General features: G+C 38.5%; 3 protein-coding genes and 1 pseudogene across 8 annotated transcripts; 1 reads left to right on the top strand and 3 right to left on the bottom strand.

Moving 5' to 3' along the window:
* Positions 1 to 15,183: 15,183 nt before the first annotated feature.
* LOC105509464 (zona pellucida sperm-binding protein 3 receptor-like) lies at positions 15,184 to 45,745 on the bottom strand. Its single transcript, XM_011938705.1, is given in 11 exon segments — positions 15,184 to 15,582; positions 16,131 to 16,306; positions 17,294 to 17,461; positions 19,979 to 20,179; positions 23,604 to 23,807; positions 25,148 to 25,330; positions 26,868 to 27,062; positions 31,530 to 31,559; positions 39,320 to 39,495; positions 40,436 to 40,665; positions 45,665 to 45,745. Coding segments are annotated over 11 exon segments (1,893 nt in total). The 3' UTR covers positions 15,184 to 15,333.
* On the top strand, positions 34,354 to 55,647 carry LOC105508828 (annotated as a pseudogene). 2 transcript variants are annotated; one of them, XR_001001342.1, is made up of 4 exons: positions 34,354 to 34,999; positions 54,437 to 54,442; positions 55,038 to 55,042; positions 55,637 to 55,647. The product of XR_001001342.1 is annotated as a 60S ribosomal protein L13a pseudogene, transcript variant X1 (transcript). The 2 variants fall into 2 exon arrangements; XR_001001343.1 differs by lacking the exons at positions 54,437 to 54,442; positions 55,038 to 55,042; positions 55,637 to 55,647 and adding an exon at positions 45,981 to 46,006.
* A 2,716-nt stretch (positions 55,648 to 58,363) lies between these two features.
* Positions 58,364 to 99,292, bottom strand: LOC105508839 (C4b-binding protein alpha chain). Of its 2 annotated transcripts, XM_011937785.1 has the most exons (13): positions 99,081 to 99,167; positions 94,736 to 94,865; positions 90,581 to 90,746; positions 89,486 to 89,674; positions 88,281 to 88,380; positions 79,815 to 79,900; positions 79,457 to 79,648; positions 76,588 to 76,770; positions 71,741 to 71,935; positions 68,885 to 69,073; positions 62,050 to 62,220; positions 59,341 to 59,516; positions 58,364 to 58,788 (listed from the first exon to the last, which is right to left on the bottom strand). In XM_011937785.1, the coding sequence occupies exons 2-13, from the start codon at positions 94,757 to 94,759 to the stop codon at positions 58,615 to 58,617; spliced, it is 1,845 nt and encodes a 614-aa protein (XP_011793175.1). In that variant the 5' UTR covers positions 94,760 to 94,865; positions 99,081 to 99,167; the 3' UTR covers positions 58,364 to 58,614. The 2 variants fall into 2 exon arrangements, with proteins under 2 accessions (XP_011793175.1, XP_011793184.1); XM_011937794.1 differs by lacking the exon at positions 94,736 to 94,865 and having other exon boundaries at positions 99,081 to 99,292.
* Positions 99,293 to 103,429: 4,137 nt separating this feature from the next.
* Positions 103,430 to 113,982, bottom strand: C4BPB (complement component 4 binding protein, beta). Of its 3 annotated transcripts, XM_011937705.1 has the most exons (7): positions 113,629 to 113,973; positions 112,574 to 112,744; positions 111,233 to 111,409; positions 107,521 to 107,703; positions 106,408 to 106,501; positions 104,766 to 104,880; positions 103,430 to 103,634 (listed from the first exon to the last, which is right to left on the bottom strand). In XM_011937705.1, the coding sequence occupies exons 1-7, from the start codon at positions 113,684 to 113,686 to the stop codon at positions 103,494 to 103,496; spliced, it is 939 nt and encodes a 312-aa protein (XP_011793095.1). In that variant the 5' UTR covers positions 113,687 to 113,973; the 3' UTR covers positions 103,430 to 103,493. The 3 variants fall into 3 exon arrangements, with proteins under 3 accessions (XP_011793095.1, XP_011793104.1, XP_011793108.1); XM_011937714.1 differs by lacking the exon at positions 107,521 to 107,703 and having other exon boundaries at positions 112,574 to 112,747; positions 113,629 to 113,982; XM_011937718.1 differs by lacking the exon at positions 107,521 to 107,703 and having other exon boundaries at positions 113,629 to 113,981.
* Between the last annotated feature and the right edge of the window lie 2,856 nt (positions 113,983 to 116,838).

Here is a 116,838-nt window from a genome sequence, read left to right as displayed (position 1 = left end):
CTCTTTGTAGGTTTCTAAGGACTTGCTTTATGAATCTCAGTTCTCCTGTATTGGGTGCATATATATTTAGGATAGTTAGCTTTTCTTGTTGAACTGATCCCTTTACCATTATGTAATGGCCTTCTTTGTCTCTTTTGATCTTAGTTGGTTTAAAGTCTGTTTTGTCAGAGACTAGAATTGCACCCCCTGCTTTCTTTTCGCTTTCCATTTGCTTGGTAGGTCTTCCTCTATCCCTTTATTTTGAGCCTATGTGCATCTCTGCACGTGAGATGGGTCTCCTGAACACAGCACACCGATCGGTCTTGACTCTTTATCCAATTTGCCACTCTGTGTCTTTTAATTGGAGAATTTAGCCCATTTTTAACGTTAATATTGTTATGTGTGAATTTGATCCTGTCATTATGATGTTAGCTGGTTATTTTGCCTGTTAATCGATGCAGTTTCTTCATAGCATCAATGGTCTTTACCATTTGGCATGTTTTTGCAGTGGCTGGTACTAGTAGTTTCTTTCCATGTTTAGTGCTTCCTTCAGGAGCTCTTGTAAGGCAGGCCTGGTGGTGACAAAATCTCTCAGCATTTGCTTGTCTGTAAGGTATTTTATTTCTCCTTCACTTATGAAGCTTAGTTTGGCTGGATATGAAATTCTGGGTTGAAAATTATTTTCTTTAAGAATGTTGAATATCGGCCCCCACTCTCTTCTGGCTCATAGGGTTTCTGCTGAGAGATCCACTGTTAGTCTGATGGGCCTCTGGCTGCCATTGACACTTTTTCCTTCATTTCAACCTTGGTGAATCTGACAATTATGTGTCTTGGAGTTGCTCTTCTTGAGGAGTATCTTTGTGGTGTTCTCTGTATTTCTTGAATTTGAATGTTGGCCTGTCTTGTTGGGTTGGTGAAGTTCTCCTGGATAATATTTTGAAGAGTGCTTTCCAACTTGGTTCCATTCTCCCCATCACTTTCAGGTACACCAATCAAACGTAGATTTGGTCTTTTCACATAGTCCCATATTTCTTGGAGGCTTTGTTTATTTCTTTTTCCTCTTTTTCTCTCTGACCTTGTCTTCTTACTTTATTTCATTAATTTGATCTTTAATCACTGATACCCTTTCTTCCACTCGATTGAATCAGCTCTCAAAGCTTGTGCATGTGTCACAAAGTTCTCGTGCCATGGTTTTCAGCTCCATCAGGTCATTTACACTGTCATTTACATCAGGTTAGTCTACACTGTTTATTCTAGTTAGCCATTCATCTCATCTTTTTTTCAACATTTTTAGCTTCCTTGTGATGGGTTTGAACATCCTCCTTTAGCTTGGAGAAGTTTGTTATTACCAACCTTCTGAAGCGTACTTCTGTCAACTCATCAAAGTCATTATCCATCCAGCTTTGTTCCTTTGCTGGCTAGGAGTTGCAATCCCTTGGAGGAGAAGAGGCATTCTGATTTTTAGAATATTCAGCTTTTCTGCTCTGGTTTCTCCCCATCTTTGTGGTTTTATCTACCTTTGGTCTTTGATATTGGTGACCTACAGGTGGGGTTTTGGTGTAGATGACCTTTTTGTTGATGCTATTCCTTTCTGTTTGTTAGTTTTTCTTCTAAGAGTTAGGCCCCTCAGCTGCAGGTCTGTTGGGGCTTGCTGGAGGTCCACTCCAGACCCTGTTTGCCTGGCTATCACCAGTGGAGGCTGTAGAACAGCAAATATTGCAGAACAGCAAGTATTGCTGCCTGATCCTTACTCTGGAAGCTTCGTCCCAGAGGGGCAGCCACCTATATGAGGTGTCTATCAGCCCCTGCTGGGAGGTGTCTCCCAGTTAGGCTACACGGAGGTCAGGGACCCACCTGATGAGGCAGTCTGTCTGTTCTCAGAACTCAAACACCATGCTAGGAGAACCACTGCTCTCTTCAGAGCTGTCAGACAGGGACACCTAAGTCAGCAGAAGTTGTCTGCTGCCTTTTATTCAGCTATGTCCTGCCCACAGAGGTGGAGTCTAGAGACAGCGGGCCTTGTTGAGCTGCAGTGAGCTCCAGCCAGTTCAAGCTTCCTGGTTGCTTTGTTTACCTACTCAAGCCTCAGCAATGGCAGATGCTCCTCCCGTAACCAGGCTGCTGCCTAGCAGTTCAATCTCAGACTGCTGTGCTAGCAGTGAGCAAGGCTACGTGGGTGTGTGACCCACCAAGCCAGGCATGGGAGAGAACGTCCTTGTCTGCTGGTTGCTAAGACCTTGGGAAAAGTGCAATATTTTGGCGAGAGTGTCCAGTTTTTCCAGGTAGTCTGTCACAGCTTCCCTTGGCTAGGAAAAGGAAATCCCCTGACCCCTTGTGCTTCCCGGGTGAGGTGACACCCCATCCTGCTTCAGCTCACCCTCCATGGGCTGCACCCACTGTCGAACCAGCCCCAGTGAGATGAACCAGGTACCTCAGTTAGAAATGCAGAAATCATCTGTCTTCTGCATCAATCACGCTGGGAGCTGCAGACCGGAGCTGCTCCTATTCAGCCATCTTTACCCGTTGCTCTCTTGCAATGAATCTTCATATCTTCATATTTTTTGTAATAAACCTGCCTGTCTGGTAAGTTCGTCTACCACCAACAAGGCTGGCCCCAGCCAGTTGCAACACATGACAATCTTCATCCCTATTTTAGAGTTCCTTCTCTGGAGTTGAAATGAGGAGGTCAGACAAAAATGAAAATCCCATTCATGGAAGGCAACAGCTGAGATGTGGCGTGAATGAAAGAGGCAACACGCATAGGAGTTCAGCGTAAGGCGTGCCTCCTTCAAATAGAAAGATTGGAAGAGGTTTTGAGGGTGTGTTGATGTTTAGTCTGAGCACAGAGGACCTGAGTGGTGTGCACACATGGAACTGTGGAGTAAAGGCAGTCCGCAGACACATATTGGTGGAAACTCAAGTATGCACTTCTAAGGTCTACACAGCAAAATAAAAGTATTAACTTATGAAGTGGGTTTTTTAGGACTCTTATTTGCTGGGCTCTTAAATGATCACAAAGACAAAGTAGTTCTGATATGTGAATATTAATCACCATGAAATTGGAGCTGAAGGTATGGTAGAGATGTAAAACAGAAGTGATCCATATTGAATGAAAGCAACAAGGCCACAAGACATCTTTTTTCCTTCTTTTGGGAAAAATTATAGTATTTTTCCAGAATGGATCATCTCCATTGTATCTCTAGTTCCAGTAGATCAATCTCTGGAGACAGCTTATACACCTCCAGCGCCGTTTTCACATTGTCTGGGTTTGGGAGACACTGCATGAGTTTTCCGCCTGGGAGCCCTTGCTCAGGGACTCCTAAATGAAATATAGGTGCTGTATGTCCCTTTGTAGTTTTTGCATTGGGTATCATCTCCATATATTAATTATGTAAAATAAATCAAATCAAATGTTTTTGTGCTGCCTCTAGCAGAGAAGAAATTTTGCTCTCAGTGCTCTAATGATAGTTTCACCCACTTAGTCATGGACTGAAAAAGGGAGCTGGAGTTACTTTTACATTGAGGGGCTGGAGATGACCAGCAGGAAGAATGGCAGGTGAGTTTCACCTGCCCGATCGCAGTATAGCCTTCATCACATTTATATACAGCCTCATTTTTGAAAGAGTTGTATAAATTACAAAAAAGAAAGTTTTTATTGAAGGAAGAAAAAGAGGCAAACTTGTTTAGGATGCCCATGGGCAAAACTAGGGGGGAAACTGCAATTTGATGGTGAGATACAAACGTGACAGAGCACAAGCTTATAGAATGTACAAAATAGCACATTCCAGAATGCGTGTTATTTGTAGGAGGCTTTATTCTGTCCTTCCATCCTCTCTGTCCGTAAAATTACTTGGCTAAACCTTCATACTTGTGTTGCCATCCTGTCAGCCTCAAGCTGAGGAATTGTAGAAAGGCTCAAGCTACGGACCTTACATTTTCCATCTTACTAACAAGCTCACTCAACTTGACATTGTTTAGGAACCATTTTGGCATAAAGGCTGGATTCAGCCTGAAGTCACATTATACTCACGCTACCCTTGGTCCCTTGCAAGCTAAGTGCAGAGATGTGCATCTGTGAGAAACTGTGAGAAAGTTACATCATCCACAATCCCTGAGTCATTGCTCCCCAGTCAAAACTGTCCATTCGGGTTATTATTAAAAAATCAAAAAATAACGGATGCTGGTGAGGTTGCAGAGAAAAGGGAACACTTATATTGTTAGTGGGAATGTAAATTAGTTCAGCCACTGTGAAAGCAGCTTGATGATTTCCAAAAGTACTTAAAACAAAACTATCATTTGACCCAGCAATCCCATTATTGGGTATATACCCAGATGAATATAAATTGTTTTACCCTAAAGACACATGCATGCATATGTTCACTGCGGCATTATTCACAATAGCAAAGATATGAAATCAACCTCAATGCCCGTCAACAGTAGACTGGATAAAGAAAATATGGTACATGTACACCACGAAATACTATGCAGGCATAAAAAGAATGAGATCATGTCCTTTGCAGCAACATGAATAGAAATGGAGGCCACTGTCATAAGTGAACTAATGCAGGAATGGAAAACCAAATACTGCATGTTCTCACTTATAAATGGAAGCTAAACATTGAGTACACATGGACACAAAGAAGGAAACAATGGACACCAGATCCTGCTTGAGGGTGAAGGATGGGAGGAGGAGAAGATAAACACTCTGCCTATCAGATCCTATGCTTATTACCTGGGCAATAAAATAATCTGTCTACTAAACCTCCATTAGATGCAATTTACTTATAGGACAAACCTGCACATGTACCCCTGAAACTAAAATAAAAATTAGAAAAAAGTGTTTATTCATCCTCACCAAGCATATACTTACTGCATTTTAAGATATTTCAGAAAATGACTCAGGAGTAATAAAAATGGCGACTTGCAATTGAAATAAATAGAACATGGCACAGAGCACTTCATTGAAAAGAAACACCGTCAGAGTCCACAGACACTGCATGAGGAAGCTGAACAGAATAGAAGCAGGAGTGTCAGACAAAGTACCATGCCAAGGTAAGAATTTTATCTTAGGGCTGAAACCAAGTAATAATGCCTTCAGAATTTTTATTTACTGGGAATAAAAACTTAAAACATTTATCTACACATGGGCATTTAGAAAACCCTCTCCTGGCCTTTCTCATAGATCCTTCAACCTTAATCATCACTACTTTTTAATTTGTCCTCTTTATAGACTAATTCACCTAGCCATTGGTCCCCAAATACATCATACACATTTTCACAGGGGTACCTGTGCTCATATCGTCTCTCCTACCTAGAATGCCAGCCACCCTTTCTTTTCTACTTGCTGCTCTAGTGCCAATTGCTCTGTGTGAAGGCTTCTCTTTACTTCTCCAGCAAACAGTTATCATTTATTTCTCTAAGCTCCTACAGCAGTTATTAGGAAGAGATTATATATCATATCCAGCTGCTTACTGAGATCTTACTATAATCTATACTACACTGCATATATCACACATATATAAATGTATAGTATGTATATGACTTATCTTTCATATATACATGTATAGTATGAATACTTTGTATTCCATGACACTGTATATGTCCTACATAGTATATGTATAGCATATATACTATGATACTACAGACATAATATATTCATAATTGAAGCACTTTATATATATTATATCATCCAATGATCACAATACCCCTAACAGATACTCATTATCATCTTCCCTACCTTTCAAAGAAGAAAACATCTCCATGTTTCTTGTTAAGCAGCTCTGAGTGACAGAAGAACGTTGCTCTATGTTAAGCAGCTACTGAGTGACAGAAGCAGAGTTGGAACTGAGATCTATTTTGCTCAAAAGTTCACATCCTGTATGGCTTCGGTCTATACTGTCTATCTGCTATTTTACAGCTGAGTTACACTCTCCTTATTAATAATTTTTTTCTGTTTTGACAGCAGAGAACATGTCTCAAGTATCTTTGTGTCTTTTTGACATAATAGGTTCAAAATAAATGTTCACCCGCCGGGCGCGGTGGCTCAAGCCTGTAATCCCAGCACTTTGAGAGGCCGAGACGGGCGGATCACGAGGTGAGGAAATAGAGACCATCCTGGCTAACACGGTGAAACCCCGTCTCTACTAAAAAATACAAAAAACTAGCCGGGCGTGGTGGCGGGTGTCTGTAGTCCCAGCTACTTGGGAGGCTGAGGCAGGAGAATGGCCTAAACCTGGGAGGCGGAGCTTGCAGTGAGCTGAGATCCGGCCACTGCGCTCCGGCCTGGGCGACAGAGCAAGACTCCGTCTCAAAAAATAAATAGATAAATAAATAAATAAATAAATGTTCACCTATGTACAAGTCTACGGCTCACAAATGAAATGTCCTAAGCCTCAGATCAAACACATTATTAGGAAAAGTCTTTTTATGAATGAGTCCAGCAATCCCAGCTACTCGGGAGGCCAAGGCATGAGAATAACTTGAACCCAGGAGGCGGAGCTTGCAGTGAGCTGAGATCCGGCCACTGCGCTCCGGCCTGGGCGACAGAGCAAGACTCCGTCTCAAAAAATAAATAGATAAATAAATAAATAAATAAATGTTCACCTATGTACAAGTCTACGGCTCACAAATGAAATGTCCTAAGCCTCAGATCAAACACATTATTAGGAAAAGTCTTTTTATGAATGAGTCCAGCAAACACTTATGTGAATTCACCCCATAAGACTGTTCAGCAGACATCAAGGCACATCCTTGGATACTGTAAGGAAAATAAGTCATAACCACATGAATAGCAAAACAATAATACCAGTCAGCTTACAGTAATATCCAAAGACAAGGGAAGCAAACAAGAAGGGTATAATAAGAAAGAAGGAACGAGAGAGAACCAACACGGAAAAGGATAAGATAACATTTCTTGGAGGAGATTGGAAATATCTATTTTGAAGTTTAGATTAAAATCTGCTTAAATGGGTGAGATGTGGATAGGCATTTCATGTTAGAGTAATGGTTTAGGCAAAGGCCTAAAAGCAGCAGAAAGTTTTCATTGAAGGAAGAAAAAGAGGCAAACTTAGAAACCAGATTGTGAAAGATTTGGGCATAAGTTACACTGCAGGCAAAGTAGGATTTTGAGGGACTGCAAGAAGAGGGGATAAATATGGAGAAACCTGGAGGAACAATTCTCTGTGACCTGTTAGACATAGTCTACCCTCACTGCCTCAGAAACAAAAGGAGACCTGGAAGGTCACGGTGATGGTGCTCAGGGAAAACAGTAAGAGGGTTGGAATGGAGTAGGGCTTTGGAAGAATCATAAATTTAGCCATTTCACTTTCCAGGAGAGAAGAATAACCCAGGATAAAGGAATTCATTTAACCTTAGAGTTTCCCTTAAAATATCCATTATTTTGATGTTAAAAAAAAAAGACCTCTTCCAAAGTAAAATATTTTAAAATTCTCCTGAGAAGAAACTCAGAAGTTGTGATATTAAGAAAGTTCAAAGGATGAACAACATGGGATCATTCTGGGGCACTAGAAATTAATCTTGACGTAAAAGACTACACATTGGGTACAGTGTGCACTGCTCGTGTGATGGGTGCACCAAAATCTCAGAAATCACCACTAAAGAACTTATCCGTGTAACCAAAAGCCTGTTCCCCCAAAACCTATTGAAATGTAAAAAAGAAAAAGAAAAAGAGAAATTAATCTCGACAAATTATCTCAATGCTTTTGCCAGGATGACAGGATGGCATTGTGGGACACCACATTCTATCTGATCAGCATAAAATCTTTCTATCTTCAGAACTGGAAAAATCCCTGATAGCACATGAGTATGAAACATGGTCACCATAGAGATGGACATAGCTATTGGTGAAATATTTTCCTCTCTGTTGAGTGATTTTGAAATTCTATGCAAATGCTCTACTTTAAGTGTTCTGATAGATAGATTATACATACATCCTAAGGGATGTGTGTATAAATATTTTTTAATACTTTTAGGAAGGTTTTCTCTTAAAAAAGAAATCATATCAGAAGAAGAAAAATTGCTTTTTATTAGCATTCTTAATTTATAAATTAAAACAATTACGTCTGCATGTATAACCAGCACTAGGCTAGTGGGACCTACAAGCTCTCATAGACTCTTTCAGTGCTCTTGGTAAGGTATAATTATTCTGTAAATTATAATATAATACCTTACACCCTATATAATGTTTTCAGTTTACTCAATGCTTTATAATTTTACTTTAGTAAATGCACTCATTATTTGTAACAACATACAATTTTCCTTTCTAAATGACAAAAAACTTCTACTCAATTATTAATGCAATAGAAAAAAATCAGCCCTTTAGAAAAGCTAATTTTAAATTATTTAACAGTATCCATTTAAACATAATTTTATGTAACATATATTAATATAAAAACTAAAGGTTTTTTGTTAAATCAGTTTCTCAAAGATTTATATAATATTTTGCCTTCCAAATAATTAAAGATTATATCAAAAGAACTAAAACTATTTAAATACATTTCTTAATAATGTACTTCATTGTATTTCTCCGAAAGTTTGCCGAATTATTGCCATTTGATCATACTGCACTAATTTTTAACCAGGAATTCTTCACCATATCTTGATTTAAACTACCCCTCTTGTTCTCTTCTTCCCCATTACCTCAGTACTCACCACACAGGACAGCTGGACACCACAGAAGAGACAGAACCCTGGAGAGGCAGTGCTGGGAAGATTCCCTGCAACTTGGGAGGCACTGTGCAGAATCTCAGACACAGTACTGGGCTCAGCGTTCTCAGACACCCTAAATCAGATAAAAGCTGGTGCTCCAAATCTCTAGTAAACTGATGCCTGAACCAAGAAACTAAGTCTTGGGAAGGCCACAGCTTTGAGTCACTGAAGGGCAGGGGCAGAGTTGAGTAGTTCAGGTTCAAGACAAGACCCAACAGGGGGCAATCCAATAAAGCTCCAGATCTTGGGGGAACAATATGAGCTGAACATGAGAGTTTTGGGATTTGGTGGATATTTATATTCATTACCACAAGACTTTCTCACTGTCTTTTTTTCCCTTGTTATCAGGGGCACTTGATTGCTTGTTGTCTACGTATATACATCATTTATTTCCAAGTAATTAAGGTACAGTTTAGACGTGTGTCATGTTTTCAGGTGTCAGGGTGAGATACTGAGACATGTTTTACACAATCTCCCAGAGGTGTCAGATCTTCAGTCACTACTGTGATCTCCCAATAGGCAGGTAAAAATTTTTAAAAATCTATAGTTAAATGTACTTTCTAAACACTCCACAGCCTAAATGGAATAGAGAATGCATGCAATTTTATAATTGTAAAAAAAAAATCCAAAAATATAGTTCAAACAATTATTCCCTCAATATTTATGTTTTCTTGATGTATCTATGATACCAAATTATTCATCCACACTAGTTGGAAAGTACAGCACAGCACTCAGAGTGCTCTGTACAGCACAGATAAAGCAGGTGTGGAAAATTAAATGGTAGAGGATGAAGCATTATAAATATAGAAAGGATCATGATAACTTTAAGAACTTTTCAGTGGTGCCGGATCCAAGTACAGGTCCTTCTCTTCCAGTATTATATCTCTGACAAAAGCACAAAAAGATAAGTTGTAAAAGGTTAACAATAAGTTGTGTTTGTTAAACCTAGGATTTAGTTTATTAATAACTATCTGGGTTAAGACTGGTCCATTAATAACTTCCTAAGTCATATGCCTGGATTATTTCTTTTAGTCTCCAAGAAGTGAAAATGTGAAGATAACAGCTTGGATTTCATATTTTTCCCCTTGGAGAAGCTATGGATATTTGTTACTTGAGTATACACAAATATTCATCCAGAGAAGACAATAAACGCTGAAAAAATATCCAAAAATGACGTTCAACACTAAGCTGAGCGGTAATGAGTGTAATAGGCACATAACAACCAAAGTGCTTAACTCTCAAAAATAAAGAGGAACATTTCCCAGAAATAAATGGGTGGAGTCCTCTGTAATATTGCTGACAGCACAACTGAATTCCAACCTTCCTAGAAAGAAAGGAAACCGAATAAACCCATCATGTGGTTTGGTTCATTTGATAAACAGGAACTAAAATAAAATCTGACTATGTAGATAAAAGAGGTCATTTAAATAGTTAAGTAGAATATTGTTTTTAAGAAACAGCTTCTGTTTGTTAAACATGTTCCAAACTTTTACATAAATTATTGCATTTAATTTCTTAAAGCAAACCTATAACATGGATATTAGTAGACATATTTTATAGAGGAAACTTATTCAGAAAGACTGGGTATACTTTTCTAAATCTTTCTCATTAGTGGCAAAATCAGATTCTGAACCCAAGTCTGATTCAAATCCCAAGCTCTTTTCACTATGTCAAACTAATTGCATTTAATGAATCAGACCAAGCTTTTTTGTATGGGACTCTGCCTATCACTTACAAGAGTATGCCTAAGGACTTTCTGCTTTTACTATGGTGGAAAAGACTCTGAACTGCCCATTTTATCAGGAGACCAAGTCCTCACGTTACCTACCAAGAATCATGTGGCTTAGTCATGAGACTGACCCAGGCCTTCATCTCCACATATGTTTAAAGAAGAGTTTGGAATTGGAATGATCTCTATGATATTTCCAGTACAGAAATTTAAAGCTCGTGCAGTAATGGCAAAAAATAAAGTGCAAAAAAACAGGAATTTATTGTCTTAAATAAAGGACAAGAAAAGCAGAAATTGGGTTGACAATGATGAGGTATAAAACCTTACTCCTGTACCTCAACTAACCATGAAATAATCACATTAACACCTGTATCAGTCCATTTTCATGGTGCTGATAAATATATACCAGAGATAGGGTAATTTACAAAGAAAAAGAGATTTAATGGACTTCCAGTTCCATGTGGCTGGGGAGGCCTCACAATCATGGCAGAAGGTGAAAGGCACGTCTCACATGGTGGCAGGCAACAGAGAAATGAAAATCTAACAAAAGGGGTTTCCCCTTATAAAACTATCAGCTCTCGTGAGACTTATTTACTGCCATGAGAACAGTATGGGGGAAACCACTCCTATGATTCAATTATCTCCCACCAGGTCCCTCCCACAACACATGGGAACTATGGGAGCTACAATTCAAGATGAGATTTGGGTGGGGACACAGCCAAACCATATCAATCCCTATTGAATGAACAAAATATGTGAATGCAAAAGAATTTGCCTCAGCCTACCAAGATGCAGTCCTTGAGAAGAACTTCATGAAATTTATGAGATCCTAGAATATACCATTAAAGGAATAAGGGTAGTAAAAATGAGAGAGAAGAAAATAAATACGTTTACATTGGTGAGGAAGTTACCTTTGTGGGGAACTGAAGCTAAACCCCTTAAGGAACCTTAGGTAGAGTGTAGAACATGCCTCAGAGATTGCCTACCTGTGGATTAAGAAATCTGGCATTTGTATCTACCAACATCCATCTTGGTACCATATTAGAGGGAGGTCAGTCAATCATTTGAGTTCTCATCATGGAGGGTACAGTGATTTGCCTCTGCTGCAGTAGATTATTGAATGGATTTGGATTTATCATCCCTGTGGCAAGGCTTCTTGAAGCCATACCACTTGTGGAATTACTAAATGCTTTATTCCCTGTTATGGGAGGACATACATTATTGCTTCTGATCAAGGAATTCACTTGATGATGAAATAATATAAGTCAATGAAATGATGCTCCTGAGATTTACTCGTCCTTTGTGGTATTCCGTCACAGAAGCAGCTGACATTATGAAAGAGGGCAATGGTCTATTGAATGCCCAAGAAGTTAAGAAAGAATGCCTTATGAACTTGGAGTATAGACCTATAGGATATGGTATATTTTCTTTTCTTTTCTTTTCAGACAGAGTCTTGCTCTGTCACCCAGGCTAGAATGCAGTGGTGCAATCTCAGCTCACTGCAACTTCCACCTCCCAAGCTCAAGCAAGTCTCATGCCTCAGCCTCCCGAGTAGCTAGGATTACAGGCATGCACCACCATCCCTAGCTAATTTTTGTATTTGTAGTAGAGATGGGGTTTCACCATGTTGGCCAGGTTCGTCTTGAACTCCTGGCCTCAAGTGATCCACCCACCTTAGCCTCCCAAATTGCTGGGATTACAGGCTTGGGATACTATACCCAGCCAGGATACTATATATTTCCTAAAATCATAGTTGATAATTGGAGCTATTCTGAAGTGGCCAGACTAGTAAACCAAAGGGCAGACATAAGGAGATGTCTGAGGAGTCCCAGCTGTTTTAGCCCTCAGCTTGTTAAGTCTTCCCAGCTCAGATAGCAAACATGTGAGTAAGCAAATCTTTAGATGATTCCAGCTCCCAGTCTGTGAGACACCTCTACTGATGCTGAGTAGAGCAAAGTCATCCTCCACAAAGTTCTGCCCAGACTGCAGATTTATGAACAAAGTAAATGTTACCATTTTAAGCCATTAAGTAAGTTTTGGGGTAGTTTATTATGCAGCAACAAATAGCATTATAGCATCCTCTACATTAACAGAAAAAATATTTTTGATAACTTCACTAGATGCAGAAAATGTACTTGATAAAATTCAACAACAATTTATGATAAAAATGGAAACCTCTTAGAAAATTAGGAATGAAAAGAAACTTTCTCAATCAGACAAGACCGAGCATGTTCAGGGTGGTATGGCCATAGACATACTACATAATAGTGAGCCATTAAAAGTTTTTCTCTTGAGACCAATAAGAAGATGTGAACAATTGCTTCCATAGTACATTGACTTGCAGGTCCCATTCATGGGAATAGAATGTTAGTTGAGTAAATAGATAGGCAGGCAGGCAGATAGAGAGAGAGACAGATAGAAGGATAGATAGATAGATAGATAAATGGTAGGAGTTGGAAGGAAGGCAAACTGTTATTTCTCACAGGTGACATATTTAGGAACTTTAAAAAGCCAAAGACATATATCAAAAATTAATTAGAATTAGCTAATTATCAAATAAAATATCAACAATTAAAAACAATTATCTACTATCCAAAAATTATATAAAAAGATATTTTTATAAATATACAATTTAAAATGCCAGAGGGAAGTTCAATGAGAGATATATGAGAGCTCTTCACTGAAAGCTAGAGATAAATAAGAGATATAAATAAATGTAGGAAAATACCACGTTTATGGATTAGAAGGCACAATGTTGTATAGATATAAATTCCTCCCAAATTCATACATAGATAAAATGCATTCAAATAAAAATTTCAAAAGAATTTTGGTGAAAATTGACAAGCTGATTTTAAAATTCGTTTAAGTGCAAAGGAGCAGAATTGTCAATGTAACCTAAAGAGGGGATGGAGGAAGAATAGGAGAAGGACCCACATTGCCAGATATCAAGGCTCATTATGAAGTTGTAGTAAAGAAGACATTGTGGTGTTGGTGTGAGATAGTCACATAGACCAGGGGTTAACAACTGTGAGTCAAGAACAAACGCCAAATATGCATAGCTAATTGGCTTATGACAAAGTGACACTACAGAGCAATGGGAGAAAGGATGATCTTGTTAATAAAGTATACCAGATTAATTGTATATCCCTATGGAAAAAATGAATCTTGGAGTTGTCAATGTAATCTAAAGAGGAGGTGGAGGAGGAATAGGAGAAGGACCCACATTGCCAGATATCAAGGCTCATTATGAAGCTATAGTAAAGAAGACATTGTGGTGTTTGTGTAAGATAGTCAAATAGACCAAGGGTTAACAACTGTAAGAACAAGTGCCAAATATGCATAGCTAATTGGCTTATGACAAAGTGACACTACAGAGCAGTGGGAGAAAGGATGGGTTTTTTTAAATAAAGTACACCTGATTAATTGTATATCCATATGGAAAAAAATGAATCTTGGTCCTTTACCTTACACCATAGCAGTTATGGGTGGATCATAGTTCTAAGTGTGAAAGTAAAATTTAAAATATCTTAAAAGAAAACATGGGCAAAGATTTGAGGGTAGGCATAGATTTCTTAAATGGGATACAAAATGCTAATCAAAAGGGAAGCACTTGATATACTGTACTACATTAAAATTAGGAATTTATGTTTATAAAACACACTTTAGGAAAACTTTATGAAAGTAAAAAAAGGCAGGCCATAGATCAGGAAAAAGATATTTGCAATACATATCTCACAAAGGACTTTTGTCCAGAGTATATTAAAAACTCCTACAACTAAATTAGAACTAGGTAAATCATCCAATAGAAAAATGAGTAAATGACTTGAACTAGCACTTTGCAGTAAAGGAATATCTAAATGGTCAACAAACATATGAAAAGTATTTCAACCTCACTAATCACTGGGGAACAACAAATTTAAAGCACAATGTGATACCCAACAGAATTTCTCAAAAAAAAAAAAAAAAAAAAGAACCATTAACAATAGCAAGTATTCCATGTTCTGCAGGAGTGTGGTTTGGTATAACAGCTTTGGAAAACTGAACAAACACATACACACACCTTATAAGCCAGCAATCCCATCCTCAGGTATATGCAGAGAAAAAAAATGTCAATGTTCAGCAAAAGACATTTACAAAATTATTCGTAGCAGCACTATTCATGATAGCCAGAAAACTAAACATAACCCAAGTGTTCATCAAGATAAGTTAATTGTGATATATTCATACTCTGGTGGAATACTAAATAGAAATGAAAATAAATGAACCTCAACTATGTATAACATGGATGAATCTCACAAATACAATATTTAAAGGAAAAAAAACATATGTGAAAGAATGCATAATGGATGATTCCATTTCTATAAAGTTGAGCAACATGCAAGCCCAATCTGTTTAAAGTGCTATTAAAAGTGAGAAGAGTGGAATTCTGTGCAGGGGTAAAGCGATGAGTTACTAATGGACAGGGGCCATCAAACAGACAATGGTTTTGTCTGTAATGTTGCAGAAAATCCTCTGAGTTTTGTATCTTTCTCTGTAGGTAAAGGGTAGGCACATGCGGGATTCAGAGTAAAGGCATTCAGGTAAAGATTACAGTATGAACATGGTTTGAATTCCCTGGCTTCTATTCTTTCTGAGGTACAAAAAAAGTGAGGCAAAGTTAATTACACAAACTTTAGGCAGTGGATTTGTGTACAGGAATGTGTCATATTTATGCGACATATTGACCAAGATGACAACACAAACTGATATTTGATAAATAATCATTTAATTAACCAGCACTTCAAGTCCAGGAAAGTAGACATTTGAGCTACAAAAGGCTAGATTACCGATAATTACACATTTTCTCTAGCAGTAGTAAGAAAGCTCTCCAGCCCAGACACTTATTAGAGTGATGTTGCTTAAGGAAGAGTAGAGTTGATGAATGAAGATTCTGTATGTTGATTTGAAGGGAAAAATAAGTCCTTCATTTCCTCTTTTTCAGAAAATTTCTGATGGGTGTTCATCAATTTGTCTCTCTCTTTTTCAAGTTGTTTAATCTCCAGAGACAGCTTATACACCTCCAGGGCCACTTTCACATCCTCTGGGCTTGGGAGACACTGCATGAGTTTTCTGCCTGTGAGCACTTGCTCACAACCTTCAGGTGCCTCCTAAAAGTGATTTAAAGAAATGAGTAGGGGATGGGAGTACATTTTGAGAGTCATTACTGGCAAAAGGGAGACTGACCTGAAGAGCAAAGAGGAAATCAGGAGAGACAGTGCATCCTAGCAAGTGTTCACATGCAAGCCAAGCCCAGATCTGTCCTTGAGCAGCAACCAAGCAGGTTGAAGCTAAAAAGATGCTGGGCTCCAAAGCAGATGCAAAGCACATCCACAAGGACAACTGAGGCATGGTTCTGAGGACCAACCAGAAATGAAACAAATGCACAACCTTTATTGTAGATAATGTAGAGTGAGGGGTCAGGACGTCTGGATCAATAGACTCTCATGTCTAGAGATTTCGGCTCTAGACACACAGCAGGAAAATGTGTCTCTCTTGGCTTATTGCCATGCAAGTTTGGAAGTGCTAATTGTAGTAAGTTACTTATGCTTCCAGACAAAAGTCAGATCTCCCCATTGCTAACTGGGACAGAACCTTGGGAGAGGCCACTATTTTTAGGGATTGGTAGCACAGAACTTCCTTGAATTATGCCACTTACCCACTCACACCTAGGCACTTCTGGGTACCAGGTTCTCGTCTCTGAGCAAGGGATACTTTTGGAACCGATCACACCATAGCCAGAATCACATTCGATAGTGACATTTTCAGGCTCAACATACTGATCCTTATCCACAGTCAGCCTTCCATTCACTATTTCTGGTTTCAGACACAGAGCTGTAATGGAAACATATTTTTGAGCATACTGTTTCTAAAAAAAAAGTCATCATATCAGTATTGGATAATAAAATGGATAAGACATTGTATTCATAATTATATTCTGGTCTGCAGGTTGTTCTATGCTTTTATTTTAATGATAATTATAACAGTAATTATTAGCATTTATTGAACAAGTACTATATGTCAGTCTATGTGCTAAATTTTTTACTTATCTCATTTAATCCTCACTACCAATCTATGAGCTAGATACTATTATTATCACAATTTTACCAACAAGGAAACTGAAAAGTTAAATATTTCCTCAGTATCACATAGCTTGTAAGTGGTAAGAATTGGTGCTCTCAATTGCTCCATCCCACAGCCTTGATTTGTGTGATTCCTGATGTTTTATTTCCATTGTTCTTGCTTCATAATCTTTCTGGGTTAAATGGAGCCAGTGGTAATTATTAGCAGAATGATGAAAACTCTAAGCACAATCGAGAGATAGAGCCTTACTTGATTCGCCTTGTTTCAGCACCACCATCAGGTCATCAAAAGTGGAAATGTAAAGATCATGGGGAAATGGTAACCATCATGAAGTTTTTGTGGAGATTTCCAACACATCATAATTTGGGAATTAACACTTGAGATTCCTCTTTCTTGAGTAGTTGAAATTAACTCAGGATTCTCATGAAAACTAGAGTCACAAAGATATTCTCAGGTAAAAGATATTGTCTCAACATATTCTGGAAAGATACATAAGAACCTTGTAGTAGTGGTTCTCTCTGAACATAGGGCAAGCTATGATTTTGGAAGACTGGAATAGGAATAAAGTTCATTTTCAATGTGTCTGTCAATTACTTTTTAAAATATATCAGGCATAATTTAAATAGTATGAATAAATAAATAAAGACAAAATTTATGCTGCCTTTGATTAATAGGAAACATTGCTATTAATATTTTCTAATTCTGTCTTCAATGGATTATGAGTTGAGTTGGAGTTACCTTTACATTGAGGAAGTGCATGTTGCCACTGAAAAGACTTGCAGTAGATTGTAGCAAATCCAGCCAAAACATATCCTTCATCACATTCGTATGTAGCCTCAGGATAAGGAGTTATTAAAATAACTTCCTTGTAGTGTCCATGGGCAATACTGGGAGGGTAACTGCAAACTTGGATGATGAGAGAGACAGAAAAGCATGAACTCATAGTTTCAAATTAATCACCCCAAATCTGAGTGATCTGTAGGAGATTCAAATGTTCCCATCCAAATCCTTTTTCCATAAGGTAACTTGACACAACTCAACATTTATACTGCTTTCCACCTGAGAACCTACAGAAAAGCTTGATGTGAATGAAAGCAACTCTTGAGTTGAGAGAATCCTCCATTTTATAGAACTTTTCTTGGTTTTTGTTTACATGATCACTAAAATATTTCACTGCTTAGGGAAGTTAAATGAGCTTTGGTATGAAGGCATGAATTCAACCACAGAGAGTCATATTAAATGAAAATCAATCTCAATAGAAGTCAGACTAAGTAAAGGAAATATGTATCTGTGAATAGTTGTAAAGGCTCTGAATAACTGCAGGATCCCCAAACAATCTTATCCATAACTACAACACCATCAGAACATAATTAGCATATTTTACAATTTAAACAATGATTTCAGTGTTGACATAAGTAATATGAAATGCTGGGGTAGTCATGCTAGAAGGGAACATTCAAGTTTCAAGAACTCTTGTATGAAAAATTGCAACAAATTTAGAGCCTTGAGAATGTCAAAGGAAGTCCTGTGTTGAAGGATGATTGCCTCCTAAGATTAAAACTAAGTGTCGGAGATTTTAAAATGCTCTATTTTCTAAAAATAAAATAATCAGCACCTTTAACAAACCATGGACATTTGAAAAAATAAAAATACCTCTATTGGCCTTTCTTTTTCATGGATCCTTCAAATTCATCTAGCACTTTTTGTTTTTTCTTTTCAGATGGAGTCTTACTCTGCCACCCAGGCTGGAGTGAAGTGGCGAGGTCTCAGCTCACTGCAACCTCTGCCTCCTGAGTTAAAGCAGTTCTCGTGCCTCAGCCTCCCAAGTAGCTGGGATTACCAGTGTGCACCACTACACCCAGCTAATTTTTGTATTTTTAGTAGAAATGGGGTTTCACCACGTTGGCCAAGCTGGTCTTGAATCCCTGACCTCAGGTGATCCACACACCTCAGCTTCCCAAAGTGCCGGGATTACAGGCATGAGCATCCACACTTGGCCCTATCTAGCACTATTTCTGTTTAACCAAACTAGTCAGCTCCTCCTTCCCTAAACTTGTCATGTACATTTCCACTTCTATATATTAACATTTCCTCCTGGGACTCCTCCTTATCAGAATTTGCTTACCTTCTCTAATTGTTATCTCAAGTCCTACTTCTCCATGAAACTTTCTTTGATTATTTCAATACACAATGTCTGTTCTTTCCTTATATAACACTTGTTAGCAGTAGATTACTTAAGATTAATAGAGTTTAATTAATGGAACATAAACAAATTGAGTGGTGCGAAGGATATGTGGTAACAAATGTTTTGTACCCATGCCATGTCCCTTTGGACTTCTGACTACAGTTGCAGATGAAATATATAGTTTTACACAAGCTCAGACTTATGCTGATGATGTTCTACAGAAAGCATTCAACATGAATCTGTCAGTATTACTTTGGAGCCTCTTTTGCAGCTGAAAGAGCACAGTTACAATTGAGGCTCAGTTACTGACTAAATTACTGAAGCAGTTACTGCCCTTTCAACCCTAAACCAATGAGCAACAGAAAGTACTGGATAAATGTCCCAGTCTCCCATCCTTCAGACAGATAATTATGAAAGGCATTCCTTACAATTCTCTGTGGTCCCAAAGAATTGAGCCCCTGCTGCTTATAATAGTCACCTTTGCTTATTCCCCTTGTCTCCCTCCCAACCCTCGCTCCTACCTCCTAGAATCACCTCCAAAATAAACTACTGGCTCCCAAGTCATTTTTCTCAAGTTTTGCTTTTAGAGAAACCCAAACCATAGTACCAAGTAATCACCATCGTGTTGATGTGAAGAGTCTTTCATGATGAAGATACTTCCATAATAATGACATTTTCAATGTCTTATCCTGATTAAAGACAGATGTTTATCACCTAGATGCTTATTTCTTCTCCTTGGTATTTCAACAGAGAGGTGGTTCAGTAGGTCTGAGTCAAAGCAAGGAAAGAAAAGGCTGACACTGTCAGCCACTAGGCTTCAAGGCTCTCCCTAACAGATCACTTCTTCAACCTGGAGCTTCCATTGTTATACAATATGTAAATCATGTTTTCTGCCTTGACTTATAAATATGGAGCTTTGTGAGGTAGTGTCCTTCTTTACTAAAACATCAGCATATATGCAGGAAAAATGACAAAATGAAACTGAAAGACTTCATCAATTCTACTTTTTTCTCTTACGAGAAAATTTCTCCTGTAGGTTTGTCTTCCAACATATTTTGTTCTATAGCTGCCTTGCATGATGCTAGTGGTGTGTATCTGTGATCCTCTTTGCACAATGCTTCTTGGAGGAACAACCTCAAATTCAGTTAGTTTTAAGTACTTTGATCTTTTGTGGAACCAAGTGGAATCATTTGGGGAAACTAGGAAATAATTATGACAAGTTCTCTCAATATTCTTACCTGGCTCACATGCTGGCATTTTAGGCTTCCATGTGCCATCTGTATGGCATGAACTCTCCCCATCAACAGAAACAGGATAATAGCCTTCATCACACATATATGAAATATAGTATCCATAGGCATAGACACATCTACCAGTGAAATACCTCCTTTCATTTATGATTCTGATATTCTCCAGATCTGGTGTTGGGCAACATACCCCTGATGAATTAAAAAATGTTCAACATTACATGTCTGTATCAAAATATCTCAGGTACCCCATAAATATCTACACCTACTATGTACCCACAAACATTTTTAAAAATTTTTTTAAATGATGTTCACGTTTAGTAAATCAATCAGGAGGACACACCTTTGGCTGAAGACCTGATTCCACTTTATAGATGTTAATATCTGAAGACAAACTCATAGAAGCAGAGAGTAGAACGGTGGATGTGAGAGGCTGGAGAAGGGAGGGGAAATAACTCTCCACTTGTTTAACAGGTGTAAAGTTTCAGTTGTGCAAGATTAATAAGTTCTAGAAATCTGCACTACAAATAGTGCCTATAATTAACAGTACTATATTGTACACTGAAAAACTTGTTGAAAGGGTAGATCTCATGTTAAGTGCTTTTGCCATAATTTAAAGAGAAAAAGAGAAAGAAAGAAACAAAGAAGTTGAGAGAAGAGTTAGACCAAATATATTCTCCGAATTCTGCCATTGTTTGGTTGAAACGCTATTACTTCATTTCCCTCCAACTGTGTTTCTTCATTAGAAGTCCTTAAAATTAGTGTTGATTTTGGCAGTGATGAGCTAAGCAATTTAGATTCACCTCCTCTTTGGTAACAAGTAGAAAAACATAGTGGGAAGGGGGCGGTTAATCCATGAAGAATTCAGGTGCTAAGACCTTAATTGTCTTAGTTCTTTAAATGAGAAAGAAAGATACCCAACGAGGTATGCCAGGAATGTAGATATATATACACACACACACACACACACACAAACACTATATATATATAATATCCCTTGGTATTTCAACAGAAATACCAATATATAATATTATATCTATATTTCTCTGTTGAAATATATATAATATTATATATATAATACTATATAAATATACACAATAATTCTCCTCCCCGCAAAATACAACTGAGTGGCTAAGAAGCTGATCAGAACTCAATGTGTGTGACTGCTGGTGACCCGCAGCTCTTGGGAATCTTTAGAACTATACCTTGAAGTAAGAACAAACCAAAAATAGACCAACTATCTGTAATACGTACTGAAACCCAGGCTTGTATCATTACATTCCCTGATTGGATTCGGGTCATTCAAAGCCCTTAATGCCTCTTACTACCTGCCACAAGCAAACAGGAGACCAGACAAGGTTATTAAAAGCCAAAGAAAGCAAGAGACAATGCTAACAGATCTGAGAGGATCCAGAAAATGAAGTTCTAAACATTGATTTAAAAGCCACTTTGTTTTGTTATGTAGAAGGAAATAAAATACAACATTGAGAATTTTGGTAGAAAAATCAATATCAATACTACAAATCCACTACAAGTGGGAACCTTGAAACTGAAAAAATAATAAAGTTAAGAATTCAATTAATAATTAATATCAGATAATACATCAATGAAGAAAGAATTAGTGAACATAATTTATATTCATAATAAAATGCTGAGAAACAAAAAGTAAAAACACCAATAAGAGCACAGGAAATATAGAAGATTTAGTATAAAAGCTTAACATAAATGTAGCCAAAGTGTCAGTAGAAAAGTGAAACTAGGGCTGAAATTGTACTCTAATAAAATACTTATTTGTAATATTGAAGTATTTGAAGTTGAAAATTTTTCCAGAATCAATGAAAGGCATCAAACCTCATATTCTAGAAATATTCTAAATCTCAAGCAAGCTAAACATAAAGAAACCAACCCAGGCATATCTGACAAAAACTGCTAAAAAGTAAAGACAAGAACATCTTAAAAGCAATCAGAAAAAATAGATAACCTTCACATGATCAACAGTACGACTAATAGCAAAATTCTTGACAGAAACAATTAAAGGCAGAAGACAATGGAATGAAATCTTTCACATGACCACGGAAAATAATTGCCAATCTAGAATTTTATATCCAGTAAATATATTTTCAAATATTAAGGTGAAATAATGGCGCATTGAGGAAAAACAAAAAGAGAAATTTATCATCAACAGGTTCTCACTAAAGGAAACTAAAGAGTATTTATGAGGCAAAAGAAAGGGACAATAGATATGACTGAAGAATCAGAAGAGAATAAAATAGTAATTATGTGAACACATATAAACTAATTGGATTTACTAAAATAATAATAGCAATAGTAATAATGATAATAATGCAGAGTTTAAGACACATTTATAATTGAAGTACACAAAAATAAAATCATATTAAGTCAGGCAGGATAAATCAAGTTTAAGGTTTCTAAGGCTTTTCATTGCCTGGGAAGAGGCAGAAGTAGTAAATTATGTGTAAACATCATAAAAAGAGCTAAAAGTAAATAAATACCAAGTAAATACCAGGTAAAAAATGGAAAAAAAAATTTAAATCAATTCTAAAGAATGGAAAAAAAGAATGTAAAACAAAAAAGTATGTAGCAGATAGATACTAGATATAAATTCAAATATATTAATAATTACACTAACTGTAAACTGACGAGTGCTCTAATTAAATAATGAAAATTGTCAAGTAGGATTAAAATATCCAACTCTGTCTTGCTTCCAAGATACACTTAAAAAATATATGATTATAGAAATTTTAAAAACAAAAAACTAAAAGAAGATAAACCATGTAAACACTAACTCAAAGTTGTCAGAATTACATTAATGTAAAAGTAGAATTTTAAAGATAAAATAGTTGTAGTAATAGAGTCATTTTATAATGATAAAAGGTGAAATTTATCAGGAAAATATATCATTCTAAATTTGTATGCATCTAGCAATGTAGTCTCAAAATACACAAAGCAAAAAATGATTTGAAAAAACAAAAAAGATGGCCAGATGTGGTGGCTCACACCAGTAATCTCAGCACTTTGGGAGGCTGAGGTGAGTGAATTTCTTGAGTCCAGGAGTTTGAGAGCAGTCTGGACAACACGGGAAAGTCCTATCTTTACAAAAAATACAAAAATGAGCCAGGTGTGGTGGTGTACACTTATAGACCCAGTTACTGAGTCAGGAGGATGGCTTGAGCCCATAAAGTTAAGGCTGCATCGAGCCGAGATCATGCCACTGCATTCCAGCCTGGGTGACAGAGCAAGACCCTGTCTCAAAACAAGCAAGCAAGCAAATAAACAAATAAAAACTCTGAAAAGACAAAAGACAAACAAAACTTTCTTAGTAACAGAGAGAACAAGCAGATAAGAAATAAATATAGATACGGGAATAGATTTGAACAAAACCATTAAAATTAGATCTTATTGATGTATATATAACATTGCACCCAACAACTGCAAAATATGCATCTTTTCAAGTGCACACAGAACAGTTATAAAAATTAACTATATGCTATGGAGTGAAGCAAGTCTCAGCAAATTTCAAGGATTGTGCTCAACATTTTCAATAGCAAAGAAGATACACACACATACACACCACACAAAGTTCAAGTCTACTTACTCTCACACTCGTTGGAAGATGTCCATGTCAAATTTTCCTGACAAGTCACAGTCAGAGGCTCATCTAAAACAGCTCTATAGCCAGGTTTGCATAGATATTTCAACTCAGTTCCAATTTCAAATATTTCGTGATCACTTAGGTTATAGTCATTTCTCTCCCAGGAAGCATAGGAAATGTCCGGTAGGTCAGTACAAGCATCCACTCATAAAGAAAGCACAAGGGTGAAAGAAACGTGTTACTGGGAATGGCAGAGTGACTCAGGAGCCTGTCACAAAATAGTGATATCACATACTCATTCAGCAAAAAATGAGACGGTAAAGATTAAATGGGAATTCCAGAAAAAGACTCGGCAGCACCATTGCCCAGTAGACTAGCGTCTATTAAGTGCATGTGTCTACTAAATGCATGTGCCACTGGAGAGGTTGTACTGAGAAGCACGCCATGGTGCAGGAAGGGGACAGTTTCTAGGTGCTGGGCCAACTCTGTAGGAGCTTAGTTTTCCTTTCACGTCACTGCACTTTAGAATGGTTGGTCTTCAGGGGAAGCATTAGGATCACTAGAAAGACACAGCAAAAATTTGCTCCAGGATGAGACTGACTTTCTAATCTCGTTGCCTAATGGGGAATTAAAATAAGAGGGATTCTTCTCGACATCATGACTCTATCATCTGCAACTTCATGCTTTGGCTTCAAACCAAGCCCCATGTAACTTTTGCAGCTGGGCCTTTCGTCTTGTATTTTTTTTTTCTATTCAACAATATGCTAAAGGTCCGTGTGAATCAAGGAGAGGATATGTGTCTGTCAAACTGTATATTTATTGAATTTCATCACTACACATTTTGAATGGCACCTAAGTTCATGTGATAGCAGAAGAGACTAGATAAACCACAACGTAGTGGTGGCTTCCATCTCCAATTAACTATGTGAGCTAGTGTCAGTTACTTAATCTTTCTTTTTCAGTTTTCTCATCATTAAAATTGGATTAAAAGTAGCAGCTTCTTAGAATAGTTGTAAATATTGAATGAGTTAATTGATGTAAAGCACTTAGAACAGTGTTTATCACATAGAAAATGCTCAATAAATGTTAGCAATAAATCATTAATGTTATAAATGATCTGTATGTATTTACAACATCAAGGTCTCAAGACCAATATTGGCCCATAGAGCATTTCTATGCAAATTATGAAAAAGAACTGCCTTAAAGGAATCTTACTTCCATTGTTCAAAAAATTATCTTAATATGTTGATTTTGTTAGACTGAAACACTTTACTATTGTCTCCTGGAAAATTTTTACAGCAAATATGTAAGTCTATAATATCTATGAAGTCGTTGGTCTCATGACTATATGATATATATGAAATTTTTCCAATAGCACTAAGATATCATTAACAAAAAAAAAATCTTCCTTCTAACAAGAAAAGTATTAATGTATCTTAAAATGATTATTGAGAGTCGAGTTGGCTTGTGCCTATGAGCATGCCACACCTATATGTCAGGATAATTTTAGATCCAAATATTGGAACTCCATCATAGTCCATACTCACTGGATACACAAGAGGGAACAGAAGGATACCACTCATTATTCGCTTCACAATAGATTAAACTGCTGCCTCTGAGGCTATAACCTTCCTCACAGTTAACCACAATAGAGTCTTTGTAAGTGTAGAGGGGTCCAAATCCAGAAACAAAGATTGCCTTTGGAATCTGTGGTCGATGACAGACAATTTCTAAAGAAGCATATAAAAAGACATCTGAGTTATCAGAGAGAAATGGCAGTAAAGATGTGACTGTAACTGTTGGCATTGCTTCAAGGAGGGCCTAATACAAGTATATATTTAATAGATACCGAACAAAGAAAACATTTTGGAGATTTGTATACTTCAAGTTACCAGAAACCTCAGCAAAATGAGGTCCCATCATGTTGGTCATGTAAAGTCCTCCAGCTTTCTCATCAATAACAATGAGCAATATCTAAACCCTGAAGTCCAAATCTCAGTGTCTCAAAATCCTTCCATTAAATGGCCTAATTTACTGGATGATTTTGGTTGGGGGTCAGTGACCCATGGTAATGATATGGTGTCATGCAGAGGCAGCCAGGGCATCGGAAAATCTGTGCTGCGCCTCCATAAGCAGAGAACAAGCTGTCTTCACCCCACATGTTAGTCATCACATCCTGTCAATCCTGCCACCTTAATTCCTCTATACTTCCTCAACTTCCCTCCAGGCTCACTGCTATGGCTACAGTTGAAGCCACCTTCATTTCCTGGCTGAAAGGTTGCAACAGGTGCCTATCAGTTAGGTTTTGTCTCACTTCACATTGTCCTTTTAATGTTGTCCCTTTTCCTTCATTCCAAACTCCTGAAAGTGACACACAAGGCTTTCGTAACCTGGTCCCTACTAACTTATCCAGCCTCAGCTCCTGCCTTTTCCACTTCTTGCAGTCTTTTCACTATTATGTTCTCTCTTGCCCCGGCACTGGCTGTGTCCTGTACTGAGTCAAAACAATATGTGATACTATGGTTTTAGGCACTTTAATTGCAGTAAAGAATAATGTCCTAAACAAGCAAGCTGAATCATTACTGATATTGACGAAACATCTCTTCTGGCTTCCATAGAGAGGCCAAGGGAAAGTACTTTCTTTCATTGTGTTGTATTACCTTTATTACCTGCTGGTGTTGGTGTTGTTTTGTTTGCTCCTTAGGCATGCGTGGTTGACATTATTAGTGTCCACCCATATTTCCAGTTATTGTAAGATAAACAAAAGACAGTGTTTCCCAGTTACTCTACATTATGCAGAAACAAGGAACTAGTTCTGGCCAAAAGGCTGTAATGACAAGTGATATGTGTCACTTGCAGGTCAAACAACTGAAGAGCCAGAGACTGACTTTCCTTTTTCTCTTCTCCAGCTGAACTAATTGTGGAAGTTTTGACTTGGAGGTGTCAAAGATCTAAACAATCTGGATTACCATATAAGTGACAGCTGCCCTAGGGAGTTTCCCAGGCTAGCAGTGCACTAAGAAGAAACTTGAAAAAACATTTACTATATAAAGGCCTTAAGATTTAGGTGTTGATTACTACTGCAGCACACCCTATGCTGTTCTGACTGATACAGCATGCAACAAGATTGGTGGAACAAATGAATGACTCCATCTTTGTAATGATTAGTTTCTCTTTTAATCATTCCATCTTCCCTAATAAATACGCCTTCCTTTTGCTTTTAAACAAATAAAAGAGATAAAAGCAGAACTTATCATTCTGACTTACTTTCACAGATAGGAGGGTGTGGGCTCCAGACACCTATTGCTTTATTCTCCACCGTGCAGGAGATGGAGGCGTTGCCTATGAGTGAGAAGTAGGGGTTGCAGGTGTAAGTGACAGAGGAGGCATATGGGTAGAATTCTCGATCTCCACCGCTGTATTTCCCATTCCTGATGTCTGGAGGGGGCTCGCACTTGGCAACTGGGGTGAGTGAGTGAAGAGAAAGAAATACTCAGGGTAGGCATTGTGTTAAATCCAAAATTCATGCAAATTCTAATGGAGGATAAAAGAAGTAGTGAAATTTCACAGTAGTGTTATTACCTAAAGTAGTTTAGGTTTGTAGTCAGGTCAGAAAAAAAAGTTTTACTTACTTACACATTCTGGGAGAGGATCACTCCAGTCAACTCCTTTACCTTGGATCTGACAACGACTGGTGGTTGAGCCAATTAAGAAAAACCTAAATAAGGTAGGTCAAAGATTTTAGTGGAATTCATTTACTCTAGACATAAATTATCTATGAGGTTTTGGACAAATCAGAAAAAAATAAATATTGAGTACTATGCTTAGTACATGTGTGATGTAATAATCTGCACGCCAAATCCCCACGACATGAATTTGCCTATATAACAAACCTGCATATGTACCCCTGAACCTAAAATAAAAATTATAAAAATATATATTTTTGCAAACTTTCTTATCTCCTGCCTGTTCTCCTGAAAATGTATTTATCTTTCTAAAAAGTCATTTGCTTCCTGTAAGTGCCTTTCTCCCATCACCTACTAAAATGGTATATAAGCCCCAAATTCAAATTACCCCCTTTGAGTTACTCATCACCAAGCTCTCCCACATGTATGTTGCATCAATAAATACTGTAATTTCCTCCTGTTAAAGAAAAAAAGAAACAAATTTTTATTAAATATTTTGAAATGAAAAAATAATGCTTTCTTGATTTCTAATGACCATTTAGGCCAGCTTGCAGTTACATTTTCTCACATCAAGCAAAGGCTTTATTTGTTCAATTTTAAAATGCTCTAGCTTGTCTAAGCAACTTAAGTTTTTTCTTTGTATCACATGGTACCTATCCACAATGAATAAAAATAGAACAGAACAAGTTTTACACCTAAAATCTGAGGACTTGGCTTAAATCTTACACTCTCTCTAACAAGCTATAAATCAGGCAGCTCAAAACAAGTAAGTGGTTCACTCAAGTTTGTTATGTCCTTTAAATAAAGGAGCAAGACACATTACTGATGTGTACTAGTACTCTGACCTCTAAGTTGAATCTTTCTTCTGGCTTCTAGAACTTGGTTTACTCTCATAAACCTGAGAGTTACTTAGAAACTCTTAAGTTCCTAACTTCCTGATTATCATCTCATTGTTCTTGCTCTTGACAAGTCCCAGTCTTTCTTCTAGGACTTTTTGCCTTAAAAAAAAAAATTTATCCTAAATATCAATAATAAGCTTCTGAATAAAATATTATCAAACAGAGTCCAGGAACACTTTAAAAGAAAATTATACAATGACCAAATAGTACAGTTTTATTTCAAGAATAAAAGGATTCTTCAAAATTAGGAGATATATTAATACAGAATACTTTGTTATAGACTGAATGTACCTACTCAAAATTTGTATGTGGAAGCCCTAATCCCCTTGTGTGGCTACATTTGCATAAGGAAGTAATTAATGTTCAGAAGGGTGGGGCCCTGATCCAATAAGATTAAAGTCCTTATAAGAAAAAACACCACAAAGATCTCCCACTTGCAGTCCCTGCGCCCTCATGCTGACACCAGGGAAGGGTCATGTGTGGACATGGTGAGAAGACAATCAGTCATCTGCAACCCAGGCGGGGAGCCCTCAATGGGAACCAAACCCTGCGGGACCTTGTTCTGAGACTTCTAGACTCCAGAACTGTCCCAGTCCATGGGATTTTGGTATTTTGTTATGACAGCCTGAGCAGACTAATATATACATGATATTAATAAATCTATTAAGAAAAATCATCTTGATAGTCACTAAAATGGCATTTGAAAAACAACCAACAATTAGCTTTGGCCAAAAATGTTCAATATAATGGGAATCAGTGGAGATACAGCTCCACTAAATTTAGGAAGAAAATGCTTACTAGTCATTTCTGCTAGAGTCAAGAATAAGAGAACAATAGCTGGTATCAATTTTTTATTTGAGGTAATTGCTAGCATAAGTACACAAGAAAAAGGAATTAGAAGTACAAAAATTGGAAAAGAGAAAATAGCAGAATCATTATTTTCAGATTACATAATTACATATCTGAAAATCCCAAGAAAATCTAACTGTATTAGTCCGTTTTCACACTGCTGATAAAGACATACCTGAGCCTGGGTAGTTTATAAAGAAAAAGAGGTTTAATGGACTAACAATTCCACATGGCTGAGGAAGCCTCAAAATCTTGGTGGAAGGGAAAAGGCATGTCTTACATGGCAGCAGGCAAGAAAGAATGAGTGCTAAGTGAAAAGGGAAACACCTTATAAAATAATCAGATTTCGTGAGACTTAATCATCACCATGAGAACAATATCGGGGAAACCGCCCCCACTCCATGATTCAGTTATCTCCCATGGGGTCCCTTCCACCACATGTGGGAATTATGGGAGCTACAATTCAAAATGAGATTTGGGTGGGGACAAAGCCAAGTCATATCACCAACTGATAGACTATTATAAGTAATAAGGAAATTCAAGGTATTAGCTGAGATAGGGGATTAATATATAGAAATAAGTAGTTTCCATATATATGACTAAAAATTGTTAGGAGATATAATGGAATAAAAGACACCATTTGCAATCTCAAAAATAAGACGAAAATAAAATAATACAGCAAAGACTAAACATAAGAATTGAAAAATGTAAATGGGGAAAACTTTAAAACAGTCCTGAAACACGCACATACAGCCACACACACATAGACGACTAGGACAAATGGGAAGTCTTGGCTGGCAAGATGCAACATCATAAAATGTCTATTCTCTTAAAGTTCATTTAAAAGCTTAATACAATCAATTAAAAGTAAAACTCAACCAATTTAAAAGTTCATATAGAAACATAAACAAGCAAACATAGGAAAACTATAAAAACAGAACAGTCAGGCGGATACCTCTAAGTGATATTGCACACTAAAAATTCAAGAGAAAGGACCTGGTTGTGTGAATATACAGAAAGACGAAAAGCATTGAATAGAACATCTAAAAAAGACTAATATACACTGAAGAATTAAATACGTATTTTTAAAAGATGTTCTCTCGCATGGATTAGGTGTAGATCTATTAATAAATGATGCCAAGACAATGTAAAGGCCATCTAGAGAAAGATATGGATTCTTTCTGTATTTTTTTTAACATTTGCATGTGAACCTATACTTATCTCAAAATAAAAAGCTTTTCATCCCTGAGAGGTCTGAAAAAATAAAAAACTTAAAAAATACTGTACAGAGGTTTTTTCTCTCTTTAATAGGCAAAAATTCAAAAGTTTGATAAAATAGTGAATCATGGAGGTGTAGACATAGGCATTTGTTTATATTACAAAATATTACAGTTTATAAAGAGCAATTTGGCAATATTTAGCAAAATTTCAAAGCATCTTCTCTTTAATCCAACAATCCCACCTCTGGGAATTTGTCCTACAAACATCTCTCTATATTAATACATATACCATAACATATATACAAAGTATGCATCAGGACATTGTATGTAACAGGAAAAGATTGGAAACACACAAAAGTCCATCAGTAGGAATCATTAAATAAACTATGATAAGCTACGATACATGCATTAGAAAACTATACAGCTGTAAACTTACATATACACACAGACAGAGAGAATGAGGAAACACTTGGTGCATGAATGTCAAAGATCTCTAGTACATATTTGTCTTAGATGTTTCTGGTTGCTTTAACAAAATACCATAGACTGGATGGCTTAAACAACAGGAATGAATTTCTCACAGTGCTGGAAGCTAGGAAGTCTGAGATCAGGGTACCAACATAGTTAGGTTCTGGTGAGGGCCCACTTCCTGGTTTGCAGATGGTTTGGCTTCTTGCTGTGTCCTCACATGGCAGAGAAAGAGACAGAGAGAGAGAGAGAGCTCTCACGTCTTTTTATGAGGACACTAATCCCCACATGAGGACTCCGCTCCCAAGACCTAATTATCTCCCAAAGGCCCCATCTCCAAATACTATCACACTGGGGATTCAGATATGAATTTTAAGGGAATACCAAAAAAATTCAGTCCATAGCAATGTTGTAAGTGAAAAAAACAAAAGCAAGGTTCAAAACATTGTACGCAGTCAGATATCTTCTGTTATAATAAAGGGGGGAAAATGTTGATAAAAATACTTGTACTCACTTGTATTTATAGAAGTAAACACTAAAGGGATAAATCTGAAATTAATCAATGTCATTTTCTGTCAGAGGGTAGAGAGAAATGGGGTGAATGAGGGTGGGGTGGAAGTGAGAATTACTGATGTATGTCTTTTTTTGCCACTTTTATTTTTGAAACATATAAATGCATTAACTCCTTATAAAAATTAAATGAAAAGGAAATTATTGCTTCTAGGTTGCCTTATACTCACCCCTCTGAGCAGCTGAATTCTATGGTTGAACCAAGGAGAAGATCTTTCTTAACTTCCACTATCCCATTGATTAATTCTGGATTTCTGCATCGTTTCTCTAGGAGGAAAATTAAAATAATGACTCATGATTCCAATTACTCACAAAATAGAACATTAGGGAAAAAAAAGTCTGGTTCACTAACTTTAACTCCTGCTTCCAGATAGACCTAGAGATATTTTTCAATGCTTATTTCTTATTCTGACTCATTTTTTCTCTTTCTATGGAAAGAGGGCGCTTTATGGAGTGGGCCCTATTTCTCTTATCCTTTAGTACAGGGAGAAATATAGAGTAGATAGAAACCGGCCTGGATTGCTCTGGTCTGAACTCAAATCACGTAGGGCTTTAATCATTGAACAAAGGAACCCATGATGGCTGCTGCACCATTAGGATGTCCTGATCCAACATCGAGGTCGTAAACCCTATTGTCGTTATGGACTCTAAAATACGATTGCACTGTTATCCCTAGGGTAACCTGTTCTGTTGGTCAAGTTATTGGATCAATTGTGGGCATTGATTCGCTTTGGCTGGTGTAGCCTTAGCATAGGTTGTTCGGAGGCTGAGTTATGCTCCGAGGTCACCCCAACCAAAATTTTTAATGCAGGTGTAGTAAGTTAAAGTCCACAGATTTGTATGGTTTAGATTGCATTAGTAAATTAAAGCTCCATAGGGTCTTCTTATCTTATTATCTTATGTCCGCCTCTTCACGGGCAAGTCAAGTTCACTGGTTAAAAGTAAGAGACAGTTGAACCCTCGTGGTGCCATTCATGCAAGTCCCTATTTAAGGAACAAGTGATTATGCTACCTTTGCACCGTCAGGGTACCGCGGCCCTTAAACATGTGTCACTTGGCAGGCGGTGCCTCTAATACTGGTAATGCTAGAGGTGATGTTTTTGGTAAACAGGCGGGGTTAAGTTTGCCGAGTTCCTTTTACTTTTTTTAACCTTTCCTTGGAAGCATGCCTGTGTTGGGTTAACACTGTGAGTAGTATTAGTTTTGTTTGTGTTTGTAAATATTGGACTGTTAAGTATCAGTGAAATTTTTCAGTCTGATGTAGGCTTATGCAGTGGAGAAAATTTTCATGTTACTTACACTAACATTGTTGCTTCTATGAAATAATAGATTAATCCAATGTGATGCGAGGAGTTCAGTAGTACGTTTGGGATTTTTCAGGTGTTTGATGTTGAGTTTGAACGCTTTCTTAATTGATGGCTGCTTTTGGGCCAACTATGGAAATTGGATTTTTTACTCTGTATACAAGGTTTTTTCCTAGTGTCTAAAGAGCTGTCCCTCTTTAGACTAACAGTTAAGTTTACAAGGGGATTAAGTGATTCTATAGGTAAACTTAAGGTTGAACTAAGATTCTATCTTGGATAACCAGCTATCACCAGGCTTGGTAGGCTTGTCACCTCTACCCAGAAATCTTCCCACTATTTTGCCACATAGACGGGTGTGCTCTTTTAGCTGTTTTTGGGTAGCTCGTCTGGTTTCGAGGAACTTGGTTCTAGTTCTCTTTGTGAAGTTGTCTCTGGTTAATTCGTTATGCAGAAGGTATAGGGGTGTGTCCTTGCTGTTTTGTGGTTGGTTGGTCTTTTTTCATCTTTCCCTTATGGCACTGTGTCTATAGCGCCAGGATAAAATTTCTATCGCCTATACTTTTGTACGAGTGAATAGTCTAGTAAAAGTTATTTGGTATTAGTATTGATTGTTGGGTTTGGGGCTAGCATTAGCTCAAGGCAATCAAATTATATTGAGGTCTTCAGGGTGTAAGCTGGATGCTTTATATTAAGCTATGCCTTGGTTTATCCAAGTGCACTTTCCAGGACACTTACCGTGTTACGACTTATCTCCTCTATATAGATATGAGGGGTGTTTAGTTAAGTTGATCCTTAAATATACTTGAGGAGGGTGACGGGCAGTGTGTGCATGTTTTATGGCCTTATTCAATTAAGCACTCTGCTCTTAATTTACTGTTAAATCCTCCTTGGGCTCTTAGATTTCATAAGAGCTATCGTGGGGTTTTCTGGGGTAGAAAAGGTAGCCCATTTCTTACCACCTCATAAGCTACACCTTAACCTAACGTTTTTGCGGGGGCACTTATGCTTAATTTATAACCTTTATTAGGGTTTGCTGAGGATGGCGGTATATAGACTAGGCGAGAGGTGGTGAGGTGAATTGGAGCATATTGATTATAGAACAGGCTCCTCTAGAGGGATGTGAAGCACCACCAAGTCCTTTGAGTTTCAAGCTGTTGCTTGTAGTATTCTGGCGAGTAGTTTTGTTGTTCTAACTATTGAGGTTTAGGGCTAAGCATAGTGGGGTATCTAATCCCAGTTTGGATCTTAACTATTGTGTATTCAGAAGCTTTAAAGCCACTTTCGTAGTTTATTTTACATCAGCTGGTGTTTTTTACAACTTAGATGGAGTTTAGCTTTATTAAAATAGATCTAAAACACTCTTTACGCCGGTTTCTATTAGCTTGGGTTAATCGTATGGCCGCAGTGGCTGGCACGAAATTAACCAACCCTGGGTGCAGCATAGCTTAGTTAAACTTTCGTTTATTGCTAAAGGTTTGTCACTGCTGTTTCCCGTGGGGGTGTGGCTGAGCAAAGTGTTTTGAGCTGCGTTGTGCGTGCTTGGTACTTACTCCTTTTGATCGTGATGATTTAGAGGGTGTTTTCACTGGGGCGGGGATACTTGCGTGTGTAATCTTGCTAAGAGTTAATAGAAAGGCCAGGACCAAACCTGTCTGTTTATGGGATGTATAAATCCGTCTAGGCATTTTCAATGTCTTGCTTTAGGTTGATTAAGCTACATAAATGGGTTTTGTTAAATTTGGGGGGATTGTCTTTTTTTCCCAGGCGGCTGCCGAAGATGGCGGAGGTGCAGGTCCTGGTGCTCGATGGTCGAGGCCATCTCCTGGGCCGCCTGGCGGCCATCGTTGCTAAACAGGTACTGCTGGGCCGGAAGGTGGTGGTCGTATGCTGCGAAGGCATCAACATTTCTGGCAATTTCTACAGAAACAAGTTGAAGTACCTGGCTTTCCTCCGCAAGCGGATGAACACCAACCCTTCCCGAGGCCCCTACCACTTCCGGGCCCCCAGCCGCATTTTCTGGCGGACCGTGCGAGGCATGCTGCCTCACAAGACCAAGCGAGGCCAGGCTGCCCTGGACCGCCTCAAGGTGTTTGACGGCATCCCACCGCCCTACGACAAGAAAAAGCGGATGGTGGTTCCTGCTGCCCTCAAGGTCGTGCGTCTGAAGCCTACAAGAAAGTTTGCCTATCTGGGGTGCCTGGCTCACGAGGTTGGCTGGAAGTACCAGGCAGTGACAGCCACCCTGGAGGAGAAGAGGAAAGAGAAAGCCAAGATCCACTACCGCAAGAAGAAACAGCTCATGAGGCTACGGAAACAGGCCGAGAAGAACGTGGAGAAGAAGATTGACAAATACACACAGGTCCTCAAGACCCACGGACTCCTGGTCTGAGCCCAATAAAGACTGTTAACTCCTAAAAAAAAAAAAAAAAAAAATTGGGGGGATTATATATGGTTGTGAGGTACTGTCTTTGGGGGTTGTGATAATAAGGGTGTGGGTCTGGTAGCCAGTAGGTATGTAGGTGGGGTAAAATAGAGAGGGAGTTAAAGTTGAAAGTAGTAGGATGAGATGGAGATTGTGTTAGTTGAGGGGTAGCAGTTAAAATTGTGCATAGCTAAAAGATGAGAACACAGGCTCTGGCTCGGTGAATTGAGGCTTTTGTTTTTGGGGTTTGGCAAAGGTATGTTTATAGGGGAAAGGCCAGAGATGGGGGATGGGGGGTTTGAGAAAAAAAAGTAAAAATTTGTTGTGGTTTTATAGTTTAGGATGAATATACTAAACTAACCAGCTATACTAGGATTGGTTATTGTTATGTCCAACAAGCATGAATTAAATAACATCTTATTGGTAGTTATGCGAGGCTGGAATATTGAATGTAGGTGTGATCAGTAATGGTATGTACTAGGAATCAAAGACAGATCCTGCGACGTATGGTGTGGCAGGGCCAGCTTTCTGCGATGGGGTCGCGTGCACACCCGAGATAAAATATACCAAATGCATGGAGAGCTCCCGTGACTGGATAATAGGGAGATAGACCCGTGATCCATCGAGATGTCTTATTTAAGGGGAACGTGTGAGCGATCTTAGTCTTATGGCCCTGAGGTAAGAACCAGATGCCGGATACAGCTCACTATAGCTACCCCCACGTGTCATGGGTCCGGAGTGAGGAGAGTAGCACTCTTGTGCAGGAGATTGATTTCACGGAGGATGGTGAACAAGACACCACTAACTGAGGGGGGTATCCGTGGTGACGAGAATATATTTGATTTATATGTGCTATGTTCGATGAACGCTGTAATGCACTGTGTACGATAACTGAGTTTTGGTATTAGTTGATATCCTTGGGGGAAAACTTGATCTTTGGTAGTTGATGTTATGTTCTACAGTTGATTAAGTCATGAGGATTCTTGCTTGTAAGCATATTTACAAGGACAGTTTGTAAGTGTGCATAAATATGTACGAAGTACAGTTAAGCATTTGTAGTACTATGTAATATTCATGTTGGCTAGCAGTAATGCACGAATTACATAGGAGGTTGTAAAATAAGTTAGTACTTAAGTCGTACTTAAAAAGTGCACCCCATAGAATACAGAGAGTAGTTTAAATTAGAATATTAGCTTTGGGTGCTGATGGTGAAGTTAAGTGCTTTCTCTCTGAGTTGTCCTGGGGAGAAGTCTCCGTATCCGGTTTACAAGACCGGCGTATTAGCTTGTATTACAACGGCAGGTTCATTTGAGTAGATTGTTTTCGGTTAAGGAGGCAAGTGGTATAAGATTTCGGATTGTGATAAAGTATATTAGGGATGCTATTTGTCCGATAATAATGAAGGGGTGGTTTACTGGTTGGCCTCCAATTCAAGTAAGGGTCAGCAGAATTGTGATTAGGAATCAATATAGGAATTGGCTGAGTAGGTGGAATGTTATGCTTTGTTGTTTGGATTTGTGAAGTATGGGGATAAATGCAAAGATGAGGATTGATAGTAGAAGTGCTAATACACCTCCTAGTTTGTTAGGGATGGACGTAGAATTGCGTATGCAAATAGGAAGTATCATTCTGGTTTGATGTAGGGGGAGTGTTTAGGGGATTAGCTGGAGTATAGTTGTCTGGGTCACTTAGTAGGTCGGGTGAAAATAGTACTAATATTATTAGGGTGAAGAGGAGGAGGATTAAGCCTAGGATATCTTTGATTGTATAATAAGGGTGAAAGGTAATTTTGTTAGAGAGGAAATCCCAGAGGGACTGTTTGATCCTGTTTCGTGAAGGAACAGTAGATGTAAGGTTGTAAGGACTGTAATAATGAAGGGTAAGATAAAATAAAGGGTAAAGAATCGTGTGAGGGTGGGATTATCAGTTGAATATTCGCCTCAGACCCATTGGACAAGGTCAGTTCCAATGTATGGGATGGCTGACAGGAGGTTTGTGATTACTGTGGCACCTCAGTATGATATTTGGCACCATGGGAGTACGTAGCCTATGACGGCTGTTGCTATAGTTATAAGTAGGAGTATAATGCCGATATTTCAAGTTTCTAGGAGGAGGAATGAGCCGTAGTATAGGCCTCAACCGATATGTAGGAAGAGGCAGATAAAGAATATAGGGGCACCGTTAGCGTGGAGATAACGGAGGGTTCAGCCGTAGTTTACGTCTCGGGTAATGTGTGAAACTGAGGAGAAGGTGGAGGAGGTGTCTGGCGAGCAGCGTATTGCTAGGAATAAGCCTGTGATGATTTGTAGGATTAGACAGGTAGCAAGGAGTGAGCCGAAGTTTCATCATGCGGAAATACTGGACGGAGTGGGTAGGTCAATGAGGGAATTATTAATTATTTTTGTAAGTGGGTTTGATTTGCGTGTTGCTGTCATTAGTGTTTTTATAGTTGAAATACAACGATGGTTTTTCATATCATTAGTCATGGTTAGAGTCCATGTGGAAGCAATGACATATATTTTATTCTTGTTGAGTGTACTATTGGTTATGGGGTTTGTAGGATTTTCTTCTAAGCCTTCTCCTGTTTATGGGGGTTTGGCGTTAATTGTTAGTGGTGTGGTTGGCTGTGTTATTATCCTGAATTATGGGGGGACTTATGTGGGCTTAATAGTGTTTTTGATTTATTTGGGGGATATAATGGTTGTTTTTGGCTACACTAGGGCAATGGCTATTGAAGAGTATCCTGAGGCATGGGGTTCAGGGTTTGAGGTTTTAGGGAGTGTTTTAGTAGGGTTGGCGATGGAGGTGGGGTTGGTTTTATGAGTTTTAGATTTTGATGGGTTGGTGGCGGTGATTAATTTTAATCATGTAGGGAGTTGAGTGGTTTTTGAGGGAGAAGAGCCGGAGTTAATTCGGGAGGATTCTATTGGTGCAGGTGCTTTATATGACTACGGGCGCTGATTGGTAGTAGTTACTGGTTGAACAGTATTTGTTGGTGTATATATTGTAATTGAGATTGCTCGGGGTAATAGACTATGTGATTAAAAATAAGGTTAGGGTAAGGGGAATGAAGAAAGATAATAGGATTTGATTATACCTTTTTGAGTGGCAGTGAGGATTGAAGTAGTAATATGGGTATGTGAGATTGTTTTGGGTATAGATTTTTCTAATCAGATTGAATCTAGTAAGAGGAAGGCTAGGTTTTGACTTATAAGTAGGTTTTGGTAGGAAACTGTGCCGTGAATTGTAATGGGGTGGAATCCTAATATATTGGAGAATTTGAATGTGTGGAGTGGAATATTTATTTTAAGCTTATTGGTTATAAGAGTAAGGTATAGGGCTACTAGGAATCCTAGAGCAGTTACGTATAGGGCTGAGAGTTTTAGGTTGGGTGATATTGTTATTTGGGGGAGTGAAGTGGGAGAGATGCTGTTGGTGATGAGGAATCCTGCGAGTAGGCTGCCGGTTGTGAGGCGTTTGATTGGATTTAGTAGGGTGGGAATGTTTTCATTGATATTAATTAGGGTCGAGAAGCGGGTTGTCCTGTTAGGGTGAGGAGCATGGTTCGAGTGCTATAGGCGCTTGTTAGGGAGGTGGCAATCAGAGTGATAGATAGGACTCAGGCGTTGGTATACGACGTGTTCGCGGTTTCGATAATAAGGTCTTTGGAGTACAAGCCTGTAAGAAAAGGCATGCCTGTGAGTGCCAGACTACCGATGGTTAGGGAAGTTGAGGAAAGGGGTATTATTTTAAATAATCCTCCTATTTTTCGATTGTCTTGTTCATTATTAAGGTTGTGGATGATAGATCCAGAGCATATAAATAATATGGCTTTAAAGAAGGCATGGTTGCAAATATGCAGGAATGCTAGGTGTGGTTGGTTAATGTCGATAGTGACTATGCTTTGAGAAAAAAATAAATGTAAACGTATATCTCATTTTTCTGACACATTTTAAGAAGAGAAAAAAAAACTTCACTTAGTTTCATTTGCTCAATTAGACCACTGTGATAATACTAGGTATGTTTATTGACCAGTTGTCCATAAAAACGTGTGCTCTCGAAAATATATGACCTTCGTCACAGGGAAACAGAAGGAAAAGGGAAGCAGTTGCCATATTTTAACTCTTAGAAAAATATGTTCAAGTGTATTCCCAACTGACTCCTTCCAAATACTATAGGTGATGTTAATTTTGAACTGTTTTGATCAAAGATTTTCATATGAATTAAGTAATTCATTAAGTTCCTAAAATAACTTTCTGGGAAAAAAAGTAAAGGTGAGAAAAATAAATGTTGATACTTACTTGCACAAAAGATACTATAGTTCCATGAGCCTTTGGCATCACAAATCAGTCGACTTGAACTGATTTTACCATACCCAGGGTGGCAGGTGTATTTCAGAGTAGTTCCAGTTTTGAATTCAGTATCATACAATGGATTTATTGGAGAAGCAAATGGTAACTTGGGTGGAGGGAGTCACCTGCACACACAAAAAAAATGGCAAGGAACATCAACAGCTATATCTTGGGACATAATGTCTCGATATCTGAGTACTAAGTTTTCTAGAGCAGAGACCATGATTTTCTCTTTCATCATAACTCCTGTTATGTCATTGTTCAATGAGTGCAGTAAGTGATCAATAATACACGCTTGTTGAGTAATGATAATGACAACGATAATGAGTAAAGGCAGAAAAATTTCATCCGTCTTTGACTGCATAAGTGCTAATTTATTAGAAAGTGAATGAATAGACTTGATTTTCATCATTCTATCAGATTGCCCACATCTGTCTGCTCAGAATATAGGCAGCTATGCTATGCCATATGGCTCTACCTCCTGCCTTAGCAGAAACATATTTTCTACTAATAATAGCATTATGCAAGATTAGTTGCCTCAGTCAAGGATGAGGAAGCATTTCATTTGTGTCCTTTTGGATCTTTTAGGTTTAGAATAAATGGCCTGTTAAAAAATAAAAATATTTTTCAAAAACATCACAAGGTGGAGAATCATTAAACCCTTGAAAAATAAAATCTTAATTCTACTTCCCTGGCAAGAATTAAACAAAGTACTGAATGACCTTCCAAATGCCCCAGAAGAATTATACCAACCTCCCCTACATTCTAAATAACCACACAGGCAGTGAGAGTTCATGGCCAGGCTGGCAGATGATACGAATTTATTACAAGTCATGATTGCTTCAATGTTAAGTTGTTTAGAGTTTTCTGGAGAGAAAAATTCTAAAAGGGAGCATCAGGAGCGTCTATAAAACAAGATTTTCTTTTTTTAGTTTATAGTATGTTTCCCAAATTCCAGGTGGTCAAATATATCCCATAATGTTAAAGATCTCTTAGACACCTCTTAAAATAGGGTGTGTGATGAACTCAGTTGTAGACTGGTTGTCTGGCCTGTCTGTCCACTACTTACCAAGAACGGTAGCCAACAAAACAGTGACCAGCATCATTTGGAACAGAGTTGAATTGGAGACTTTCCACAGCCTAGAGAAGAGCAAAGCTGCCATTTCTCCTTTTCTATCGAAGGTGGAGCCCTCAAGGAGTGCTAGTGGAGCTTTCTGGGAGTGCATGATATGGTGCCTCTTCAGTGTTTTTCTGCTGAAAGAACTCAACTTAATAAACAGTCCTTGAATTCTTACCTGTCATAAAGTACTACGAAGAATAAAATGGGAACTGTTTTCAAGGAGATTATAATCAAATGTAGAAGAAAAGGCATTAAATGTTTGTAATAAAAGATAGCTTGTATTTTCTGACAGGAACATATTCAGGATACCAGTAAATTCCAGAGATCTGGGGTGGACTGTACAGAGGTAGTAGATATTGCTGTGAAATTTGGAGTGTTAAATGTGGGATATTTTAGGGCAGTAGTAAAAATTGAGTAAAGGCACAGCAGTGAGAAGGTAAAGGTTATTTCTTGAAAATAGTAATTAGTGCTTCAGTTTGTTTAGAAGATAAGGAATTCCTGACAGGAGATGATAGTTAAAGATAGAGAGGCAGGTTAGAACTGGGTTTGATCAGGTTTTCAATACCAAAATTGGGAGCTTGAAACTAGGAAATATATATATACTTTGTTTAAGTAACATGATTACTCTGTTTTTGAAAGACTATTGTGGCAGATGTGTACAAGGTAGATTGAAAGAGGCAGAGAGAAGAGACAGGGAGATTGATTAAGAAGACTATAGCAATTGGCCAAGTGAGCCAAGGAAATTATCTGAACAAGGAAATGGCAGAAGAGTTATAGAAGAAAGAGCAAGCTTAAGAAAAGCAAGAAAATGACGACAGAGGAAAAGAGTTGGAGAGGTCTCTATCTATTAATCATATATCTATCTATCCATCCATCTATATGATTTTCTTATGGCAACTATCAACAAAAACAAAAATCCATTGGGTCATTTAGAATTTTTTAAGTATGTTTTTTACCAACAACCACCAACAATAAGTAGTATTACTATTATGTTTCTTGGTTTCAGTCATTCATTAATCAGAGACTTCTTCAAAGCAAGATCTCTATAAAGTCATTCTTACCCCCGAATGAGAAAAACCCTCACATATCCTAAGTTTACTTCAGAAACAAGTTACTTAAGAAGTATTACCCAAAGTGATATATAAAATTAATTTTCAGTGAAATATAGGATTTCACCTTTTGTTCTGAAACCTTAGGTAGGTTGAGATGGTTTCATATTATCATCTGTCCTTAATTATATGAACTGCCAACTCATGTGCATTTAACTCAATAGGCCAATGTTGTGGGGCATTTCCCCTATGTTTTCTTCTAGTAGTTTTGTAGTTTGGGGTTTCATACGTAAATCTCTAATCCATTTTGAGTTGATTTTGTGTATAGTGAGAGGTAGGGATCTAGTCTCATTCTTCTCTATGCGAATATCCAACTTTCCCAGCACCATTTATTGAAGACTATCTTTTCTCCAATATGTGTTCTCACCTGTGTCAAAAACCAGTTGGCTTTTGGTGAGTAAGTTTATTTCCAGGCTCTCTCTTCCGTTCCATTGGTCCATTTGTATATGAAGATTTTCCCCATTCAGTATGATGTCAGCTATGAGTTTTTTATATATGCCTTTATTGTCTTGAGTGCATATCTTCTATAATAATTTGTTGAGTGTTTTTGTCATGAAGGAATGTGAAATTTTGTCACATTCTTTTTCTGCACCTATTGAAATGATTATATCATGCTTCTCTTTCTTTCTTTCTGTTAATGTAGTGTGGTCACATTTATTAACCTGAGTCTGATAAACCGTCCGTGGATCCCTGGGCTGAATTCCACTCATTATAATGAATAATCTTTTTAATGTGCTCTTGGATTTGGTTTGCTGGTATCTCGTTATGAATCTTTGCATCAATGCTCATCAGGGATATCAGCTTATAGTTTTCTTTTTTCATTGTGTACTTGACTAGTTTTAGAATCAAAGTAATGCTAGCCTTGCAAAATGAGTTTGTAAGTATTCCCTCCTCTTCAATTTTTCTGGAACAATTTGAGAGGAATTGGTATTAGTTCTTTATTAAATGTTTGGTAGAGTTCAGCAAAGAAGACATAAGGTCCTAGGCTTATATTTGATGGAAAACTTTTGATTACTGATTCAATTTTCTCTTCAATTCAACTTTTAATTGGTCTGTTCAGATGTTCTATTTCTTCATAACTTGATCTTGGTAGGTTGTATGCGTCCAGGAATTTATCCACTTCTTCTGTCTTATCAAATTTGTTGGCATATAGTTGTTTATAATAGTGTCTTATAATACTTTCTATTTCTGTGGTATTAGTAGTAATGTCTCCTTAAAATAAAAAATCTCTGTTTTATTTATTTTAGCATTCTCTCTTTTTTTTCTTAGTCTAACTAAATGTTTGTCATTTTTGTTTATATTTTCAAAAACCCAACTTCATTTTATTGCTTTTTTTTTTTTTTGAGACGGAGTCTCACTCTGTCACCCAGGCTAGAGTGCAGTGGTGCGATCTCAGCTCACCTCAAGCTCTGCCTCCTTGGTTCACGCCATTCTCCTGCCTCAGCCTCCCTAGTAGCTGGGACTACAGGTGCCCACCACCACACCCAGCTTTTAGTAGAGACAGGGTTCCACCGTGTTAGCCAGAATGGTCTCGATCTCCTGACCTCATGATCTGCCTGACTCAGCCTCCCAAAGTGCTGAGATCACAGGCGTGAGCCACTGCGCCCAGCCTCTTTTTAATTTTTTTCATATCTTTTTCATTTATTTCTGCTTTGAACTTTATTATTTTCTTCCTTATACCAATTTTAGGTTTAGTTAGTTCTTGTTTGTCTAGTTCCTTGGGATGATTATTAGAAATTTCTCTTCTTTTTTATGTAGGTATTTATTACTATAAACTTCCCAATTAGAACTCATTTCGCTGTGTTCTATAGGTTTGGGTATAATGTGTTGTCATTCTCATTTGTCTCAAAAAATCTTTTAGTTTTCCTTTTAATTTCCTTTTGACCAATTGGTTTTTTAGGGACATGTTGTTTAACTTTCATATATCTGTAAAGTTTCCAAAGTTTTCCTTGTTAATTTCAAGTTTCACATTATTGTGATCAGAAAAGTTACTTGATATGATCTCTACCTTCCTAAATTTTTCAAGACTTGTTCTGTGTCCTAACATCTGATCTATCCTGGAGAGTGTTCCATGTGCAGTTGAAAATGTGTATTCTGTAGATGGTGTGTGGAATATTCTGTAAAGATCAGTTAGACCCATTTGGTCTATGGGGCACTTTAAGTCTGATGTTTCTGAGTTGATTTTTTTTTCTAAATAATGTGTCCATTGCTGAAAGTGAGATATTGATGTTCCCTAGTATTATTGTATTGCAGTCCATCTCTCTTTAGGTCTAACAATATTTGCTTTATATATATGAGTGCTCTAGGATTGGGTGCATATGTATTTATAATTATTATTTACTCTTGTTGAATTGATCTTTTTGTCATTATATACTGACTTTTTACAGTTTTTCTTTTTTTTTTTTAGCTTCAAGTCTATCATATATAAGCATGGCTACTCCTGTTTGCTTTAGGTTTTTGTTTGCTTGCAATATTTTTTTCCATCCCTTCAATTTCAGTCTATATTTGACTTTACCATGAAATGAGTCTCTTATAGGTAGCACATCATTGGATCTTGTAGTTTTATTCATTTAGCCACTATGTATCTTTCAACTTAAAAAATTAACTTATTTACATTCAAGGTTACTTTTGATAGGTAAGGACTGACTCTTGCCATTTTATTAATTGCTTTGGTTGTTATATAGATTCTCTGTTTCTTTCCTAATTTTTTGTTGCTTCCTCTCTGTTGGTGGTTTTCTGTGGTGTTTAACTTTGTTCCCTTTTTCTTATCTGTGTGTCTGCTGTAATTTCTTTATTTGCAGTTCACCATGCAGCAAATATATAAAGACTCCTAAAGTTGTATTGACTATTTTTAGCTGAATATCAACTTAACTTTGGTCGCATAAAAATACTTAGACTTTTTCTGCTTTTCTCCCAATTTATGTTTTTCTTGCCCTAATTTACTTCTTTATCTATTCTGTGTTCCTTAGCCACTAATTGTAGCTGTTGTCGTTTTGACTATTTTGACTTTAAACATATATACTAGAGGATTGAGAGATTTACATAGCACCATAACATCACTGGAGTATTCTAAGTGTGATTTGTAGATTTACCTCTATTCATGAGTTTAATACTTTCATGAAAACACATGTAGACTTTCTTCATTCTTTTTTACTATTATTTCTTTATTTTCCCCTTGACAGGATTTTTTCAAAAGATTTAAATTGTATTTTACTTGTCATATAGCTTCTAAGCAGCATAGCCAGGATATAAACCTTGATTTTGGAAATTTGTCTATGAAAGTTGAATACATACATTATACAACCGGCATGTACTATACACCAAAAGACATGTATTGGAATATTCATAGTTATGTAATAGCCAAAGAACTAAAACCATCTAAATTGTATCCTTAATAAAGTAGATAAGTAAATTATAACACAGCCATAGAATGGTATAATATATAGAAATGAAAATGAATAAATGACAATTAGACTCAATGTAAATAAACCTCACAAATGTAAGCAAAAGAAATCAGACAAAATATAATACATACTGCATGATCTCATATATAAAAAGAAGTAACAAATACTCAACTAGAGTATTTAGGGATGCATGCTTATTTTATAGAACTATAAATAACAGAAAAAAGATGATTGCTACGAATCAAAAGAATAATGGCATTAGAAAAGGAGGAATAGGGCAAGATGAGGTGAGGCATGAGGAAATAGGTTCTCTAAGAAGAAGTGGTGACAGACTGAGAGGACTGGCATGTTAAGTAAAATCTTTCTGGATTAAATTAGGGATGTATCTTGGATGAAGATAGAAACTGAGTAGCTGGATAAAATAGGAAATACTGTACAGTATTGGACCATAGTTTTCTACGTGCTGGATCATAACATGTCTATTCATACTGTTTTCGTGTTCAAACGCTGTTGAAAGATTTGGATTCAGAAGTGGGACTTGGTTAAAACTAAGCACATACCTATATCAGACCCTCTCACAGTTTCACAATTGAGAAGTGAAGGTAGTTAAACATTTGCTGATAACATTTTTCAGTATTTTCTTTTCAACTAAAAAACAAACTTGGGAAGTAGGGGTAAGAATCCCCAGTCTGCTTTGATTGTCATTTTGTCCCTGTTCTATCTTCTGGTACTTCCTCCTCATAGAACTAACTCTGGAAAATCCTTGAGGATTTGCTTTTAACTATTGATTTTCTGTTTTTAAATAAGTCTGTTGGGAGCACTAAATGTCCATAAAGAGTCATATACTTTTTGGTTGTAATGTCTTTTGTTTTTGTTTTGTTTTTTGTTTTTTTGGAGAGACAGAGTCTGGCTCTGTTGCCCAGGCTGGAGTGCAGTGGTGATCTCAACTCACTGCAAGCTCCGCCTCCCAGGTTCAGGTGATTCTCCTGCCTCAGCCTCTCGAGTAGCTGGGACTACAGGTGCATGCCACCACGCCCGGCTAATTTTCTGTATTTTAGTAGAGACAGGGTTTCTCTGTGTTGCCCAGGCTAGTCTCGAACTTCTGAGCTCAGGCAATCCATCTGCCTCAGCCTCCCAATGGACATAATGTTGTTAAGCATTAGAGTGAGGGTGGAAATAATTAAATGGAACAATATATAATTTGAATACAATTTTTAAAATCTTCAATATATCAAACACTAATAAGTAAATGAAACGATAATAAAATGTTAAGGCCAGTTACAGTGGCTCATGCCTGTAATCTCAACCCTTTGGGAAGCCCGGGAGGGTGCATCACGTGAGCCCAGGAGTTCGAGACCAGCCTGGGCAACACAGGGAGACCCTTACCCTGTCTCTACAAAAATGAAAATAAAAAATATTAGCTGGGCATGGTTGTGCATGCCTGTGGTCTCAGCTACTCAGAAGGCTGAGACAGGAAGATCCCTTGGGCCCAGGAGATCATGGCTGCAGTGAGCCATGATAACACCACCACACTCCAGCCTGAAAGACAGAGCAAGACCCTGTCTCAAAAATAAATAAATAAATAACTAAAGCAGATATAACAATTAAAATTTCATGTCTTAAATATAAAATCCTTCTTTACAAATCATTCAAAAATAAAATTGTCAAATAAACACATGAGGAACGAACACAAACAAGTAAATCAGTAAAGAAGAAATACAAATATGCATGCAGAGTGGCTTATTGAGGAGTTTTCACAGGAACATTGTCTGTAAAAGAAGAATGAGAGGGAAGAGAGAAAAGCAAAACTTTGAAGCAGTTGCATCAGAGACTTCAGAGCATCCTCTAAAGCTGGACTGGCCCTTCAAAGGTGTACAGGATTAAGTAAAGCCGGGCTTTTGTACCACTGCATCAACCAGTCAATAAATGTGGGCTGTTCCAGGGAAAGATTGCCACCTTGAGTGAGGCAGCTCCCCAAAACATCCGTGCTTGCTAAAATGCAGATTCCCAATCCCCTAATCAAATATATCTAATGAGGCTTCAATGTCTGAATTATTTTTTAAATGCCTCAAGTGATTCTCATGTGCAGCAAATGCAGGAATCACTAATCTAACAGAGACGAAATCCATTCATTTTTCTATATATTCCAGGTTCTATCTTTGATTCGAAACAGAGCTTTAGTAGCTGTACCTGGATATCAGTAGCTTGCTTAACTTCTTGTAAAAGTATCAGTCTTAATTTACGTTTTAATAGATGAACTCAATTCTCATAAAAGGCTAGTATATTTGGCTATTTGAAAAACTTTGCAATTGTCCATGTTATTGGCATTGTCCTAATTATGTTATTCATTGTTTCTTATTAAATAGCCCAGGAGATAAATGTTAATTTTCTATTTTGTTTTTCTATTTTAATTAGTGAAAATAAGTTCCTCTTTCAAAACTTTTTATCAACTACTAGGAAATATATAATCATTTTTCCTTGACTGAAAATAAACTCAACAAAATTACTTATAAGTCTAAATTTTAGTGAAATTGCTGCTACTCTTCCAGTACTTCCTCCTCCACAGGTGGCACTCTAAGCAATCCTTGAGTGGTTTGACTTTGCATTTTTATTTTATCATCATTAAGTTATACGTGTCGTGCCAGTTATCAATGCATTTCCTCTCCGATGCAAACTCACCATTTACTACAGCTCTGTGATGATGGATGAAATTCCCTTAAGTATTAATCCTTCACAGCGAGAAAGATGTTTAATATTCTCATTAGAGGATGCTCGAGGGACGTTGCAGGAAGCAAAGATTCCCCTGCTGTTTCCTGCTGCTACATGATGGGTTAAGTAAGATATACGTGGGTGGTCTGCCCCAGGCCCTCTTCCCAGAATGCACTATCGCCTGGCAATCTTGTGGTCCTGGACCAGACTGGCTGTCACCTTCCTGTGGTTCTTCTGATGGATACTTCTCCAAGACTCTTACCACAACAGCACACCTACTCCCTCTTCATGCCTGCACACCTGGCCACCTACTTGCCTGTGTGCTTTCTCTGCCTTGAAGGCTTGCTACTGGGGTCACTTTTCCTTCTGCACACCTGCCCATCTGGCCACTATCTGTGGTTCCCCTCACAGATAGCTCGTGTTCCAGGGACCCCAGCCCTATTTGCAGGCCTATGCATGTAGTCACCAGGTGGAGCACACCTGTAGTCTGCCTCTGTTCTAGATATTTGGTTTCTACTTGCCCAATGACTGCAGACCAGCTTTTGTCCAGGCAACTAGTGAACTTCTCTGGCATCCAGTGGATTGCAACAATACCTTTTTAATGAAGTCTAAACCCCAGCCTTGGGAAAGGGCACCTCATTGCAGTTTGTCTCCCTTGAGTGCCTTGCCTCAGCCCTAGAATACCATAGAGAGTTTTCTTAAATTTTATAATTAGCTTTTTTATCAGAGTTTAGTAATTCTATGCATTAAATTTCCTCTATTTAAATCACTGTATGGTTTCTGTCTCCTGATTGGACCCAGGCTGACACTCAGACATTTTGGGATAATCTAAAACTTGTAATAAGCTTCTACTTGGTATTGAAATAGATGGCATAAAAGTTTCTGAGGGAAAATAATTTTGTGGAAATAATTTTTAATTACATAATCTATTCAATGTATTTACATTTTGAATAAAGAGTATTATTTTTTAAATAAAGGAGAATTCACTATATCCCTAAATATGCAAATAGACTTGGTATCAGAAGGTCACTTATTGGGTAAAATTGGCAGAAACAGTACTAAGAAGGGTTGTTCCTGAATTCAGAGAAATATTAGAAAATAGCATCCCTCTTTTTTAGTGCCCATAAATATAAAATGGTAATGTAATCAAAATAGTCTCTCTTTAGTTATAACTATTTTAGGGCATAGCCTCTAGCTTACCAATTGCTTTCTCCCCACAGTTATTAAACCTGGACTAGAAAGAATTCACTTCGTTTTAATTTATTTTCTTGTGGTCAAAGAAGGATATTTGGCAGTGGGGGTTTCGTAGTTTAGTTTTTTCAGGCTCAACTAAACTTTAGCATGAGATTCACGTTCCAAATAGCCTATACATGTTTTATTCCTGGTATAATTATTCAGCACCACTGTGAGTGAACTTCTGAAGGAAATAGACGAACTAGTTAGTCACAGTGTAAAGAAAAACATTTAACTTAAAGCAAGCAGACAAACGCAACTGCTGTGCCTTTTAGGCACAGGAGCAATCATTTCAGGAAAGTTCTCTCAATGTTGATAGTGCAAAAGTATTGTGGTGATGGAAATAGCCTGAGGAACAGAGGGAGAAACAGAATTTTTAAAAGTACAGGAAAACAAGAAATGGGGAAAGGATTCCCTATTTAATAAATGGTACTGGGAAAATTGGCTAGCCATAAGTAGAAAGCTGAAACTGGATCCTTTCCTTACTCCTTATACGAAAATTAATTCAAGATGGATTAGAGACTTAAATCTTAGACCTAATACCATAAAAAACCTAGAAGAAAACCTAGGTAATAGCATTTGGGACATAGGCATGGGCAAGGACTTCATGTCTAAAACACCAAAAGCAATGGCAACAAAAGCCAAAATTGACAAATGGGATCTAATTAAACTAAAGACCTTCTGCACAGCAAAAGAAACTACTATCAGAGTGAACAGGCAACCTACAGAATGGGAGAAAATTTTTGCAATCTATTCATCCGACAAAGAGCTAATATCCAGAACCTACAAAGAACTCAAACAAATTTACAAGAAAAAAACAAACAACCCCATCAAAAAGTGGGCAAAGGATATGAGCAGACATTTCTCAAAAGAAGACATGCATAAGGCCAACAGACACATGAAAAAATGCTCATCATCACTGGCCATCAGAGAAATGCAAATCAAAACCACAATGAGATACCATCTCACACCAGTTAGAATGGCACTCATTAAAAAGTCAGGAAACAACAGGTGCTGGAGAGGATGTGGAGAAATAGGAACACTTTTACACTGTTGGTGGGATTGTAAACTAGTTCAACCATTATGGAAAACAGTATGGCGATTCCTCAAGGATCGACAACTAGAAGTACCATATGACCCAGCCATCCCATTACTGGGTATATACCCAAAGGATTATAAATCATGCTGCTATAAAGACACATGCACACGTTTGTTCATTGTGGCACTATTCACAATAGCAAAGACTTGGAATCAACCCAAATGTCCATCAGTGACAGACTGGATTAAGAAAATGTGGCACATATACACCATGGAATACTATGCAGCCATAAAAAAAGATGGGTTTGTGTCCTTTGTAGGGACATGGATGCAGCTGGAAACCATCATTCTTAGCAAACTATCGCAAGAACAGAAAATCAAACACCACATGTTCTCACTCACAGGTGGGAACTGAACAATGAGATCACTTGGACTCGGGAAGGGGAACATCACACACCAGGGCCTATTATGGGGAGGGGGGAGCAGGGAGAGATTGCACTGGGAGTTATACCTGATGTAAATGATGAGTTGATGGGTGCTGACGAGTTGATGGGTGCAGCACACCAACATGGCACATGTATACATAGGTAACAAACCTGCACATTATGCACATGTACCCTAGAACTTAAAGTATATAAAAAAAAAAAGTACAGAAGCAGTAATTGCCTCATCTTGCATGGGAGAAATTTAAATTGTAAATTCAAGTTGTAAACAGGCAAAAAAACAGAAGTTCCTTCTCTGGAGCAACTGGGTAGCAACAGAGAAGACACTTATAAACATCAGTATTTGGATATTCATTGCCCTATGCTTGTCATTAGATAGGACAACCAAAAACTCAGTGACTCAGAGCAGGTAAAACTTTATTTTTCTTTCAAAAACAGTTCATAGGCAAAAATCCATTCAGGATGGAAGGCAGTACTGCTCCACATGGTCAACTAGGGACTAGGGCCTTTTCTCCTTGTTGCTTTAATATCCTCTAGGATGCTGTCCTTCTCAACAAGGCAGAAGCTAGCTCTCAGGCACCCTATCAGTATTTCAGTTCTCAAGAGTATGAAAGGGGAAGGGGAGAGAAAGAAGCTTCCTTTTTAAGAAGGTGACAAGCAAGTTGCATTTATTGGGAGGTTGCTGCAAGGGAGGGACTAGTTGAGCAACCCTGTGCCCTGCTGATACTTAAAATGGTAGAAGTGGTTCTATTACTTAAAGTAAAAATAGAGGTTAATACAGGCAAACAATTAACACTCTCTGTTATAGCCACAAGTTAATTTAAAATGCCTCACTGTCCCATCATGCTGCAAGTTAGCCTGCTGCCAGCAAAATTTGTTCACATACACAGAACTTTAAATGAGATTATTTAGGCCTTGCTCTTAAAGAACAACTGCTGACCAATGATCATTAACAGAGGTTTGCAGGGAGCAAAATCATACTTCCCTTTTCCAAAATAGCTCCACAGAGACAATAATGAATCTAGATGGAAAAAACAGGATTGCTATTTTTAAAAAAACAGAAAACAATTTTTAAAAATTATTTGGAAAATGTTAGAAAGTGTTCTTAAAAGAAATTGAAAAAGTCAGCAAAAAAACAATGAAGTCAAGGAAATCTCCAAAAAAGTGTTTGGATAATTGAAGGTAAGAATGAAGACAGAATATAACTAAATTCAATAATTAACAAGGAGGTCCAATACCAAATGATTTTGGTTTCCACGAAAAGAGACAACAGTGAAGAAATGTTACTGAAAACATTTTATAAGAAAATTTCTCAGGATAAAAGAATGTGAGTTTACAGAGTGAAAGAGCCCATCAAGAATTAGCATAATAAATGAAAATAAATCATACAGTAAAGTATACCAACGTGGTATTGTAGAACACCATGAGTAAAGATTGTATCCTAAAAGCTTCTAGAGTTGAGGAAAAATCAAGTCATAAATCAGGATGTCTTCTGACTTCTCAATAGCTGTATGGAATATATTAAAACAGTAGATAAATTTCTTTAAAATGAGAGGAAAAATAACACTTTACCCAGTCTGCTATGCCCAGCCAAACTATCAATCAAGTGTGAAAATAGTTTCAATCAACTGTGAAAATAGTATCAATCAAGTGTGAAAACAGACGGTTTCAAGAATACAGGAGTTCACTCAATAGTTTACTTTCTATACGTCATTTCTTAGGCAGTTCCTGGAGGATGTGCTCCAACAAAATGAGGAAATAAGAAAGAGAACACGAGTCAACCAAGTAAAGACAGGGCAGGAAGGCGAGTCTACAGATTTGAGAGCATCCATTGCTTGTTGTAGTGGGTAGCAGGCCCTATCAATGTCCTGTCAGTATCACGAGGGCCCTGCCACTTTAGCACACTCTGAACAACTTCCAACTGCCTTTTATCTGTTTCCTTTTACACAGGCTTTTTCCACAACCATCGAAGGTTACTCTGATTTGCAATTAGCAGGATAAACTGAAGATAACACCCTACAGAAGCAGACCTCAATTAACAACTGATGGAAGTAGGTATAAATATCCCAGCTCCCTACCCTTAGCTATGATTACTCTGAGGTGCGAGTTCACCATCTTTACCAGTTTCCCTTGGGATGAGACTTCAGTCATCCTAACTAGCTTGCTAACATATCCTTTTTGGTTGCCTTTGTTTTCATATCTCATTGCCTTTCTCTCCTGGTGTTTCCTGCACCTCCTAAACAAATTACCTACGCTTTAATTCTTGTTTCAAGGTCTGTTTCTAGGGCTTTGGGAGAAAGGTACACGAGAATAAGAAAGGAATTGATAAAGCATATGATATCTCAAGATTTGGAACACATTTGGTAGACTGAAAAATCTCTTGGAGCATTTTGGAGAAAATGTAAATAGAAATATAGAAAACAAAACAAGCAAGCAAACAAACATTACTAGAAAAGGACATTATAGACAACTTATTAAAACAAAAGAAAGGAAACATGCTCACAAAATACTATTTGGTATACTGCATAGTCATAACCTGTAAAAGTTATTATTGATGTAACCAAAATTATTCAATAATTATATTGAAAGAAAAAGGAAAAGCAGGTGGTATATTAGAAGATGATTGAATATCTGTGATCAATAGATAGCAGCTAAAATGAATAATTTAAGAAAAACAGAAAAAACATATTATCTTAAAATATGAAGGTAAATATCAGAAAAAAATGTTGCAAGATATGACAGTGGTTCTCTGGGAGTAGGGAAAGGGAATTGTGTGCACCAGATAATATGCTAATTTGTTAAACATGAATATATCCTAATTTTAAAAATAAATAAAGTTGATAGGTCAAGAAATAGATGCATTTCTAACATGGTTTATAATTTATAGAATTATGCACAAAGTTAAAATCTTAAATGTGAAATTTAAATTTAAAATGGAAAGAGAAAAATGGATAATATATTGGAAGTAAGCTCTCTATACTTACCTTTGTTTTAATATTTGTTAGAATATATATATGTATTTATTTTAAATAATTTTTAAAGGGATTTAAATGAAAGGATAAATTAAAGAATAGAAGGATAATTTAAATCTATGTGAAAATAAGTCAACACTACTCCTTTATATTATTAAAGAATGGTAAGAAAGGAAAAATAAAGGGCAAAGGGCTAGTATTTAAAAACCTCAACTGTTTCTTCTGTACTCTTAAAGACTGAGACTTGGGGTGGATAACTCTTTGTTTAAGCATCTTAATAACATGAAAATATAAGCATACATAATTACCCATCTTATCCACTCATAAAATGGTGTGCAAGGTGACTTTCTGGATAGTGGAAATTTTAATTTTATTTATGAAATTAGTTCATTTATAGTTGGTGGAACAGAAGATCCTCAGCACCACTCCTCCCCACAAAAGTACAACTTGCAACTATTCAAAGACAAGAACACCACCTTGAATTCACCAGAATCTGAGAGAGAAAAGGAGAAAGCTCCTACAACAAATCACAACTGGTAAAATGGCCATTTTAGACTGTGCCACCCTCTCCCCTAAGCTGGCATAACCACCACTTACGGAGAACTTCCCTGGACCCACAGTTTCCAAGGTGGGAGGAGGGAACTGGAAGTGGAGTGGACATTCTACCTTCCCACTGGTCTGGGAATTTTCATGGGAAGCCCACTGCAGTCCTGTCCCACAGGAAGCACTGGGAATGCCAGGAGGGCTGAACCACCTGGGGTGAATTGAAGACAAGTGGGGGGAAGGGGTGCTTATCACAGGAACTAGCATGTGGGCTACTCTGCATATAAATCTGCTGGGCATCACACGAAGGAGACTGGACAGTGCCATACTGCTTCATGGGATACAATCCATGGCAAGGCCTGAGTCCCTGGTCAGATTTCCCACACAGCCCAGATGCTTACATGGAACTTTCCCCTGATCTGGAAGCAACTGAAAAGTCAGTGATGAAATTCTGGTGCTCTCTTAAGTCTTCCCCAGACCTGGAAACCACTGCAGGTCTATGTTTAAGTTCCTGTGCAAGCTATAAGTTCTGGTACTCACAATAAGTCTTCCCCAGACTGAGAAACAATGAAAGGGCAGTGATTTAGTTCCAGGAAAGTGTTTAAATTCTGGTACTCAATACAAATCCTTCCCAGAATGGGAAGCAACTACAGGCCAGCAAATAAAGTTCTAATGTTAAGTAATAAAAGTCTAACACCACCAAAGAACACCTGCAAAAGTTGGAAGAGGTGGCCATTTCTTTGAATGCACAGGCATCAATGTAAAGACACAGGATTGAAAAAAAATCAGGGAAAAAACCAACAAAGCTCTGGCAATAGACCCTGAAGAATTAAAGATCTGTGGACTGTCTGACAAATAAGTAATAATAACCCTCTTTTAAAAGTTCAGGGAATCACAAAAAAAGAATAGAAAATTAAATAAAATTTATAAAACAATCCAGAAACAAAATAAGAAATCTGACAAAGAAATAAGAACAATTTTTATTTGATGTCTGTTTTTTAGAGATGGGGGTCTCACTTTTTCACCCAACTTGGAGGGCAGTAGTATGATCATAGCTCAATGCATCTCGAATTTCTGGTCTCAAGTGATCCTTCAGCCTCAGTCTCCCAAGTGACTGCTACAGGCACATGCCAGAATGCCAGGCCAATTCTTAAACTTTTTGTGGAGACAGGGTCTCCCTATATTGCTCAGGCTGGTCTCAAACACCTGAGCTTAAGTGATCCTCTCCCTTTGGCCTCTCAAAGCACTGGGATTACAGGCATGAGCCAACATGCCCAGCCTAGGAACAACTTTTAAAAACCAAATCGAAATTCTAGAAATAAATAATGCAATAACTGAACTGAAAAGCTCAACAGAAAACTTCAGCAGCAGACCTGATCAAACAAAGGAAAGAATCAGCAAGCCTGGGCCCTAACACAGTGCCTTATGCCTATAATCCCAGCACTTTGGGAGGCCAAGGTAAGAGTATTGCTTGAAACCAGGAGTTTGAGACCAGCCTGGGCAACATAATAAGACTCCTTGTCTCTTAAAAAAAGCCAGGCATTGTAGTGCATGCCTGTAGTCCTAGCTCCTCAGGAGGCTGAGATGGGAGAGTCATTTAAGCTCCGGGGTTCAAGGTTACTGTGACCTATGGTTGCACCACTGCACTCTAGCCTGAGTGACAGAAAAAAAAAAAAAGATTCAGCAAGCTCAAAGACAAAACACCCGCCCCACTTTCAGCAATAAACAGAGAATCCAGACAGTAAATCAACAAACAAACTTTGGAGTTAAACTACACACTATACCAAATGGAACAAATTGATATTTACACAAATGTCATCTAACAGCTGCAGAAACACATTTTCTCATTACCACATGAAATATTCTCCAGGATACACTGTATGTTAGGCCATAGCATACACAAGTCACAACAAATTTTTAGAAATCAAAATTATACCAAGTACCTAAAAACAAAAAAGGCCATAAGTCACAAACCCATAGCTAATACCATACTGAATAGGGAAAAGTTGAAAGCCTATCTTCTAAGATCTAGAACAAAACAAAGATGCCAAGTTTCACCACTTCTATTCAACATAGTACTGGAAATCCTAATCTAAGCAATTAGACAAGCAAAAGGGGAAGAAAAAACATTCAGATTGGAAAGGAAGAAGTCAAAATGTCCCTGTTTGTAGATGATATTATCTTATATTTAGAAAAACATGAAGACTCCATCAAAAAACTGTTAGAATTGATAAATAAATTCAGTAAAGTTGCAAGATTCAGCATTAATACAAAAAAGTTAGTGATATTTCTGTAACCCGATAGAGACTGGCTGATGCCATAGTTCTTAGTCAACCGATAGGACCATACAGAAAAGGCAATTGTAGAAGAGACCATCTGTATCCTGTACCTACTCTAGAGATTACTGCAAATGGTCCCATAGGTGCCATTGGCTACCCATGTCTTTCTGCCTAATGGTGATCCCCAACCTTGGAGGCTGCTCAGCCAGCCAACAGCGTAGATCCCTTGGGTCTGGAAGCCATTGCTACTGGAGCAAAACTTCACCGGTGAGAGAAGAGAATAGGTAGAAAAATACCCAGGTCTTCATCCTGAGGAAGACAACTCAGAGTTGGAGTCTACATGCTCTCAGATGATTCTAGCATGATTGAGTCCCAGTTGGCAATGAAATAACCCCCTCAACAATGTTCCCTCATGTTTTTTTTTCCCTTCCCCATCTTACTGCCCACTCACTCACAGTGTTTTCTGGAACCACCTTTCAGGGAAACTAGTTGCTCACAAATTCTTGGATCAGCAGAAATTCAAAAATAAACATTAAACCAAGAAATTCCTAGTAGCTTAGTAGGTAATGGTTTTTAAGATCATAGATAGATACGTTTGATGCTAAGTGGATGTCTTAATCTATTTTCTGTTGCTTATAACAGAACATCTGAATTTGGGCAATTTGTAAACAAAAAAAAGGAAGTATTTTTTACAATTCTCAAGGCTGGGAAATCCAAGGCCACAGTTCATCATCTGGTGAGGGCCTTCTTGGTGGAGACGCTGCAGGGTTCCAAGGTGGCACAGGGCATTACATGGCAAGGGGGCTGAGCATATTAACTCAGGTATCTCTTCCTCTTCTTATAAAGCCACCAGTCCCACTTCTGTGATAACAGCTGCGGAAACACATTCTTCTCATTAGCACATGAAATATTCATCTATGAATGGTTTAATCCATTCATCAGGACAGAACCTTCATGAACCAGCCACCTCTTAGAAACCCCGCCTTTCAATAGTTCCACACTAGGGATTTACCTCAACACGAGTTTGGAGGGAACAGACATTCAAACTGTAGCAGTGGGTTTCTCCAATAGCTCCACCTCCTCTGTTACGTCTAAAGTTCAGTGAAAGCCTGCCATAATGCCATTTCCTTCATGGAATTTTGGGAAAATTAAGCCAAAAAGCCCAGTGTTCAAAAGGCTAGATTTCTGTGTGCAGGGAGTGAAAAGACAGCCAGAGGAGCTGGGATAAGAGTGAGAAAGAGACTGCACAGGAAGCAAGAGTCAGAATAAGTGATGACTTAAAGGAATAAAAGTTTCTAGAGTATCCAGAGATATAAGGAAGCTTGATATGGGGTATCTCTTCCTGTGTGAGGCAGTTGCTCAACCTGTTTTAATTTAATATTAAGGAAAGTGGTGACCAAATCAGATAGAAGACTTGAGAATATGCAGAGGGCTGACATGCGGGCTTGATCTTCATCTGTCTCTCGAAGTTCCTTCTCTGGGGTTAGAATGAGGAGTTCAGACACAAAAGTAAACTTCCTTCATGGAAGGCAATAGTGGAGATGTGGCATGAGTGAAAGAGACAACATGCACAGGGGCTCAGGGGAAAGTGTGACTCCCCCAGAGGGGGAGAATGGATGAGGCTTTGGGGGTGTGTTGACATTTAACCTCACCAGGGAGGACGTGAGTACTGTGCACACATGAAACTGTGGAATAAAGGCAGTCTGTCCAGGATGAGAACCCAAGTATGGCCAGACATGGTGGCTCACACCTGTAATCCCAGCACTTTGGGAGGCCGAGGTGGGAAGATCACTTGAGGTCAGAAGTTCAAGACCAGCCTGGCCAAAGTGGTGAAACCCCGTCTCCACTAAAAGTACAAAAATTAGCCAGGCATGGTGGTATGCACCTGTAATCCCAGCTACTCAGGAGGCTGAGGAAGGAGAATCACGTGAACCTGGGAGGTGGAGGTTGCAGTGAGCCAAGATCACTGCACTCCAGCCTGAGCAACAGAGTGAGACTCTCTCTCAAAAAAAAAAAAAAAAAAAAATCCAAGTACCTATTTTTTGTGGCCCAAACAGTAAAACAAATGTATTAACTTTATATTATGGATTTTTTAAGGATGCTTATTTCACAGGGTCCTAAATGACCACAGAGACAAAATAGTTTTTTATAATGTACATTTTTAATCAAGAAAAAAATTGTGCTTTGTGTCTTGAAAAGCAAAAATATAAGCCACACACAGGATGATTAATAATTTCACAATCTCAATGCACTAAACTTTAGCAAATTATCATTTCTATATATTTATTATGATGAATATCACTGCCAAATTGACAGTAGATTTGCTAAACTGATCTATATTGAATTGCAAGAGGCAAGCCAGCAGGCACCTTTTCCTCCTTCTTTTGAGAAAAATTATAGTTCTTTATCCAAAGTGGATTGTCTTGCCCTGTCTCTCTGTAGTTCCAGTTGTTCAATTTCCAGAGACAGCTTATACACCTCCAGGGCCATTTTCACATCCTCTCGGTTTGGAAGACACTGCATGAGTCTTTTGCCTGCAAGCACTTGTTCACAGCCTTCAGGGGTCTCCTAAAAGAGATATAAGTGGTGGGTGAGATTAAGAAGCTTCTCTCCTAATCATGAAGGAGAGTGGATCCTGACAGTGGAAGGACTACAGGATTGAACCAAGACCAACCTCAGACTGGTGGTTGAGGCTGGGAAAACAAGAAATCACTTGGGTCCCACCAGAGTCTTCCCCAGGGGAACATGGATCTGTTCTGAGACAGCTGTCCAGAAGGCCCCCATGGTAACAGAAGCTGTTTTTGCTGACCATCCAGAAATGGAACAACAATATATTATATAGCTTAGCAAAAGTTAAGTTAGGAATCGGTACTACCGGGTCTATGAAACCCTGCTCTGTAAGGGCTCAGTTTTTGCTGTTCTCAAGTGAGAACAGGAGAACTTGCCACCCCTAACTTACCAGAATGCTTCAAGTCAAAAAGAGTTTCTTTGAGTGGGAGTGACTCAGAAATGAATCCTGACAAGTTGGACTTCACCACTGTTGAGTGGTACAGAGCTCTAGGGGATGCCACCATTTTTAGGGGTTGACAGTGCAGACCTTCCTTGAATTGTGCCACTTACCCACTCACACCTGGGCACCTCTGGGTACCAGGTTCTGTTCTCAGAGCAAGTGATGCTTTTGGGACCAACCATACCATAGCCAGAATCACATTGGATGGTGACATTTTCAGGCTCAACATACTGATTCTTATCCACAGACAATCTTCCGTTCACTAATTCTGGTTTCAGACACAGAGCTGTAACGGAAACATATTTTTAAGAAATCTGTAAATCTATGAAGAAGGACATGACAACAGTCTTGGATAATAAGAATGAACTGTATCTAGTTCTGCTAATTGCTCTTTCTCTTCATTTGAAAACAATCATATTAGCATTTTATTGAGTATGACTACCTATCAGACTTCTGCTAAGCCCTTTATGTTGCTATCATTTAAGCCTCCTGGCAGCCCTATGAAATGAGCACTGTTATTATTACTATTTTATCTAAGAGACAGTTGAGCTATGTTAAGACACTTGCTCAAGATGGTAACATTTTCATATAATATGACAGCATATTTCTTTTTTTATTATACTTTAAGTTCTGGGATACATGTGCAGAATCTGCAGGTTTGTTACATGGGTATACACGTGCCATGGTGGTTTACTGCACCCATCAACCCGTCATCTACATTAGGTATTTCTCCAATGCTATCCCTCCCCTTGCACCCCACCCCCTGACAGGCCCCAGTGTGTGATGTTTCCCTCCCTGCGTCCGTGTGTTCTCACTGTTCAACTCCCATTTATGAGTGAGAACATGTGGTATTTGGTTTCTGTTCCTGTGTTAGTTTGCTGAGAATAATGGTTTCCAGCGTCATCCGTGTCCCTGCAAAGGACATAAACTCATTCTTTTTTGTGGCTGCATAGTATTCCACAGTGCATATGTGCCATATTTTCTTTATTCAGTCTATCATTGATGCACATTTGGGTTGGTCCCATGTCTTTGTTATTGTGAATAGTGCTGCAGTAAACATACATGTGCATGTGTCATTATAGTAGAACGATTAATAATCCTTTGAGTATATACCCAGTAATGGGATTGCTGGGTCAAATGGTATTTTAGTTCTAGATCCTTGAGGAATCGCCACACTGTCTTCCACAATGGTTGAACTAATTTGCACTCCCACCAACGGTGTAAAGTGCTCCTATTTCTCCACATCCTCTCCAGCATCTGTTGTTTTCACGACAGGATATTTCCAAAAGAAGGTATGTGACCCCACAATCCCGACTAACAAGGTAACTCTCACTCACAGTCTTGATTGCTGCAAGTTTCTATGTATAAAAATTTCCTTCTTGCAGACATTTATGCAGCCAACAGACATATGAAAAAATGCTCATCATCACTGGTCATTAGAGAAATGCAAACCAAAACCACAATGAGATGCCATCTCATGCCAGTTAGAACGGTGATCATTAAAAAGTCAGGAAACAACAGATGCTGGAGAGGTTGTGGAAAAATAGGAATGCTTTTACACTGTTGGTGGAGTGTAAATTAGTTCAACGATGATGGAAAACAGTGTGGCAATTCCTCAAGGATCTAGAACTAGAAATACCATTTGACCCAGCAATCCCACTACCAGGCATACACCCAAAGGATTATAAATCATTCTATGATAAAGAAACATGCACACATATGTTTACTGCGGCACTATTCACAATAGCAAAGACTTGGAACCAACCCAAATGTCCATCAATGGTAGACTGGATTAAGAAACTGTGGCACATATACACCATGGAATACTATGCAGCCTTAAAAAAGGATGAGTTCATGTCCTTTGCAGGGACATAGATGGAGCTGGAAACCATCATTCTTAGCAAGCTATCACAAGATCAGAAAACCAAACATTGCAAGTTCTCATTCATAAGTGGGAGTTGAACAATGAGAACACATGGACACAAGGAGGGGAACATCACACGCTGGGGCCTGTCGGGGGGTGGGGGCTGGGGAGACGTAACATTAGGAGAAATACCTAATGTAGGTGACGGGTTGATGGGTGCAGCAAACCACCAGGGTATATATATACCTATGTAACAAAACTGCATGTTCTGTACATGTAATCCAGAACTTAAAGTATAATAAAAAAAATTTCCTCCTTGCCTATTATTCTCCTGTGTACAAAAGAGAAAATGGTGGCAAATAAATACTGAAGTTTTTGACAGTGAAGTCATGCATGTTGACAGCAAACTTCTATGCATGTAAAGATCAGACCTGATCTCAACTCCTCCTGTCCCCACAACTGCTGCAAACTATGAGTCCCCCTTCACCCTCCCTGGCCCCTCCCACCAACACACACCATCTATATCATAGCAGGTGGTGCCTGCCCTGCACGAGACTCTGATGGAAATAACTGTCACTCATGATGTTTATAATTCACTTGGGGAGCCTATATTCATACTAGAGCAAGTTTCCATGGAAACTTTGCCACAGGCCACAGGTACGCTATGATAAAATGTGATGCTTTTAGAATATTTCTGGAAATATACAAGAAACCAGGTATGGGCTGCCTCAAGAAGGCTGAATTTTGTGATTGGGAGAAAGAAATGGAGGAGATTAATGCTTGTGTATGCCCTATGTACTTTTTGCATTGGGTACCATTTGCATCAATTGGTTATTTAATATAAATCAAACCAAATGTTTTCATGCTGCCTCTGACAGGGAAGAAATTTAGCTCTCAGTGCTCTCAGGACAGGTCCACCCACTTAGTCTTGAGCTGAAAAGGAAGCTGGAGTTACCTTTACATCGAGGGGCTGGAGCTGACCAGCGTGAATTACTGCAGGAGAGTGTCGCATGTCCGACCAGAGTGTAGCCTTTATCACATTCATATATAATCTCTTCTTTGAAAAGATTGTATATACTAGCTTGTTTATAATGCCCATGGGCAATTTTAGGAGGAATATTGCAATCTTGAGGGAGAGACAGAAAAGTGAGAGAGCGTTAGCTTGTAAAGTGTATCAAGTAGCACATTGCAGAATATGTGTAGTTTGTAGGAGGCTTCATTCTGTCCTTCCATCTTCGCTATCTTCGCTGCCCATAAGAGCATGTAGCCAAATCCAGACATTTGTGCTGCCCTCCTGTATGCCTCAGACTGAGCAACCATAGAAAGGCTTGAGTTATAGCCCTTAGGTTTTCCTTCATCTTATTGACAAGTTCACTCAGCTTTCCATTGTTTAGGAACCATTTTGGTATGCAGCCTTAGGTCATATCATACTCATAGCACACTTAGTCACTTTCAGGCTAAATGCAGAGATATGCATCCGTGAGAAACTGTAAGGATGTTATATCATCCATAATCTCTGAGTCATTGCTTCCCAGTCGATACTGTCTATCCATGCCCAGGAAGAAAATCCTATGTTTTAAAACGTTATAGAAAAGAGCTCATAGGATAAATGAAAATGGTGACTTGAACATTGAAATAGTCAAGAGGACATAGCGGGTGCAGAGCACCTCTCTGAAAGGGAATACTATCAGGTCCACAAACACTGCATGAGAAAATTAAAAAAAAAAAAAAAAAAAATCAGATGTTGTAAAACGTTATAAAAAAGAGCTCATAGGATAAATGAAAATGGTGACTTGAACATTGAAATAGTCAAGAGGACGTAGCGGGTGCAGAGCACCTCTCTGAAAGGGAATACTATCAGGTCCACAAACACTGCATGAGAAAATTAAAAAAAAAAAAAAAAAAAAAGAGCAGCAGGAATGTCGGACAAAGTACTATACCAGTGGACTATGGCAGTTGTAAGCACTATAATAAGATGCTCCTAGAAGCATGGAAAAGGTGATGGCCCACAATAAATCAGGCTGAAATGCTGGGATTGCCATGGCAGATGGTATAAGAAGGGATTAAATGACTCAGGGAAGTGAACATGCTGGAGTGGACATTTGTGTACACTGAAAAATGCACCAGGTAGTTATGCCACACGGGAAGTCCTACAGGGAACAATATTTACCAAAGCTATAAGGAACTCCCTGAAAAGAGGAGAACCAACATCAAATGCTGGAACTGATGACAAAAAAGGTCATAAATGAAAAAGGTTCACTGATAGCCATAGCAGTCAGAGAGCTGCTCATATGCCTCAGAAGCTAAATAAATGCAACGATTATAATGAATTGCAAGGTCAGAGAGGCAACCAGGGGTGCCTGAGAGTTATGAAGATTAAACCATAGCATTCTTAGGGGTGAAAACAGATGAGCAGCCAACAACAATATTTGTACCATCAAGAGAAATTAAGGATGGATGATCAAGGGACCAATGGCATTTGGCCCAATAAAAAGTCACAATCCTTTGCCCAATATATGAACCTAGGACAGTTTTCCAGCCTGGTAATCATTAATTGAAGATGAAGCCAGTTGCCAGGAGTGAAGATGCTATAAAATCTTGGAAGGTTTGCACAGTAATGAATCTGCCAGTCCTCCAAGAGGACCTATGTTTATTTATGTAGGTAACTGTGCACTGATAAAAGAGGTACAATAATTCAAAAATTATTGCACATAGGGCTTGAGTTGACATTGATACCTAGAACCACCATAGCTCTCCTATTAGTCCAGTTTGTGGTCATTTACATTATCCTTGAAAGTATAGTCAGAATAGACAAAATTGGAGTTGGCCCAGCCCCTATATTGGGTTCTTGACCTGTGGGGTAAGAGCCATCTTACGCAGGAAGACCAAGTGAAAGCAATTGATACTGCCCACCCATCTCACCCTCTCCCCAAGGCAAATAAAGTAAATTTAAAGAAAAAGACACTACCACAATATCTCCTGGGGTGAGAGAGGAACATGAAAATTAGTGCCGCTCAAATAGCTAAAGACATTGGAGTGGTCATCCCTATTATATTTCCATTAAATTCTTATCTGTCTACTATAAAAATTAGAAGAATTCTGAAGAACTACAGTATACCACTGAAAAAAAAACACACATCTTAGTTCCTATTGCAGCCATTGTACCAGATGTGGTATCTTTGCTAGGGCAGATTAATGTGACTTCAAGTAAATGAGGTCACTGATTCAGCAAAGGCCCTTCTTTCCTTTCCTAGCAGAAACAGTTTGCATATACATGGAAGGTGTCAGGAGTGTACATTTGCAGGTTTGTTTTTGGGCTATGATAACCCTCCTGCCCATGTCATAATAGAGTCTGAATATATCTTGACCATCTGGATATCCACAGAACATGACATTGATCCAATATATCAATGGCATCATGTTAATTCCCCCGGATAAGCAAGAGGTATTATCATGATGATGCTCGAAAGTAAAAAGTAAAACAAAAAATAGAGTCAGGTGTTTGCCACATCAATAAAATTTTCAGAGGTCCAAGGTTCAGGGAGCACTAAGATATCCCATCCAAACTAAAGTCAAATTATTGCAAATTGCACATCCCACTCTGAAGAATGCAGTACAGCACCTAAATAGGACCTTTCAAATTCTAGAGGCAGCCTAATTCATACTTGGGGATGGTGCTCCAACGCATAGGCTAGGAGGAACAAACGATTGCCAGGTTTGAGTGGGGCCCATGGTAGGAAAGTGCTTAACAACAGGTCTAGTCTGCAGTGAAATTACCCTGTTGCTTGAGCCTTAGGACCCAGCAGAGCCTAGTGTATTGAAGGTGGTTGTAGTAGGAAAAGATGCAAACATCAACAGGACATTTACACCATAGACCATTGAGATCATGAAGCAAGGCCATGCACTGCAGTAGAGGACTGTATGCTTTCTGAAATATAACTCTTGGCATGTTACCAGGTCCTGATAGAGAAAGCTCCTGACAGTGGGCCATCAAGTGATCATGCAGCCAGAATCACCCATCATGAGCCAAGTCTGTCAGACCCATCAGGTTATAAGGTTAAGCAGGCAACCATTCATTATAAGAGAAGTAGAGCATCTGGGATTGAGCATGGGCAGGACAAGATGGCACAGGCAAGCTGCACAAACAGAAAGCCCAGTTCCTACCTGTGCCCAGCCACTGTGGCAGGAGTGCCTCTTCTTTAGCTCACAGTTGTGGCTGTAGCAGTTATCCAATAAAACCAACTGTCAGGATGGGGAAAACTCTGAGCGTGGTTCACAAATATTTTTGGTACTGTAAACCAAAAATAAAATTCTAAGGTCCCCCAACCATCTGAATGGACCCCTCCTCTCGGCCAAGGGCATTCCAGAGTTAACCTGAACGTCTTGTTCAGGCTATGATGGAAGAGAGGGTTGGACATTCCCCATTATACCCATCCAACATTAACATCAACACAGATCTTAAATCTAACAAGAAACATTTATGGCTCAGTGCAGTGGTTCATGCCTGTAACCCCAGCACTTCGGGAGGCCGAAGTGAGTGGATCCCTTCAGGTCAGGAGTTCAAGAACAGCCTGGCCAACATGGTGAAACCCTGTCTCTACTAAAAATACAAAAATTAGCTGGGTGCAGTGGCATGTGCCTGTAATCCCAGCTATTCGGGAGGCTGAGGCAGGAGAATCTCTTGAACCCAGGAGGTAGAGGTTGCCATGAGCTGAGATCGCATCACTGCACTCCAGCCTAGGCAACAGGGTGAAACTCTGTCTCTAAACAAAACAAAACAAAACAAAACATATCTCCACAACCTCTTATCATAAACCAAATATTCCTTTCTTCTGGTAATAATTCAACCAATTGCCAATCAGAAAATCTACCTATGGTCCAGAAGCCCAGCCCCACTCCCCCTTCCCTGACACCACTTTGAGTTCTCCCACCCTTCCAGATCAAACCAGTGTAAATCTTACATGTATTATGTCTCCCTAAAATGTATAAAAGCAAGCTGTACCCTGACCACCTTGGCCACAGTCATCAGGACCTCCTGAGGCTGTGTCACAGGCACGTCCTCAACCTCAGCACATAAATTTTCTAAATTGATTGAGACCTGTCTCAGATATTTTGGGTTCACAGTTTGTGTTGTAGAGAAGAGAGAGATCGCCTCCACCTCTAATCCCCTTAGCTCTCATGTGGGCTCTTCAGCTGGATCTAGAAATCAAATTGTCACTAGGTAGATTAACAAGGGAAAAGCACACAAATTTTATACATACATGGGGATCTTCCCAAGAGGGTAAAGTCTGAAGAAGTGGCCAAAGCAAGATATTGTATACTTTGTAAACAAAGAACAATAAATTTGAGAAGAAATGTCAGGACAAAGGGGATTTGGCTAGGAGCAGTAAATTTCTAGGAGAGTCACTAGGAGATGTATAGGGAGGGGCTGTAAAACTAGTGGAAAATAAAAGCTACCTTGGGAATTTTAGTATTCAGGTCCACTGCAGCCCCTAATTCCCAGTCTCTGGTGTTAAGGGCTATATAGTTTCTTGCTCTAGAAGGGGTAGAGTACTGCTCCCAGAGGAATCTTTATGGCTTGTGCATGCAAAAAGAGACAGGACAGCTAGCCCTTTCTGAAACTTCAATTTCTCTAATGTTTTCAACATGAAATATTTGACAAACCAATTCAGCATATTTTGAGATGGCATGTCCTTCACTCCTTTGGTCCTTCACTCCACTCCTAAAATGGAAGCTGCATTACAGCCCAATCAAGGTCAGTCTTGAAAGACAACTTGTAAGGTGTAATCTTCCTGAAAGGAAGTGCTATAGAGGGTACACCTAAAGAAAGTGGCCTAAGGATAGGCTAAATTAGGATTCAGGGCATGGAATGAATGGCTTGTCTGGTCAAGGTCCTAGTCCTGTAAGGAGAAAGATTGGAAGATTGGGCACAAAGAGATCTGGGGTAGGAGCGAGTAAGTGGACATTTGAGAGTGGGCGGGAAGTGTGAAGATCTTTGTTTTGTGTGTTAACACCAGAGCATCCCCAGTAGAAAAGGTATTAAACAACCAAGTAAAAAAAAAAATCTCAGCCAGTTGAAGTAAGCCATTCTCTGTTATCGGCCTCATGGGTGCTGGCACAAAAGGAAGAGGAGCAGAGTGGTTGTGGTGGCATGCATGGAAGACAAGCATGGACCCAACAGCATGGGGTCCCACTCACCAAGGCTCATTGTTGTCACTGAATCTTCAACCTGCCAACAACAATGCTAAGTCCCTAGTATGATACCATTACTTGAGGCAACCAAAAAGCCACTTCCTAGCAAGTTGACTACATTGGACCTCTTCCACCATGAAAGGAAGAGAAGTGTATTCTAATAGAACTAGACAAATATTGCAGGCATGGGTTTGCCTTTCTTCCTTGCAGAACCTCCGTCAGCATGGTCATCTTAAGGGTTATAGAGTGTCTGAACAATTGGCATTGACATAGGATCCACTATATCCAACTAGAAAACCCACTTACAGCAAAGACGATGTGTTGTTGGGACCATATTCACAGAATCCACTACTTAAGTCACATACTGCATTACTCAGAACCTGCCGACCTGTGAAAACACTGAATGGCCTATTAAAGGCATAGTTGAAGTGCCAGCTGGGAGGCAATGCTTGACAGTGATGGGACACTGTCTTCCAAAATGCTGTATTTATTTTAAATCATATTGACTTTTATACAGCTCTGGGTACCCAGAAAAATAAATGCATGGGTCCAGGAACTAGGGGATGGAAGCGTGAGTGGCCCCACTGGCCACCACTCTAAGTGACCTACTTGGGAAATTTGTGCTTCATATCTCTGAAGCTCTGGGACCTGCAGGTTTAAAAGGCCTGGTTGGCAAAGTGGGAACATTTCTACAAGTGGGAGATAGGAGTTTTCCTGTTGATTAATAAGCTGCAACTAATGCTTGGTCACTTTGGGCTCCTAATAGGGGTAATGAACCCTCACCATCTCTAGATAGAGATATCAAACACAAAGGGAGAAGGTGGAATGTGTTAACACTTGAGCCATTATTTTTTTTGGACAAAGTCTTGCTCTGTTGCCCAGGCTGGAATGCAGTGGTGTTATCTTGGCTTACTGCAACTTCTACCTCCTGAGTTCAAGCGATTCTCCTGTCTCAGCCTCTTGAGTAACTGGGATGACAGGCCCACACCACCATGCCCGGCTAATTTTTTGTATTTTTAATAGAGACCAGGTTTCGCCATATTGGCCAAGCTAGTCTCGAATTCCTGACCTCAGGTGATCTGCCCACTTCAGCCTCCCAAAGTGCTGGGATTACAGGCGTAAGCCACCATGCCTGGCTCACTTGAGCCTTTTGGAGAAGCAGAAGGAGGCATTCCACACTGGGTGATGGTCTGACTGGAGGGCTCAGAGGCAACAGAAGGCTGCTGTTTGAGGAAGAAGAAGGAAGCGAGCTCAGAAAGGCAGGTTCAAATAGATTTTGACAGTTCTTCTTCTGCAGATAGAGACATATGGACCAGAAATAAGGGGAGAAAGAGAATAATACAAAGAAACAAAATGCAGTACTTGAAAAGTCCAGCTTACCTATTACATGCTATCTATTTCACTGATTCAGAAAAGAGGAAACTGAGGAGGCCAAAAGAAAGGGAACACACAATGAGGAGGAAGGAGAAAGTTGGACCCTTCCAAGAATCATGCAAGGTATATGAATTTTTTTACCTAATTTTAAACCTTCTCTTAATAATCTCCATCACACTCATATGAAGAAACTCCCAGAATAAGATAATTCTACGAACTCTTACTGTCTCTACATGATGGTGCTTGGGGACTCCATGTGCCATCTGGTTGGCATATAGCTGAAAGTCTTCTGACCCCATGACACGAAAATAAAATCTCATCTCCATAGAAATAAACACAGTGATTGGCAGGACGATTTTTCTTGTGTTGAGTGATTTGAGCACTATCTAGCTTTGGTTCAGGGCAACATAATGCTGAAAAATAAAACGTGAGGTGCATGGTTAGTAAAATCACCATGAGGAAGCTTCCATGGCTAACAACCCCATTTCCATCTTTGGAAGATCTCACTACTGAAGAGAGATTGGGGAAACAGAAAAGGAGACTCAGGACACTCCAAGTCTGCTCTTTTCCCCCTTATTTGCTAAAGTCCTCTAATCCAACTAAGCATTTCATTAGGAATCTCCAAAATGAAAAGTTGGATTAAACCTATATGAAGAGCCAGGTGTGGTAGCTCATGCCTGTAATCGCAGTGCTTTGGGAGTTCAAGATGGGAGAATTGTTTGAGCCCAGGAGTTTGAGACCAGCCTGGGCAACAGAGTGAGACCCTGTCTCTAAAAAATAAAAAAATTTAAAAAAAAAAATTTAACCAATAGGAAAATGTAAATTTTCAAAATTATTCAAGAGCAATGACAAACAACATCCATTTACTTATGGCTTCATTATTAAACTCTCTATTAACTTACACTTCTCAAGTCACAAAGAAGAAGAAAGTTTTCAAAAGTTTATATCCACCTAACAGCTAAAGCATACGAATAAATTTAAATTACTGCTTATTTCAAGGATTTTTCTTTTTTGATGCAAAATTTAAGAGAAATAGCTATTTAAATGGCAAGATCTTGCTTTATCACTCAGGCTGGAGTAGAGTGGCACAATTATGGCTCACTACAGTCTCAAACTCCTGGGCTCAAGCAATTCTCCCACTCACCCTCCTGAGTAGCTGGGACTATAGGTGTGTGCCACCACACCCACTAAGTTTTTTATTTTTTGGTAGACAAGGGGTCTCACTATGTTACCCAGGCTGGTCTCAAACTCCTGGCCTCAAGTGCTCCCCTCACCTCAGCTTCCCAAAGTTCTGGGATCACAGACGTGAGCCATGATGCCTGGCCAAATTCTTTAATTTTTTAATATAGTAAGAGCTGCTATAGGGACATAATTTTTTTATTCATTAGTAGCAATACTTCAAGAAAAATCTTGCTATTGTCTGATGTAAGAGAAAACATCAAGACAGAATAAAACATTATATTCTCCATGTCAGTAACTCAACCAGTATTAAAATGGGGTCTTTTGGACATACTCAAACACTTCCAGTGCTGATTTGTTTAGGAATTATAATAAAAATACTCAGCAATCATATGGTTTGGATGTTATAGCAACAATAATATTTATGAAATGCTTTACAGTATAGAAAATACTTTTAAATATGTAAGTCATGAGTCTAAATTCACATTTGATCAGGTTTCGTAACTTGGATAAATACTACTTCACTTCTGCTTTTAAAATTGTTAAAAATATTCTTTATTAAATAATTAAATCAATAAGACTATAGTGGGTCAAATAAATGTAACCAACTGGGTCCTGCTCTGTCATCCAGGCTGGAATGCAGTGGCGTGACCTCGGCTCAGTGTAGCCTTGGCCTCTTAGCCTCAAGTTATCCTCCTACCTCAGTGTCCTGAGGAGCTGGGATTACAGGCTTGTGCCACCACATTCAGCTAATTTTTAAAATTATTTGTAGAGACAAGGGTCTCACTATATTGCCCAGGCTGGTCTCAAACTCGTGAGCTCAAGCAATCCTCCCACCTCAGCCTCCCAAAGTACTGGGATTATAGGTATGAGCCACCACACCTGGCCTATAGTTGTGTTTAACAACTATAAAGGAGGTTTTTAAACATCTATAAGCAGTATTTTTTGTTATTTAAGTAATGGCAATAAGTTAATTATTAAGTATATTTTCAATTTAGTCCTTTCACCAAAATATTTTATTCTATTTTCCCAAAATGAGTCTGAATAACTGCAATTAAACTTTGTTAAGCCTCAATACGAAATAAATAATCTTCTGACAGGTTGATCTAAGCTACCAGTTTTCGTTATTTATGCATTTCACACATTGTTCAAATTCTGACATGCAGCATAAAATTCCCCGTATTCTTGGCCTCAGTTACTTCACCTCTAAAGTGGCAAGGTTCTGATAGATGGGTAGAAGAAAGCATTTTCTTCCTCTGTTGTCTGTTTCAGCGAGGCTCATAAAATAGTATCCACTTGTCCTTCAGTCCCTCACTCATTCCCACAAATAAAAGAGGTGCATCTCCTACCAGAGAAACTGGAGAAAGTCTCCTTTATATCCTTCCGAAGTGAGAATACTGAGTCATGAGTCAGCACTTGTATTCTAGAGGCAGATCAGGAAGTCCTGCCATCTCATGACTCAAGAGGAATGAGACACAAATCACCTTGCAGCTGGTTACGTTCATGACTGTTTCACAAACTTGTCTACTGCCAAACACCCTAAAGCCCATACTGGGGGGAGGTAAGGGCTATGAAGGAAACCTGACTCTGACAATAGTTGACCTGTATTCTCCAATCTAGTTTTACCAGTAAGAAGACTAATACTTAATCTGCATACTGTTTGACTTCTGTGTCTACTCCTCATTTGATTCTGAACTGGGATAAGGAAAGGTTCCAATTTCTCAGTGCCTCAAACTGTAACATGTTTATGGTCCCCTTCTGGAACTAACGGTTCACTAATCTGTTCAATTAACTTAATTCTAAACTTGTTGTGAGGGATAAAATTATATTCATTTAAGGTAGAGAATCCTAGCATGTACTGGACGTTTAATATACAAAAATATTAAAAAACAAAAACTCACCCTCACATCCTTGGTATGGGGTCCATCTCAAATTTTTCTGACAAATCAAAGTCGTAGGTGCATCTGTAGTGGGTTTGTAGCCAGGATGACAGCGGTACCTTAATATAGTCCCAACAACATACACATCCTCTTTCTTCGGCCTAGGATATGTTTCCCAGGAAGCATGTGGAATGTCTGGTAAGTTAGTACAACTATCTACTCATGAAAGAAGAAGAACAAAAGGACACTATTACTAGGGCTGCCACAGCAATCAATAAGCCTGCCCTATCAAAGGGGGTCATGTGTTCATTCAGCCTGGAACCAACCTGCAAGGCCTGATGTATCAACCACACCAGAAAAGACGCATAGACATTTGCTCAAATGCGCACACCTCCAGAGAGGCTCTTTACTAAGGGCACTCCCAAGAGGTTTCCATGTGCTGTGCCAAGTATAATAATATCAATTCTCCTTCCTCTTCTTTACACTTCAGAGATTTTAGTTTCTGAACTGAAGCATGGCAGGAAAACTGTCACAAACAGATCTAACTATGTTTCCTGATTGATTGGGGAAAATAAATGAGAGCCATTCCCCTCATCCAGATGACACCAGGAATGGCTTTGCAAGAAAAAAAACAAACTCCAAGCATTTTCTGAGCCTGGGCCTTGGGTCTTGTCCTCTTCTCTCTTTCCCAATGCTACTGATTCATATGATATGGAAATATAATGCAAACATCTACCACATTGGATGTTTATCACTTTTTATCTTCAGACATTTGAAATGGAATATAAAAGTTCCTTTTTAACAGCATTATTGAGATTCAAGTCACAACAAATAAATTCACCCATTTAGAATGTGTAATTTGATGGTTTTTAGTATATACAGAGTTGTGTAACCATCACCATTAACTAATTTCAGAATATTTTTATCAACCCAAGAAGAAACCTCATATTCATTATCAGTCACTCTCTATTTCCACCTCCCCCTAGGTCCTGACAACCACTAATCTATTTTTTTTTCTTTATGGATTTGCCTAATCTGAGCATTTTAAATAAATGGAATCACACAATACATGTACTTTTTGTTGCTGGCTTATTTCAGTTAGCATAATATTTTCAAGGTTCATCCATATTGTAGCATACATTAGTACTTTTTATTTTTCATTTTTACTGCCAAATGATATAATCCATTTTATGGATAAATCACTTTTTGTTTATTCATTATTCAGTTGATGAGTATTTGGGTTCTTTGGCTATTATGAATAACGCTGCTATGAATCTTCATGTAAAATTTTTGTGGGTGGACATATGTTTTCATTTCTCTTGGGTAGATACCCAGGAGGATAATTACTGAGTCATATGGTAACTCCATGCTTAAACTTCAGAAGGACTGCAAAAACTCTTTTCCAAAATGATCTCACCAATTTACATTCCTATTAGCAGTATATGAGAGTTCTAATTTTTCCACATCCTCACCAACATTTGTTATTGTCTATCTTTTCTATTATAGCCATTCTGCTGGATGTAAAGTGGTATCTGATTGTTACTAGAAGGCTATCCTTACAAGAAATACTAAAGGAAATTGTTCAAACTGAAAGCAATTGACACCAGACAGTAATTTGAATCCACACAGAAAAACAATGAGCATCAGCAGAGGTCATTATGTCAGTAATTTGAAACCCAATATGATATATATTACTACTCCTTCCTTCTCTTAGCTGACTTAAACAGCAATTGCATAAAACAATATGTATATAATTGCATTATTAAGCCTATAACATACAGAAATGCAATATATTTGACAATAACATCACAAGAAAGGTAGGAGGGAACAAAGCTGTATTGTAATACAGAAGTGACACCAGATGGTAACTTAAATCTACAGGAAGAAATAAAGAGAGCTAGAAATGATGAATAAGCAGATTAACATAATAAACTCTATAAATATATACTTGCCCTCCTTTCTTCTCTCAGCTACTATGAAAGACATGAAACATGAAATTTTATATAAAACAATAATTATAAAATATATTGTGCAGTTTGTAATATATGTAAGTGCAAAATATGTCGTTGGATTCTTGGTTGAGGTTTTTATCTTTCTGCACTTTGAATGTGTCATCTAGCTGCTTTCTAGCCTCCATTCCTTCTGATGAGGAATCAGATGTTAATCTTACTAGGGATACATTGTACATGATGTATTGCTCTTCTCTTGCTGCTTTCAAGATTTTCTCTTCATTCTTGGTTTTCAACATTTTGATTATAATGTCTCCAGGTCTAGATATTTTTGCATTTGTCCTACTTAAGTTCAACAAGCTTCTTGGATATGTAGATTAATGTGTTGTTTTGTTTTCTGTTTGGGCTTTTTTTTTTGTGTGGTCAAATTTGTGATATTTTCAGCCATTTTTCCTTTGTATAGTTTTTTAGCTCCTTTGTCTTTCTCTCATCTTTCTGGGATTCTCATTACACATATGTTGGTACACTTCATGGTGTCCCACATTTCTCTGATGCTGTTTATTTTTCCTCATTCTTTTTATCTCTGTGCTTCAGATTGCATAATCTCAATTTATCTTCGAATTCTTTTTCCAACTCAAATCTACTGTTGAGTTCCTCTTTTGAATTTTTCATTTTACTTACTGCGTTTTTCAACTCTACAATTTCCATTATCTTTTTAAAATAATTTCTATCTTTATCAATATTTTCTATTTGATAAAACACTGTCATAATACATTGCTTTAATTCTTTAAATATTGTTTCCTTTAGTTCTTGGGACATATTTATAATAGCTGCTCTGTAATTCTTTGAACTTTTCTGCTAAGTCCAATCTCTGGGCTCCCTCAAAAACAGTTTCTATTGTTGGCTTTTTCCCTTTACATGGGTCACTCGTTCCCATTTCTTTGCATGTCTGACAATTTTTTTTTTTTTTGAAAACAGGACATGTTAGATAATACATTGCAGCAACTTTGGATATTGATTCTCCCTTACCACCTTTAGGATTTGTTGTCTTGTTTGTTTCTTTAGTGACGTAATTGGACTAGTTCAGTTAAGTCTATTTCCTTCAAAGTGTGCAACATCTAACAGCATGCCTCAGAGAGCACAGACTTGGGCATGTACACAGTCTTTTTAACTGCTAGGGATAACTGTGGTTTTCTCTTTGTCTCTTTCTCATTGAGACTTTGGGTGATGTACCTCTGTTGGTATTACATACAACTATTGGCCTCCAACAATTTTTATCTGATTGTTCTATTTTTTTCAACAACTCCCTGGGGCATAATATGCATCACAGTCTAATCCAATTAAAGTTCCTTGAAAGGGGCAGAGTGTTTACAGTCTTTGAAGCTTGCTCCAAATCTGCCCTGGAAGAATGTCTGTCCTATAGATCAGGAGCTGGGGGAAATTAGAAAACTCATCCTTCTCCAGGTACTGCACTAGAGTTCTTCTTACAGTGTAGGAGCTGTGAGAAGAGAAAAGTGGGCAGTAGGAACAGGCACTGCCACCCAGCTGTGCCCACCACCAAGTACACATATTCCACAACCCAGAGCCAGGGAGAATACTAACTGCCAATATGCATAGTTGTCAACCTACCCATAATAGTTCTTCCATTCTAGAAAGCTGGGGAAGATGGGAGATGCCACTTGGCTGCTGTGCCAACTGGAATAGTTCTCCTGCAACATAGAGCTATGCAAAAAGGGGAGACTGAATTCTTTACCAGCTGCCCCACTTAGATCCTCACCATATAATGGGAGTTGGGGGTGAAGGAACAGACACTGATGCCTGTTTGCTGGCACCTATTCAATATACGACTTCCACAGCATGGATCTTTGAAAAATGCTATCATGTAATTTTCATGGGCTGCCAAATCCACCCCAAATAAATTTTTTACCCCAGGGAGCTGGGGAAGATGGGAATTGCCACTCATGAGCCCACAGTAACCATCCTCCCACAAGGTAGAGTTGTTGCAGCCACTAGTTCTAATGTGATGTCCTCTCACTGTTCCTATCAAGTTTCCATACTTTTGCTGAATAAATGCTCCTCAATTTGTTGTAATCCCTTTGATCAGTCTCCAGAGACCTTGAACGGTTTTCTTTGCTAATTTTGACCAGCTTGGTGGATACCTTTTCAGGAGAGAGGTTTCCCCAAACTCCTCCACTTCTGTTCCAGAAATCCCCAGAAGTTCTTGGTATTTTGTGAGGGCAAAACTTAGAGCACAAGGCATCAGTGGCTTCCTTCCCTTACCAGTTGTATAACCTTGGGCAAGTCTTTTAACCTCTGTGAACAGTTTCTCATCTGTAACATAGGATAATCATAGTGCCCACAATTGTTGGGAGGATTCATTGAGTTAATCCTTGTTATGCACCTAGTCTAGTGCCAAGTTATCATTACTACCATTGTCATTATTTTTAATAATCCACATGAGTTTATAACTTCAGAGTGTTGGAATCACAACCAGTTCACACAATACTTTTGTACAAGTTATAAAAGGCATTTTTCCTCAGGACACTTTATTATTTGTCTTTCAAAGTAATTATAATAATATAATGATTTTGTCAGAATAAGACAACTTTCTATCAAATTCCAGAAAATTGTTGAAATAAATATACAAATCCACAATATCTACAATGTTAACACCTCTCTTTAAGGTTGGAATGTGCAGTCTTGTGGTATGTGGCAGTCTTGTGTGATGATATATGACCTCGCAGAGTGTATTAAAGTCATTTTTCTTTCCAACAAGAAAAAAATAAAGGAAATTGTTGATATAGATGTAAATTTTTACTGTAATTCATAGTGGGCCTATGCATGCAAGTATATCCATATTAACAGTACTGGTTACCTTTAGATGTCAAACATTGAAATTCCTTCATAGTCCATACTTACTGGGCTCACAAGCAGGAGGAGAAGGATCCCATTTGCTATCAGCACCACAACGAATTACACTGCTGCCTCTGAGAACAAAACCTCTTTGGCAGTTAAACACAATAGCATCTTTGTAATTATAGATGGGTCCAAATCCAGAGACAATTTCCCCATGTGAAACATCTGGCTTGTGACAGGTGATTTCTAAAGAATCATGAGAAAAGACAAGTGGATTTTAAAAGATAAATGGTAATAATGATATTATTGCTACTGCTAATCCAGTTACAAGTGCAACACAAATGCCTGATGAATGTGCATGTCAAGTAGATACAAGGGAAACATTTTAAAGTGAATACACATACACAAACACATACATACATAATATGGCTGTATATATTTTTATATATATATATATATGTACTCCTTTTAGTACTAGTTTTTATTGGTGGAGAAGTTGAAGAAGTTATCCACAATTACCTCATAGAAAGACCAATGTGATGAAAACTCATTTTACTGAGGCTTTTAAAAGCTGAAATTATTTACATTATGTTAATGATATATATAATACTATATATTTTATATATTCTATAATATATTATTATAGAATATATAACATTATACTAATAGTATTATACATTATATATTTTATTATATTTGATATAATATATATTTATATATACATATAAGTATGTGTGTGTGTATATATATAAAATATGTAATTTCAGCTTTTAAAATGAGTTTTCATTACATTGGTCCTTCTTCGAGATGATTGTGGATAGCTCCTTCAAATTCCCTACCAATAAAAATCAGTCATACATAACCCAGCAGAAACATATTTCTAAGGCCCCCAAAACTTTCAATATAATGGCCTAATTTCCTAGATGATTTTGGTTATGGGTCAGTGACCCATAGTAATTACATAGTGCAGAGGCAGCCCAGGGGATCAGAGACCCATTCCCCGACAAGCAGAGAACAAGCTGCCCTCTATCCCACACCCCTCACCCACATCCTGGCAGTCATCCAATCCTGCCAATTCTGCCACTTTAATTCCTCTACAATCCCTTAACTTCTCTCCAGCCCCACTGCCACACTACAGCTGAAGCCACCTTCAGTTTTTGGCTGGAGGGTTGCACAGTTGCTGTCTTAGTCTGTTCCTGCTGCTATAAGAAAATACTTTTGCTAGTTTATAAATGACCAAAATTTATTTCTCACAGTTCTGGAGGCTGGGAAGTTCAAGATCTAGCCACCATCAGATTCAATGTCTGCTTGCTCTCTCCTTTCAAGATGGTGCCTTCTTGCTGCGTCCTCACATCGGGGAATGGATGAATGCTCTGTCCTCACAAGACAGAAGGGCAAAAGAGACTAGGGCTCTCACTTCAACCTCTTTTATAAGGGCACTAATCCCATTCCTGAGGGTGGATCCTTCATGACTTAATCACTTACCCAAAAGTTCCACCTGTTAAAACGATCACATTGGGTCTTAGGTTTTATCATGAGTTTGGAGGGACACATTCAAGCCATAACAGGTGACTGTCAGTTAAGTTTTGTCCTACTTCAGGTTGTTGTCCCACAGCCAGAGTTATCTTTCTAAAATGCAGCACATTTATTCCCCTCATTAAAGCCTTTCAAAGTCTCCCCTTCGGCCGGGCGCAGTGGCTCAAGCCTGTAATCCCAGCACTTTGGGAGGCCGAGACGGGCGGATCACGAGGTCAGGAGATCGAGACCATCCTGGCTAACACGGTGAAACCCCGTCTCTACTAAAAAAAATACAAAAAACTAGCCGGGCGAGGTGGCGGGCACCTGTAGTCCCAGCTACTCGGGAGGCTGAGGCAGGAGAATGGGGTAAACCTGGAAGGCGGAGCTTGCAATGAGCTGAGATCCGGCCACTGTGCTCCAGCCTGGGCTACAGAGCGAGACTCCATCTCAAAAAAAAAAAAAAAAAAAAGTCTCCCCTTCATGATTGTTCTGAAATCCTGAGACTGAAACACAAGGTCCTTCATAACCTGGCCCCTGCCCACTTTTCCGCCCTTAGCTATTGCCACTTCTGCTTGTTGCAGATCTAACTCCAGGCATTTTGCACTGTTGGCAGTATCCTGCTCTTTTGTGCCCTTCATCTGATTGTGTCCTGTGGTGGGTTAGTAAGCAATATTGTGTAAACTTAGTAGTAAAGTCAGTAAACTCAGATTCCTTAGACTAGCTAACTAATACATGTTTTGACTCAATTATCACTTGCTTTGTCCTGTTGCCCTTCTGGCACTTAGTAGGTTTTGCTTGCCCTACAGGCATATGTGTTTCATCTTATAGGTGCAAATTATATTTTCAGTTCCGCTTCTTGAACAAACTGAGACTACATTCTCCAGTCCTCTGAGGCTACTCTCTAGTTCTAGACAAAAGGCTGGAATGGAAAGTGATATGTGGTTGCTTCCAGGCCAAAACTCTTAGTCAGGACATAATTGGCCTTTCTCTCTTCTTCTACTGAAGAGACTGTGAAAGCACATTTTGAAATGGAGGTGCCATAAGATCAAAGCAACCTGGTTTGCTGAGCTGGTTGCTAAGCCAGCACAGACTACAGCTGCCCTGGAGAGTCTCCTGGACATGAAACAAACTTAGTATGAATGAGAATAAACTTTTACTTTACCAAACCAGTGAGATGTTGTTGCTGTTTGTTCCCATATACTGTTAGCTCCCAGTTCACTACTCCCATTTTTAGGGCTTTTATATTCTAAAACAACATGCAATAAGTATCAGGTGGCCAAATAAATGATTGCATCCGAGCAATAATTAGTTCATCTTTGAATTTTCCATTTTGCCCCCAATAAATTCACCTTTCTTTCTCTTTTAAACAAAAGAGAGCAAACATTTTGATACAGAATTCATCATTCTGACTTACTTTCACAGGTAGGAGGACTTGGTCTCCAAACACCTGTTGTTTTATTCTCCACAGTGCAGGAAATGGAGGCATGACCCAAGAGTGAGAAGCGGGAGTCACAGCTGTAGGTGACAGAAAAGCCATATGTGTAGAAATCTTCTTCACCACTGTGCCTTCCATTCCTGATGTCTGGAGGGGGTTCACACTTGACAACTGAGGTAAGTGAGTGAAGGGAAAGAAATACTCAGGGAAGACATCGTGATAAATCTAAAATTCATGCAAATTCTAAGGGAAGGTACACATACTTATAAAGATGCACAGGGACGTTATTACCTCACAGAGTTTAAATTGATAGTCAAGTCAGAAGATCTTTACTTACTTTCACATTGTGGGACAGGATGACTCCAGCCAACTCCTCTATCTTGTACTTCACAATGACTAGTTGTTGAGCCAATTAAGACAAATCTAAATAAGATAAATCAAAGATTTTAATGGAATTCCTCCTACCCTAAATTAAATTAAAGAGGTCTGAGTAAATAGAATTGTTACTCTATATTAAAATAAGGAAATCATATTTTCCTGGATATCATTTCCCATTGAGCACTCCATTCAGTCAAATTTCATTACTACAATGAGATGTGTGTGTTTGTTCCTTTGGACCCTCATTCCTTTATCTGTTACTATAAGCATCTACTAGGGATCAGGAATGCAGTTCATCCAGAGCTCAATCAAGCACAACAATAAAAGGCTTGCTTTGGTGTGTTCTGTGGTTGTCTTTGGTTGAGAGTACCAGCTAGATTACTGACTCCACACTCTTCCCATCTTTGGCTCAAAGCTTCCTCTGACTTCCAGGTTGGTGTCTTATTCCCATACATCATTAGCTTTCAGTTCACTGCTCCCATTTTTATGGCTCTTGATACGTCCTACTCTTTCCTCAGTTTGTCTTCCTGCCCTCTATCTTGTGCTAACAGAAAATAAAAAAACAAAAGATATTACTAGAATGATTACAAATTGTAGCATCATCAAGGATATTGATAATCATCAATGATATCAAATTGTAGCATCATCAAGGAATAAACCTACAATGTGATAGAACACTAAAGTAAATGTCACCTTCAGCAATCTAAGAGTCTATGGAATTTACTGAATAACAACTTCAAGAAAATATATCTTAACTACAACTACAATTAAGTATTTCTTTACTTTAAAATTTCTTTAAAATGTAGTTTTTCCAACCTAGCCCAGAGACTAAGTGCAAAATATTGTTTCTGGTTGTTTCAATGGGAACACCTTAGTGTTCCAACAGCATCTTAGTTCTGATTCTTCTCACTTTCGCTTATGAAGCCATACACAATAAGGAAAACAGAGGGTAAAAATGAGAAAATCAACAAAAATGAAACAAACAGAAAAGATAAGAGAAAACTAATAGACATAAGTATCAAGCAAAAGAGAATCAACATATGCTTAATTGGATAACCTAAAGAAGGAATCCAAACAGAACATAATAGCTTTTTAAAAATTTATTTCAGGCCAGGTGTGGTGGCTTACACCTGTAATACTAGTACTTTGGGAGGCTGAGGCAGGTGGATTCCTTGAGACCAGGAGTTCAAGACCAGCCTGGCCAATATGACAAAACCCCATCTCTATTAAAAATACAAAAATTAGCCAGGCATGGTGGTGCACACCTGTACTCCCAGCTACTTGAGAGGCTGAGGTGGGAGAATTGCTTGAGCCCAGGAAGTTGAGGCTGCAGTGAGCCATGATCATGGTAATTACATAGTAACTACCTGGGCAATGGGAGTGAGGCCTTGGCTCAAAAAATATATATATTTCAAGTAAATGTTACTAAAATAAAATAATACTTCAATCTACATATTAAAATTGCACATCACATAGCAGCAAAAAATTAAACCAAGTGATTTCTCTCAAAACAACAAAGAGTAAAAGTATTAGGTTTCAAAGATAACGAATAATATCTTTAGATAGTCAAAGAAAGATCAAGCCACATGAGAAGAAATTTCAGATCAGTAGTATTCACTAGCAAAAGATAGTGCAGCAGTACCTATAAGACATCCAAGAAAAGAAGGGATGAGTCAAGGGGTCTATCAAGCCCCATTATCTTCTAGGTATCAATGCCTCAGATATATTATCTGAACCTGCAAGAACTCAAAGAATAATTTTCACTTGGGACTTTTTTTGGAAACCACCATAGGACAAACTATAGCCAACCAAGAGATGACAATGGCAACTTTAGCCAAAACAAACAAAAATGGTAGCAAATATTGTACATGCAGATCTGAGACCAAAACAAATGTGATTTTAAGTGTGACTGAAGGAAATATAAACGTTATATGCTCAGACAGCACTGAAATAGTATACCTAAAAAAAAACAGAGATATGGAAGAGAAAGTAAAATAAACTCCCTTATTGCCTGATCATTTGCAAAACTGGAAGTGAAAGCAACCATAGACACGTGTGAGTATTTCACATTAATATTAAATGCAAAATAAACACTAAGATAATACAAATGATACAAATTTACTGGTAGGGAAGATAGAAGGCGTGAAAGGGGGAAGAATACAAGAAAAGTTTATTGTTGTTTATAATAAGGAACCAATTTAAACTGTCTAAAGATAAAGAGGAATAACAGTATTATATAAATTTAAATGTATATAGGTCACCACTAGAACCAAATTTTGAACCTTCCTAAACACCACTATATATTTTAATAGAAAACAAATATACACATACATATATATTATAAAATATGAAATAATATGACAAAACCAAGTCTATAAGTATCACTCACAGCAATAAATGTAATTATACCTAAAACTCCTAATGAAAGAAAAACAACTTTTAGTTGGAGCAAAATTCAGCTATCTTATATACAAGAGACAAACCTAAAAGTGTTTCAGACAGATTAAAAATAAAAGGCAGGATAAAATTATACCAAGCAAATTCAAATAGAAAGAAAAGCAAAGATAATAATTTTAATATCCCATAAGTTGGACATCAGAACCAAGATTATTAAATTACACAAAAATGGGTACTTTATATGTTAAAGATTATGATTTTCAGTGAAAAGTTATGTATCTTTACGTAGCAAAATATGTATGTAGCAGCAATTTTAATAAAACAGAAGTACATGAGACATAAGAAAAATGATCAAAATATGCTACTAATTATCGTTAAATTATTTTATGGTAGTTAAAATAATTATAAAATTATTAATTTACTTTAACTCCTATCTTCATGTTTAAGGTATATAAAGACAAGCATAATAAAATATTCAAAACAACTTATCAAGAAAGTAGATCTGACTGGGCACAGTGGCTCATGCCTGTAATCCCAGCAGTTTGGAAGGACGGGGCAAGAGAATCTATTGAGCCCAGGTGTTCTAGACCAGCCTGAGCAACATAACAAGACCTCATCTCTATAAAAGTTAGAACTTTAGCCAGGCATCATGGCACATGCCTGTAGGCCCAACTACTCAGAAGGCTGAGGCAAGAGGATTGCTTGAGCCAGGGCAGTCCAGGCTACAGCAAGCCAAGACCGCACCACTGCACTCCAGCCTGTGTGACACAGGGAGAACTTGTCTCAAAAAAAGAAAGTAAATCTGATGTGTATGTAGCAAACTCTATATACTAATAATAAAAAAAACTTCATTTCAAGTGCCTGTTGAAATATTAGTGAAAATTGATTGTATATTATGATGTGCCCTAAAACCTCTATAAATTTTAAAACACAAAAATAAGTAACATTCTTGGTTAATCTAGAAGTCTTTTTATTTCTTTTTTTTTTTTTATAATTTTTTCATTCTTTAGAGATGGGTCTTGTTATGTTGCTCAGGCTGGTCTTGAACTCCTGGGCTCAGGTAATCTTCCCACCTCAGCCTCCCAAAGTGTTGGGATTACAGGTGAGCCACTGCACCTGGCCCAGTCAGTTTGGAAGTCTCCAGTGGAGGAATGCTTCCACTATGGGACGCAGCAAGAGTTCCAAAAATTAGAGTTGCCAGATTTAGCAAATAAAAATACAGGGTGCCTAGTTAAATGTGAATTTCATGTAAACAATGAACACATTTTTTAGTTTAAGTGTGATCCAAATGTTGCATGGAACATACACTAAAATTATTTGTTGTTTACCTGAAAATCAAATTTAACTGGGCATCCTGTATTTTACCTGAAAACCCTAAATTAAGTTTGGAAGTTGAGACCTGTCAACTCTGGACCCTCATGCAAGTGAATGAAAGGCAAAGAAGGAATCTACTCTGATGGTTGGAGTGACTAATCCTGATAATAATGGGAAATGTTAGATTGCTTCTGCACAGTGATGGCAAAAATGAGTATGTTTGGAATGCAGGAGATTCCCTGGGGCACCTCTTTATACTCCCATGCCCTATAATTAAAATCAATGAAAAACTATAATAACCCAAATCAGGCAGGACTGCTGATGGCCCAGACCATTCAAGAATAAAGGTTTAGGCAACCGCATTGGGCAAGAACCAACATCAGATGAAGTACTTGCCGAAGGCAAAGAGAATATGGAATGAGTAACGGAAACATGTTGTTAGAAATACCTGCTACAACCACATGACCAGTTGCACAAACAAGGACCATAAAAGTTGTGAATGTTTCTTTCTTATTTCAGTATAAATAGATATTACATTAATTGCATTTCTCTTTACCCTTTTCCTTCCCCTACTGTATAAGATGTGTTAGTAGTGGCTTACCTTACATCTCAATATTTAAGTTATAGAATATCAAAGGGGAGACATGACTCAGCTCAAAGGGAATTCTCTTTTAGGAAGAGAATTTCCATGTTTTCAGGTGTATGAGGGATAGTTGCATTATGTAAAATGTGAGTATTATTTTGCTCTTGGCTTTATTTGGAAATTAAGCTAAGTATGGTTAAGACTAGTGTATACAAATACCAAATTTGACAAGGGGTGAGCTGTGGTAGATTTATGTTGTGTCAACTTAGCTAAGCTGTAATTATGTTTCCCAGAATTCTCTTCCATACATAATGCCAAGTTAGTATGTCCCGTAAAAGATGGTAGATGTGAATTAGTAGAGCCATACTCCATATGCTAGAAAGGTCAGGGCAGAGCACAGGATGTGACTGCAGTTCACAAGCACTGTTGTTTCTCTGTTCTATCACTTTGTTGGCAGAGGGCTCAACCAGGCCACAGCAGAGCCAGCTCCTGCATGATCTCCTCCTTCATGTACCCTGGCTTCTGATCCAAGTACACTGGCACTGTGACGAAGGACAACTTCTACGGGACATACCCATTTTTGAAGTTGAAGGCTAAGGGGCAGTGAAAGAACAAGATGAATTCTAGTTTACAATGGTGGGCTTTACTCACTCATCTTTGCAGATTCCAGTTTGTCCTTGAAGCACTCAGTTCATGTCTATCTTCCCTTCCTGACTCCTTGCTCTGCTGACTTCAGGCCACAGCAACAGACATTGAAGGAACAGCCTGCTGTACACACCATTTAACTATCTCCCACACCTATGTCAAGTCATGCCCCTACAATAAATCCTGCAGTTCTACTTCTCCAGGTAAATCCTGACTGACATAATTAATGTAAGTAGACAAGAAAAAGAAATTGGAAATCTAAAAATTGCAAAATAGAAGGTAAAAGAATCATTGAAATGATGTGATTACAAACCAGGTAATCCTAAGAGATTTCAACTGAAAGAATTTTTTTAAATTTTTACAAATAATATGACATGGTTTTGCTGTGTCCCCACCCAAAACTCATATTGAATTGTATTTCCCATAATCCCCATGTGTCGTGGGAGGAATGTGGTGGGAGGTAATTGAATCATCGGGGCAGTTACCCCAGTGCTATTCTCCTGATAGTGAGTGAGTTCTCATGAGATCTGCTGGTTTTATGAGGAGCTTTTCCCCCTTTACTCAACACTTCTCCTCCCTGCCACCATGTGAAGAAGGTGCCTTTCTTCCCCTTTGCCTTCTGTCGTGATTATAGGTTTCCTGAGGCCTTCCCAGCCATGTGGAACTGTGAGTAAATTAAACCTCTTTTCTTTATAAATTACCCAGTCTTGGGTATTTCTTCATAGCAGCATGAGAATTAACTAATGCATAATGCAAACATTTAGAAAGTTAGCTGAGTTATCAAACTAACATGCAGAAATCAATAGTAGATAGATGATAGATAGATAGATAGATAGATAGATAGATAGATAGATAGATAGATAGATAGATAGATAGATGATAGACTAGTTACAATATAAAATGGATAAATAATCCATTTAAAATACCAAAAACATTTTCTGTTTGTTTTTTGCTAGAGGTTTAAACTCTTCAAGAAATGCAAAATCTCTGTGAGGAAAGCTGAAATACACATGAAGAAGCAAGAAAAAAAAGACTAAGATGAACAGAGGGAGGAATAGCAAAGGGTAGCAGAATATGCCAAAACAGACCACTTTGGCGTAAAGATTGTTTTTTGAGTTGAAAGCACTTGAAACACAACAAGATGCAGGAAGGCACTCTGATCTCCCCTTTTCTTGCTGTAGGCAGGAGATGAAACTCTCACAGAAAGATGCCTTCCCTATACCTGAAGGAAAAGAACACTCTTATCACCAGAGGCAGGGAGTCAAGGCCAAGAGATATCCGTATAAAGAAACTTTGTACAAAGACCATTTTTTGGGTCTTCATTTTCCTGTGAAGATTCCCATGTACTTATTAAATTAAAACCTGTGTGCTTTTCTCCTGTTAATCTGTTTCATGTCAACTTAATTCTCAGACCTGGTGGAGACCCTAAGAGGGTAGAGGAAACGTTTTGCCTTCTCTACGGTAACATATTCTTATCTAGAGAGAGTCAACATTATAAAATGTCTATTCTCCTAAAGTTAATTTTATTAATTTATTTTTCGAGATGAGGTCTTGCCCTGTCACCCAGGCTGTAATGCGGTGGCGCTATCATGGCTCTCTGCAGCCTTGACCTCCCAGGCTCAAGTGATCCTCCCACCTCAGCCTCTTGCACAGCTGGGACTAGAAGTGCGTGCCACCACACTCAGCTAATTTTTAAAATTTCTTGTACAGACAAGGTCTCCGTAGGTTGCCCAGGCTGGTCTCTAACTCCTGGACTCAAGAGATCTTCCCACCTTGATCTTCCAAAGTGCTTGGATTACAGGTGTGAGCCACTGTGCTTCACCTAAAATTAATTTTAAAACTAATCTAACACTGATTTTAAAATATGTCTAACTTTAAAATTCTTATAGAAAAATACGTACTGTCGGGAAAACTTCAAAAAAGAAGAGTAATAAGATAGCACTACCCATATTGGCTATTAAAACATATTATAAAGCCTCAATTATTAAATGACTGTGAAACTTGTACATAAATGTACAGAAAAAAATGGCATTGAATAGAAAGTCCAGAAATAGACCTAGATAAGTATATGAATTTTATATAGTATCAAAGAGCATCCCAAAGCAGTAAAGGCGAACTTTTAAATAAGTGGTGTTGGGGCAACAGGAAAGCAATATGAAAAAATATGTTCTAAAACCTGTACCTCATACTGCATACTGTATATTAACTCCAAATAAATTAAAGCTTTGAACATTAAAATATATGAAAATATAAAAGTAGAGGAAATATAGGCAATTATTTTTAAACCTTATATTGGGGAAAGGCCTTAAGACATAAAATCCAAAAGCCATTTCTAAAAGGGAAATTGATTAATTTAACAACATAGATACAAATAATTTCTCCTTAAGGGGAAAAAATACCAATAGCCAAGTCAAAAACATTATACATATACATACACACACACACACACACATACACATACACACACACACACACACATACACATACACACACACACACACACACAGTGGGAAAAGTTACAGTGTATATTAGAATTAAGGCCTAAATCCTGCTATGCACAGACTCATGTGTATGTATAAATGTATATATCCTAAAACTTAAGAATAAAAAGTTCAACAAGTTAAGGAAAAAAAAACAAAAACAAAAAAAACCAGGCATCAGACATGCTAACTAGTACACAAATAAATACAAACATCCCTTGGACACATACAAATATACTCAACCTCCCTGACAAAAAGAGAAATGTACATTGAAACTATAGTGAGATTTAATTTTCACCTCTTACATTGGGAAAAATTCAAAAATTTGACAAGTTTTCAAAAGTTTGACAACACAGTTGGAGAGCTGATGGAGAGACAGACATTTGCATACTCTGCAAAACCATGAAACCCTTAGGGAAAGCAGTCGGACAATATCTTTTAAATTTTCAAATATACGTACTCTTTGAGCCAGAGAGGCATCCTCTAGGAAGCTACCCTTTAGATGTAACTACATATGACGTACATACAAGAGAATACGTCAGAGCATTGTTCAGAATAGCAAAGGATTGGAAACATCCATGGATCCATCAAAGGGATGGTGAAGCCGTGACACAACTACACAACAACATTCTATGCGATTGTAAAAGGAAATTAATAAGGAAACTCTCTATGCAAAACCATGGAAATATCTCCAGTATACATTGATAAGTAAACAATAAAGCAAGATTCTAAGCTAGGTTCATTAGAGGAAAGGGGGGAAAATAAGAATATATGCTAACTTCTTAGTTTATATTTGTATAAGGAAACACTAGAAAGATACATAGGAACCAATAAAAATAGATCTTTGCTTGAGGACGGGAAGGAATGGGGTGTATGGAGATAGGATGGAAGTGAGAATTCTCAATGTCTATCTTTTTACATCATTTTAAATTTTGAAATATATGAACACTTCAGCTACTTTTTAAATAAAGGTAAAAGAATTGTTCATAGATTACCTCACACTCACCCTTCTGAACAGCTAAATTCTATTTCTGATCCAAAAAGTAAATCTGTCTTAATCTCCACTTGCCCATTAGGTAAGTCTCCTGGGTGCCTGCATCGTTTGTCTGGGAGAAAAATTTAAATGATGGTTAGTACTTCCAAGTACTCACAGATACGGCATAAGAAAAGAAAAGAAATTAACCAAGGTTCACTTCTGCTTCCAGAAACACGGAGAGATTTAAATTCAAATTTATTTCTAACCCTGACTCACCTCAAAATTAATGCAAAATTTGATCTTGTTTTTTTCTGGTACATTTTACCAACAGAGAAAAATGCCCAGTTAAATCATTGCAACAGTAGAACACGTAGTCCAGGACTTAATAAGCTGACCAGGGACGGGACAGCTTTCCTTCATTCTATGTCTATGGCACGTACTTAGAACCTAGGCCACTCCAAAATGCATGTCACAAAACGAACAAAAAAGAGAAAGCATCGATTGTATACCCCTACTATTGGAAAACACTACAGAATGCATTCCCAACTGACAGTGAATCATAACTTTTCTTCAAAACACAGCAAATATTTTGAGTGAGGTTATTTTGAAAACTGCATTGCCACTTTCTAGCCACCTACCTTTTTATAATTTTTTAAAAAGTGAATCTGATTTTCAATGTATCATAATGAAATTTGTGGTTCATTTCTTGAAAGAAGTGCTTGGTGGATTACTTCATAAAGAATAGACTCTGACCAGGCCCAGTGGCTCACACCTGTAATCCCAGCACTTTGGGAGGCCGAGGTGGGTAGAGGACTAGAGGTCAGGAGTTTGAGACCAGCCTAGCCAATATGGTGAAACCCTGTATCTACTAAAACCACAAAAATTAACCAGGTGTGGTGGCGCATGCCTGTAATCCCAGCTACTCAGGAGGCTGAGGCAGGAGAGTCACTTGAAACCAGGAGGCAGATGTTGCAGGGAGCCAAGATTCCACCACTGCACTCCAGCCTGGGAGACAGAGCTAGACTCCATCTCAAAAAAAAAAGAATAGAGTTATTTTTCAATGCAACTAACTACCCCCAATTTTTCTGTTTTGCTTTGTTTTTCAAAAAATGCCACAGGTATGTACATTGAAATCAGTAATTGACAAACTGTCTTCTTGGTGACTAAAGATTCAGAAAATTTAGTTTCCAAAGATAGGAAAAGCACAAATGAAAAAAATAAATGTTGATACTCACGGACACAGAAGGTAGTATATGTCCATTGGCCATCAGAATTACAGGTGAGCATCTGATCGGAATGGGATCTGGCATAGCCAGGGCGGCAGGTGTATTTCAGAGTAGTTCCAGTTTCGAAGTGTGTCTCAGTCAACGCAGTAATATTCACTGGGGCAGCAAACGATAAAGTGGGTGGAGGATCACAATTGCCTGGACACCAAAATGACAAGGAGCACCAAAAATTATACCTTGGGACACAGCGTCTTATTATTTCTGTGGCATGATGTTTAGAGCAGGGATCATTCTTTTCACCTCTAGTCAAGAAAAATCGTAACTCCCATTATACTCTCTGTTCAATACACCTATTGAGTGATCAGTAATATATATTTGTTCACAAAAGATAATGACAATGATAACAATAAACAATAATGATAAAAGGCAGAATTTTTATCCCTTCTCTACTACACATGGGATAATTTATCTGAAAAAGAAGAAAGACATGAACTTCACCAACCTATTAGATTCCCCATATCTGCTGACTCAAATGCATCTGTGCAAAGTCAGAAGTCCCTGCAAGTTGCCTCAACAGAAACATATTATTGTATTAAAAATAACATTACATAATATTGGTTGCCTCAGGGAAGAGAAACAGGGTGGCTGGGAAATGGGTAAAAATAACATTTTTAATTTGTGTTTTTTTATACCTGTTTGATTTTGAATGATATGGAGGAAGAAGCAAGGAGCCCTTGAAGCATAAAAATCTTAACTTTGCTTTTTTTGCAAGAATTAAATACCAGGCTGATTTACTTTTTAAGCACCCCCTGAATAAACCCACAGGCAGTGAAAATTGTTTAGTCATAGTGATCTGTTCAAGTTATGGTTGGGAGAGAAATTCTTTCCTGGAGAAATAAAAATCTAGGGGAAAATGTCTAGAACACTATTTCCTTTATGTGTAAAGCAAATTTCCGTAAGTTCTAGCCTGTCAAATAAACCACTTGTTGATGAAGCTGGGTCTCTGCTAGAAGCTCAGTCATCATTTTTTTTTAGCCTTAAAAGTGAATGTACAGATGATCTTGATTATTTGTTGCCGATCTGGGCTTGTTTCCCACTACTCACCAAGAATAGCAGGCAACAGAGCAGCGACCAAGGTCATTTGGAAGAGAATTGGATCAGAGACTTTCCACAGCCTGCAGTAGGGCCAGGCTGCCATTTTCCCTTTTCTATGAAGAGCCCCAGATGGAGTTCTTGAGGGGCGCATGGCCTTCTGCTTCGCTGATTTTTTCTGCTGAAAGAACTCAATTTAATAAATAGTCATTGAATTCTCCCTTGTCATAAAGCACTAGAATAAATGTTATGGGATCCATGTCTTCAAGGAAACGACAGCCTGGAGTGGAAACAAAACAACACAAACCCCTGAGCACAAATGTTGCAGCACAAGACAGTAAGGATTGGCCTCTGCAGAAGCTCTGTGTTCAGAAGAGAGATTGATTCCAAGTGGAGGGAGGGAGTGGGCTTTGCAGAGGAGACTGTGTCTGCACTAGGTATACTGAAGACATTGGAGAATGGATGCAGGGCATGTTGAGGGAACAATAGATAATACTCCAATTTGGGTAAGAGTCTGAGATGGGGAAGGGACAGTTTACAGATGTGTCTGAATGGGATGTAAAGGTCAAGTTTAGGAAATTCATAGACTTTACTCCTTGGGGAATAAAAGTGCTTGTTTTTTATGTGTTTGTTTTTAAGCTGAGAAATGACACAATTATTATGCTTTAAGATCATTATGGCAGATGTGCACAAGATAGATTGAAGGGATTAGAGGAAAGAAACAGGGAGGTTGAGTGAGAAGACTTGCAATTGGCCAGATGATCTGAACAAAGAAATGGCAGTGGAGTTAGAGGAAAGGTACAAACATAAAACAAAACAAAACAAAACAAACAGGCAGGAAAATGATGGGATAGAAACAGTTGAGTCGCCATGTAGAAGTATTGGGAGTTCCTTGTGAGAACTATTGACAAAGGCAATAAACCATCAAGCAATCTGCAGTTTTGAAAAATGATCATACACACACACATACACACACACATATATATATATGAAAAATATACGTGGCAAATGCACTTTTATTTTTAAATCAGACTATATAAAGACGTGTTTAAAGCAAAATTAGTAAGGACTTTTTTTGTTTATTCTTCACCGCCACTTCCCTTTCCCTTTGGAGAACACAATATATCCTAAGTTTGCATTAGAAAAGTCCCTTTCCTTTGAGTAGATACTTAATAGTGGGAATGCTGGATCAAAGGGGAGTTCTATTTTTAGTTTCTTGAGAAATCTCTATACCATAAATCTATAAAAATAGAAAGAAATTAAAAAAAGAAATAGTGCTTGTCTTCAAAGGAATATATGAAGTTAACCAAATTCACTCCTATAAAATAGTGAATTTCATCTTTTACTTTGACAGCGCTGTTAGATCCAGATGGCTGGCCACTTTCATGCATCCATAATTCATACAAAGCCCATATACATTTAGGTAAAGGGAGACCCTTCAGTATTTCTCCCCAAGATGTTTCAGTCCCACATAATGTAGGACTGTCATGTTATGTAATGTACATCTACGGTTAATGTTCAGTCCCTCAACATAAAGCTGATCTCAGTAATATGGGACAGTCTTACATAATGTAGGACTGAAACATCTTGGAGAGAAACTGTGTGAGAGAAGGGAAGTTGATAATGCCCTTCATACTTTGTGGGGTATAATTTCTTCCTTGAGTAAAGACTTACATAAGCCTCTTATCTTTCTAAAACTCAGTTCTGATGAAGCCATCCCTCCACCCATTGTCAGCTGTGGGACCCCATTCACACACGTCCTGTCCCATGAGCGCTATACACCCCCACCAGGGCAACTCTGCCAATACATAAATTCACCTAATGAGCAATTTACCAGCTGTCATCACTTACTGGAAATGTGTTCACAGACTTTGTACTGAATGAATCCAGGTGGTCTAAAGAGGTTGGGAGGAGCCAGGAACAACATTCTGGGCCTTCATGCTTCCCCTTTCTACCCAGTTTCCCCCTCTCTTTTCCCATTTTCCTCCTTCCTAACTCTACGCTGCTCTCTGCCCTCACAATCTTGTGAAGCTGGAGACAGCTGAGAGCCAGGCAGGCTGCATATCATGAAAACCACCTCACTCATCATCTGTGAAATGTGTGAAATGTGTAAAATGTGACAAATTTCTCCCACCCAATAAGATGTGTTATGAACTATGAAAACTATGGGAAAAAGTTTCTTCAATTTTTGACAATGAGTAGCTTTGTTGTGTTTATTGAATTTCAGTGAAATTGAAGAAAGAGATTAAAAATACCAGTGGGTTGGCAAAACAGAATTTGACTATGAAAAATCAAAAGGATAAGAGTATAAAGTGGAAATTTCCCATAGGAATTGTTGCAGTTGTCATTACATTCACAGGAAAAATACATGTGTTGAATGTGTTCAGAAAAATATTTATGACTATATAAAAATACAACCATAAGATTAAATCATTAGCTTCAAGAAGTTGAACAAAAATATCTTAAATGCTGCTAAATATATATATTCATTAGCTACAGTCAAAAAGAATATATTTATACTCATTGAATACTCAAAATGAATATTTTTTCTTTTCCATTTCTAAAATTATAATGGAGATATGATCTTACTATGTTGCCCAGGCTTGTCTCAAATTCCTGGCTTCAAGCAATTCTCCTGCCTCAGCCTCCCAAAGTGCTGGAATTACAGGCATAAGGCACTGTGCCTGGCCTCCAAAATGAATATTTCTTAAAACAATGTTAGGTAAATTGATACTTTGATAAATTCAACAAATTTATTTCTATGAACTGAGCCTTCAGGAACTGGCATTCACTCAACTGGCTTTGATGACTAACTTTTCAGTATTGTGGCCTGACCCCCTAGGCTCCAGCTGTCCTGGACAACCAGAATTCCTTACCATTCCCAGCACTTTCCTACCTCCCACTCCTGTCCACATTATCTACCCTCTCTCTTTTACCTCTTTAATTCCCACTCATTCTGCCAGTCCCTTCTCCAGCATTCCCTCCTATCCAAGCAAGCCTCCACATACCAAGTGCAATTTTGTATTTATAACCCTGATTCAGACTTGGTCTGTAACTCACATCTGAAGTCTGCCTTCACCACTAAACCACAAGATCCTTGAAATTACAGAGTATGCTCCCATTTATTTCTGTCCCACAATAGCACCTAGCCTGTGCCTCATGAAGTTAAAGAGATCAAAAAATGTGCATTGAATTTAAATCCAAAGGCTCTAGGGATAAAATATGTTCCAAAGAAAAGTACTGTGCCACATCCGCATCTCCCCTTACGGTGTATGCTTTGTTAAGGACTGATTTTACCTGATTTTAAAGCAAGGCAAACACCTGTATTTTAATGTGAACAATGAGAACTGGCCCAAGCAATTTTACTCTAGGCTCTTCCATTCTTAAACCGAAGTCATCATATCATCAGCTAGTCAAGGGAGGACAGTGAAGGAGGGAAGGAGTAAACAAAAACCGGTTCTCCTCCTTCCACAGGTTATGACAGGAGACACAGAAAAAGGCAGACCCTACACTGTGATGAGGAAGTTATTTCACTCCCTTTGCTTCAGCCTCACATCTAGGCCATGGCCACAGAGCTGGGGACAGAGGAGGACAGTGTGGCCAAGACCTTGGGCATGGGCTCTGGAGCCACACCCAGAACATATGAGTTGGCCTCCTGGTTCTACCACATGGGAACCGAGTCCCACGGATAAAACACTCAGCTCCTCTAAGCCTGTTTCCTTTATTACAAAATAAAAAGGATAGCTGTCATTGCATCTCAGAATTTCTGAGAGGGGCTTAGCATGGTGTGTGGACGGCACATAGTAAACATTCAAAAGAAATGATAGGGAAGAGTTTCATAGAATTGGCATTGGAATGTCACTCTGTCATAAGCCAAACTCCTAGGCGTTAAAATACTGTCATCATAATGATTTAAAATTGCAATAAATGGTTGCATCACCAGGGACTTTAATTATACCCCCAGTGCAGAGAAACATCCACTGAACTTCTGGCTAGAAGCCCTGGGTCTGGTCTCCACTGTGGCCTTTGGTACAATGAGATCCAATGTGTCATGCAGAGCAGAGGGATGCTGGCACCCCTGGGGCTGTCCTGGGGCTTTGTCTTCCCTTGCCCTCAGCTGTCTTCCTGGAAGGAAGTCATCCACGTCCATGACTTTAATCACCATACATGAATCACCCACAGGGCAGGCATGGTGGCTCACGCCTGTAATCCCAGCACTTTGGGAGGCTGAGGCGGGCAGATCACGAGGTCAGGACTTCGAGACCAGCCTGACCAGCATGGTAAAACCCCGTCCCTACTAAAAATAGAAAATTAGCTGGGTGTGGTGGTGCACACCTGTATGTAATCCCAGCTACTCAGGAGGCTGAGGCAGGTTAATCGCTTGAACCTGGGAGGCGGAGGTTACAGTGAGCTGAAATCACACCACTGCACTCCAGCCTGGGCGACAGAGAGACTCCGTCTCAAAAATAAAGAAATAAATAAATAAATCGATCGATCACCCACAGACCTCTGGGCCTAATTGTCTCTGGTTCATGCAAAAACTTTCATGCTCCATAAATTCAATTGTTTATAATTATTTTATTCTGTCTTATTCCTTCCTCAGTGTAAGTTTTAAGCTATTCAGGCTTGTCTTCTTTACTCTGGTTGCTAACTAGTTCAATTCCGGTGCTCAAATTACATCTTTCTAAAGGCAATGAAATAAATCTCTATAAAATGAGGGGAACTCTTTTCCTCTGCAGCTGCGAAAAAGCGGATGATAATCTACATGACAAAACTGACCTTGCAAATGTTTTTTCTAACAAAGGAGTCATTCCTGGATTTTAGAGATGGTTGCTCTGCCACATGATGGTAACTTTTAACCTTAGAAAAGTGTAATTCTGACTGGTTATCTTAGTGAATTTTTTTTTCTGGAATAATATTTATATGAACATTTCTGTTTACTGGAAGTTATAAGTGCTTGTGAGTTTTCCTTGCCAAATCCGGAAATAATTATTACACTTTACTCTTTACTTGCAACCTTGAAAGTAAACTAAAACTTTTGACTCTGTTAGATTTCTCATTTAAGCATAAAAAAAAAAAAATTAAGTTAAAATTCCTGAGGTTCAAATCAGTATTTCCAATCACTCCATTTGTATCTCCCAGGCACCTTGAATTTAACATATTTCAAACTAAATTCACTATGTTCCTCCAACACTACTTAATATCTGTGCTTTCTGTCTCAGTGAAGGTGACAATCTCCACCCAGCCTCCCAGACTAGAAATCCAACTCATTATTGCCTCCTCTGTCTCACCTCCTTGCACTATTCAGAGTCGTCAAGTCCTGTCAAGTTGGTCATAGCAGCAGCACCAGAATCTGCCACTCTCTCCTACACTCCACTTCCATAGTCCAGGTTTAGGTTCCTATAATTCCCTTCCCCTCACTCTAGACCACTGTAAAAGCCTTCATACATTTATAAGCCAGCTTCCATGTTGATGCCATTATATCCCTAAAAAGCAATTTACATGTTGTTACTCTGCTTAAAAACTTTCATGGTTCCCAGTTTGCATAGGTTCCCATATCTGCCCCAATTTTCCCATCATTTCTCACTTAGAACACTATGTGTCAAGGAGACACTTACCCTTCCCCAAAGACATTCTGGATTTTTTTTTTTTGAGACAGGGTCTCGCTCTGTGTCACCTAGCCTTGAGTGAAGTGGTGCAATCACAGCTCACTGCAGCCTCAACCTCCTGGGCTCGAATGATGCTCCCACCTCAGTCTCCCCAGTAGCTGGGACCACAGGAGCATGCCACCACACCCAGCTAATTTTTAAATTTTTTCTAAAGACAGGGGTCTCACTATGTTGCCCAAGCTGGTCTTGAACTCCTGGCCCCAAGTGAACCTCCCACCTCGGCCTCCCAAAGTGCTGGAATTATAGGCATGAGCCACCACACACAGCCAGGATTTTTTTGAAAAACACCTGCAAGCATTTACAGTTAATGGCTCACATGCATTAATGCTCTTACCTCCAACTTCTCCTTTATTCACTATTATTTTATTCACTATTCTGATCAAATGTCACTTCCTTGGTGAAGCATTGCCTGACTTCATCGTGAGATGCCTGTGTTTTCTGTTCTTCCAGTACTTGGCTAACACCTTAATTGAAACATTGCTTTGTATCATAACTGTCTATTTGCTTTTGCCTCCCGAAATACACTGTGAATTCCTTGAAGACAAGGAAGGTACTTATTCAACTTTCCATCTCTAACGTGGTATTGTAATTGATTTATATAATCCTGTGACTCCTTTGTTAGAAAAAACATTTGCAAGGTCAGTTTTGTCACACAGATTATCATTGCTTTTTTGCAGCTGCAGAGGAAGAGAAAAGAGTTCCTCCTTATTTTGCAGAGATTTCTTTCACTGCCTTTAGAAAGACCTAATTTGAGCACCAGAATTTAACTAGCTTAAAATTTACACGGAGGAAGGAATAAGACAGAATAAATAACAATAAATCTAAAAGGAATAAAAGTCAATTTAATTTTATCTTTAGAGTGAGAATGACTGTCTCACTGAGGACCAAATGAAATAATGTGTGTGAAATGCTTTGCCAGTTTTGAAGAGAGATAATACAATGACTAGACTTCCCTAACAAACCATCAGGTTGCATCCTAACTCTTCTCCAACTACAGCATTTGCAGTTCACCATAACTACTCCTGATGGTCCCTCAACAGAAACCAGCTGGCCACAGAGTATGGGAATGGAGGCTAGAACTCATGAGCTGAGAAGACCCAAGTTGGAGTTCCAGCAATACCACATACTAAGTCTGTGATCTTGAAGAAGCTGTATCAGCTTCTTGGATATCAGTTACCTCCATCTCTGAAATGATGACATTAAACCTAGATGAACAAATTCTGCAATTCTGTAACTGCTCACTGAAAAGCTGAGACTACTCTAGCAAACGCTTTCATATTTCAAGGACATCATCTTTTAAATTCCTGCTGAAATGGAACCAACTCAAGAACTTTAGTCAGCATGCTGGGTCCCTTGTGAAAAATACTATTAGCACTTAGCAATGCAGTACAATTTGAGAGACACTGAAACAGCCTTTAGTCCTCAAATTTCTCCCTCCATGAGAAGTTACTTTTTAAGTTAAGATATTTATTTTGTCTAACTTTCCCCTTTTAAAGTGCAGATACCTTGTGGAAGGATAATATTTTTCTCCAGTCTCGGGCTGAGTGTCTTCTTCCTTATACCTAGGCTCTCAATTATATCATTTACAAACTCCAGAAAAAATTTGCTTCCACACTTTCCCACCCTTCTCAGAATCTCTTTTTTTTGTTTTGTTTTTTTCGGGAGGAGGGGTTGTTTTTTGTTTTTTGTTTTGTTTTGTTTGGTTTTTGAGATGGAGTTTCACTCTTGTTGCCCAAGCTGGAGTGCAATGGCATGATTTTGGCTCACCCCAACCTCCACCTCCCAGGTTCAAACGATCCTCCTGCCTCAGCCTCCCAAGTAACTGGGATTACAGACATATGCCACCATGCCTGGGTAATTTTGTGTTTTTGGTAGAGATAGGGTTTCTCCATGTTGGTCAGGCTGGTCTCGAACTCCCAACCTCAGGCGACCCACCAGCCTCGGCCTCCCGAAGTGCTGAGATTACAGGCGTGAGCCACTGTGCCCGGCCAAATCTCTTTATTTTTCTATCAGCTCCTTTATTCTCTGCTCATACTACATTCAAATGTATCTCTAAGCTTAATGCCAACTTTCTTTGATGCTTCTGCCTCTTCTGTAGTCTACTTTTTATTCTCTTGGTGTTACCATATTTAGAGATAGAATAGGAATCAGCAAAGAGACAAGTGGTTGAAGAATTAAAATGAGGACCAGAATGGTACTATGTCCTGGTCAACCAAGGAAGAAGAGAATTTCAAGAAGGAAGGGTTATCAGCATCGTCAAATTAAGAAAGTAAAGAAGGTGAGGACGACTAAGCCTGCTAGCTTCAGAGACCAACTGGAGGCTGGCCAGTGTCCTCCTTATTACCAAATCTAAACATCTTTGCTGTCAATGGTGGAGGAGATTTGGAGAGGTTAATCAAATCTCAGAAAAAGAGAAATGGCCCAAGTTTTCAGAATGTAGACTACGAGAAGCAGGCTTCCTGTGAACCCTTTGAAAAGTCTGGTTGACCCCTTGCCTCAACTCTCTGATATGGGAAGATGGTGAAAGATCAACCAACCAACCAACACACCTGTCTTTTAGATACAGTAACAAGAGCAACACCTTACACCTCTTCTTCTTTAGCTTATTTTATTAGAATGCAATATTATTCCTCCATTTATAATTTTTAAAACTTGAGGCTCAGATGGGGTTAAAGTACTTTTCAAGTCATACATCCCCCTAATACAGTGATCCTGAAAAGATTTCTGCTGAAAACACCTCCAAGCTTTTGTCTCTGTTTTATCCTTCTAATCCTGCACTCCTTAAAGGGGCAAACCACCAGCCTTTCCTCCAAGCTACCCCAAGGGTTTAGTAGTCCACCGACCTTTGGTAGTTGAGGAAGCGCAGAAGACTCTATGATGATATCTTGGATAGTCTCTCAAAGAAGAAAACTGATTTGATCTATGTAGTCCTGGTTCCTGCCCAGATCAGAGTTTATCATAATACCCTGAAGTTGATTGGTAATTGCTCCACCAAAAAGTCCCTGAATGTCAACCATGCAGTTGGCTGGTCAGGGATGGCTGGATGGAAATAGATGGGCAGAAACTTTTGATAGGCCCAATGAATGATTAACAGCAGAAATAAAGCAGCACTGTTTACCTAAGCTCCTTCCTCTTTGCTAGTCCTCATTCTCCGTAACATGTTGCAATCATTTATTTTCTCCTCTGCCAACCATTTCCCCTAAGTGGAAAGGTAATTGAAGCCAGAATTCTTTTTTCTTTTCATAAACACACAAGGGTTATGCAAGTTACAGTCCAGCTAGCCTGGAAACCTTAGATACTGTGAGGTTCAGACAGGCTCCGCAAAAATGATCTACTTTCTGTGACACTAGGTCCAGTAGGTTTTCCTGGAGTTTAAGAACTGACATTCTTGCCCAGAGCTTGTCTCTATCCCACCCCAAGGAATTACAAAAGGTGGGGAATTTATCAAACATGTATTGGGTTTCCACTACGTGCTGAGTTATCTAGAACATATTCAGAGTTCAGCAAATGTTAACTACTGCTACATGTCAGGCACCAGAGGGTCTCCAGAAATTGATCTGTCCAGTGTGCTCAGAAGAACACAATAAAGGACCAGCCGTGCTTCTTCTCACATAGATCTAAAAAGACCACAAGCACTGAAATTGTCCAATTAAGCTACGAATCCTCAAGGTTAAGATTTGTGTGCTCAGAAGTCTGCTATTAAAAGGCTATTCTTTCTGAGAACTTCACTTTTTCTGTAATAAATATAAAAGACCAAGAAGAGTTTCAGAAAAGGAGCTAAACTACAACAGGTTGAGTTAATCAAGGAAGTTTTTACAGAAGATGTGACATTTGAGTAAAAGGTAGAAATCATTAGATAAAAGTGGTAAGGATATTAGATGTAAAGAAACCATGCACTAGGTCACCAAGGTGAGACACTGATTTGACAAGAATGAACGTAGAGGATTCCAGATTGCACAGTCTTGAGCACTAAATTGGAAGAAATACCACCTTTAAAGCTGCTATTTCTTTAAAGTACCGTTTCCCAATGTATTGAAGTCCTTTCATTTACTTTCCACAGTGACTCTTGCAGATTTTTCTTTCTAGATCACCAAATTGTCACATTCCCTCTCAGCAGATGCTCTTACCTCCTACTTTACTAAAAGTCATCCTACCTTAGCTTTATCAGTATCAAATTTTCCCTCCTATTCACTCCTCATTCAGAGGAGAGTTGTTTCTTCTCTTCCTGCCTCATCTTCAATGCATCTCTCATCCTGAAATGTCCCTTCAATTTTGCCAATACTGTAAATTCCACCTTTCTTCTTTAGTGTGATGTTGAACTTCTCAAAGCTATGGTTTATTCTACCTGCCTGTTCTTTCTCATTCATCACTCCGCCTGTTGCTTTCCCATCTGGCTTCTACCCACTCTTCTACTGACATGTCTCTCTGAGGCATGCCCTTAGGTCCAAGTCCAAAATACCTTTAATTCATTTCTTATTATCTGTCTGCAGCCTTTGTCACTGTTGATCATTTCCTTTCTGAAACTCTTCTCCTTTGGCTTCCATGACACTAAATTTTCCTGATTCCTTTAACTTAACTGATTTCTCTTTCTTAGTTATTGTTACCTCCTCTTCCTCCTTCTCATTCCTAAATATAGATACATCTCAGGCTCTTCTTTTAAAAAAAAATTATCTTCGCAATTTTAATGATCTTGCTTTCTGTCACAGCTTTAACTATTACCAGTAAGAAGACTAGCCAGCACTACGTTTTTTCTGATTACTCTCCCAAACTCGACTTACTTTCTTGGGTTTTTTTTATTGCCCACTGGACATCTTACAAGCACTTCACCCTCTGCACATTCAAAGAAGAATTTCTTATTTCCTGCAAACAAGCTTCACTTTCTGACCCCAACTTTTTCTGACCTCTGGTTCTCAGGAATAAAATTTCAGATTCACTTTTGAACTCCTCCTCTCCCTCACCCTTCAATGTTTGATTAGTTGGCAGGTTGTTTTGATATGAGTTTTGCAATACCTCTTGTGTCTGCTGCTTCTTTTTCATTTCTGCTACCACCAAACCAATTTGCGTTGATAGTGCCTCTGGTATGGACTATTGTAGGAGTCCTTTCATTGGTTTCTCTTAGTTCTTTTCCCTCATCAACCAATAATACAACCAGCATTGTGAGAGAAATCTTTCTTTATGTTCTGTCCTTATTACTTCCTTGTTTGAAAGGCTTCCATGTCTCCATGGTCTGACTGCCAGAAAACAAGTGTATATTCTCTGCCTACCAAAAGCAAGTGTACATTCTCTGGCATGTCATTCAAAACCCTCCATAAACTGACTTTGACTTACTTTTCCAGCCACCTTCTCTCTCACCAATTTCCATGCTTCATCTAGGCCAGTCCAGGCTATGTGCAAGTTCCTAAACATATCCCAATTTTTCTGCCTCTGTGCAGTGCCTTCTAAAATTATTATTAGAAATTCATTTTACAACACTAAAAAGCTTTAAGAGAATAAACACCTATAATTCTACATTCTAAGACAACTGTTTTTATCTGAGCCTATTATTGTCTAGTCCTTTCCCACAAGAATAAAGGTTTTACATAAATGCAATCGTAAGCCCTTATTAAATATTCTATTTTTACTTAAGGTTATATTTTTAAGATTTTCTACTTCCTCATATTTATCACCATATAAGTCTGCATTACATTTGAAGTACCAAATTTATTCAAAATTTTCCTAAGAGTAGACATTTCAAATGCTCGTAAGGTCCTCCTAGATAGACAATATATATAAATAAGAAGTAACTTCAATTTCAAATCATTTTGCTCCAGTTAGATTAATCCTAGGAATGAATTTACTTGGTTAAAACTCTTATTATTGGCCAGGCGTGGTGGCTTATGCTTGTAATCCCTGCACTTTGGCAGGCTGAGGCTGGCGGATCACCTGAGGTCAGGAGTTTGAGACCAGCCTGACCAACGTAGAGAAACCCTGTCTCTACTAAAAATATAAAATTAGCCAGGCGTGGTGGTGCATGCCTGTAATCCCAGCTACTCAGGAGGCTGAGGCAGGAGAATTGCTTGAACCCAGGAGGTGAAGGTTGTGGTGAGCTGAGATCACGCCATTGCACTCTAGCCTGGGCAACAAGGGCGAAACTCTGTCTCAAAAAAAAAAAAAAAAATTATTGTCTTACTCCATTTCTTTCCATCAGGAATGAGCTCCTTAATCTTTGTCTCCAATTCTCACTCACTTTTGAAGGCCCAAATAACTGTGACTTCTTCCTTGACAATATTCTTGCCTCCTCCTCCCAGACAGAAGTGAACCTCCTCTCACCTGAGCTCTAATAGCCCACTGTAGTCTGAAAAATGTTTAGTTCATTCTAACCACTCTAAAAGAATGCTATGTGTTTGTCTGCTAGTAGACTCCGGGGTACTTAAGAGTTCATCTTTTATTCCCCTTCATATCTCTACCTAGCGATTTTCCATTATTTCAAGCTGGCTTATATATTTTGGTTGCATTTTATCCAGATATCATATGTGTTCCAGGTAGCAGTCAGAATGAGAGGTGGGAGAAGCTTGTCACACCAGCTCAGTATGACATCCTGATTGAAAGCCTTAGGATTCTTATTCCTTCTACCCTCTAAAAAGGGACAATTTAAGTAAAAAATAGTTTAAAATTTTTGTTTCTAAAAAAGAGAAGAAATATATTCACTTGTGTTGCACCATCTCTAATCTACCATGCAAGACGAGGTTTCATTCAAGAGGCAGTAAGCGATTTTCCTGCAGAAGATTTGGAAACCTGTTTCCATAAGCCAGATGTGGGCAAGACTGGGAGAAGAGTTTGGGTCTTAGCTCTCCTTCTGTCCCAGTGTGTCATTTTTAAGGATGTAACTATTCTAAACATCTTTTCCAAAATGGAAGGTTAATTTTTGCCTAATAAGTTGCAGTTAGTTTTGGTTTCCTAATTCATGGTCTCATGTTAAAAGACAGGGTACCCTCTCGGCTGAGATCAGAGTTTCCCCATTCTCCTTACAGACTGGAAATTAAGCCCTCTATGCTCCAATAATATGTTGCTAATTCTGGCCTTAGACAACCACTACATTTGGCCTTTTCACATTCTGAGAACAACACACACACACACACACACACACACACACGGTGCGTTATACAACTGCAGTTGGCAATTTCAGCCCAATAAGAGGTACATCTGAAACCAATTTCAGAACCAAGAAGAAATTTTATTCATAGGTTTATTTCTATTACATCTGCTCAGCTGCAGTGTTACAACAATTTTGCCTTCAACTCAGCTTTCTTCAGCTCCAGAGAATATTTTAGCTCCTCCATTGTCATGCCACTTTCCTTTAATTGTTGCATAAAGTTCTCTATGGCTTCACAGAGGTCCTTACGCTCCTGAAAGGCAAGCTGAAGAAAGAAAATATTTTACAAGTTACAATGTAAGGACTGAGACCCAGCTACATACTCTGAAGCCAGTGAGCAGCAGTTAGCTCTCTGAATGGGGTCTCAGAACCAGGCTAGCTTAAGTAAAGATTTGGGTTTTCAACATGATGAATCACTTATATCTTCTGGCTTAAATATACTTATTAATATTATCCCAATAATAAAGATGTACTAAAAGAAGAATCTCAATGAAAATGGATCTGTTCAGTGTTGTTTGTTTAGTTTTGTAGCCTAGAAGGATTTTAGAGACTTTTCCAATTATCACGCATTGTGCTTATGTGCCTTGCTCTGTAACAGGGATCCCCAACCCCAGAGCCACAGACCAGTACCGGTCCATGGCCTGTTGGGAACTGGGTCACACAGCAAAAAGTGAGCAGTGGGCAGGCAAGCAACGCTTCAGCTGTATTTATAGCCACTCTGCCTTGCTCACATTGCTGCCTGAGCTCCACCTCCTGTCAGGTCAGTGGTGGCATTAGATTCTCCTAAGAGCGTGAACCCTATTGTGAACTGCTCATGCGAGGGATCTAGGTTGACTCCTCTATGAGAATCTAATGCCTGATGATCTGTCACTGTCTCCCATCACTCCTAACTAGATGGGACCCTCTAGTTGCAGGAAACAAGTTCAGGGCTCCCACTGATTCTACATTGTGGTGAGTTGTATAATCATTTTATTATGCATTACAATGTAATAATAATAGAAATAAAGTACACAATAAATGTAATGCACCTGAATCATCCCCAAACTATCCCCACTCTCCCCACCCCCATCAGTGGAAAAGTCATCTTCCATGATACTCATCCCTGGTGTCAAAAAGGTTGGGGACCACTGGTCTATAAGGCACATGAGACAACAACTTCTACCAACAGGGTCTCATGAGGTATTTGTGATGATGGTGGCAAATGGGGACTTCCAACTTCCATTTACAAAAATGTGAGCTAATAGTTTGTGAGCCCCTTCTATAGCCAGGCCAAGGCCAACCCATTCAAAAACAAAATATCCCACATTAAACAAATATACATGGAGCATATGCCAGGAGTGATGCCAGGTCCAGGAGATCCAGCTGTGAACAAGATAGACACGAGCCACCTACTTACAAGTGCCTTCTCACACTCTGGTTTGGGAGCTTCCTGGATCAATTTGCATACTGGAAGTGCACTGCTCCACTCCCCATCAATGCACTGCTGCTCCTGCATGCCCACTAAGTAGTACCTGAACCGAAATTAGAACAAGGCTTAGCTTCTCCACTTTCTGAATTGGGTAATGGAGACTGGTTTTGTGTAGTTGTTTTTCAGTATTTCATGCTGTGATGGAATCCACCTCCCCGCCCTTGAGCCTCAATGCATGCTTAAGTTATCTCAGTATTTCAAAGCAGTTCAAAGTAAAACCATTCTCCTGGAGGTGGGGAGGACACAAGTGAAGAGTCAACCCATAAAACATAGAGAAGTGAGAGATTTTGAATGAGGTGTTTACGCACACAGGTTTTGGGTGGGGAGAGTGATAGAAGCACTTTATCATTCAATAACCTAAAAAGGCATCTGGCATCTAAGCTCTAGAAAGGAGTAGAAAGTGAGAGACAGCCTGCAAATAAATCTCAGTGAAGGTGCTAAAAAGGAGCAAAAGCTTTTAAACAGAAAAACATGAGAGTTGCCTGCAAAGTGTATTGAAGGTATATAATGAGATTGAAATGCCAGTGAAGCCACATGACTCTGAGTTAATTAAGGGGCTTTAAGGGTCTATACACTAAGTCTTTATAGTTTTGCACTTCTGTATTTGTTTTTTAGCATTTATATTCTCTGATTTTTTTTTTTTTTTTTTTTTTTTTAGAAAAACATACATTTTAGGCCAGGCATGGTGATTCATGTTTATAATTCCAGCACTTTGGGAAACCAAGGTGGAAGGATCACTTGAGCTCAGGAGTTCAAGACCAGCCTGGGCAACACAGGGAGACTCCATCTCTACAAAATCCTTGAAAAATTAGCCAAGCATGGTGGTCCATGCCTGTAGTCCCAGCTATTAGAGAGGCTGAGGTGGGAGGATCACGTGAGCCTAGGAGGCAGAGGTTACAGTGAGCTATGAGTACACCACTGCACTCCAGCCTGGGTGACAGAGGGAGACACTGTCTCAAAAACAACGACAAACAAAAAAAAAAACATACATTTAATTAATTTATTTATTTAGTTTGAAAACAGAGTATCACTTCTCCACCCAGGTTGAAGTGCAGTGGCACCATCTAGGCTCACGGCAACCTCCACCTCCCGGGTTCAAGCAATTCTCATGCCTCAGTCTCCTGAGTAGCTGGGATTACAGGAACGTACCACCATGGCCAGCTAATTTTTGTATTTTTAGTAGAGACGAGGGTTTTGCCATGTTGGCCAGGGCTGGTCTTGATCTCCCGACCTCAAGCAATCCACCCACCTTGGCATCCCAAAGTGCTGGGATCACAGGTGTCAGCCACCACGCCCAGCCAAACCCATACATTTTAAATTATCTTGTCTTGGTAGAGAAAAGAAAGAGATACTTGCACTGGGGTAAGTAGGATACTTTAGTAGGATCAGTCCATCTTCTAGGGATTGAGGAGAGCTACCAGAGGGCCAAAGCAGCTCTCAAAATCAGAATGAGCTCAGAATCCTGCAGCAGTAGGAAATCAGACGACCAGGTGGACACAGGCTGGGTTATTCCCAAAAATAATGCTGCCAAGGGGCAAGCTCTGGCACTTGACAAGCTGTGTTCACTTACCTGTCTTCACAGTAATAACTAATGGTGGATCCTAAGGTGAAATTATCTCCTTCAAAATAGCCATGAGCTGGATTCCCAGGAGGGTCACAGTCCCCTGACAGAAAGAAGTATAGAAGTGACAGCTGTGAGGGCCAGGCATGCTCAATGAACAGCACCCCTAATTGCAGCTGTTTATGCCAGCACCTGACGTCCTCAGAGCAACACCTGTGGGATCTTGAAACATGTTCTTCATTCATTTCCTTCTCTTCTAAATCATATTTGTCCATGGGAAAGAGCTTTCCCCCAGCTTATCTTCTGAGTTGGTAGGGATTTGGGAGTATTATCTGACTAGCAGGAGCTCAGGGAAAGAAATTTTAAGTTGTAGAGAAGCTAATCATTAATGTACAAGAAAATAAAAATTGGGCCATAGGTGAAGGCTGAAGAAATAACTCCATGAGAGAGGAGATGAAGTGTGTGAGCTCAAATGGAAGCTGACATCCCCTGGATAAGAGTTGTGAAGCATGAGTGTATTAGTCCATCTCACATTGTGATAAAGAAACACCTGAGACTGGGTAATTTATAAAGAAAAGAGGTTTAAACTGGCTCACGTTTCTGCAGACTGTACAGGAAGCATGGTGCTGGCATCTGCTCAGCTTCTGGGGAGGCCTCGGGAAACTTACAATCATGGCAGAAGGCAAAGGGGGAGTGAGGCATCTCACACAATTGGAGCAGGAACAAGAGAGAGAGGGAGGAGGCGCTACACACTTTTAAACAACCAGATCTCATGAGAACTCACTCGCTGTCACAAGGACAGTATCTAGGGAGATGGTGCTAGACCATTCATGAGAAATCCAACTGCATGATCCAGTCACCTCCCACCAAGCCCCACCTCCAGCACTGGAGATTACAATTCAATATGAGATTTGAGCAGGAACACACATCCAAACTATATCAAGGAGAGTATCAGAAAAAGGGGAGAAGGTGGGAGCAGGAGCTCACACCTGTAATCCCAGCACTTTGGGAGGCCGAAGTGGGTGAATTATCTCAGGTCAGGAGTTTGAGACCAGCCTGCCCAACATGGTGAAACCCAGTCTCTACTAAAAATACAAAAATTAGCCCAGTGTGGGTGAGTGCCTGTAATCCCAGCTACTTGGGAGGCTGAGGCACAAGAATCGCTTGAACCTGGGAGGTGGAGGTTGCAGTGAGCCAAGATCGTGCCACTGTACTCCAGCCTGGGCAACAGAGCAAGACTCTGTCTCAAAAGAAAAAGACATAAGGAAGAACATGGCTGGAAGGGAAGAGGACGAGTCTGTGGAACTGTGGAAAGAAAGCAGGATGATGTATTAGGAGTTGTGAGTCTTGATACTGAATCTTCCACTAGCTATGTAGCACTAAAGCCGTTTTGCACCTCTTGGCTTCCTTCCTAATATTACAGATAAGCAGGTTAAATAATGCCATCTCTAAGGTCCCAGTCAGCTCTGAGACCACAGGACACTAAACATGTCGATCAAAAATAGTGGCTAACAATGATTATGTAGGTGTATATTTACTGAAAAATAAAAGTCTTCTAAACAAATCGTTGAATAAAAACAGCAGATCATGAAAGAGCATATATAATATTATTTTTGTAAATCATGGTTACACAAACATAAGCACAGAAGAAAAGTATGTAAAGTTATATGCCAAAATACTTAATGCCCTTATCCTTAGATGGTAGGCTTGTAGATAATTGGTCCCATCTTTTATTTTCTATATTTTTCTACAACAAAGGTGTATTAATATTACTTATGCAGCTAATACACTGTAATTTTTTTAAAGCTCAAAGACTGAGCTCAAAGGCTGAATAGAGAAAAGCAAGAAGAATTTCCAGGAGTTGTTCGGGGGATTCCAGTCCACCAGAGTTCTGGTAACTTTTATGAGTACAATTTTGAACGAAAGGAGATGATGTGGTAAACAGAAAGAATAAACAGAAAGAATCTGTTTTATTCAGAAACCTAGGGAGCTCATCCTAGATTTAGATAATGAAGTGACATAAAAAGACAGGGATTCTGTGGTTAAGAGCTAGAATAGAAACTACTGAATTAAAGTAGAGTAAAACAGAAAATATTTGGAAGAAATAAGGAAATACTTGAAACTTGTATCAAGCTAATGACATAAAATGATATTATATGCATGTAATTTAACTGTATATATAATAGTATGTGTATGCATGTTTTAAGTAACCCCAAATTCCCTTATGTAAGAGCATACATAGTTTTTGCTCTTAAACTGTCTGTCTTTATTATTTCTTTCTTTCCTTTTTTTTATTTTTTTTTATTTTAGAGACAGACCTCACTATGTTGTCTAGGCTGGCCTCAAATTTCCGGACTCAAGCTATCCTCCTGCCTTAGCTTCCCAAGTAGCTGAGATTAGCTGGGACTGCAGGTGTGCACTACCATGCCTGGCTTTTATTATTTTAGTAGCTACTGCCAAAATACATCCAATAGTGATAGCACTTTACACTCTTACTGACATAAATGGTTATTTCCTCAGATCATGAATGATATTAAATTAAATCCATCTTTTCATTTTTTGCTATTCTGCTCAATAAAAGATGTATATCTAATGTTAATTTCCAGTTCTATAATCATTTGTAATGTTCAATATCCATTCATATAATCAGGAAATAGAAGTGCTGTTTAGGGCCATTCTTTTGGAATTGCTGTCCTTACCTAACTTTGCTTATTTTCTATTGGGTTGTCTATTCCTTACTGATCTCTAGGAGATCTTTGTTTATTAAAAACATTAACTCTTTAACCATCAAATATGTTGCAAATACTTTATTCAAGTCCGTTATCTTTTAACTTTTATGATGTCTTTTAGTATGTAGAAGTTTTTCTTTTAAAAATTTAACTAAATCTGCCCATTTTCTTCCTTTATGACTTCTGAGTTTTATGAAACTGCTTAGGAAGGCTTTCCCCATCCCAGTGCAATAAATATATTATCTCATGTCTTCTTTTAATGATTTAATAATTTTGCTTTTTATAGTTATATGTTTAAAATACTTTTGGAATGTATTATGCATATGGTGTGAGCTACAGCCCTAACTTTGTCTTCTTCCAAATAGATAATTATTCCATTACCATTGAATAGACTTTTCCTCCTGACTTAATCTGTTCTACTTATCTGTACCTATACTTTGCTATTTTAATGACATATAATTTGTAGTACCTACAGTTTGCCATTTTAATGCTATTGTGCTCATAGTAACTTTGTAGTACATTTTACTATCTAATACGGCAAGTATTCCTTTCCCTTTGATCCAGTCAAATATACACATCATTCATCATTTTCCCAAAAATATTTATAATGTTAGATGTCTACTTTACAGATTCTTTAATTAGTGTTTTTTTTTCATATTTTTGAATTTAAAATTCTGGTAGGCATTGCATTATAATACTAAGTCTACCCATCCAAGATCACACATGTCTTTTCTTTCATTCAAGTCTTGTTTTTTATCTTCCAGTAAATTTTCATATAGATTTTGTGAATAGAATTATTTTTACATTTCAAATTCAACTAATAATTATTAATAGAAAATAAAAACATTGATTTTTTCCATATTTATTTTGTATCCAAGTATGTATTAAATATTTTAGTAGAATTTCTTGGATATTTGAAGCATATTCTGCAAATAATGGCATCCTGTGATCCAGCAATCATTTTAGGAATCTATCCTATAGAAATAACATAGTAGCCAGGCACGGTGGCTCACACCTCCCAGCACTTTGGGAGGCCGAGGCGGATGGATCACAAGTTTAGGAGTTCGAGACCAGTCTGGCCAAGATGGTGAAACCCTGTCTCTACTAAAAATACAAAAATTAGCCAGGCGTGGTGGCAGACACCTGTAACCCAGCTACTCGGGAGGCTGAGGCAGGAGAATCACTAGAACGTGGGCGCTAGAGGTTACAGTGAGCCAAGATCGCACCACTGCACTGTGACCTGGGCAATAGAGCAAGACTCCATCTCAAAAAAAAAAAGAAAGAAAGAAAGAAAGAAATAACAATGTAGACGTAAGAATATATGTGTGTATGAAATACTCATTTCAGCATTGTTCCTAATAGGAAAAACGTTAAAATAACATGAGAGCCATATAATAAATTATGACATACACATATGCAGTTATTAAATAGTGGGCAATAGAGCTATATGGACTGGTCTGAGAAAATGGCCATGTACATAGTTACATGAAGAAAAGCAATTTAAAAATATGTATAGTAAGTCCCATTTCTATAGGTATATTCATATATATACATACACACAAAATGGCATTTAATGCTTATTTAATTTAAATATTTCATTTGTGTGTGTTTGTTTTAAATGTCTGTATAAACATAAGAAAAAGTCATGAAATAAACACACCTAACCTACTAACTCTGAAAGATACGAATTGTAGTGATAGAAAGAGGGTCTTTAGCCTCTTGTAGATAATTTTGCAATAGATGAGTTATGATCTTTTCCCCCTGCTTTGTGTTTACTTTTCAAACAAAGACCTTAAATCACTGTCTTGAAATTGAAAATTAAAATAGTCAATGCTCCAAACTACCCTGCATTAGACCTAGTAGGACAGGACCCCTATTTGAGAAGGAAAAAAGTGTGCTTTGGATGCTGTTCACTGCAATGGAATGTATTCTCTTGAGGTGAGATTTGGTTCTGTGAGCTCCACTCGTTTCATAGCTGTCTGCTAGATCTTAAGCCCGTCCCTGATACAAAAAAAGAGAAAAGCATCCCAGGGATGTGGCAAATGTCTAAGTTTACACTACTAATCAGTATTTTGGGGATTCTTGATGGCTTCTCTTGTACTTACTACTTTTGCAGATGGGAAAGGGAGGTGCCCAGGTGTGGTCCTCTAGACACTGGCTCCAATTGCTGCCCTTGAGGACGTAGTGGTCATTGCACTTAAATGTGATTTTGTCACTTACATTCGCAGGCCCCGAAGTACTGAACTCGCCATTCACCAGCACAGGATCAGGACAGTGGCCCACTGAAGAAGAAAATAAGCAATAATCTGAAAGGGCAAGGCTGAAGGCCAACACAGCAAAGGCCAGACCTCCTCAGTCTTCAGTGAGAAAACAGCAAATTAGAGCTAATACTGCACATTTTTAATTGGGTGAAGTACCTGGTACTGCCATATCAATGCAGAATGAAAAAAAAGAGGAGATCGACCTAAGTACATTAAAAAAGAGCTTTGTCGTGCACAAGAACAACATGAATTGGCAACTGAAAGTAATTAATTACATAACTGAAAGTTACCAATAGTATGTTTATTGTACTGTTATATTAAGCATGGCTCAAAATTCATGAGCCTATGTTTGAGGCAAGTATTTCCTTCCCTTTCATCCAGCCAAATATACACTTACTTAGCATTTTTTATTTTGTTGTGCTTTTTCCCATGGCATGGAAAAAGACAGGAGAGAATGCACAGGGATATGAGTTTGGTTATATGAATGAAGGATCATAATATCGGTGTGCTCTACTCTAGGTATACAAGAGAACTAATGCAACTATTCTTTTAAAAACTAGTAGTAACAAATAGAATATGGATTAATTATTCCCCATCTCCACAGAGGATGTCAGAAATGGGTTTTGGGACCTTGAGGAAATCAGCTGGATCTCAATTATCACATTGGTAAACTGAGAATACAAACTATTCCCAGTTCAAAAGTTACATGATAGGTGAAATAAAATGATATGATGTACTTTCTTCAAAATAATAAAGTGAGGGTATACATGAAACAAGATTAGTCTTGTGTGGATAATTGATGAAATTATGTGATGAATCTCTACGAGTGAATTTGACTCTTCTGTCTTTTGTATACATTTTAAATTTTCCATAACATAAACATTTTTAAAGCAATATAAAGTTAAACAAATTACAGCAAAAAAAAATAGTTCTAATATCTGGAAGAAATTATTTCTTTCCCATAGAGGGAATTGATTCTATTAATTCAACTAAATTAATACTGATCAAGATCTGATCATGGAGCTTCCAAGAGAAGCTCTTCCACTAGAGTGCTTTAAAAGAAGTCTCCTAGAAATTGAGAATTTTTGTTTTCTTATAAAGTTTTACCATGGCCTATAAGAAGTAGGATGTGAGGAGTAAAACAGGATATCAATATGGGCAAAGACACAGAAAGATCTAACTTACAGCGGCACTCAGTAGTGGCGTTATCCCACTCCTTAGAGGCATTGCAGAAAAGGGTCTTCTTTCCTACCAGGTGGTAGCCCTTGATACAAACGTAAGTCCCCAGAATCTGTCCTTCCACCTCCTTTGCGATAAATATGCTATTATTCACTGGAGGAAGCTCTGGACAGTGCTCTGCTGGAAGGAAGAAGAAAACAGATCCACTTGGCATATCATGTGCTGTCAGGGAGCCCTTATTAGATTTCCCCATCCTCGTGTCTTTTTGCTGGATTATTGATCCTGATTCCTGTACTCTTCCATGTCCATGTACATCCATGTCCTTCCCTTCCAACGGATTTGCAAAGATTTCTTTTTTTGTTTTTATTTTGTTTTGTTTTGTTTTTTGAGATGGAGTCTCACTCTGTCACCCAGGCTGGAGTGTAGTGGCACGATCTCGGCTCACTGCAAACTCTGCCTCCTGGGTTCACACCCATTCTCCTGCCTCAGCCTCCCGAGTAGCTGGGACTACAGGGGCCCAGCACCATGACTGGCTAATTTTTTGTATTTTTAGCAGAGACGGAGTTTCACCGTGTTAGCCAGGATGGTCTCAATCTCCCGACCTCGTGATCCACCCACCTCGGCCTCCCAAAGTGCTGGGATTACAGGCATGAGCCACTGCACCCAGCCAGATTTCCAAAGTTTAATTTCCAAAAGTATAACAGGAATTTTACTCAAATTTCAGCCACAAGTTATCCACTTCTAAACAAATAGTCCCCTACCCAAATAGCGGTCCTGGAGTTTATAACAAGTAAGACATCCCAGGATTTTGAAATTGGTACTCTTTTTGCTCCCAGAACAGAAAGGGAAAGTAAACAGTAACCACCCACTTCAGAGGCTCATCATTAAATGTATACTAAGCTCCTATTGAGTGCAGAGCATTAGGCCAATTTGAGATTTTTTCAATAGAGGAATAAATATTAGAAATGTAAACTTCCTTAAAGCTCTACACAGAGTTCCTCAAAACCCCGCAAACTGACACCAAATGCCTGGTAAGCTGAGTTGAAGGAAAGCATACGTACCATCTGAAGCAGAAACCCACCATGCAACCATAAGACAGCACGCACACCAAAAAAACATCTGGTGATCAAAGTCCTCACCCCAGGCTGGAATTTCCCCAGCCCAGACCCCTGGTTTGAAAAATAAAATAGATCTTCTAACACTGCTTAAGATCAGCCCAACCACCTCCTTTCTCGAGAAGAGGTTATATTGATTTCCCCTCCCTGAAGAAAATGAAAAGAAAAAATCTTATGACAGGAAATCAGAACAGTTGTAAGGAAGCTGGTATGGGGAGGAACTGCAAAAATACAAAGGGATGATAAAAGAGCTGCCAGGTTTAAAACTCAGTTTCAGAAATTTCCTGGTTTCTGGGAATGCAAATCCATTTGACCAGTCTTTTCCAACTGCAGGCTTATCCTTCCCCAACAAACGTGGGCCAAATGGTCTTGCCACGACCTTGACTTCTGTCAATATTTGCCAATGTTTACAGTCCATCTTCTGTAACTCTGACCAGCACTGGGGAAAGTGAACAGGCTGTCAAGCCCTGGTTCTTGCCCAGGTAGGACCCAATTTTGAATGCTACCTCATCCTCCTTTCCTGAATACCAGATATCCTAAGGCTGTAAGCAGCACCGAAGACAGAAAGCTCAAGGAAGTAAACTAATCTTACCTGTCTGTCCCTCCAGAGCTATGGCTTCCCAGCAAGGAGCTGGTCTTAACTGACTCCAAACCTGAGTGCTCCAAAGTCCTGCAGTGACCCATTGTCCTCGCTTGCCAGGCCTGTACCCAGGCTTCCTACTTGGTGGCTCTTCCAGGGACAGGATTTGGCCTGAGTCCAGAGTTAACCAAATGAGTAAAGAGAGAGGTGAGGGGAATGCTTTGGTCTCAGGAATTAAGGCATGTAAAATTGTTTTGAGGGCTCCCATACCATCTTGCTTATGACTACTAGAACACTTGGTCGGTTCTCTGTGCTCCAATTATGAAACTGGAGTAAAATTCCTACAAAATTTCAGGTTTTAATAGAAAATAAAGCATCAAGGACACAGTAAGGTTGCAAATGTTCTTCTCTTCCCCACCCATTATTACTATTTGTAATGATTAGTCTATGTCTTTCTCCTGAAAGGAATCAGCATATGCCACCCCCAAATATTTGGCATAAAGATTCGTTTAAGCTGAAGATATTTGAGATTCAGTGATATGGAAAGGAACAGAGCTTTTTGGGGCTTTCCTTATCTGACTAAAGGCAGCAACCTTGGAGATAAGGTTGCCATCAATTCCTTTTCAGGACAGATCTATCCTGGAAGGGAGAGCATGAGTGAAACATATTTCAAATTCCTTCTCCAGAGAAATTTCATGGCCTTGAAGGAGACAGAAAGAACACTCATACTTATATACACAAACATTATTACAAAACTTTCAAATTTCCTACTTTTCCCCTGAAAACCCACTTACCTTTCCAAAAAATAATCTGTTTTCTTTTTTGTTTGAGATGGTGTCTTGGTATGATCTCGGCTCACTGCAACCTCCGCCTCCTGGGTTCAGGCGATTCCTGTGCCTCAGTCTCCCAAGTAGCTGAAATTACAGGCATGCACTACCACGTCTGGCTAATTTTTGCATTTTTAGTAGAGACGGAGTTTCACCATGTTGGCCAAACTGGTCTCAAATTCCTGACCTCAAATGATCCACCCGCCTTGGACTCCCAAAGTGCTGGGATTATAGGCACGAGCCAACGCACCTGGCCAGTAATCTGTTTTCTTATAAGTGCCTTTCTTCTCCCCACCTTCATCTATTAAGATGATGTATAAGCCCCAATTCTAAACAACTTTTTGAATTACTCATCACTGAGTTTTCCCACATATACTCATGTTACATGTATAAACAGAATTTTCTCTCCCGTTAATCTGTCTTAGTCTAATTTGCAGGTCCCAGTCACTGAATATAATATGGTAGAGGAAAGGTGTTTTTTTTCCTCCCCTTTATTCCCACAGGAAACTGCTAATTCCAGGACAGGGTTTGTGTCTGATTTGTATTTGCATTCCCTTCCACGGTGCTTCGTATTGCAAAGCAGTTGTCTGTTAAATGAATGAAAGTAATGCAGAAATAAATGAAGAAAACACAGTCATCCAGAAACTCTACCACAGCCCTCAAAATCCATATGATCACTTGCCATTTATCGCATGCTGCCTTATGACTTTTTATGTCTTATTTTTTCTCAACTAATAGGCAAATTCCTATAGTGTAAGCACCCTCTAAGATATGATTTCCAAAAAGTTAAAAATATGACACTTAAGTAAATGTAAGATGAAATGTATCAAAGATTTAATTCAGCTCATTAATGAGGAACCATTCAGATGCTACAACTGGTTCAAAGAATTTGAGGAATAGGAATGCATATAGTCTGTCAGTCAAAAGCATTCTGAAGTGACCTTTCCAATAGATACAAAACTGGTTAATATCCTATAGAGTAACAAACTGTAATATTTGCAATTAGCTTTTCTACCTGGTGGAAAGTAATTAAAACAAAATGGACAAAATATATTTGCTCTACTATAATCAGGAATCATTTGCATTGTTCTCAGATAAGAATCATTTGCATTCCTATCAATTTACTGCAAATTAACCTCTATGCTTCAAGAGTTCTAAAAGAGCCTAATTAATATAAAGTCAATCAGAGTCACATATCCTGTGAATTGATCATCTCCAGAAGGCCTGCTAGAAAATGCGCAGGAATCCACTGAGCATTTATTCCAGTGATCTCTTTTTGCCAAACCTAAGCTTTCAATAATTTTTCTTTACATACCCCATGTTCTACTTCTTGAAGAATGACTGTTCTTCAGTATCTTTTGTAGATTTATATACAGAATGTTTGTACAATAAATTATTTTAAAAAGGAAAAAAAATCTAGTTTAGCCCTACATAAATATGGATGTAAAATAGGACATGTACTACAGCAAATACTTGCAAGTAATTCTTCATCTTAATGACTTACTTCAGATTCAGAACTATTAGGACTTTAGAAACCATATTGCTTATACTATGGTCTTACTAATATTTCTCCATAAAATATAAAAATACAAAAATATTCACATAAAGGGGGCTATATAGAGACAATAAAAAGCATCACGAAGTTTGGGCCAAGTTTTTTCTATCAAATGAGTTAGAAGAAAACTCTGCCTCAAATGTTTTTGGATTTTAGAATTACAGATTAAAGAGAGAAACAGAGAGTGATCAAAA

This window comes from Colobus angolensis, unplaced genomic scaffold (assembly GCF_000951035.1).
Source record: "Colobus angolensis palliatus isolate OR3802 unplaced genomic scaffold, Cang.pa_1.0 Scaffold100, whole genome shotgun sequence".
NCBI classification, from domain to species: Eukaryota; Metazoa; Chordata; class Mammalia; order Primates; family Cercopithecidae; genus Colobus; species Colobus angolensis.
The sequence above is the reverse complement of the archived record's forward strand: the minus strand, read 5'-3'. Positions and strand labels throughout refer to the sequence as shown.

Coding starts and splice junctions, on each gene's coding strand:
- LOC105508839 (XM_011937785.1), bottom strand. CDS start 94,759: ATGCCTGCCCTGTGGGTGATTCAT. Junction 76,771..79,456: donor AAGTCCTCCTACCTGTGAAA/GTAAGTCAGAAT, acceptor ATGATTCTTTAG/AAATCACCTGTCACAAGCCA. Junction 58,789..59,340: donor AGGTGCCCAGGTGTGAGTGG/GTAAGTGGCACA, acceptor TATCTCTTTTAG/GAGACCCCTGAAGGCTGTGA.
- C4BPB (XM_011937705.1), bottom strand. CDS start 113,686: ATGTTTTTTTGGTGTGCGTGCTGTCTTATGGTTGCATGGTGGGTTTCT. Junction 111,410..112,573: donor CGCCACTACTGAGTGCCGCT/GTAAGTTAGATC, acceptor TTTCTTCTTCAG/TGGGCCACTGTCCTGATCCT. Junction 103,635..104,765: donor CAGAGTGTGAGAAGGCACTT/GTAAGTAGGTGG, acceptor TTCTTTCTTCAG/CTTGCCTTTCAGGAGCGTAA.